The 144179-nt window shown below is 39.0% G+C and overlaps 2 protein-coding genes across 2 annotated transcripts in view; one reads left to right on the plus strand and one right to left on the minus strand.

The window, feature by feature from the left end:
• Positions 1 to 20194: 20194 nt before the first annotated feature.
• On the minus strand, positions 20195 to 114614 carry zgc:112416 (uncharacterized protein LOC550509 homolog). The gene is made up of 9 exons (XM_028808254.2): positions 114266 to 114614; positions 83941 to 84001; positions 71085 to 71158; positions 63099 to 63263; positions 58333 to 58447; positions 48967 to 49112; positions 27707 to 27948; positions 22552 to 22598; positions 20195 to 20602 (listed from the first exon to the last, which is right to left on the minus strand). The coding sequence occupies exons 1-8, from the start codon at positions 114320 to 114322 to the stop codon at positions 22553 to 22555; spliced, it is 906 nt and encodes a 301-aa protein (XP_028664087.2). The 5' UTR covers positions 114323 to 114614; the 3' UTR covers positions 20195 to 20602; position 22552.
• Positions 114615 to 119625: 5011 nt separating this feature from the next.
• The window catches only part of pcnt (pericentrin), a 245819-nt gene continuing 221265 nt past the window's right edge, over positions 119626 to 144179 (plus strand). Inside the window, 4 exon segments of the mRNA XM_051931264.1 lie at positions 119626 to 119811; positions 123194 to 123406; positions 125001 to 125051; positions 137527 to 137685. Of these exon segments, the coding sequence (XP_051787224.1) occupies positions 119764 to 119811; positions 123194 to 123406; positions 125001 to 125051; positions 137527 to 137685 (471 nt within the window). The 5' untranslated portion in view covers positions 119626 to 119763.

Consider the following 144179-nt stretch of genomic DNA (forward strand, 5'->3'; position numbering starts at 1 on the left):
ATTATTGGTTAATTATGTGCTTAGGCATTTAAATTTACCTATGCTCAGTGTTCCTTGTGGGTGGATTCCTAAGAGGTGGGATGATGTTTGAGTCCTCCTCAGGCTATTTAAAACTGGCTGAGAAGGCTCAGAAGTGGGAACCAAGTGTTGTTTAAATGAGTATTAGGTTTTGTAAGTATTGCTGTTTATTGTTGGATTTTTGATTCTTGCTTGTGGTGCTTGCATGGCTGCACTCGGGTCCTAATCTGGATCCTGAGTTGGTTTGTCATGTGGTGGGTGCGGCAATGCGCATGCTCCTAACCTTGTGCCGTCCCCCACCATAATCTATTATCTATTGAAGAGCAGCAAAAGCTTTAGATACGTCAAAAATTTCGATCTTTGGTTTTCAATGGATCTTGACGTTTTAGGGTTCCCTAATATAGAAAACATTCATATCTCAATGATGGGTGTGTGTCAGTCTGTGTGTGTGTCTGTGTGTCACTGTTTCTTGAGGACGGTCAGAGCTAAAACGGCTGGATGGAAAAATGCCAAACTCAGAACTTAAGCCTGTTATGAGATGACGATGTGCTGATTAGTTTTTGAGCCAAATCATGCAAGGGAAAGAGGCACTCTAGAGGGGCTCTCAAATACTATACTTCTGGAATTAATTATGAATTCTTCTCGTCAATTGCTATCGTAATGACCTATTTTATGATCAGAAAAATCAGCATCAGAGCAGTAAATAATTACTGAAATGTTATTGAATAGTTTGGGTAATTTGGTTCCTAGGGCACAACACCTTCTGACACTCACGTTCGAATTGTTTTTGGCTTGTTTCAGGTATTTTAATTACTAGAATGTATTTTAGGACTTTATTTGCTTAGGATTACCTATTTGGCAGTTCCTTTTGTACCTTGGTTTCTTTCTTTGTATTTTGAGCTATTTGTGAATAAATATTTAATTTATAAAGATTCTTTATTTGCCCTGTTCTTACAAGCTGAATGTTAATGATAATATTTCTTGTTACATGGCTTTTGACATATATTTTGAGATTTTTATAGATGTATTGCCAGCTCCTCCTTTTTTGGTGGCTGCTCCTGCTGAATCTAATGATTGCCTTAGATGCCCGGTAAGATTCTGGCCTTTTGAAGACCTTACTTCAAGGCAAAGCAAAAAAAAAAAAAAAGATTCATCATGACTTAAATGTTGGAATGCAATTTCTTAAAACATTTAACAAAATTCCTTCAACTGGGCTATTCTGCTATTTGAAACTCACAAATGACTGTATACCTTGATTACAACATTCTCAAAATCAGCATCTGCAGAATATCTGGTGAGCATTGTGGATGTGTGAGCTTAACAAATGACAGCAAGAAAACTTATGTTGGATGAAAAAAGTAATGTGTTTGAATTGTTGGCTGACACTTTATTTATATGCAGATCATACATATGTAACTTGGGTATAGGTGGATAGCTATACTGTATCATTAGAGGTTTGGCCATGTTAACTGTAAAATTTAAGTAGCACATTCTGAACCCCCTTTTCAAAGTTAAAATATCTCACAACTTTGCTTAAAGCATTAGTTGCCATTGAAAAATACAGGCCATTAATTCTGTCTGATTCTGCACAGAACAGAAAAGAAGAAGAACATTTTAATAGAGTGTTCCCCTTACTTTTTCCAAATTTTGTGTTGGATGTGTCTTTTACAATTTCTCCTACAATATTTTCACCACTAAAGCCTATGTATGATTAATAATGATGTTTTTTTGGTATGACGTACTGTATTGGGGTACCTCTTCAGACACAGAGTTCAGGAGTATTAAGATAACCACATGATAGAAGCAGAGTATTTTTTTGGGAAAAAATAATGGGTATTGGCAGAACAGAAGATAGTAAGTTGGTAGCATGATGGTAGCATTTACTGAATGTGTTTGTAAATAGTAGTAGGAGCAGTAGCAGTTTTAATGGTAATAGTATATTCCCTGGTTTTCATTTAACAATTCAATACACAAAGTTAAAAAAACAGACAATGTGCTGAATGTCTACTGCTTTGCTCTTCTTTTTGATATTTTCTGGTGTTCTTACAGTTCTCAGTGGTCAAGTAAACATGTCCTTCACACTAACAGTAGGTGGACATTTAGTAAACCACTTGAAAACAGTGTGACAAGGAGGAATTCTTTCTCACCAAGGCATGTAAACTTAACACAAAATCTGCTTTGCACCTCTGTTAGAGATTTGGATTTAACATAGGCTTTAACAGTTATCATGCAATGAGTCACCTAGACGTTGTTCATGGCCACTGAAACTGCATTTAGTGCACAACAATGCCACTGCACTATGTAAAACACTTGTACTTGAATTTTTTCCCCTTTCATAACACTCTGAAAATCTTAAAATTTTTGTCCCCCATTCATTATTTTCATTTCGACATTTGAATCTAATGCCATGGTTTCTTCACCTCTCATGCTCATCTGTGTCAATCTCTCCTCTCTTCTCCTTTTTATACTTGCCTTTGCTGTTAGGCTTCTTCGATTAATTGTTTAAAAGATTATTAGATGGACATTGGAGGTGGGGAATGCTTGTTGCATTGTCATGCCATAGAAAGGAAAGCACACCATGATGCTCCAATTGTATTTTTTCCCATGCTACCACAATAAATGGTATGCTAAATAGCAGGTGGCATATAACTCACCACAGAATTAGTGTTTGGATGAACTCTGCTAATTTTACTACACAATCATATGACGAACCATTGCAGAAATGTTTGCAACCTAAAACCCATAGTTTAGGAAATTCTGCTCTAGTGTCCTAATGGTAAAGAAACTGTTGTAATCGTATTAGCATTACTGAAACATGTTTTTCTGTTTAATAAAACAAATTATCTGCAATTCTGGATTTAAAAAGATCTAAAATGAAGCAGCTCTGTTAAGAAGCAGGTCAGGCTATTGTTGCTTTATGAAATAAAGGTCATTCCATGCAACAGATTGCCAAGAAACTGAAGATTTCATATAAAGGTGTTTATTATTATCTTGAGTGAAGAGGGCAAACTGGATTTAACTGGGATAAAAAGAAGCTGAACACCCAGATGTTTAATTGCACAACAGGGTAAGTATCTCAAATTCTGTAATTTGAGAGACAGACACCTTACGGGTCCTCAGCAGGCTGCTACATTCCACTTATTAAAGTCATCTGTAGCAGTGCAAATGACAACTCCAGAATGCTGGCTGTAGAGGCAGAGTTCCAAAGAAAAATCTGTATCTGATACTGGCATATATATTGTCACACAAGTGCGAGTAGGAGGCAGCTAAAGGGCTTGAGTAATTGTAATTCTACACCAGACCAGGGTGTGCCGAGGTGCGCTGACTGTTTCTCTCAGTACCTTGCAGACCATTCTCGGGAAATCCCACCGGCTTCCGGCTCCTCTGAAGACGTCACTTCCGCTTCTGGTGCCTCTGAAGACATCACTTCAGGTCCCGGTGCTTGTGATGATGTCACTTCCGGTTCCAACATCAATGACGTCACTTCCTCCACTGGCCTTTAAAGCTGCCATCTTACCTCCTCATATTCACTTCTGTTTTGGACTCAGTATTGTGAACAACTCTTGAAACTTTAACCTTTTGCAGACAGGGCATATTATACAGTTGGCTGCCCCAAACCTTTATGATGTCTGTTGGTATAATATATATAATATGTATATGTATGTGTGTATATAATATATATATATATATATATATATATATATATATATATATATATATATATATATATATATATATATATATATATATATACAGTGGTGTGAAAAACTATTTGCCCCCTTCCTGATTTCTTATTCTTTTGCATGTTTGTCACACAAAATGTTTCTGATCATCAAACACATTTAACCATTAGTCAAATATAACACAAGTAAACACAAAATGCAGTTTTTAAATGATGGTTTTTATTATTTAGGGAGAAAAAAAATCCAAACCTACATGGCCCTGTGTGAAAAAGTAATTGCCCCCTTGTTAAAAAATAACCTAACTGTGGTGTATCACACCTGAGTTCAATTTCCGTAGCCACCACCAGGCCTGATTACTGCCACACCTGTTTTAATCAAGAAATCACTTAAATAGGAGCTGCCTGACACAGAGAAGTAGACCAAAAGCAGCTCAAAAGCTAGACATCATGCCAAGATCCAAAGAAATTCAGGAACAAATGAGAACAGAAGTAATTGAGATCTATCAGTCTGGTAAAGGTTATAAAGCCATTTCTAAAGCTTTGGGACTCCAGCGAACCACAGTGAGAGCCATTATCCACAAATGGCAAAAACATGGAACAGTGGTGAACCTTCCCAGGAGTGGCCGGCCGACCAAAATTACCCCAAGAGCGCAGAGACGACTCATCCGAGAGGTCACAAAAGACCCCAGGACAACGTCTAAAGAACTGCAGGCCTCACTTGCCTCAATTAAGGTCAGTGTTCACGACTCCACCATAAGAAAGAGACTGGGCAAAAACGGCCTGCATGGCAGATTTCCAAGACGCAAACCACTGTTAAGCAAAAAGAACATTAGGGCTCGTCTCAATTTTGCTAAGAAACATCTCAATGATTGCCAAGACTTTTGGGAAAATACCTTGTGGACTGATGAGACAAAAGTTGAACTTTTTGGAAGGCAAATGTCCCGTTACATCTGGCGTAAAAGGAACACAGCATTTCAGAAAAAGAACATCATACCAACAGTAAAATATGGTGGTGGTAGTGTGATGGTCTGGGGTTGTTTTGCTGCTTCAGGACCTGGAAGGCTTGCTGTGATAGATGGAACCATGAATTCTACTGTCTACCAAAAAATCCTGAAGGAGAATGTCCGGCCATCTGTTCGTCAACTCAAGCTGAAGCGATCTTGGGTGCTGCAACAGGACAATGACCCAAAACACACCAGCAAATCCACCTCTGAATGGCTGAAGAAAAACAAAATGAAGACTTTGGAGTGGCCTAGTCAAAGTCCTGACCTGAATCCAATTGAGATGCTATGGCATGACCTTAAAAAGGCGGTTCATGCTAGAAAACCCTCAAATAAAGCTGAATTACAACAATTTTGCAAAGATGAGTGGGCCAAAATTCCTCCAGAGCGCTGTAAAAGACTCATTGCAAGTTATCGCAAACGCTTGATTGCAGTTATTGCTGCTAAGGGTGGCCCAACCAGTTATTAGGTTCAGGGGGCAATTACTTTTTCACACAGGGCCATGTAGGTTTGGATTTTTTTTTCTCCCTAAATAATAAAAACCACCATTTACAAACTGCATTTTGTGTTTACTTGTGTTATATTTGACTAATGGTTAAATGTGTTTGATGATCAGAAACATTTTGTGTGACAAACATGCAAAAGAATAAGAAATCAGGAAGGGGGCAAATAGTTTTTCACACCACTGTAGATACACAAAGCATTGTGGAAATGATACATGGATGTGCAGGGCACTATATGATTGGCAGGTGTGAAATGCAGTATGTAATTGATGCATAGGAAAAGTACTATAAAACACACAGATAGATAGATAGATAGATGTGAAATGTATTGTACACAGTAATAAGTAGATGACCACACATAAAATAATTTCACACCACTGTATATATATATATATATATATATATATATATATATATATATATATATATATAGTGGCACGCGGCTGGGGGTGATACCCAGCTGGGACGCCCAAGAGGACCGGAGGAGGGCTCACGCCTCCTCCAGACCACGAGGGGGTGACTGCCCTGGTTGCTTTGGGGGCGACGGGTGTGGAGCTTTGAAGCTCAACCCTGTAGGGGCCTGTGGTCACCACCAGGGGACGCCCGGATGCCTTGGCAGCCCTGGACCTCAGCACTTCCGCCACACCAGGAAGTGCTGGGGGGAAGAGGAGCAGGGACACCCAGAGTGCTTCCGGGGATGCAGCCGGCACTTCCGCCACACTGGGGCGTGTTGGTAGAAGATTGCCGGGACACACCTGGAGCACATCCGGGGACCTATAAAAGGGACCACCTCCCTTCATTCAAGGCTGGAGTCGGGTGGAAGAGGACGAGGTCTGGAAGGAGAGAGAAGGAGGCAGTTTGAAGGAAAGGCATTTATTGAGGGTCTGGACTGTGGTGATTGGTTCTGTGGCACTGGGTTTTGTGCGTGTTCATACTTGTACATATTGTAAATAAATGTGTGCTGGGTGACAAAATGATGTCCATCTGTCTGTGTCCGGGCTGTTTCCCACTATATATTGCATAGTTTACTGTCAAATAACATACAATCACATTGTGATTCAGACTACAAATGCTATGAATATATACTGTATATATACTAGCCATGTGCACCCAACTACGTTGCGTGTGTTAAAGTTGTCTATGAAGGGCTCCCGGTTTAAATGCGGCTGCCAGTCGTGAACTGGGCCCTTCGTCGCACAGCATTATGATTTTTTATAAGGGAAACAAAATTACAAAACAAAACCCTTGGACATTGATTCAATAGGAACGGCCTACTCGGAATCACTGTCCGAATAGTAATTATGTGGTGGTGGAGGAGCATTTCTGCTTCTCTCCGTTCACAGTCCGTCTCGTTTTCACGACGCTGTCGTTTCCTCTCACAATCTCTTCTCAACCTTTCTCCAATCTCGCAGGTTGCTTTGTGGCAATCCAAAGAGTAAGGAAGAACCAATGCTTCTTTCTTGAACTCCAAACGCCGACTGATGGAAAATTACAGAAGTGTGTCCAACTTATATACTCTGAATGCAGACTCCAAGAAGTGGGTGAACATTCGATTTGGACAAAGTGCTGCCAACGACGGTCGATAGAAACACAAAAAACCACAGTCTCGACAGCGAAGCAGGTGTCGACGCCAGATCTAAACACACAGAGTGGTATCGACAGTGTTTGTAAACAAAAGTAACAACCAAGGCAGTGTCAGGGGAACATGAATTCGCGGACAAACAAAGATCCAAATGAAGATTATATATAAAGATTAGTTAATTTAATGCACAACAATTTGTTTAGTTTGAATGTCTGTGTTTTGAGGTGTGACTGGAGTACTACAGTCTTCAGTACTATAAGCCTGGAGGAGATTCTTAATGCAATGCCTATATTTTAGCTGTCTCTCTACTGCAATCTAGTGCTGCTTCTTCTAATTAATTCGCGGACAAAGAAAGATCAAGATCCAAATGAAGATTATATATAGAGATATATGTATACTAGACAAAGAGCCCGTTTTGACAACGTAAGATGAAACGGGTACGAGTGGAATAGTAATAAGTATAAGCACCACAAACCTGATATAGATGTATTGAATGAATGTGTAATTAGGCCTCGAGTTGTAGTCGAAATCGCCTTTCAGGCCTCTAGAGCTTTAAGCAAAGTCGCCTTTCTCTTTGAATTTTTGCGGCCGTAAATCCGCCGCCTGCCACGATGTTGGGGTTGGATGTCGGTCGAAGTCGCCTTTCTCTTTAAATTTTTGCGGCTGTAAATCCGCCGCCTGCCGCAAGGTTTTTCGGGCAGCTGCGCAGAAGGCGACTGCGCATGCGGCTTCAGATGGACATGAGTGAGTGAGTGAGTGAGTGAGTGAGTGAGTGAGTGAGTGAGTGAGTGAGTGAGTGAGTAGGCTGGCGAATTATATATAAGATATGTGTATGTATATATATATATATATATATATATATATATATATATATAATATACAGTACTGTGCAAAAGTTTCAGGCAGGTGTGAAAAAATGCTGTAAACAAAGAATGCTTTCAAAAATTGAAGTGTTAATCATTTATTTTCATCAATCAACAAAATGCATTGAATGAACAAAAGAGAAATCTAAATCAAATCAATATTTGGTGTGACCACCCTTTGTCTTCAAAACAGCATCAATTCTTCTAGGTACACTTGCACACAGTTTTTGAAGGAACTCGGCTGGTAGGTTGTTCCAAACATCTTGGAGAACTAACCACAGATCTTCTGTGGATGTAGGCTTCCTCACATTCTTCTGTCTCTTCATGTAATCCCAGAGACACTCGATGATGTTGAGATCAGTGCTCTGTGGGGGCCATACCATCACTTCCAGGACTTATTGTTCTTCTTTACGCTGAAGAAGGTTCTTAATGACTTTGGCTGTATGTTTGGGGTCATTGTCCTGCTGCAGAATAAATTTGAGGCCAATCATACGCCTCCCTGATGGTATTGCATGATGGATAATTATCTGCCTGTATTTCTCAGCATTGAGAACACCATTAATCCTGACCAAATCTCCAACTTCATTTGCAGAAATGCAGCCCCAAACATTCAAGGAACCTCCACCATGCTTCACTGTTGCCTGCAGACACTCATTATTGTACCGCTGTCCAGCCCTTCGATGAACAAACTGCCTTCTGCTACAGCCAAATATTTCAAATTTTGACTCATCAGTCCAGAGCACCTGCTGCCATTTTTCTGCACCCCAGTTCCTATATTTTCGTGCATACTTGAGTCGCTTGGCCTTGTTTCCACATTGGAGGTATGGCTTTTTGGCTGCAACTCTTCCATGAAGACCACTTCTGGCCAGACTTCTCCGGACAGTAGATGGGTGTACCTGGGTCCCACTGGTTTCTGCTAGTTCTGAGCTGATGGCACTGCTGGACATCTTCCGATTTCGAAAGGTAATGAGCTTGATGTGTCTTTCATCTGCTGCACTAAGTTTTCTTGGCCGACCACTGCGTCTACGATCCTCAACGTTGCACGTTTATTTGTGCTTCTTCAAAAGAGCTTGAACAGCACATCTTGAAATCCCAGTCTGCTTTGAAATCTTTGTCTGGGAGAGACCTTATTGATGCAGTATAACTACCTTGTGTCTTGTTGCTGTGCTCAATCTTGCCATGACATGAAACTGTCTTCCACAACCTCACCTTGGTAGTAGAGTTTGGCTGTTCCTCACCCAGTTTTAAGCCTCCTACACAGCTGTTTCTGTTTCAGTTAATGACTGTATTTCAACCTACGTGTGACATTGATGATCATTAGCACCTGTTTGGTATAATTGGTTGATCATACACCTGACTAGAATCCTACAAAATCCCTGACTTTGTGCAAGTGTACCTATAAGTATAAGAATTGATGCTGGTTTGAAGGCAGAAGGTAGTAACACCAAATATTGATTTGATTTAGATTTTTCTTTTGTTCGCTCACTTTGCATTTTGTAAATTGATAGCAATAAACAATCATTATTTATATTTGTATGGGTGGTTACCTACCAGGTAACGCTTGTGGTTGGTCAGCAAGTCGGCCAACATCCACCACGGTGCCTTCTTTCAGTTGCGAGAAGCAGATCATAGAATGGTTGAAAATAGTTTTACTGTCAAATAATGCAAAGAGTATGCGACACGTGTTTCGCCCTAATTCTGGGCTCATCAGGCATACACATATATATTGTGGCACCCGGCCGGGGTTCATGCCCGGCTGGGACGCCCAGGAAGACAGGAGGAGGGTTCATTCTTCCTCTAGACCGCGAGGGGGAGTCCACCCTGGTTGTGTTGGGGGCCACGGGTACAGGGCTTGGAAGCCCAACCCTGTAGGGGCCCGTGGCCACCACCAGGGGGCGACCCCGTGCCTGATGGACCCTGGACCCCAGCACTTCCGCCACACCAGGGTGGAAGATTGCCGGTGCACACCTGGAGCACATCTGGGTATGAATAAAAGGAGCTGCCTCCCTTCATTCGAGGCTAGAGTCAGGTGGAAGAGGACGAGATCTGGAAGGAGAGAGAAGGAGGCGGTCTGAAGGAAAGGCATTGTGGTATTGGCCTGGACTTTGGGGGAGTCTGTGGGTTGTGTGGCACAAGACTTTGTAAATAGTTGTATAATAAACGTGTGTTGGGTGACAAACCGATGTCTGCCTGTCTGTGTCCGGGCTGTTCCTTACAATATATATATATATATACATATACATATATATATATACATATATATACTGTGTTTCCCCGAAAATAAGACAGTGTCTTATATTTATTTTAGGTCCAAAAAATGCACTAGGGCTTATTATCGGGTAGGTCTTATTTTTATTGAAGTTCAAAAAAGTAAAGTACATTTATTCCTGTTCAACAATTATATGTAATTTTGTAATACGCATAATAATAATAATACGCAATTTGTAAACTACTGGTACGTTAACGCCTGTTCAACAATAAAATCAACATTTACGGTATTCATGTTCTACAAACTACTGTACGAGGGGGTACCCAAAAGAATCCGCAATAGCGCTGCACTGGACAGAGCCTAGGGATGGGAATCGAAAACCGGTTCTTGTTGAGAACCGGTTCCCACTGTTTCAATTCCTTGGAATTGTTTGCCATTTTTGCAAACGATTCCCCTATCGATTCCAGTCGCCTCGAATGATGTCACCGCGTTGCGTAGCGTCATTTACCCAGCAGGAAACATGGCGCCTAAGCGGCACAAATGCTCAAAAGTTTGGTTATACTTTATGAGAAAGGATGACAACAGGGCAACTTGCAATACTTGCAAAGTAGATATTTCATCAAAGGGAGGAAACACTACGAATATGCAAAAGCATTTGCACACAAAACACGCGATAACCTTAAATGAATGTTGTGTTTTTGATCCGCTCCGGACTAGTGAATCTCAACCCAGCAGCAGCGGTAACGTTTGCACGTCCTCTCCCGTTAATACGGCAGGTAACTAATCAACTAACATTGCATATTATGTTAGCGCGATTTGCCTTATTGCAAAACCTGCTATTACTGTGCATTGCATTTAGATGACCATGACGAGAGAGACAGACAGAGTCTGGCTGTCTCAGATGCTGGCAGTTCTCGCTGCAGTCTACTGGTAGCTTCTCCTTTCACAGAGGCGGGGAAAAGTAAAATGACATAGGCCAGGATAGACGAATGTCACCGCAGTTTGTGGTAAAAGGCTTGCACCCATTTGCCACAGTAGATGCCCCCGATTTTCGGTAAGTGAATGTGTTTAATTGTAGGCTAAGTCAGGGAATGTCAAATTTGCGTGTTCTCCTCTTACCAGATGTTTCATCCGTTTCCATTTCTGAGCTGAAACATGTGTTGAAGGCAGCCGTCACTGCAGATGGATGGGCAAGTTTTAGTCAAGATCATTACCTCACAGTAACGCTGCATTATGTCAGGAATGGCCAGGCTCAAGAAAAAGTCCTCAAAACCAAACCAGTGTACCAAGCACAGACAGGGACAGCTGTAGCAGAGGAGACTGATGAGATCTTGGAGGAGTATGGTATCAAAGACAAGGTTGTGGCAGCCACTGTTGATAATGCGGCCAACATGGATGTAGCTGTCAAAATAGTTGATGGTTGCAGAATTGCACTGTACACAGTTCCATTGGACTTGAGTTGATTGTATTTGTTGCTGGCTGATGTAGTTTTATTTTTGAGTGCTCAGCTCATATATACTTTTAAAAAGGAGAGTGTAAATGTTACTGGACATTCTTGTGTAATTGCCACAGAATAATTTATGTTATACTTTGTTATTGCTACAGAAGAATATTTATTTTATTATTATTTTACATTTACACATTTTTTTCTGGGGACCCCGTGGCACCCCATCGAGGAGCCGTAGGCTGTGGATCTCTTAAGATCTCACTGTTGGGTTTGTAAGGTCATGCTACTCCTAAATTTCTATCTTGTTCAAAGATAAGATATAAAACAAAGTTCTAAGCTAATCGACCTGTATGTTCTCCTTTTTTAAAAATAAGAATCGATAGGAGAATCGATAAAGAATCGAATTGTTAAACAGAATCGAAAATGGAATCGGAATCGTGAAAATCTTATCAATTCCCATCCCTAACAGAGCCCCTGGAGTACACACCTCCCCCGCCACGGCAGGCAAGCACAGAACAACTTATTCCGAGGTAAGGCCCCAAATTTCAACCCCATCTCCTGCTGTTCTCGATCCCTGCGGCCATGAACCCCCGCCTCCTGCCGGGGAAAAACACCGCACCTCACCCCTTCCCAAACGAGAAAAGACTTTTCTCGCCTAAAAAAAGGTGAAATGCAGCACCCCTCCCCAGCAGGAAACAAAAGCCCACAGCCGCACGCCGACCACAAAGAACGAGAAGAAGCAAAAAACGAGGTTGAAAGCTGTTCCACACTCACCCACCGCAGCAGGAAAAACGTGCACCCCAAAAGCCCCGGCCAGCGCAGCGCTACCGGTATCACAGACTCCCTTGGGCACCCCCTCCTATGTTAAGTCCCTTTTTTGTACTCAACGGAGTAGCTCTTTCTATTTGCACTCATCTTGTCTGGGGGTAAAAATATTTGTCCGATGTTATGCTGGACAAAAGACAACGTTTACTCTTTTAACTACTTGTAAAAGCGCCTTACCTTGTAACCAGGGCAGCTTCTAGGCTAAATACGGCAGCTCTCAAGACAGATGCAAAAACGGCGGATTAGCGGTAGGTCTTATTTTCGGGGGTGGGCTTATATTAGCGTTACATCAGAAATTACTGCTAGATCTTACTTTCGGGGTAAGTGTTACTTTCAGGGAAACACAGTATATATATATATATATATATATATATATATATATATATATATATATATATATATATATATATATATATATATGTGAGATGAATGAGTCTCCAGACATTATAAAGGTTTGGGGCAGCCATCCATATTTTATATCCCAGCTGCAAAAGTTTGAAATAATTGAACAGAGATATTCACAAGACCGAGTCCAAAGCAGAACTGAATACTTGGAGGTAAGATGGTGGTTTTAAGGGCTGGGGAAGGAAATGATGTCATCTATGCCGGAAACCGGAAGTGGCGTCATCAGAGTTGCTGGAGCTGGAAGTGACATCATCAGAGGTGGCATTTACTCAGGCCCTTTAGCCGTCTCCTACTGACACGTGTGTGACAATATATATGTATATATATATATATATATATATATATATATATATATATATATATATATATAAATATTGCATAGCTTACTGTCAAATAATGCAAAGAGTACGCAACACATGTTTCACCCTCATTTTGGGCTCATCAGGTGTACACACTCTACTGCTCCCCTCTCAGGGATCGAGCCTCGGATGTCAGCGTCAGAGACGAAGCCCCTTTACGCTGTGCCACAGCATGTGGTTCGTTTATTTGACAGCCTGTAGATCCGGAGTAATTACATTCATTGCATTCGTAGTCTGAGTCTCGACGACCTGAATTGTGTGGGTGGTTACCTACAAGGTAACGCTTGTGGTTGGTCTGTCATTCGGCACAAATCCGCCATGGTGCCCTATTTCAGTTGCGAGAAGCAGATCATGGAATGTTGAATAGTTTATTGTCAAGTAATGCAAAGAGTACTCGACACATGTTTCGCCCTCATTTTGGGCTGATCAGGCGTACACATTCTACAGCTTCCCTCTCAGGGATCGAACCTCGACGAAGAGATGAAGCCCCTTTGTGCTGCCCCACAGCGTGTGGTTCGTTTATTTGACAGCCTTTAGGAAACTTCTTTTCCCAGGGCACTTGGCCGGCCCTTGCTGCCTGGGGAACAGGACTTCCGGGACACCAGGAAGTGCTGACAGACCAGGGATGGCTTATGCCAAGAGTGCTTCCGGGTGCAAGGGCAGCATTTCCGCCACACTGGGGAGTGCTGCCGGAAGTACATCCAGGACGAGATGAAAGGGGCTGCCTCACTCCAATCAGGGAGCTGAAGTCAGGTGGAAGAAGGACAGAGCTTGCAAGACAGGAGTGGAGGCGGCCAGAAGAACCAAGGACTGCATATTTATAAATATTGTAAATAGTGGTTGCTAAATAAACGTGTGTGTGCGTTGGACACTGCGTTGTCGTGTCTGTCTGTGGTCGGGCTATCTTTTACAGTATACGGTATATATAAAATATATATTGTAATAGAGGCACTGTATTGCGCTTGACCTGGCACAGACTCACACTGAGGTGTGTGTAAAAATAAAACAAATATTTATTTTTCTTCACCTGTGGGGCATGTCTTCCCCGTGAACCCCACAGGCACAATACAGTACCAAAAAGCACAATCCACTAACACAAAACACTCCCTTCTGGCACCACCACTACTCCTGTCAAGCTTTGTCCTCCTCCTCCCGCCTCTGGTCGCTGAGTGGTGGTTGCTGGCTCCTTTTATGGCCCACCCGGAAGTGCTCCAGGTGCTTGATCACCTGTTTCCGGTTGCACTCCCGGGTGGGGCTGAAGATTCGTCCAGCTGGGCTCAGGGACCTATGCAGCCCAACAGGGCTGTGGAGAACTCCATCTCCCATGGAGCCCTGCAGGAGGCTGAGGCACCGCTCCAATCCAGGGGGGCGGCCATCCAGCATCCAGGGGGAGGTATTGCACTGTCCAGGGCTGCTCCCCCTGAATATATAGTGTATACAGTATATATGATATGTAATTTTAACTCCTGTGAGAGATAATTTCAGGTCCCACGAGACAAGACTTTTTTCCAAGAGATTTTGACAAGTCCCACCCTCCTCTCAAACATTTACAAACACACCCATGGTCCAATCACATCTCATTTGTGTGAATACTATTGCTAGACACAGTTCCTGCACTCTGAGCTCCAAGCGGGGTTGGAAATAAAAGACAAAGAGTAGAAGTCAAAGTAGAATGTCGTAAAGAGGTTCAAAAATGTTTGCTCGATACACATGCAGAGCAGGTTAGAGATTCTGAAAATACTAAAATTCGAAAGTCTCAAAAAACTGATAGTAAAGATCGCGTTAGTGCTAACAAACAGAAATTATTACTTAGTAAAATAACAGAACAGCGAAAAGAGATTGAATATATGGACATAGGTGATATAACAGAAGTATGTAGATATTGTTCGGCTTTAAACTTTAAGTCGGAGACTTGTAGATCGTCTAATTCGTGTTGCCATCAGGGAAAAGTTGTGTTTCTTCCCAATGAAGAGGCGTATCCGCGAGAATTGAAAGATTTGTTGTTTGGTGAAAGTGAAATCCACATACGTGAGCGGCAGAGATGTGAAGAGGCTGGCGCGTAGCGCAGGCCGGGGGGTTGGAGAGCGAAGTGAGTGGAGGCGAAGCCCCCTAGTTTCCAATAAACTCCAGTGTGTAGTTTGTCAAGAAGTGTTGTCAGAAGAACGTATGACACTGTCAAAGCTACTTCAACTTTTAAATACTAAACATCCAGACAAAAAAGACAAGCCTATGGAATTTTTTGAAAGAAGACTAAACTACCTTCACAAGGAGAAAGCCATTTTCACTTCAGCAGCCACTAATAATGAAAAAGCATTACTAGCAAGTTATCGAGTTGCATTTCACATTGTAAAAGCCAGTAAGCCACATACAATTGCCAAAAATCTTATTTTACTGACAACTGTTGGTACAGTGTGTGACTGGTTGGGGCATTAGCAAGTCCCAAAACCCCAGACACAGATGACCCAACACAACTTCGGGTTCATATACACCAGTATTTAATTCAAAGAGCTCTTCAAATACAAAGAACAGGCAAAGAATGAACACAACAAATAACCATATTCATAAACAATGCTTCCTTCTCTCCTCTCCTCTTCTCATGCTTGGTATCGCCTGCTATCACCTGACTCTGACTCCTTAAGCTACAGCAGTGGGTTCCTTTGAAGGTGATCCAGGAGCACTTCCGGTGATTTGATGTGGCCAGTTGGAAGTACTCCTGGGTCATAAAGCCAGGGAGATCCTCGCCCAGGCAACGCCCTCTCTGGTCCCTACAGGGCAGCCCTTCCACACTCCAACTACCATGTAGCCCTGTGGGTGTCCAGACTGGGACTTTAAGGGACACTACCACCTATTATAGAGGAGAATGAATTGCTCCCTGCTATCCTCTTTTGCTATTTCCTGTAGCCTGTAGCATCCCAATGAGGACAGGAATCATAAGGCATCTTGGCTGGGTATTGCCCTCATTTAGACCATCCTTCCATTATGGCATCCTGGCCAGGTACGGAATCCACCTTCAACCTGGGCGGGATGCCCATCTGTTTCTCTGGAGTGTCTACAGGTGCAAATAATGGTTGGTGAAAAAGAGGCTGATAAGCTCAAAATATACCTCTCTCCAATAATATGATCCAAAGAAGAATAAATGACATGACATGGCAGAAGATATTTAAACACAAGTTCTTGAATAAATTAAGCACACAAATGTCTTATTACAGATGGACAAATCCACAGATATTTCCAACTGTGCCCAATTCATAGTATTTGTAAGATATGTACTGAAAATGGTGTTACAGGTGATATTTTATTTTGTAAACCACTAGAGGTCTGAACCACCAAAAATATTTATACTACACTTGTATACAAAGTACTAGTAAGTACAGATATCGAAGTGGTCTCATTGTCAGATTACAAGTGGCGATGCAAGATGTTACATGGCTACACTGTTTTGTTGTTGTGAAGACTCTTGCATCAAAATCTTTACCTTTTGAAATTGTGTTTTAAAATGTAATTAAAGTGGTAAATTCCAATAAAGGAAAATCATTGCAGACTTGAATTTTTTGAAATATTTGTGAAGACATGGGTTCATTGGAGTATGTGAATTTCCCCTTGGGATTAATAAAGTATCTATCTATCTATCTATCTATCTATCTATCTATCTATCTATCTATCTATCTATCTATCTATCTATCTATCTATCTATCTATCTATCTATCTATCTATCTATCTATTATACAAAAATCTTATTTATCACATAGAAGTAAGGTGGCTTTTGAGGGGTAATGTCTTGAAAAGAGTTTTCCAGTTAAGAGTAGAACTTTTCAAGTACTTGCAAGACAAGAAATTGGAATTTGCAAATTGGTTTTCCAGTTCTTTTTGGCTTCTTAGGCTTAACACTTTGAATAGTAGTTTACAAAGCCACTGTGTTAATAGCATAACAGCCAGAGACAACATCAACGGATTTATAAAAAAACTTGATTTCTGGTGGACTTCAATTGACAAAAAAATTGATTAATTACAGTGCATTCAAGAAGTCATGGAAAATTTAGCCATGTATAATATAGTAAATTCTGAGCTTGTTTTTGTAGACGTGCAGGTTAGTTTGAACAATTTAAAGCAACAGCTTTTTGAGTATTTTCTAGAAGAAACTGAAAACAGTTACAACAATCACAGATAGATACTGAACCCATTTTTAGAGCGTTTGGTTTAACTAGGTCTGTTCAATTGCATAAAAAGTCATTTTAATTCTTCTTAACTTGCATTTCTGTTTGTACATTAACAATATTAGCTCTTTTTTAAAAGGAGATCCTTATCTTTATTAATGTGAATTAAGAAACAAGCTGTTATTACTTTGTATAAACAAAATACAGTGGAACCTCGGTTTGTGAGTAACTTGGTTAATGAGTGTTTTGTAAGACAAGCTAAAATTTTTAATAAATTTTGACTTGAAAAACAAGCGAGGTCTTGCAGTACGAGTAGTAAGTATACGCTTTGTCTGCTGAACGTCATGTGATCACAACTGAGCTGATGGTTCTTCTCTCTCTCTCTCGCTGCGGGATTGTGGGCAATCGTCTCCTATTCTCCGTCTGAGTTGGCGTGCCTGACTCATATAGTCAACATCCGTACAAGCGTATCTATATATATAAAAGACCAAGTCGCCCGACCATGGGGTACACACGCATGCACGACAGAGCCCCGCCTGCCAACTCTAACCCTCCTCCCGCGTCATGAGATACACACGACAGAGCCCCGCCCGCCAACTCTAACCCTCCTCATGCTTCCACCCTCGCTCTTGAGGCATGAGTAGGCAGTGCGCATGGGGTACGCACGACAGAGCCCCGCCCGCCAACTCTAAGACCATGGGGTACACACAACAGAGCCCCACCCACCAACTGTAACCCTCCTTCCGCGTCATGGGATACACACGACAGAGCCCCGCCCACCAACTCTAACCCTCCTCCCGCGTACACCCTCGCTCTCGAGGCATGCACACTTCCTGCTCATGTGCCCACCCCCAACTCCTCATCAAACACATCCGCTTGCCAACTCTAACCCTCCTCCAGCGTCCACCCTCGCTCTCGAGGCATGAGCAAGCAATGCGCATGGGGTACGCACGACAGAGCCCCGCCCACCAACTCTAACCCTCCTCCCGCGTCATGGGGTACATACGACAGAGCCCCGCCCACCAACTCTAACCCTCCTCCCGCGTCATGGGATACGCACGACAGAGCCCCGCCCGCCAACTGTAACCCTCCTCCCGCGTCCACCGTCACTCTCGAGGCATGCACACTGCCTGCTCATGTGCCCGCCCCCAACTCCTCACCAAACACATTCTGAGTCGCTTTTCTTTGTGCTACAGTCCACATGCACCTCTGAGCCACATTGACTGTTCATTTTCCTAACATGGCCACCGCTTCACATGTATTTCATGGAAACAACTCTTCTTTCAAGGTTATACAAATTCCTGCATCAGGTAACTGTTTCTTTCTATCAGTCAGATATTTCTGGAAAAATGTCATCGACGAAACTGTTGCTCTCGAACTTCGCAACATGACTGTAACCTTTGTTTGCCAACATTACGATAACTTCGGCGACATGCTGTTCGTTGTTCTTAGTCACGGAAGCATAGTCATACAGTTTGCTCAACAATACGCTGACTACATGAATACTTCCAGAGTTTATGGTGGCGAGGCAGAAATTGTGGCAATGTCCCAAATACTTTCAGCTACTATCACCATTCACTTCCGAGAACGTCCTTCATTCCCCCGAAGAATTTCTTAGCAGTCTTACTCCCACTGGCATGCCTCCACATAAACTCAAAATTAAAATTGGTTCAGTCGTCATGCTTCTCAGAAACCTCATGCCAGCAAGAAGTCTCTGTAATGGCACTAGACTGACTGTTACCAGCATTCACCGCAATGTACTGGAGTGTAAAACTATCGCAGCTGCTACCTCACAAACTGTCCTTATTCCCCAGATTTCCCTGACCCCATCAGATTCAAATTTGCCTTTTACATTTACACGTGGACAATTTCCTGTTAGATTAGCAATTGCAATGACAATTAGTAAGACACAGGGCCAAACTTTCAAAAAGATATGCTTGTATCTGCCAAAACCAGTTTTCAGTCACGGACAATTGTATGTTGCTCTCTCCAGAGTTCCATCTTTTCATTCACTCACAGTCGTATCCTCAAACCCACCCCCATTTGGACAACTGTGTCTTTCAGGAAGTGTTCACCCATCAATAAATAATTATGCGGCGTATACTACGCCGCAGGTCGGCTAGTACTGTTTACTACAGCATTGTGACTGTGTGTGTGTGCGCGCAGACGTGTGTGCTGTGACGTGCGAGTCCCCGTCTTGCACCCCAAAACACGAAGCTGAGTCTCAGTACTTTAGCAACACCAGCTTTATTCAGCTTGAAACAGCAACAGCGCGGTTATTTATTGTAGCGGGATCTGCCACTCTCCTATACACAGACACAGCAGTCAGGCAGGGTCGTGGTCAAGTAGTACTGTGCCCTGCGCATTTATAATGTTCCTTGTTCCTTGTATCACCCATCGACAGCCGGCGCTTATAGCATGTCCACGATCTTTTTGGATTCACTTTTACTGCAAACTGCTACAGTGCTGGGAGACTGCGATTGCTTTGGGACGCTCTTCTGCGTGTCGTCCTGTTGGGTGGAATTCCACAAGAGTTTAGAAACTCACTCACACGAGCCATGATTCTTTTCAAAGGTAAAATGGAGGTTAATTTGTTTTATGTATTTTTACTTTATATTTTGTATTAATCATTTTTATATGAATAGTTTGGGGTTGTGGAACGAATCAGCTGATTTTCCATTATTTCTTATGGGGAAATTCACTTTGATATACGAGTGCTTTGGACTGCGAGCACGTTTCTGGAACAAATTATGCTTGCAAACCGAGGTTCCACTGTACACTAGAGACAGTTTATTCTTAGTGTGTGAAATAAAAGCTATCAATATGTCTCTTATGATAAATTGTGTACATTAGAATTTAGAATTTAGAAACATACTGTTTCTACACAGTTTACAATTTAATAGAGGACATCCAATCTTAGGGAGGCTCATTCGTCATGTCTGCAAATGTCTGCAGAGTCTTTGTCTTAGCCCACTAGACGTGAACATGAGTTGGCTAAGGGAAACCATTCCTAGTGAATAGTGTAAGCCTTAAAACCAAATCCCAAAAATGCTTATAAATAAACAAATATACACACAGAGGAATCAACTGCACCTCAAAGCAGTATAATTACAGTAAATAAAAAAATCACACGTCACAATTTAAAGTCGGTGCAACAAAAGTATAAAACATTGCTTTAACAAAATTTTATTTACACATTAAAAAAAATTAAATATTTGTAGCTAATTACTGGCTTTACAGTACAATTAAAATCTGAGCAAATGCTGCTAAATCTACTTTGATTTTATAGTGTAGATTTATTACTTTCCTTTCTATAAAGATAGAGATCAAACAGTTAATTTGGCACAAGATATTCCAAGGAGTTTATGATCATAATCTTCTTCACAAATCAAGTAAATTACTCCTGAAGTTTAGCGTTAAGACGATCACAACTGTATATGTTAATTTTATAATACAATGGTTTTCATTATAAAATGTGAGGTAGAGCAGCAGATTCCAAAACTTTTCCTTTCCAATGTTGTCTTTTTGGATAAAAGCGACAATCAATAAGCAATCTGAAAATAAAAAAAACATATATATAAAGAGTAAAGGAAGATTTACAGTATCTACTGATAGGAATGTATTAGTTAGCAGTGTTCTATAAGGTACTCAATTGATATTAATGGTACTGAAATGAAAGTAAATGTAGGATTTAACCCTGTTTTATATCCATCCATCCATTTGTCAAATCCGCTTATCTGGAGCATCAGGCATAAGGCAGGGACAAGCCCTGAACAGAGTGAACATGCACACTCACACACAAACACACACCTGGCTAATTCAGCATTTGTGTAACCTATTAGAGCACCAGGAGGAAACCCACATGGACAAGAGAACATATAAACTCCAAATAAGGAGCACCAGGGACTTGAACTCTAGTTTCCTTGTTGCGTGACGTAAGTGCTACTGCAGCACTGCCGCTGCACCAGCATTTTATTTATAAACATTAGACATGTAACATTTTTTTACTATTTTGAAAGAGAGAAAAATGGAGAACAACAAGATAAGTAAAGTGCAACATAAAAAGAGAATAAAGTCCCCATCCAAACATTGCCCCCTGAAACAAAAAAAAAGTAAAAAAGTAGCCAAAACATTTATACAAACTTAAAATAATTCAGACTTCCTTCTTTTGTGTGGTTTGTATTATAATCCCTAAAGTATGAGCCTAGTCAGTGAAACTTGAAGCAAGGACATTCATTATCAGTAGACATCTTACCAATCATATCCTAATTCATTGGGGTAGGCGTTAATAAGGCAGACATGCAAGAAGGAGGTAAGATGTTCCTAAAAACAACTTTCTAAAATTATTTTTTTAACTAAACACAATAGTTTAATACTAACATACGTCATCTAAACAAACCCTAGTAATGTTTAATAAAGCGCTTTGCGTAGACTTCATCACTTCTAGTTTCACTTTCAAAGGAATGGCCTTTCATTTTTCTTGAGCTTTTGCAAATTTTTTGGACCTGTAATGCGCAAAATAATGTAAGAAGACATGAACAACACACATGACAAGATGAGTGAACCATAGCTTGTGGATTCTCATGAACATCTTGCTGCCTGCAGATCAGCCCCACTCCGTTTGGCAGGCCGCCGTGAGGATAATGGCTCAGCAGCATCAGCTGTGGAAATAACTGAGACTGAGATTGTGAACTTCCAATATTCAGCCATTTCCCATGAAGAGGCTGCCGTGAGGACTGTGTCTGAAATTGGTATCAGCTCTGAGAATAACTGACACTGGGACTGTGCATCACCGTTATCAGAGCCCCACCCAAAATATCCGGTCCATGCCCCATTCTACAGGCTGCAGTGGGGTTTACTTGAACAATTGTGTAGATGAGAGAGTGTTAGCACCAGCATCGAACATTTCAAAATCATCACAGATTTTTCATAATTGAGCAAAACATTGTTCACATTTGCTCAGTCAATTTGGTTTCTGATTTAACATTGCAGTAATGCATGTGTCTAGCAAAATATATCAGAGTAAAAGTAGCCATTTGCTTTTGAAAATGTAGTGAAGTAAAAATGAAAGCAGGCAGAAAATGTTATACTCATTTAAAGTAGAAGTAATGTCAAAACATATTCAAGTACAGCAGTGAAGTACTGAATCTCTACTTTGTTCCTGATACAACACTGTTAGTCTGTTCACCTTCAAACAACGATACAGCCTTTGGTTGTTTTTGATCTTGTAGGCTTTTTTTTTTTCCTGTTGTGTTAGAGGTTAAGTAAAAACTGCAACTATTTCTTAAAATGTTGAAGCCAAGTGGAAAAAAAGGTAAACAAAACTAGTGTTGATTCATTCGGTAAACATGAGGACCTTGTTTTATGTGTAATTGGTAGCATTTAGCAGTGCCACAGGGTGTTGGAAATACATTTTCATTAATTTGCTACAGCAGTGGTATAGGAAAATGACATCACTTTTAATACAACGTTCACTTATAGTAATCAATATTTCACAACTTACTTTATAATCCTTGTGGAACTTTATAGTGGTACCCATCCATTGGCATTCTAAAAAAATAAAAATAAAAAAATTATTTCTTCTCTGCTAAAGATGCATGCAACTTATTATTTAAGAAATAAAACCTGTACCTAGATTATGAAAAACAAAAAGATTTTATACTGTATTACAACTTGTATTCCAAGATTTTGGTGTAATGTAAAATTTGTTTATAGATTTTACAATACAAAATTATTCTTTGCATTTATCCAAATAATACATCTCCACATTCATCTTAAATGCTTGTCAATAAAGTACAAAATATATTTTTAAGTATATATGTACTGTACTTAATAATTAGTAAAGTGTACAATAATAAATTATATTTAATGAAACATTTCCCCCAGTGTAACACAATGTAATGGGTCATAACAAAAAATTCTCAGAATTTTAAATGAATCCAGTTACACAGAGAGAAACTTTCCTGTGAAAACAATTCAGAATTGAAAATGGAGATATAAAATTCTAGTTGGGGGGTCTACCTCTATGCACACTAGACATTCCCGCTTTCCTGCCCTCACCCCTAAATCTAGGCAGGCCTCTACGATATACTTTTTGCACGACATTCATTTTTAAATTCACAAGCAGTCAGCAATCTAGCATGCATAATACAGCAGGCAAAGGCTAAAGGGTTCATTGTTCAGATGGAAAAGTTCAAGCTATTAAATTCAGAGCAAGCCCAAAATTTCACACTGCTCAGTCCACATCATGTTTTGCATGTGTTTTATGAATGTGCGTCTGAACACCACAGGAAAGGGAAAGCTCATCATGTTGATGTTTTCCATGGCTTTTTCTCCACCATTCAAACTACCCTGCTGTTTAATCTATGATCAGTTTTCCTCTTTTGGCCACATACAGGGAGGTTGCTTATGGTCCCATGAACCTTAAACTTCTTGACAATTTTATCTACTGTGGTCACGAAAACATGAAGTTCTTTAAAGATGGTATTGTAACCTTTACATTGGTCAACCTTGCGTTTTGCCTTCTGCCGTCTTCCATTCTTCTTCAAATAACTTTCCTTGTGCTTTTCCTTCTCTTGTCTATAATCAGTGTGATTCACATAATGACACAACACCGCTGAGTGATTACTTTGCTTTATTCAAATGTACTGAGTGAATGATTATCAGATTGAAGATGCCTGTGATGTGTTCTAAGGGGTCCCAACACTTTTTTCCATGCTATTTTCATTTGTTTAATTAAATAATAAGTCCTAAATCAAAAGCAAAGTGACTACTCGATGAAATAAAAAATGGTGAAAGCCAATTACTTTTGTCAGTTTCAACTGATTTCAGTGAAAATTATGATTCTTTTTTTCATTAGTGGAAGGATACCAATACATTTTGGTTGTGTCTGTATTTTATTGTAATTTTTTGCTAATGAAAATGCTTTTGTTTTCTTCTATTTTTATTTTATTATTCCATACTGACTTTTGGCTTGCTTATGTATAATTTTATATTATTGTATTATGTCAGGCAGTGGTAGTGCTTCTGCCTCACAACACAGAGACCGGGGTTCACATCCCAGGTTCCTCCTGCATGGAGCTTACATGTTCTCCCCACATCGGCATGGGTTTCCTTTGGGTGTGCTGATTTCCTCCCAGGTATGTTAGGTGAATTGGGGATGCCAGATTGGCCCTAGTGAGTGTGTGTGTTTATCATGTGATGGACTGGTGCACCATCCAGGCATTGCTCCTGCCTTACATCTGAAACTTGCTGTGATAGGCTCCAGCTTCCCTTTGACCCTGCTCTGGATAAATGGGTTTAGAAAGTGGATGGATGTATTATGTTTATACTGTTAATTGTAGTAGCTTTTGTCTATTTTGTACATTGAGCCCAAGGGGGCAGGGCCCCTTGACACTGTAGCTGGGGGACTACCCCGCCAGCTCTATTTAAGAACCTAACAGGTTGTAACCTGAGGCATTAGCGATTGCTCATGTTTGGCTAGCCTCATGTTTAAGACAGTGCGCCTCCTCTGGCTTGTGTTGCAACTTTTTTCATGTATTTTTTTTGTTAGTATTTAATGCTTTAGTTACATTTGTTTATGTAAATATTTTGTTTTTTATTATTTTTCTTGTTACGTATTATATATCAATATTATTTTATTTTGTGATTATTTCAGTTCTATGTGTATGTTTTCGGTTTTGCCATGTTCCTTGTGTTTTGTGGGTGGATCTCCAAGAGGCAGGGCCACCCTTACCTCATCATCAGGTGTTTGCCTCTAGCCTTTAGATTCAGGCTGGAGCAGCAAGGCCCCATGGTTCATCTGTGTGAGTTCTATAGTAATTACTCTAAGTATTGTTTTTCAGGAATTAACTGTGTTTCCTGACCCTTTTCTCTGTTTGCTTGGATTGTGTTTTTGGGACTTGATTGCCTTTCTGGCTACTCATTTTTACTCTTTCATCCCTGTTGTGAATAAATATTCTCTTTTATAAAGATTCTCATTGACTTCCCTCTTTACAAGCCATAGTTTTCTGGGGGTTTTTTTGTGAGACTTTTTGAAGGTCTCTACTGATTATGCTATTTTGTCGACCCAAAAACACAACACACAGCTCATCTTAGAATCCCAATTTTTTGTAAGTTCTTGTTTTGGAATTTTGTCTGCTCATGATTTGAGGTGTTGTTGCTTGTTTTATTGACTTGAATTTTTTCTTTTATGGTTCTCTTTTTGGTCTCCCATGTTTCTCACCTTTTGCTCTTGTTTTGTTGAAGACTTTTGTTTTAGTAAACTCTTTAACCATAAGGAACTTGTTATAATTTGTCACAGTATGTCAAAGTTTTTTTTAATGGTCCCTGTTTTCCTTTTTGAAAATTTTAGCCTCAATTTTGGCCTGAAGCCTGCTTCTCGAGGTCTTTGATTTTGTTGCAAGACTTCATAAGAGAGCTAGGGCCTAGGTTTTTTTTTTTTAAAGCTTATCTTGAGTTTTGAGAGCTGGCAAATTAAAACACATGCTTGCATAGGTGACCCCATGTAAGCCTTCAGAATATGCCTTCCTTACTTAATTCTGTGCATGGTCTAATTCGAGTTTCACTCTTTTACCTTCCTCTTATCTTGTGCCTCCTTTTGACTTGCCCTTTTGTAGAAAATATGTTACAACTGCAGTAATGTCTTACCTCTGTTTTATTTTTTCTTTAATTTTGTAATTCTTCCCTTCTGGCTTTCATTTGTTCTGTTTTAGTTTTATAATTTTATAGTTTTACTTACTCTAAACCAGGGGTTCTCAAACTCGGTCCAGGGGACCCCCTGTGGATGCAGCTTTTTGTTCCAACCAGCTTCTGTTTTTAATTGGACTCCAGGGCTAATTAAATGAACCGTTATTTCCCAGATTCCCTGAATTAGAAAACTAAGTTTGGTAAAAAAAAAAAAAAATCAAATGTACTAAGCAGTTATATGGGAATAATGTTTTTTTTTCTTTTAAACGATATTGTCGTCTTTCATTCTACTTTTCCTGGTGTTCTGATTGTTTAATTAATCCAATGTGGGTCTGATGCTAAAGTAGTTGCGGCCTTTCATGATTCAGTGTTATTTGCCTGGGTGTCTGCTCTGTTTGTTTTTAATTATCATTATTAAGATACAAAGAAGGGGTAAACTGCACAGAGAAAGGGCAAAATACAATGAAAAGAGAATTAAGCATTTAAATTCACAGCAAAAACAGAAAAGTTTCTTATAAATGTAAAAATCATGCTGCTATGCTTTTCTGAATGTAGAATAAGAGAATAGAAAAAAAATTACCAGCTAATTAAATGAGATCAGTGTTATGAGTTGTTGTCACTGGTTATGAATCTGGTTGGAACAAAAACCTGAAGCCACAGTGGGCCCCCAGGACTGACTTTGAGAACCCCTGCTCTAAACCAAGTCTGTATGTAAGGAAAAGGACTGATTTTCAAATAGGACTCTCAAGTATTGTGATCATTTAAGTTTCCTCACCTATTTCCCAGTGGCATTAGTTAAAATAAGCCACTGGTTGCTTTGGCCCCTCTAAATATTTTGCCCAATTGCATATCTGTCTTGGTTTAGAAATTAATGTTTTGGATTTTTGCTCACCATTTTGGATTTTGGTTTTTGGATTGGTATTTTGCTATTAATACCTACTTCTTGTTAATCTTTGTCTATTTTTTATTTCTTATCTTATTTATGTTTGCCTTTTATTTTGTTCTTTGGGTTTCTTTCCTCTGTTTGAAATAAATTAGATTATCCATCCATCCATCCATTTTCCAACCCGCTGAATCCGAACACAGGGTCACGGGGGTCTGCCGGAGCCAATCCCAGCCAACACAGGGCACAAGGCAGGAAACAATCCTGGGCAGGGTGCCAACCCACCGCAGGACACACACAAACACACAGCAAGCACACACTAGGGCCAATTTAGAATCGCCAATCCACCTAACCTGCATGTCTTTGGGCTGTGGGAGGAAACCGGAGCGCCCGGAGGAAACCCACGCAGACACGGGGAGAACATGCAAACTCCACGCAGGGAGGGCCCGGGAATCGAACCTAGATCCCCAGATCTCCCAACTGCGAGGCAGCAGCGCTACCCACTGCGCCACCGTGCCGCCCTAAATTAGATTATTAGTGATGTAAATCTTCATTAAGTTACTAATGGAATTCTTTCTGTTTTCATTTTTTAAATAAATTATCTTGTGACTTTTAAGTTTAAAAAGTTTTTTTTTTCTCTCCGCAGCTTGTATCTTGCTGTTTGGGTCAATCATAACAAAATGTGGCATCTATCTCTTAATGGCTGTCTACTGCTGACTCTAGTCATGATGAAACTCTCCACTTGATCAAAGAATATCTTAAACTGAAAGGAATATATGTCTGTTGAAGACCACCTGCTTACAACCCTGAGGCCTCTGTTTGTGTCTTCTGTAAGTATTTTATCACACTGGGGTTTTCCATTCATGTCTGGATTCTCATCCATCAAGAGAGTAGTAAGCTTTAGCCAATATACTGTATAAAAAATTGGTACTCGAATATTGTATAATGCTGGTTAATGTGTTTTTGCTTATATAAAATAAAATAATCAAAATGCCATCACTTATGCTTACAGAAAATAATTGAATAAATATTGTGTCTTTTTTTCTTCCACACACATGTTGCTGTAACACACTTAGACGTTACTCACGTGTATAAGGCTGGGAGTGTGACTGGACCATTCATATGAGGCAGCGAGGGTGGAAAACCTCCTGCTTGTCCAAGGGGATTTGAAGACATTCCTGGTGGCCACATTGGATAACCAATGGGTGGAAGCTGGTTAGGAAGAGGTGGTCCTTGAAGAGCTGGGGGAGTGTAATGATGATGGTGATGGACTGATGATGCCCGGGGTCTGTCTGACTTTACTACAATAGGTGCAACAAAGTTGTTATCCTAAAAATAGACATTAAGAAAATACAAACAAACATTTCAATTATAAAAATGACACTTTTATTATAAATTGTAAAGTGGGTCATATTACGCCCTAACAATGCTTGAGTAATTATTATGAAGCTGATTGATGACTCTTAATTAGCCTTGTTTGAGAGCGCCCAGTGATCGAGCAGTGTTGTCTCCTGGGTGGATTCCTGCCTTGTGCCTATAATTGATAGCCCAGACTTTACACACTCCATTAAAAAAAGTGGGTTTTAAAAATTGATTTTTACAGCATCATTCAGGGTGAACAAAACTAAATTCAAAGTAAATTCTGTTAACAAACAGTACACAGAAGTATTGTGAAGAATATTTTGTAGTTTATTTTAATTCAAAAGTATGAAGTTACTTCTTGATCTTCAATTGAAGGACTGCTTGGACTAATCTTCCAAAATATATGTCACGAGAACCTATTTGATGACCTGCCTTTCAAATTCTAAAGACCCTGCTATTTTATTGTGTTTTTCTGTTCCCTTTTTCAAGTGACAGCAGAGATGACTTAAAATGTGTAAGTTAAGTTTATTTAGTTGTGTTCATTAGATTTTAAGTTAACTAATATGAGATTTTCTGTGTGTTGTGATTTCAGTCCCAGGAAACTCCAAAACAAGTCTGTTTTATATTACAACCAGGGTTTATTTACTGGTTTATATTTATTTTCTGTTTTTCTGTTGTTTTTGTTAAGTTTGAATTATTTTTCAGTGTCTGTTATTCAATGTTTCTATTGGATTTATTTTTCCGTAATAATATACTGTCTTTTTAAAGTTGTATACGTTTCTTGTAGTATGTGGGTGGAGCCTCAGGAGGTGGGGCCACTCTGACATCACTACTGGTGAGATCCGTCCGGCTTTATAAGTTGGCCAGAGAGAAAAATCCATTTGTGGTTCACTGTCGTTTTTGAGTGCAGTGTTTGTAAATATTGATTTTTCTAGTTTGATGGGCAGCACGGTGGCGCAGTGGTAGCGCTGCTGCCTCGCAGTTAGGAGACCCGGATTTGCTTCCCGGGTCCTCCCTGCGTGGAGTTTGCATGTTCTCCCCGTGTCTGCGTGGGTTTCGTCTGGGCGCTCCGGTTTCCTCCCACAGTCCAAAGACATGGCGGTTAGGTGGATTGGTGATTCTACATTGTCCCTAGTGTGTGCTTGGTGTGTGGGTGTGTTTGTGTGTGTCCTGCGGTGGGTTGGCACCCTGCCCGGGATTGGTTCCTGCCTTGTGCCCTGTGTTGGCTGGGATTGGCTCCAGCAGACCCCCGTGATCCTGTGTTCGGATTCAGCGGGTTGGAAAATGGATGGATGGATGGATTTTTCTAGTTTCTTAAAGACTTGTTGCACTGAAGTGCTAAGTAGGAAGGGAAAAGTTCCTCTGTCATTTTCTGTCTTTGTATTCCCAAGTAAATTGTGGCACATGCTTTTTGAATCAATAAAGGAAGGGTGTATATTCTTTTACCATTTGCTAAACTGTTACCTGGTCAAGACAATGGATGAATCAACCCAACCTTGTGTAATTCTGTAAAAAACATTCAAACAACAACATTATCTCTTCAGGACAGCAAAAAAGCATCTTACTAACCTTCTAAATATAAATTACTGGCTATTCTGAAGTAATAAGAAGACTGCTGTTTTCCATCTGAAAGTATTCTTCACATTATAATCTGAGCATGAAAAATAATTATGCCATAAAACAAATGTAACTTATTAAAAAAAATCAACAATTTTTTATTAAAACAGCATTTTTAACTGAATTTGATATCTCACATAAAACAGTTTCAGAAATGCATTCAGCACACCTAAATCTATAATGTACACTGTTTTTTTTGTGTTTTTTTTTTTTTGTGCAGGAGGAATTTGGTGCATTTTAGTGTTATTGAATTGTGTACTGAGGACTGGGTTGCCTTTTTAGGCAGAGCCTTTTCAACTTATTTTTATTTTTTTTGCCATTTATATTGATTCTGAGATTATATGAACAAATAAATGCATTTTTTAAAGACTTCTTTGTGGCCTTGTCCCCTCCCAGCCAAAGAAATTGACAGTTGCTTTCCTTGTTTTTGCATATTTTGTGGTATATGTTTGAATATTAAAGAAGTGTTTGGAACTTTGAAAGCCAGGGCCTGTGGAGTTTGGGGTTAAGCTGACTTGGGTAGGCCTTGTTTGTGGATTTTATAGGCCTACACCCTCTTGCTATAGGAGTGCACTTGATTCATGACACCCTGCAGTTCAAAAAACATGCCTAAGGCTGGTCCAAAAACTTGTAGCATATCTTGATCTTCACCATCAAAAAGGTCAGACCTATAAATCCAAAAACGGGAGAGGATAACCTAAAAAAATCCTGATCAAAGAAAACCAGAAACAATAACCTTTATTATAAAATTTGTTAACAGCAACAGATGCGAAAAATTACACAAGGAACATGATAAAAAATGAAATCAAAAAACCAAGCAAAAATCAGAAAGGGCAAAATGAAAAGGGCAAAAGACCATAAGATATACAATTTCTAAGAACAAACGGGATCTGAACAGCACAAGCAGAAAATATAATTCCTCAGCATCAAACTAAGGCTAACAGATGGTTGGTCTTGGCCTCACTACATTAATAGATCCCGTTACATTAATAGTGGTGAAAGGGACTGGGATAGAATTACAAACATTAATTGTATCGTTCTTTGTGACTTTATTTGTAAATGATGTTTTTAAAGAGTTTTTCTTTCTCCTTTTGTATTTTTAATTCTTTAGCATTTTGTGCATTTAGGTTTATTCATTTAGTGTGTATTTCCATTTAGTTGGTATTTGTTGTTCTCCTTTGTGCGCTGACCCTAGAAGATGGGCCCTAATGATGCTGCAGCTGTGGGACCACTCCCAGCATTATACAGCTTAGACAAAACTCAGTGCTTGTCCTGTGATATTAGTTGTACTTTTGTTGTTTGGTAATTAGGGTTGTAGTTCCTATGTTCTTAATGATCAACAGCCTTTCCTTTGTTATTTAGAGAAGTTGAGATGTAGTTTGAGCCTCAAAGCTACTGCTTTAGTACCTAAAATAACCACCTTACCTCAAAACCTCTGTCTTGAAACTTTGTCACCATCCTCAAAGGATGAATTTGTAAGAGATGCTAATGCATGTGTCAAAGCACTGTTTCCTTGACTAACCCGCTACTGCTAACCAGGGATTGTGATGTCAAAGAAGCTCAAAACACTGAGGAACATTGGTAGGTAAAAGTAAAGAAGCAAAGTGAGTGTTTTACAAAGTGCAAGTAGTGGACAAGCAAACATTAGAGCCAGCTCAGATGTCCATTCAATGTTTCGTGCCTGTCATACCACAAGATGAGCAAAGACTGAGGCTTTTTCTACTGTGCTTCATGTTGCAACAATGGGGTAACATTATAGGTAGAAGCTCTTTAAATACATACATACATACACTTTGTGGTGTCATGACCCAGTTTTTTACATGCAAGTGTGTTTGCAACCTGCCCCACTCTCCCTTTGTGAATTTAGCTCAATTGTCTGAGCTGGGGGAGTGGTGGTGGTCCCCCCATTGATTCAAGCACAATTGTCAATGTGGGGGCTGGGGAGGTTGTCCTGGATCCCCCATGATCCACCTATGATTCTGTCACAATGTCACAGGGGTTTTTTCCAGGGATATCCTTGGCCCACATGCAATGCCACCTTGGCTCACAGGTTGGGAAATGCTGTTCTAGCACCTTCTCAGTACAACATGAGTTAAGGAATGATGATGAAAAGTCACGAGGGAATCATATCATCAGTCACTCCCTGGAATTCCCAGCCATATAACTTGATACCCGCAGAGACAACAAGTTACAGCAAATGCTACCATTAAATATATCATGTTGTCCAACTAGAAGTCATTTTGAGTCTAATAGTGTGGCTCTGGCCTAAGTCTGAAAGAGCAAGTGTATGACACAAATGTAGAATGCAGAAAAATAAATATTTAGTTTCAAGCAGCTTCTAAAGGGAGTAAGTATATTTAATACCCTTGGTTGGGGAATATTTAAGAATATAAACTCTATAATTTGAAAAAAAGAGTCCTTTAGAGAAAATGTCACTAAGAACAGGTTAAGGTATCAGATTGCTTTTCATTAAACACTTGCAAAATTTTACTTCAGGCAGAGATTGCCTATAAATAAAAGACGTGTCGGTTTTAATACTATGCAACCTATAAAACATTCCAGAGAGGTTCAGTAATTCAGTATGTCAGAAATCCTCGCCCTGCTCCACTTTCTCAAATAGATTTAGGCAGTGTCCTTTTTTATTTCCATTTGTGCTATCCACTGTAATAGGACACCTCTAATGCTACTGACAAAAATTATATAGATTCTTAGAAGCTTGGTGGAAGTGACCATGACTTATTAAGTGTGAAGGGATAAAGCAAGAAGTTACTTCTCTATTTTGTCACCCACGTTTTAGCTCAAGATCTTTCCAGGGCTAGGGGGCTTGCTTTCAAATTTGATACACAATGGATTTTGTCTCTCACTTCTACTCTGAAGCAGTTACAAGCGTTGCCAAAACAAAGTATAGAACGGTGATACGGGTGGCTTGCACACAATGTTGTAACTGCCATTTAGTGAGTTTTCATTATATGCTGGCACAGGTAACAAGGAAACTGTCCCTGATGATCTCTGGAGCAGTTTATCTTGAAGTTAAACAATTGACTCAAACTGGTCAAGTTCTTTGTGTCCTTGACTAAACCTTGTTTTCTAAATATTTGCTCAGTATCAGAGACAGGGCCCCTGTTTTTCCTGGCTACGCTAATTTCTGTAAACAGACTCTTTTTCTGTTCTGTGGAAGAAAACATCTCAGCTTTACACTGAGCATTTCTAGACTGTTGTTTGCCATCTTTGGAGTATTGTAAAACTTGCCCTGTTGTAGCTGTTAACTGTATTTGCTGAAATAAATATATGTTTAATCATAATATACTTAATAACTTAATAAAATTAATAAAATGAGCTCCTTCCTAGTCTATCTTGGCGGTGATCTCATCAGACCTGCCTCTACTGTAAAAAATCTTAGTGTCATTTTTGATTCCTCCCTCTCTTATTCTGCCCACATAAATCACATTAAGAAACTTTCTTACTTTCACCTCCGTAACATATCCCGTGTTCGCTCCTTCCTCTCCTTCTCTAATGCTGAGAAACTTGTCCATGCTTTTATCACATCCCGCATCGATTATTGTAATTCCCTACTGGCAGGTGCCCCTTCTAATCTTATATCACAGCTCCAGCTTATTCAAAACTCGGCTGCAAGAGTCCTTACACGGACCAGCAGCAGCGAGCACATCACACCCATCCTGCTCCATCTTCACTGGCTCCCTGTGTCTTACAGAATCGAATATAAAATCCTACTAATAACCTACAAAGCCTTAAATAACCTCACGCCAAACTACATCAGTGACCTTCTCCATCACTATGTGCCTGCCCGCCCACTAAGGTCCTCTGATTCTGGTAATCTTGTTGTACCCCACACTAATCTACACTCCATGGGTGACAGGGCCTTCAGTTGTATAGCGCCCAGACTCTGGAATGACCTACCGAAATTAATCAGGTCAACTAACTCCATGAATTCTTTTAAAAAACAACTCAAAACTCATCTGTTCAGGAAGGCTTTTAGCTCTACTTGACTTTATTACCCTTCTCTCAGTTTACCTCTCTGTCAAGATGTTCATGTAACCTGTGTGTGTGTGCTACACCATCAATTATGTTGTCTGTTTTTTTCAGAATTCAGTCTTAATCTTCTTTATTTATTTATCTGGTTTGTACAATGCTATATACTGTATACACTGATGTTCTTTATTATATTCTGTAAGTGCCTTGAGCATGGGAAAGGCGCTATATAAAAAAATGTATTATTATTATTATTATTATAATTTGGAATATACTTTTGGTCTGTGGAGTTTTCCTTCCGTTTTTCAATTTCTATAATCAACTCTGCATCAATCAATGTCAAAGCACAGCCAGAGTCTCTGCTGCTGGTAATGGACACATATCAGATACCTAAAACGAAAAGCACATTCATTTGTTGTAGGCCCCGCAGACTCTTTTGTTTAAATACACACTGACGATATTTAGGCATGACAATCATTTGGATGTTTGCTATGTGTGTGAGGCAACCAAAGAAAAACAAAAAGAACAGACAGCAGGTTACATGTTCTCACTGAGAGCATCTAGTCTGATAAGTGAACCTGCCACCCACACATAGTTAAACAGAAAAATAAACTTTATTTTACAGAGTGCATTTTTAGAGTAGAAGACATTCCAGAGCACATTAAAGGCACGTACAGTATATTTTTACTTTTCCTACATATAATATTGAAAAAAACATTTTGACAAAACCAAAATTTCAATTTCAAGTTTTCACCATATTTACATGCTTATAGCATTCCCGAACACAATTTGACCACTTTCAGAGTGGGGCCTTCATCCCAGGACCACTCACCAAATTAAACTTGGTAGAGTTATTAGCACTGCTCTGCAGAGGTAACTACATACACTAAGGGTGTGTATATATATATATATATGTATATGTATATGTATGTGTGTGTGTGTGTGTATAGTAATATAAATTATATATATACTGTATATAAATATACTATACTATGTTAATATAGTAACCACAAGGTGGCTCACAGACACAATGTCACTGAACACAACCCTGGGTTAAAAAAAAAAAGATTTTTATTTGTTAACAACATATTGAGACTGCAGGCTTCTTTTAAACTGGACCTGGGAATGCTTCTGGTGTCACAATGTTGGTCGTCCGAAGCACTTCCAGGTCATGTGGAAACCAGGGAAGTCCACCACCAGCTGACTCTGATTCCCATGCCACTCTGTGAGTGTGCTTATTGGGATCAGCCACATTCCAACCATTATTCTTCTGTCCCAGTTGGGATGAAGACTGTAAGGTGTTCTGGCCGAGTTAAGTCTAAATTCTCACCATCCTTCCATTATGGCTCCCACATATATATTGTGGTGGGCGGCCGGAATGCCCCTTTTACTTATGTTCCGGGGGAGCAGCCATGGGCTCCTCTGTACCTCTACCGGGACACTTGGTGGCAGCCTCCCTGGCTGACAATGGTGCCTCAGTTTCCTGCAGGGCTTCATGGGAGATGGAGTCCTCCACAGCCCGGTTGGGAGCTGGGGTGGCTGCTAGGGGGTGCTGCCTGGATTCCACAGCCCGGCTGGACAAATCTTCAGCCCCACCTGGAAGTGCAATTGGGACCAGGTGGTCAAGCACCTGGAACACTTCTGGGTGGGCTATAAAAGCGGCCAGCCACCACCACTCAGTGGCCAGAGTCGGGAGGAGAGAATGAAGCTTCAAGGGAGGAGTGGTGGTGTCAGAAGGGCATGTTTTGGTTTACTTGTGCTTATTGTGGGACTGTGTATTGCCTGTGGGGTTCACGGGGAAGACATGCCCCACAGGTGAAGAAAAATAAAAGTCTTGTGTTTATTTTATATGTGCCTCCGTGTCAGTCTGTGTTGGGTCGGCGCCAATATAGCGCCTTTGTTACAATACATAAATAAATATATATAGTATATACCTAGAAATCCAAAAAGAAAGAAACTGAATCATGTATCTGAAAAGTCTTTTATTCATGAGCTTTTGACACCTATCAGGTGTCATCATCCGAGGAAAATGATTAAACATACAGGAATGAAAGGCAACATACTGTATAGCAAAATGGGGGGGGGGGGGGGGGGTAGGTGGGTGTAAGAGGTATGGATTAGTAAGGTGGGGTTCAGAGGGTATTGGTCTTAAAGTCTTTTTTATTATTTGGAAGTTTATCTTTTTCAACCTGCATATGCTGGGTTCATGTCCTAATGTCTGTTAATGAATTTTCATTTGATAACCACGATTCAGCCAGCTCTCTGGCACTTTTGGTATTTGCCCTGAAACATACTTGCGCCATTTCCCAGTTAAACGTGTGTCTGATTGAACTGGTATGTGCATACATAGGCCGTAGGTTCTTCCTTCTGACAGACAGCATTGTGATGTTTTTGTATGCATGTCGCGAGTGTTTTAGTCGTTTATCCTATGTACAGTATACAGCTGGGCACGCACTGCATGGTATACTGCATACTGTGTTTCATGTCTCAGCTGCAGAATTCTAGCTTTTAGCAATAAAAAGAACTGTCTGCAGAGTGCTTCCTTGTTTATTTGCTACTTTAATGCCTTAAACATAATTTTAATATACAAAAACATGCCACCCCCAAGTGAGAGGGATGCTGTCACTAGCAATATATTCTGTTACCTCCACAGCACCGATCAGTGGCCAGTGAGGAGATGTAGTGTCATCCCAGCAGGCAGCAACAGTCCCAGCCTTCCTGGGTCTGGACCTATAAAAACAGACAGACAAGCCAAGGAGGAAATCTTTTTCTGACGTCAGGACAGCAGAGGAGAGGGATCCCTCTGTAAGGCTAAGATTGGGCGATGGCATGTTTTACTTTTTGGTTAATTCTCGACTTTTTTGTTTAAGCAATTGCCAATTAAATGAAGTACAACTGGCTTGGCACTCCAATCTTTGCTCCCATACTGTATCTGACCATTTTCTCACTATATAAATATATTGGGTGCCTGATGCACTCAGGAGGTAGAGGACAAGGCTTGCCTGGAGCGTATTTGGTATAATCAAATTTCATTTTATTTGAACCCTTGATTGGGACCCCAGGAGCACCACTTTTTGGTTACTATCTATCTATATATAATTTATATTTATAAGGAAAGTATTGTGATAAAAATTAAACTTTCAGTTATCAATTAACCACTTTTTATGTCAATATGTGAGTTTGTGGACATGATGAGCATGACAGCACAAAAATGAATCTCTCAGTCTGAAAAAAACTTGGTAGAGTGGGTAAAATCCTAGAAGTTTAATAATTTTGAGAAATATCACTCCAGTAGATTTTGCTTTACAGAATTAACAACATATAAGTGCACTGTATGTAATGTATATTTAAGGAAAGTAATGTGGCAAACGGTGGCGCAGTGGCTAGCGCTGCTGCCTCGCAGTTGGGAGACCTGGGGACCCGGGTTCGCTTCCCGGGTCCTCCCTGCGTGAAGTTTGCATGTTCTCCCCGTGTCTGCGTGGGTTTCCTCCGGGCGCTCCGGTTTCCTCCCACAGTCCAAAGACATGCCGGTTAGGTGGATTGGTGATTCTACATTGGCCCTAGTGTGTGCTTGGTGTGTGGGTGTGTTTGTGTGTGTCCTGCGGTGGGTTGGCACCCTGCCCAGGATTGTTTCCTGCCCTGTGTTAGCTGGGATTGGCTCCAGCAGACCCCCGTGACCCTGTGTTCGGATTCAGCGGGTTGGAAAATGGATGGATGGATGTGGCAAGTTCATAGATTTGACATTACACATTTTAGGCATTCTTGGCTGTGAATTAGCTGCTTTACAGAGTGATGTTGGTGTGTCAAGATATGAGTGATTGGCATGGAGATGTTGTAGCCTTTGTTAAAGTAGTGTTTTTGCACAGCTTTCCCAAAGCTGTTCTTTGTTCACTGTTAGAATTTATAAATCAAAATCATCTTCATATTTTGGAAGCCTCCCCACATTGCAGATTGATCAAGGACTTGTGAGAGCTTTGTGGATATACATACTGTCATAGTTGAGGGAATAGTATGACAGTTATGATTTCAAGCATATACTGAAAGAAGGATTTTTATGTGACACCACCAAACCCAAAGATAAAGACCTGGATGATGATCATTAGCCATGTCTCTAGTCCTGCCCTTTCTGGTTCTCTAAGATAAAAGCCTTCCTCAGAAGGAGATTGCCATTCATTTTAGATCAGCACTAATGAGACACTGAGCTGAGATTCTCAACAGCATTTATTTCTCCTGTGGTGCTTGTTACTAGAATTCCAACCCAGACCATGTGTATTACCTACTCACTCCCCAAGTCTTTTGTACGCTTCTTGCCTCCTTGCTTTTTACAATACATACATACATTTTCAAACTTACTTAATCCAATTCTGGGAAACAGGAAGGTGGGGCCAATCCAGGCAGCACAGGGTGCAAAGAACAAGACACCCTGGATAGGGAATAAGTCTGTTACAGTACAGTAGACTGAACACTTGAACATAAATCATTCAGGCAGAATGAAACCTAGCACAGTTATTAGCATTTTGAAATACTAGAATCTTACTGATTTTTAGCAATTTTGCTCCAGGAGACTTTGCTATACAGAAATATTGATTTTGGGCCCAGTGTCATTCCTTCACACACATTTTACTCCAATTCCAACACAAATGAAGAACAAAAGTACATATACATGTTTTTTCAACAAAATATGATTCTTTTATTTCAACCTATGTAATCAAATAATAGCCTGCAGTGTTTTACTGTTAATACCACTGTTTTATGTAAAGAAACTCTTGCTGGACACCTTCGATTTTTATAGTTAGAATTAAGTGACTTGCTGAGGGTGAACCAGGGGGGACTGTGGCACAAACCTTGAGAATTCTGAGTCCAATACCTTATACACTACATCACACTTCTAAAGCAAATGGAATGGTAATAGGTGATCAACCTGGTTATTCCTCCATATAGACGTGTCCCACTGATGTAACCTCTCATTTCATTATCATTTCTGTCAATCTGGTAGCCTGACAAGGTGACGGCATTCCCTTCAAGCCAAGTCACACAAAATGTGAAGTGTTGCTTGTCATGCCTTAGGTTAGCCATTAGCATAGAAGTTTTGAGGCAACAGTGTGGTGCTGTTTCATGGTGTCAATAGATGTCACTTCAAACTTTATACATACATACACACTTCAAATGGGTTACATTTTAAAATATGGCTCAGAATGGCTGCCTTATCAATCGCTGGGATGTAAGTGCCAGGAAGGATCTGACTTTTCCAGTGATTTTCAGTTGTAACCTTCCTTTACATAATCCTAGCAAGTCTTCAAAATTTGTGAAGACCTAGTCTTGCTGAAGCCAGACATAGAGACAACCATGAGTGAATTTTGCTTAAAAGTGGGTAAGAACAATTTAACGGCTCACTGCATATCACATTTCTGAACCAATCCAATGCTTCATAAAGGCAGTGTTCAAAGTAGGGATGGTGCTTTTGAACAGCAAAGGTCAGAGGTGCAAATGTGCCATGTCAAAATAGCCAGTGTTGTAACATGTTGTATATCTATAGACCACAATGCTTATTTTAACTGTATTTGCTGATGATATGACATATAGTGATGCAATAGTTAAAATGACACAGAGATATTGCAGCACTTCTCAAATGTGTGGAGCCCAGCAACTGCCGTGGTCTATGTGTTAGTTTGTTATTCTCCACCGTCACAGCATTCATTAGAATGTGCAAATTAATTATTAAGATGCGCTTCCTTCTACTACTGAGCTCCTGAATGGATAACAGCAAATTTAGATTTTTATTTTTTCTCAGTGTCAAGTCTTTTGTTCCATATCATGGTAGTTTAAAACACAACTACTGGAGGAACTGGGGATGAGTGTTTTAGGAAGACGCCCTGTGGGTGTAGCCTTTTCAGCACATGATTTTGCCGCCATTCACTACACATTTTTAACGGGTTGTCCCCAGACATGTATTCTTGTTTGAGAATCCCATCTGGCCCCATGAGACTAGTGAAGACCAGTTGTGTAGTGTAAGATCTCTAGCAACTCAGCCAAAGTAAACTGAGTATTATTTTGTTCCAAATCAAATGAGCTGCCTGCTGTGTTTGTGAAAGAAGAAAGGAACAATGGTGGCCTTAAGAAATGACTGCACAAATACCTGAGAGACTCACAGAAATTTGGAGCCTGCCCCGAAGTCTATTTAAATATTTTCTTTGCTATACCACAACAGAATGGAGAATGACAAAAGACACTAAATGTTGATTGGCTGCCAAAACATGTCATCTTTGAAATACTTTCGCAGCCATTTTAATGGACGAGATTGGTATTTTCAAGTTGAAATTATTTCCTGACAAACATGGTATATATACATTTGCTAAACAAAATTGTATTCTAAAGTTAAAAGTGTTCTATAAATTGAAAAATATACATCAACTAGCCATGTGCGCCCAACTACGTTGCGTGTGTTAAAGTTGTCTGTGAAGGGCTCCCTGTTTAAACGCGGCTGCCAGTCGTGAACTGGGCCCTTCATCGCACAGCATTATAAGGGAAACAAAATTACAAAACAAAACCCTTGGACATTGATTCAATAGGAACGGCCTACTCTGAATCACTGTCCGAATAGTAATTATGTGGTGGTGGAGGAGCATTTCTGCTTCTCTCCGTTCACAGTCTGTCTCGTTTTCATGACGCTGTCATTTCCTCTCATGATCTCTTCTCAACCTTTCTCCAATCTCGCAGGTTGCTTTGTGGCAATCCAAAGAGTAAGGAAGTACCAATGCTTCTTTCTTGAACTCCAAACGCCGACTGATGGAAAATCACAGAAGTGTGCCCGACTTATATACTCTGACTGCCGACTCCAAGAAGTGGGTGAACATTCAATTTGGACGAAGTGCTGCCAACAACAGTCGATAGAAACACAAAAAACCACAGTCTCAACAACAAAGCAGGTGTCGACGCCAGATCTAAACACAAAGCACGTTGTCAACGCCAGATCTAAACACAAAGAGTGGTATCGACAGTGTTTGTAAACAAAAGTAACAACCAAGGTGTTGTGTATTCAGCCAGTACAAACAGCACATAGTCTCCTTTAGTTCAATCCTCTTTAATCACCACACTCCAACCTCATCCAACGATCCTCCCCCTCACTTCCTCTCCTCCTCCATCACTACTGCCCTCTACTGAACACAGCAGGAACACCACACAAGGCAGTGAATTCGCGGACAAACAAAGATCAAGATCCAAATGAAGATTATATATAAAGATATTCCTTGTGTTTTACAATGAACCCTATGGGACACAAGGCTTCAACGGAAAGTAAAAGCATAAAAATGACTAAATATGACTTCTTTGAGTTTGTGACAAGAAAAGTTATCTGGAAATAATAATTTTATCGCATATTTCTGGTACTATTTTTCTAGAGGTAAAGATATGTTTTCTATTTGCTTGTGTTGATTTTACTTAAACATGGAAGTAAGTCAAAACAAAACCAATCATCTGGCCTAAATAGTTTACTGTGATTTTGACTTTTGAGAGGAAAGGTGAAAGGTTTTTGCGGAAGAAGACCAGCACTAAAGTAGCACACACAGCTAGCTTCTTTTAAAATGGTTGAATAGTAACTTTCTCAAATTAAATAAAGAAAAAACCGAAATCTTAGTGATTGGCAATAATGGATACAATGAGGCTATTAGAAATAAACTGGATGCATTAGGATTAAAAGTCAAATCGGAGGTAAAAAGCTTACGGGGTAACCGTTGATTGTAATCTGAATTTTAAATCGCATATTAATAAAATCACTAGGACAGCATTTTTTCACCTAAGGAACATAGCAAAAGTTAGACCTCTTATATCATCGAAAGATGCAGAGAAATTAGTTCATGCGTTTGTCTTTAGTCGGCTAGATTACTGTAATGCACTCCTCTCAGGACTACCCAAAAAAGACATCAATCGTTTGCAGTTAGTGCAGAATGCAGCTGCTAGAATCCTTACCAGGAAAAGAAAATCCGAACACATTTCTCCAGTTTTGATGTCACTACACTGGTTACCTGTGTCATTCAGAATTGACTTTAAAATTCTGCTTATGGTTTATAAAGCTTTAAATAATCTCGCCCCGTCTTATATATCGGAATGTCTGACACCTTATATTCCAAATCGCAACCTCAGATCCTCAACTGAGTGTCTCCTTAGAATTCCAAGAGCAAAACTTAAAAGAAGTGGTGAGGCGGCCTTCTGCTGTTATGCACCTAAAATCTGGAATAGCCTGCCAGTAGGAATTCGCCAGGCTAATACAGTGGAGCACTTTAAAAAACTACTGAAAACACATTACTTTAACATGGCCTTCTCATAACTTCACTGTAATTTAATCCTGACACTCTGTATATCCAATTCATTATAATAACTATTCATTCAAAATTTGTACTAACCCCTACTCTCTCTTCTGTTTTCTTTTCCGGTGTCCTATTGGTGGTGGCTTGTGCCACCACCATCTACCCAAAGCACCATGATGTTCCAACAATGATGGATGGATTAAAAGCCAGAAGTCTGTATAACCATCAGCATCAAGTGACTCCGTGAGAACCCTAACTACAAAGAGGACTATTTCATTTATGTTAGGTAGAATGCCCAAAGGGGACTGGGCGGTCTCGTGGCCTGGAACCCCTACAGATTTTATTTTTTTCTCCAGCCTTCTGGAGTTTTTTTTTTGTTTTTTCTGTCCACCCTGGCCATCGGACCTTACTCCTTTCTATGTTAACTAATGTTGTCTTATTTTAATTTCTTATTTGTCTTTTATTCTTCTTTTCTTCATTATGTAAAGCACTTTGAGCTACTTTTTGTATGAAAATGTGCTATATAAATAAATGTTGTTGTTGATTGTCGTAATATTGGTGTTTTTTTTTTTGTTCAAAAATCACATGTATAAGTTTTTTTGCACTATGTGTGTAATCACAAAACACAGATCAATACTCTGCGACTGTGTTGACTTGAAAAATGTACATATTTGGTACGTTTCTTTACTTTTGATTTCCATTGGAGCCCCATGCCCCATAGATTTCATTTTGAAATGCCAGGATTGACTATGTATATACATATTTCTACAAATTGATAGAAAACATTTAACTTAGAATACAACTTCATATGGAAAATGTGTACATACTGTATAGCACATTTTTGAACAAATAACTTTGACTTGAAAAATACTGAACTTATCCTTTAAGGCAGAGTATCATGCTGTGGTGGCCTGAGAGGCTATTCATAACAATAGAGACGCATCTCTAATACTGGAACAGATTCCCGCACAGGATGTGAATGTAGTGTATGGTTTGAAAGCCATCACCTAAGCTGGGGCAGGCAGGAAGAGACTCCAGATATTTAGAGAGACAGCGAAACAGAGTAAGAGGAAAGGTGAAAGAAGGCCATTGGTTACAGTTTTGAGAGGTAGGAAAGAGAGGGAAACCATCCCAAGGGACAGACAAAGCAAAGGTTTTGTTTGTGTTCTTCTTTTGAAATTTTGTATTGTCCTTTTATTCATTTTTCTCTTATAAGTACTTTTGGCAAATAACACACACAATTTTAATTTTTTTTTAGAATCTGTTGAAATTGTTGAAGGTACAAGCCTAATGCAAGCTGTTATTTACTTTCACATTTTTCAGTCTCGTGTATGAAAAGCATTTCTTGTACAATGCAAGAAACTTGATTTTTAAACAGTTATTTTGGTATCAAGATCTTTAACTGTTCATTATGGAATTACAATGCAGTATTTATACCAACACATTCATCCAGTTTTTGAACCAATATAGGGTGGTAGAAATACAGGGCATTTTTCATCAGCATCAGGGGCATGATAGGAACCAAATCTAGAGAGGGTGCCAATCCATGACTGGTAAGGCTCATTCATAAATCAGTCCAACATGTGCAACTTTGCATTGTGCCTGGCAAAAATCCACATCAATAGAGGAAGGCCATGCGAACTCTGCACAGATAGTGGCCAAGCGGGCGATGTGGACCCAGGAGCCTGAAACTGGAAGGCAGCAGTACAGCCACTATGTTGTGCCTGGAAATTTTAAAACTTTTCTCAGGTACATCCAACATTCAGGATATTGGCTTGTTTTACGGTGCAGCCATACCTAAAATGTCATAAAAATACAACCTTAACAAGGTGTTGGCCTGAGAATGGGCACTTCTGATGATGAGATATTTCTAAACCTTGTATTAGCAAGCACCAAGTGATCAGAACTTCATCCCTAAAGCCATGTAGAGTTTAACAAAAGAGATTTTCATTACAATGAAGACAACATATGGTTATATGTCATGCTGGTATGCATACATTTTCACACATTTTTCAAATATTTCAGAAATTTCAAAAATGTGATTAGTTTTTCAAGAAATAAAGCAATTTCGCTGCTGATTCACCCCTGTACATTTTACTTCTTCCAAAAAATGCACACTGGTGATTCTGTGCTGCCAACCAAAAATGATAAACTAATAAATAAATGAAATACTAGCAGCAGCTCTTGTGAGTACATAATATGGTTCACTGCTTTTTATACTATCAAATGGAAAGTTAATTTCAAGCTCCTTTGCATATAAGAAAATTCTACAATTCTCTATACAAAATATTTAAGAATTGACTTATTAATGAACTGTATGTCATTTAACTATATGTTGAGTCAAATTATTAACAGAGATCTCATAAATGAGCAGCACAGTAGTGCAGTGAGTAGCACTGATGCCTCATGGATCCAGTATTTTCAGTCTACATCCTGGACCTGGTTGTCGACAATGTGCATTGTGAATGTTCTCCCTGTGTCTGTGTGGATTTGCCTCTCAGTTCCACCAAGGCATGCATGGTAGGTGGATTGGCAACTCTGAACTGGGCCCTGGGGAGGACTAGCACCCTGTCCACGGCTGTTCTGGTGCCCATTGGCACTAAGATAGACTTCAGCACCCACTAAAGTGAGATTGAGAAAGTTATATCTGGTAAATAATGCTTTGTGTGGCTTGATTGCACAAATGAAAATGAATGATTAATGTTGCATTTAAGGCATACACTGTGCTAAATTCTTACATCATCTTTTTTTAAATATTTTCTTCCAGCTGCTGCCCTCACTCTTTTTATTTGGGTCTTTAAAGCATATGGTGCAAACTCATCTAATCTTCTGATGCTGATGGATACCTGTTGATTAGGACTAAAGTCTGGTCCAACAATGTCAGTGTCTTGTCAGACACTGAATCATTTTCACTAATTTATACAGCTGTAAGTTACAACATCACGGTGCACTGGCCAGAGCTGAATTAATCAGTTATTCAGTTTAATTTTCTATAGACCCTAAGCACTTTTCAAAACCTGAAAGATCATAAGTTAAAATATAATATTAAAACCTGCAGACACATCTTCTCTCTTTTACATTATAAAAGCTATTTCCACATGTAACATCGCATAACATTCTCAAATCAGCTTCATCTAATCCAGGGTTGTGGAGTGCCTTGTTCATTCCCAGCAGCATCAGGTGTAAGGCAGGAATCCCCCCTTAATGGAGCCCCACATGGTGCACACACAAACACCAACACTGGGCCCAGTGTAGAGGTGCCAATAAACCTAACTTGTATGTATTTGGGGATGTTGGAGGAAAACCAGAATAACAATACAGGGAAAATATGCAAATTCCACATGGACAACAACCGGGCACTGAATTGGAATTTAGGACCCTAGGTCAGTTGGGTGGCAGTAGCGCCGACACCACTGTATCATCCTCATTGCACATCTTTTTTTAGGGATGTAGGGTAGCACAATATTTAATACTAGTATCTCACTGTTTAACAGGCCAGCGTTCAGTTGTCAGCCTGGCCATTGTCTCTGTGAGCTTTGCACCTTCTTTGTTTCTGTGTGAGTTTTCTTTGACTGTGTGTGTGTGTGTGTGTGTGTGTGTGTGTGTGTGTGTGCGCGTGTGCGTGCGTGTGTGTTTGTGTGTGTGTGTGTGTGTGCAGGTTTATGTTTACGTTGGCTCAATGGGAGTATGTGTGTGGGAAACATACTCTGCATTAAATAGGTGCTACATCAAAAAATGATTCCTGCCTTTCATGCCACACCTCTCAGTCAAGCTATGTCTACATGTACTTTGATTGAGAATAAGTCAGATGAGAAGGCTGATGAATAGGTGACACAGTATGGACTTGGGGCTAAGGCATTGGACAGTAAACAACAAGGCTGCTGGGTCAATCTTCTTCTTCTTTCGGCTGCTCCCTTTAGGGGTCGCCACATCATCTTCTTCCATATGTTTCTGTCCTGTATGTCTTGTTCTGTTACACCCATCACCTGCATGTCCTCTCTCACCACATCCATAAACATATTTTAACTTAACAGTTGTAAGAAAACGCTATAGCGCCTGACCCGACACAGATTGACATGGAGGCACGGGCAAAATAAAATAAACTATTTATTTTTCTTCAGCTGGAGGGTACGTCTTCCCTGTAATCCCTCCAGCCACAACACAGTCCCAAGCACAGTACAGTACACCAAACAAAGCACTTTCTCTTCCTCCACCACTCCTCCCTGGCAACCTCGTCCTCTACCTCCCGATTCTGGCTGCTGAGTGGTGGTCACTGGTTCCTTTTATAGTTCACCCGGAAGTGCTCCGGGTGCTTGATCACCGAGTTCCGGCTGCACTTCCGGGTGTGATGAATATGTGCCAACACGGGCTCAGGAGTCTCCAAAACAGCACCCCCTGGTGGTGCCTGCGGGACCCAACAGGGCTGCGCCCAACTCCAATTCCCATGGAGGCCTGTGGGAAACCGAGGCACTGCTCCAACCCAGGGGGGTGGCCATCTAGTGTACAGGGGGAGGTATTGCACTGTCCAGGGCTGCTCCCCCTGAGTATAGTGTGCAGGGGCGTCTCAGCTGGGCAGTGTAACTCTGAGCAGGTCACTTAACCTTCCTGGGCTCCACTTGAAAAAAACTCTACACTTGGTCCGTGCTTAGAAAGCACTTTGAACTGGCCTTCACTGTAAAGGGCTGTTATACAATATAATACCGGAGCACCTCAGGAAACTGTCCTGTGTCCCTTCCTGTTTACCCTCTACACAACAAACTTCAGGCAGCACTTGCTATCTACAGACATTTTCAGATCATAGGTTGCATTAATAATAGAAACAAGTCAGAGTACTAGAGGCCTGTGGAGGACTTCGTCTTGTGGTATAGGAATAACAACCTGCAATTTTACATCAGCAAGACAAAAGAGCTGCTGATGGACTTTGTGCATGCCAAGTAGCCTCTGAGACCAGGAACCATTCAAGGGGGAGTACAGGGAAGTGGTGCAGAGCTACAAGTACCTAGGGCTTCACATTAAAAATAAACTGGACTGGTCGGACAACACAGTGGCTCTGTACAAGTAGGGCCAGACAAGACTGTACTTGCTAAAGAGACTTGGGTCTTTTGATGTGTGCAGTTGCTGGAAATATTCTACCAGTCCATAGTAGTCAGTGTGGTGTTCTACAATGCAGTCTCCTGGGGAAGCAACTTGAGCTCAAAGGACACACAACGCCTGAACAAACTTTTTAGGAAAGCCATTACAGGGTGAACCTTGGACACACTAGAAGCTGTTGTGGAAAAGAGGACGGTGGCCAAACAAGGTGCCATCATGAAAACTCCCCTCCATCCCCTCCAGGAGGTGCTGTCTTGGAACACTTTTAGCACAGGCTCATTCCACTAGGGCATGCTAAGAAGCCCCTCTGGGGGTCTTTTCTGCTCACTGCTATCAGGCAATTCAATGCTCCCTCCTAATGTACTCATTAAATTCATTTTTGAAATACCTACACAATACACACTGATTTATTTTTAATTGTTTATTTTTAGATTGACTGATTGTTTGGCTAATTTATTTCTCCTGTTTGTATCCATGTTTTTTATGTTTCTGCTGCTGTATGCATCTGAATTTCCCTATGGAATTAGTAACGTTTATCTAATCTAAAAATTATTCCTTTATCTGCTGTGCACTTTAGTGTGTTGCCTACCACCTCTGGTAGTCAGGTGACTTTTTCATCAGCCTGGATTTCTTGACATTTGCATTCTCTACCGGGTTATATCTACTTAGTCTATCAAATTATCTTGTATATTTTGTAATATTTCAAATTGTATTGTGCTGTAATCTTGTCTTTTTTGTAAAATTTCTTCTGATACAAAATAAAGTTTTGAATGACTGATAGGTTGATTGCCTCATCTTTCAGCTTTTTTGTCATGATTTGGTATGATTTTTGGTCCTCAGAGGCCGCCAGTGCTTATTGCCATCATTACGGACGCTTCCAGCGTTGCTCGGAGTGTTTCCTCTGAGGTCGAGACCCATGTGTAATCAACACAGTGGCATAAAAGGACTGCTAAGAGTTCAAATCCTTATCTGATCTGCAGATACCAAATCTCAAAGTATTCAAAGCTTTTCTTTGTGCTCTTTTCTTACGTGTACTTTTGGTTTTGACCCTCTTGTTCTCCCAACCACAATTATTGTCTCTCGTATTGGGCTTCAGTTTTGTTTTATTTTTTTTTACATTTATTTCCTGGTTTTTGCTCAAACGTTTTTCTGCCAGTTAACATCTTTAATCTTTAGGTTTCAAAGTATTATTCCGGTTCTTATCAGACATTTATCAGTCATGTACAAGTAATTGATTAAATTGTTCATCTATCCATCCATCCATCAATTTTTTTAAACAGCTGATCCTGTGCAGGGTTGTGGGGTGCTGGTCTTTATACAGGCAGCCCTATGTGCAAGGCTGGAAGTAATCCTGGACAAGGTGGTCATCCATCACATTGTCCACTCCTTTATATTGGGTCAATTTAAATTCTTTGAGATATGGGAGGTAAACTGGAATGCCAAAAGAAAATCCCACTGAACAGATTTGCAAACTCCATTTAGACGGTATTTACACTGTGGTGGCAATAGCACTAGCCACTGTACCACCAAGCTACTCTTATTTAATACTTCACCTAATGTTAAGGTAGTAGTTATATAAAATTTTTGAAAAGAATGTCAGTAAGACAATGTGGCAAAAAATTCTTTGATGAGGTACATCCATCACAGATCATCTTCGGTCTTGATGTTTGGTTTTAAGGATCCAAGATGAGTGAAAAGCTAATACAATGCATATAAATTCAAACATCTTTAACACAGAAGTTTAGATCAAATAAAATATATTTTTGTAATCAGTAAGGTACAACAGAAAATTAAACTGTTCTAGTCTAATGAGCCCAAAGAAATGCCTCAGTACAACATGGCTGGCTTCATACAAAAGAGAGTAACTTGGAAACAGCAACAGCAGCCTTCTCAATCTGGTGTAATGCTTTTTTGCAGATGTAGATAATATCTCATTGGGTTCACTGCAAAATAAGTTTCAGATTTAACATTATGCAGTACTCACTGGTCTTGGCTGAGGAGATGAGGGAGCAGGATTCCCACAGCTGCCTGGTGGAGTGAATGCCATTGGTGGTAAGGCTTTCAGCATCATGTTCTGCATTATAATTTGATGCATCTGGGCATTCTGCATGAGCATCATCTCTACCATATCTGCAAATAAAAGGCAATATTGTCACTCCATGAAACTGTCAACACTGTCCATTTAGCAGAGATGGAGTAGGAGTCTTGTCTTGTCCTATTGCACTGTGCAGTGTATGCACAAGAAAAATTTCAAAAATACTCTGTGAAGGAGGGTCCATCAGGGACTCTAACTGCAAGGACAAAATTATAGTTTAGTGTAGTATTCAGGCTGTAAGGAATACTGAAGGTAAGTGCATCAGTAATAGTAAGACTGCAAGTGCCAACATACCAGCACCAATGGTGGCACTATACTCCAGTACTGTAAATGGACTCCTAGAAATTGTAACTCCTGGAATAACCAATACGAATAAGGCTATTAGGTGGCAGCAGGGAGAGCCAATGTATCTACTATGAGTCCTTGCTCCACCTCAGTACAGAATAGTGACCTACGGGCAGGCCTGTCAGATGTGTTAAAAGACATGTGGAGTTTAGGATTGCAGGGACATTTGGGTCCACTAGTGCAGTGTTTTTCAACCTTTCTGGTGTTGTGACCCACTGTAAGTGTCTTGTGACCTACCAAAGGGCACCAGATCAGCACAATCAGAGTAGCGATTCACCCATTTGTGAGTCAGGCATGATCGTCAAAGCAGGCGTGCAGTTTAATGACCAACTGCACAACCCAGTTGTGCCACACTGTGCACCACTGCCATTATAAACAATAGGAACTTGCGACCCACCAGCATCAGCTTGTGATCCAGTGAGTGGGAAACACTACATAATGAGATGGGCTAGGAGAATCATTTAAGTACTTCACATGCTCCTTTCTTACCTCTGCAATAACTTTGGGGCCTGCACTGAAATTAGTTCCTGACTTGGGGTTTGTACCACTCACAAAAGAAAGAACACTCCACTGATCAGGATGATCAGAAGCCGTCAGCAAGGTTATTATAGTTTTGCCTTTTTATATTAGTTTTTATTTCTATATTTATATATATTTTTTGACTTTACTTGGAAATTCAGTTTTGGTTTAGTTTTCTTTCATTGTGTATTTTTAGTTTTAATTTAGTTTTTATTTCACAAAGACATTTCTATTTTATTTTTATATCTATTAGTTTCAGTTTTAGTAATTATGGCATGGAGTTCCTGCAGAGTTTAGTTTTATGTCACAATCAGACAGAACTGTACACTTAACGGATTTGGATATGAGTTTAATGTTAGTGGAAACTTACTTCACTTCATGGTTTACTATCTGGTTTTGTTTTTGCCTGATAAAAACAAGCATAATTAAAACCAGATACTGAATATGAACAATTTTACACAATTTATAATTTTTAAAATATTTTCAATGTCATTTGTGCTGAACAAATCTGCGCTGACTGTTGGCACTTGTTATCTTTTCCTTTTATTGCCCAGAATGGGCCAATTTTTAATGAAATGTATGTGAATTTTAAGGTTTGAGGGTTCTTTACTGTAAATGTCATCAGCACACAACATATCCTGCTCAACACAATGTGCTTATAATGAAGGCCTTCAATATTACATTCAAAAATCTCCCATACTGGGCTTTGTTATTTTCTACCAGCCGTATTGATCTCTGATTCCATCTCAGGCACATACAATTTATTGACAGAATTTTGTCACCTGTAGGCCTGAAAAGATATCAAAAATCAGAAAAAAGATTCTACTGTGTTCTGACAGGTGTGATCATGAAAATCATAGAGCCTTAGGAAGAACAGGATTCTTAAGCTTGAATCAGTGTGCAGACCCCACATAGATGTACTGAGGGAAACTAAGAAAAACAAGCATTTAGTGTCAAGGTTTGTGGCAGTGAGACTTGAACAGCCAATGTATAAGGATGAGAAACCTTTAATGAGCAGAGCAAGAGTAGGTAATAGGAGTATGAACAGGCACAACATGACAGAGACTGCATCTGAGATAAAGAACAATAAAAAATATATATTATATAAACCTGTTCATCCAGAGTAGGATTGCAGGAAACCTACAGCTTACCCCAGCAGGTTTGAATACAAGGCAGGAAAAATCCCTGGTATGCAGTATGTATAATATAGTTGATGTTAAGAACAAAAAGAATATGATATTTCAGTTCTCTGTTTTGAGAAAGAGAGAGAGAGAGAGAAAACTTTGAAAAAAGGGGAACAAACATTTTCAAATATAATTCTGCTACTGGATTATTTCCACAATATCAGGTATTGTCAGCCAGTCAGTCATTCTACAACCTGCTATATCCTAACACAGGGTCACAGGGGTCTGCTGGAGCCAAACCCAGCCAGCACAGGGTGCCAGTCCACCACAGGGCACACACACACACCAAGCACACACCAGGGACAATTTAGGATTGCCAATGCACCTAGCCTGTATGTCTTTGGACTGTGGGAGGAAACCGGAGTACCCAGAGGAAACCCACACAGACACGGGGAGAACATGCAAACTCCACGCATGGAGGACCGGGAAGCAAACCCAGGTTCCTAACTGCAAGGCAGCAGTGTTACCACTGTGTGCCGCCCCTATATCAGGTATTGTGAGCTGTGAATATGAACCAAAAAAGATAAGTTAATAAATATAGAATAAATACAAAACACATTAGTAATTTCATCACTTGGCAGACTCTCTTTGCCAACCTACCTGTAGTTAAGTAGAGACTTGGCCAGCTTGGGAATTTTGCAAAGTTTGTATCGCTTGGTTGTTTAACGACGTTTTTAAAGCAAAAGTAATTGGTCAGCAACAATATGCTGATCTTGTATGATGACCAAGTCAGTCTCTTGATCAGTGTCGTTTTATTTTCAAAAATTGGGAGAGGTCTCCCGTAGACTTTCTTGTATACTCAGATATGAGGATAGATAGATAGATAGATAGATAGATAGATAGATAGATAGATAGATAGATAGATAGATAGATAGATAGATAGATAGATAGATAGATAGATAGATAGATAGATAGATAGATAAAGGATTAAAGACTAACAGCAAGAATTTTCATTCAAAAATGAAAACTAAAAATATTTTTAGTATATTATTATTTTATTTCAGTTAGTCTTTCCAGCTACTTTAATAGTTTTGTTTAGTTTGTCTTTCATTTCGGTTTTGTTAATTATTACAAAAATGTTTTTTTAATAATAGTTTTTGTTTTGATTTTAGTTTTCGTTAACTATAATAACCTTGACTGTCCGCCTTCTCAACTGCAGCAAATCAGGTCAGGTCAGCTCAGGCTGGGGAGCATGCACTGGTGAAATGCATTGCCACACCCACCACACAACAAAACAGCTCGGGATCCTGGTTGACAACCCCCCAGGCAGACACGCGGCCCAGTCCCACCCCAGCCTCTTGGGTCCTCAACAATGTGGATTCATTGAGCTGAATCACCTTCAGGGAATTGCGCCACATGGCTATAGACATTCCCTCACATTGCAGGTAATGTGCCTCATTTGGGACTCTATGAGCATCCGCTAATTTGACACAAAGTTTAACCAGCAGTACCGAAGGATCCTCTGAAGAGACACAGTACTGAACGACTCCAGTCTTTGTCTCATGTCAATGGATAGTGTCCATGTCTCACAACCCTATAGCAAAACAGGGGAGCACCACACACCCCTTTCCATCAACCTCACAACCCCCCATGGTCTCCCAGTCCATCTATTGACTTCACAGGTAGGGTCACCAGAGACATGAATGTCACTACTGAGGTAAGCAAACGTCTCGACACTCTCTCGTCAGACAGACACACTGCTGATGGCTGTGCCTAAGAGGTCATTAAAGGACTGGATTTTGTTTTTTATCCAGGACACTCACAAGCCCAGACACTTGGACTCCTCACTCAGTCTCTTGAGAGCTGCAGCAAATAATCTAAAATAATGCTTCAGAGCCTGTTGACCAACATTAATCCCTTTGTTCACACCCACAAACAATACACGATCCAGCAAACATTGTAGTAATTGAAACAATCACTTATCTTCTTATATAATACGCTACCATGGCTGTCCATTTGTCTGTCCAGGATATTAAAGCACCTGTACCTCGCAAATCGTTTTACCTATTGACCTGATATTTGGTACACATATATTACATTACATCTACTAACCACTATCGGGGTGATGATTGACCTCCAAGGTTATTCCTCTTTTTATTTTTATTTTATTTTATTGTACAATCAACTCTCAGCAGTGGCCAGCAGGGTGGCACATGCGTACGTTCTCATTCCCTACCACCTTCGCCGTCACTTCCCTTACCTCATCATATCTTAAATCATTCTTGAGGCAGACTGAAGACTTAAGTGCCAGCTTAAGTGAAAAATTAAGGAAAATGTACTAAGTAATTGCAACATAAACACTGACTTAATCAGTTTTAACGTGAATAGATGCAGACGAAAGAAGAGAAGAAACAGGCCGCTAGGATGGAAAAAAGAAGAACTCAGGAAGCAGCAAGCGCATCAACCTCTGAGCAAAAGAATGCTAAACGTACAGAGAAAGAGAATGAAAACTATGTTATCGTGCAGTGTGCCATTACTGGTTTCCCTATACTTTACAAACTTACATATACATATATCAACATATGCATTGCAAAGCTTATTTTCCCAAAACCAAAAATATACTTGTATAGACAAAAGACAAACTGTACATCCATCCATCCATTTTCCAACCCGCTGAATCCGAACACAGGGTCACGGGGGTCTGCTGGAGCCAATCCCAGCCAACACAGGGCACAAGGCAGGAAACAAACCCGGGCAGGGTGCCAATCCACCACAGGACACACACAAACACCAAGCACACACTAGGGCCAATTTAGAATCGCCAATCCACCTAACCTGCATGTCTTTGGATTGTGGGAGGAAACCGGAGCGCCCGGAGGAAACCCACGCAGACACGGGGAGAACATGCAAACTCCACGCAGGGAGGACCCGGGAAGCGAACCCGGGTCCCCAGGTCTCCCAACTGCGAGGCAGCAGCGCTACCCACTGCGCCACTGTGCCGCCCCACAAACTGTACAGTATGTCTAAATTAAATCTCTTGCCATTGTCATCAGAGTCCTTAAAATCCTAACACTAGCATTTTGAGGTAGAGGGTAGCAGGTAACAAGCCGCTTCTGAAACTGTTACATCCTACTGTAATGTCTTCAGGGACAACCAGCATGGTCCCCAACCCTGTCTTCAGACACGCATCTCTCTTTTTTATGGTAGCTGCTTTTCCACCTTGGACCAGACAGTAACTTCTTCCCTAACACAAGAATTTACTTCTTCCTGTCACCAATTACCTTCCTTCAATTGTATGTATAGTTCTGGGTAACCAGAGCTATGACTGATCACTACTTTTCCAATATAGGTTTTCTAAAGTAGAACTTCACCATTTTCTTTTAGCAAAAGACAAATGTCACAGTTCCAAAGTAAAAAAGGAAAACACGTTATGTTCGGCTAACAAATACAAAAGGTGTGTACATATGTGGTAGTTTTTACAAGCTTAAAGTTGATTCAAGTCTATAGCTCAATGTACTTGGAACTGTTGGTGGATAAGGGTTAATAAGAGTTCTACTGCTGGAAGGATTTGAGAAAGAGATGGAGACTTTCAGAAAAAAAGCTATAAACAGAAGCCCCATGTAACTGTTAGTGCTTGTCTTGATCAAGTTCATGCCGAAGCAAGTAACAGTGGATAGCCAAAAGTGCAAGGATTGTGGATCACAATGTAAGGTAATACTTCTTTACCCTTGAAAAGATGGTCATCTGTGCTGTTAACTAACTAAATATGTAATGCTGGTCAGGGGCAGGGTGGAAATTCACAATTACCTTAATCTGTGTAGCCATTTTAGCTTTGCACACACACACAGCTCAACTCATGAAAACTAACTGGAAAGTGTGTGTGCTTGATGATGGTACTTCTGTGTGTGTGATATAATATGTTTACTGAAGATAAATATACTCTAATTGATAAGTATTCTGCATAGGTAATTTATTGTATATCCCATAGTACACGAGTAAGATTCAAGTGATTGGTCAACATTGGAACACTAATGAGACCCCTAGCAACACAGTAAAATTAATTTATTTTTAAACATTTTAGCACTAATGGGACTACCCCCGTTTAACATGGGGAATTGGGCTGTCACTTGTCTCCACAGCAAAAGGTACAAGGCAGCAATCTGGAAAGAGTGTCTGTCCACCACATGACACACTCATGCATACACTCACGTCTACTCATAGGAGGCCAATTCAGAATCACCATTTTCAGGCACTTTCAACCCCACATAATAATAATAATAATAATAATAATAATAATAATAATAATAATAATAATAATAATAAATAATACATTTTATTTATATAGTGCCTTTCCCATGCTCAAGGCACTTACAGAATATAAGAAAGAACGGCAGGGTATACAGTATATAGCATTGTACAAACCAGATAAATAAATAAAGGAGATTACAACAGTGAATTCAGACAAAAAAAAGCCTAACAGACGACATAATTGATGGTCTAGCACACACACACACAGGTTACATGAGCATCTTGACATAGAGGTAAACTGAGAGAAGGGTAATAAAGTCAAGTAGAGCTAAAAGCCTTCCTGAACAGATGAGTTTTGAGTTGTTTTTTAAAAGAATTTGTGGAGTCAGCTGACCTGATTAATTTTGGTAGGTCATTCCAGAGTCTGGGCGCTATACAGCTGAAGGCCCTGTCACCCATGGAGTGTAGATTAGTGTGGGGCACAACGAGATTGCCAGAATCAGAGGACCTTAGTGGGCGGGCAGGCACATAGTGATGGAGAAGGTCACTGATGTAGCTTGGTGCGAGGTTATTTAAAGCTTTGTAGGTTATTAGTAGGATTTTATATTCGATTCTGTAAGGCACAGGGAGCCAGTGAAGACGGAGCAGGATGGGTGTGATGTGCTCGCTGCTGCTGGTTCGAGTAAGGACTCTTGCAGCTGAGTTTTGAATCAACTGGAGCTGTGATATAAGATTAGAAGGGGCACCTGCCAGTAGGGAATTACAACAATCGATGCGGGATGTGATAAAAGCATGGACAAGTTTCTCAGCATTAGAGAAGAAGAGGAAGGAGCGAACACGGGATATGTTATGGAGGTGAAAGTAAGAAAGTTTCTTAATGTGATTTATTTGGGCGGAATAAGGGAGGTATGAATCAAAAATGACACCAAGATTCTTTACAGTAGAGACAGGTCTGATGAGATCACCGCCAAGATAGACTGGGAAGGAGTTCATTTTACTAAGTTGCATTTTAGTCCCAATTTGCAGGAGTTCAGTTTTGTTGCAATTTAATTTTAAAGAGTTCTGCTCCATCCAGGTTTTAATTTCACTAAGGCAGGTTGTGAGCTGAGAAAGCTCTGATGAAGTTCCACTTTTAAGATTGAAGTAGAGTTGAGTATCATCTGCATAAAAATGATAACCCAGTCCATAGCTACTGATAATATGGCCAAGGGGAAGCCTGTAAATACAGAAAAGCAGAGGACCGAGGACAGAGCCCTGAGGATCTCCTTGTGTGACTGGCGCTGAGCTGGATCTGCTGTTGCCAAGACTAACAAACTCTTGCCTATCAGTCAGATAGGACTTGAACCACTGGAGGGCAGTGCCAGAGATACCCAGCATATTCTCCATTCTAGACAGTAGAATGTCATGTCTGACCGTGTCAAATGCTGCACTGAGGTCTAATAGTATTAATATGCTGGTTTGTCCAAAGTCTGCTGCCATAAGCAAATCATTGGTTACCCAAAGCAGAGCAGTTTCACAGCTGTGCTGCGCCCTGAAACCAGACTGAAAGGGTTCCATCAAGTTATTAGAGGTTAAGTAATTGGTGAGTTGGTTAAGCTACAACACGCTCGAGAACTTTTAACAGGAAGGGTAAGTGGGAAATAGGTCGGAAATTGTTAAGATTGTCAGCATCAAGACCAGACTTTTTTAACATTGGGGTTACAGAAGCAATTTTAAAAGTGAGCGGCACAGAGCCAGTGTCAAGGGATGAGTTTATTATTGTTGTAACAGTCGGGATTATGGCATGAAGGCAGGATTTAAGTAGTGTGCTGGGGATGGGGTCCAGCACACAAGTAGTCAGTCTCATCTTACAAAGCAGGTTATTAACAAACGCAGATGTGACTGGTGAGAACTTAGAGAAGGAGCTGGATGGAGTTGGAAAACAGGAAGAGATATAAACATCCATCCATCCATTATCCAACCCGCTATATCGTAACTACAGGGTCACGGGGGGTCTGCTGGAGCCAATCCCAGCCAGCACAGGGCGCAAGGCAGGAAACAAACCCTGGGCAGGGCACCAGCCCACCGCAGGGCACACACACACACACCCACGCACTAGGGACAATTTAGAATTGCCAATGCACCTAACTTGCATGTCTTTGGACTGTGGGAGGAAACTGGAACACCCGGAGGAAACCCACGCAGACAACATGCAAACTCGTGAACCCGGGTCTCCTAACTGCGAGGCATCAGCACTACCCATTGTGCCACCATGCCGCCCGAGATATAAACAGATGATGTATTTATGTTAGTTGAATTATTTAGATCTTTAATTTTGTTAAGGAAAAAATGGAGGAATTCCTCACAGACTTCAGTAGAAGAGGTAGTTGGGCCAGATGCGGGTTTGAGTAGTTTATTAACTACAGAGAACAAAACCCTTGGGTTATCGTGGCCATTTTCTGTTATTCTGCCATAATAGGTGTTCTTGGCAGAAGTGAGTGCTTCTCTGTAAGCTCTTTGGTGGTCAGAGAAAGCCTGGATGTGCACGCTGAGGCCAGACTTACGTGACATTCTCTCAAGGTGTCGGCCAGCTTCTTTCATAGATCGCAGTTCTGAATTATACCAAAGAGCTGAACGTTTAAAGGAAACCTCCTTATGTTTTAAAGGAGCTGTTTTATCTAATGCTGAATGAAGGGCTGAGTTATAGTGGTCAACAAGACGACCTACTAAAAATCATAAACACACAAGAAATTAGAAACCTAATACATAAATTACTTTAGCCAGTAGTCAAAATAAGCCTGTAGTTAAAAGCATTTAGGGAACAATTTAAATCTGCCGTGATAGAGTTCTTGAATACTCTCAAAGAAAAATTCAGCAGTAAATAAAACAGAAGTGCTAAGCCACTCTCAAGGTTCTACTGCTGCAAATTGAATTCAAGGATGGACATCTTTTCAGATACTGATGGCAAATTTATGAGCTGACGATATTGAAATTGCACTTTTTCTTGACTTTGATTATTACTGAGCTCAGCAAAACTTACCTTCCTTGATGCTGCCAGATCTGATTGGTGGCAAAGGCTGTGGAGGAGGAATCTGTGCAATCAAAGGCTGCTGCTGTGGCAGCTGTTGGATGATGGTTGCTGGCTGCTGTGGCATCTGTGGTAAAGAGAGTTCAATTACATTTAACCTCTAAAACCACTGGCTTCATTTATGATGTTAACAAGGCAGAAGGGCTTAATGACTATAAAAAACACTACAAAAGTTAAAAAGGAAAATAGATATGCTAAGATTTGGTCAGAAACTAATGCAATAGTCAACTAAGCAGGTTCTTTCATTATTTTAGAACAGTCAAGGAGGAGGTGAAGTATATTAGGAACAGCTAGGGTCTCTGAATTCACATTTTTCTGAAATTTCCACCTGTCACCAGCTCATGCTACTGTTCACATGGAGCATTAAAGAAATATCAAGTCATTGCAGGTTAGTTTTGGAGTGTCTGAAATGTTTTTACACATGATCTTTTTATTGCGGTATACTGGTGTTATCTAATGTTTATGTAATGCTGGTTGCTATGGAGGCTTGCTTGTAACCATGATGTGGCGAGCACATGAGCCGATCAGTTTCCTATTGGTAGAAGCTGATTGGATGGCAGGTTATTTAAACCCCTAGGAATGAGAAATCAGTTCTCTTTATTATCTTTTTTATTTTCTCTTAACCAACAATGAGATCAGAACAAAATAAAACGGAGACATTTTCTTTTGTCTTGTGCTTCTCAAATTTTTTGCCTGAGAAAAAAAAAATAACCCAATATTCTCACTTTTGTCTCCTCTAGAGTTTCACAGAGATCTCAAAAAAGTCACACAATGTGTTCAGATTTTCTAAGTAGTGTCTTTAAATTGTATTTATTTTTGTGCTGTTTGAAACTTTTGCATTGTATAATAATATAATAATAGTAATAGTAATATCTGGTGAAATGTATGGAGAGTTGTTTGTGATACAACACTTTATTATGATCTTTCTTCAGAATAATACTATTTTTGCTCTAATTTATATTGCCGTGTTCCAATTAAATCATACACATTCTAGACGAAAAGGTAGATATTGTGGAATAGTGGTTAAAACTTTGGACTTCAAACCCTGGGGTTGTGCAGGTTCAAATCCAGTGACTGACACTGCGTCATCACAAGCAAGTTGCTTCACCTGCCTGTGCTTTAATTAGAAAAACAAAAGAAATATAACAAACCATAGCTCAAATGTTGGAAGTCACCTTAGATAAAAGCATCAGTCCAATAATAAGTAAAATATATGAAGTCTTGAAAGAGATTAAAACAAGACTTGAAAGAGATCTCACAAAATACAAGATGCTTTTCAAACCAAATTCTCCTTTTGTTTCCTTTTACCTCAGTTATATATCATGTTCTCTTTTTGTCTGAAACTTTTTCTCCTAAGGAATTTTCAGAGAAACGACTGTGACAAAGTTGATTCTTAAACATAAACGAGAATGTCTTTTAAGCCTCAAATTTTCCTATGGGAAGGGGAGAGGTGTGCGTAGGCATCTTTGTGTAAACCTTACTTTAAAATAAAGAATAACAAGAAGGAACCTTTCTTTGTTAAGAATTTCATGTTTCCAGGTTGAGTATGCTTTCAATTCTAATTCTTGTCTTGCCCCATGTGTGAAATTTCCTGTGATCCTTTGATTATCGGTTGTCTTACGGTTTTAGTTTCTGGTTGACGTCTTTAACCTCTGGCTCCCTGAATAAATAGGAGCTAAGTGTTAGCAAAATTGACTTTCTTCTAAAATGTACTGGTTTATCATAGAGTAGTATAGATTGATCTATTAGTCAATTAACTTAATTACAACCAATATAATGGCATTTTATTCTTTGAAGACATCACCATTGTGTCTTAAGCTTCCTGATCATTAATACAGCTTGTTATTAATTGAAAAGTGGGCCATCTAACTCACAGTCAGCAAGCAAACACTGTCAAGTGTGGTGTAAGACATAAACCTTTTTCAACAACACATGAAATTCATTTGTATGTTCATAATATTATCTCATAGAATATAAGATTTCATGATTTGTGGAAAATAAAACAAATCACCTTAAATGATATGCTTTATTTCAACAAGAATGAAATCAAAGTAGAAACAATCACAAATCATGTGTGAAGAACTTTTTTTCAAACCGTTGAGTTTAATAAAGCAAAAAATTAATAATGCATTTTGATAACCAATATACATGTGCTTTGTCCATTTTATTTTTGTTACAAGGACTAGAAATAGCATGGAATTTAAAAGTCATTTTTGAAGACCCATTGAATTAATCAAGTACTGTAAATATAGTCTAAAAAGAAACAATTAATAAAAATGAAAATGCTTTTGAAGTGGATTTGTCTAGGCAGGCTCATCTAGGCAAATGCACATGGTCTGACATTTGCAGGGAATTCCTCCAATACATACTGACTGTTTATTTTTAACAGTGAGTGGCCATGGCATATGTTATTTGGGTAAATGTTTTTCATGTTATTGACCATGAAAGTAGACTTCAAATGTTGTCACAGCAGGAAAGTAAGGCAAAGCAGAAAATGTGCACTAGTGGCTGTCCTAATGTAACATTTTTGAGGGATTATTCTTTACAGATATCTAGACTTGCGACCGTTCTGTTCAACACAAGTGAGTCTAATGTATGACAACTGCTAAATATATGAACATTATTTCCACATTGAAATACAAAAAGAAAGAAATGCATCATAAATCTTTAAACATATTGAGAGAAATGCAGCAGACAGTGGTGCATTTGTATGAATGTTTTTATTGTCTTATTTATGAATATGAAATTGCGTTGGTCTGGACAGGTGCAGAGGAGATTTTCTGGGTATATTGGGAGAAGGATGCTAAGGATAGAGCTGCCAGGCAGGAGAAAAGGAGGAAGACCTTGTGGTGAGAGAGGACATGTAGGTGATGGATGTAACAGAGCAAGATGCAGAGGACAGAAAGATATGGAAGAAGATGATCTGCTGTGGCCACCCCTAATGGGAAGAATTTGTGAATATTAGTTTTTGAAGCATTTTAACATATTAATAATTTTTCTACAGCCTTTTTGTGGCCATAGATGCAGTGAGATGCCAGGTAACATTCCTTGTCCTGCATAGTATGTGACATTATTGGCATGATTAGACTTTAAAACAAATAAAAAAGCACAGCAAAGTGTCTGAATATTACATCCAAATGTGTATTTAAAAAAAAGAAATCTTCTTAAGGAACTTCTGGCTTTGAATCTTATTAACACTTAATGATATTGTTTCTTTGTTTTCATTTTGGCTATCGTGCAACAGTTGGGTATTTTTTTCTCAGGAGAAAAATCTGAGAAGCAGGAGACAAAAGATCACGTCCCCATTTTATTTCTTTCTGATCTCATTGTTGTCTAGGATAAACCAAAGAGATATTAAGGAGATCTCTTTTTTGATTTTTCATTCCTATTGGAGACTTCAAATAGTTTTCAGATCATTCCTTTGCCTACTCCTCTGTGTAAAGCTTTGCCAAATTGTGCTGTGCTCTTAAAATGATTTTTTCATATTAAACTCAACAAATACATTACATATTAATCTTATCTCCATTTCAGTTTGGTTGTTGTGGTGCTAGCAGGCTGAGCGGGACAGACCATACAGCAGTCTTAAGATCCTCTTGCAGATTTTTCTTAACATCTTAGTCTCTAAAATATTTACATTTCTCTACTTGAGGCAGCTGCTCCAGTTCATTTGGCAGAGACCATCATTTTCCTGGAGAGTACCATGGCCTCAGGTTAAAAGGACTGACTCACCTTCTCCATATCTTTATTTCTCAGCAGTGTACACTAAAGAGCACCGTGAGTTCAAACCAAATGAATAACATCTTCCACTAAAATAGAGATACAATCCCACTGGTTAGGCTGCACCATAAAAAAATAAGCAAGAGGGAAGGCAAAAAGTACCTTTGACAGATTCATTTATATACTAAGACTGTAGGCAGTGCTATTCCATCAGCAAATCCAGACACCCATTGGTATATAACAGAGTAGGAAAACAAATCATGAATAAATGGCAAACATGTCTCTATTATAAAAGAAAATCTTGAGACGAGACTCTTGCCAAGAAATTTTTTCAAGTTTGTAGAGGGGGTTCCATCCTCCTCTCAACCAAGAAAGGTAATGTAGTACATTTTCCACGGATAACATTTAACACCAAAGGAGATCTTGATATGGCATTCGTATTAAAACGCTTAGTTTCCCTTTAGAATAGATTTTGCTATGACAATTAACAAATCACAGGGACAAACATCCGAAAAAATCAGTTTATTTATTAGAGAGAAAGAAACGATATTCACTCACAGGCAGTTATACGTTGTGTTGTCATGATGTAAGTCCAAACACTGAATCAAAATTCAATGCGATATTGACGAAAAGTTAATTCCAAATATTGTTTTTACTGAAGTTTTACAGTACAAGTGTAAGTTTAAAAAGTGTTTGCATGTTAATTCCAAAGCCAAACAGAACGAAAACGTATAACGCAACAAATACCTATATTGCAACATGAAGCATAATTTTCTTTCAATTTATTACATTTTACTATTTTTACTATGGTTAATTACTCGCTGTAATGTAAAATAGTCAGTTCTATTATCCATATGTAACAATTCCCATGAAAATAACAATCTGTTTAAATTGTATATCTGCTTTCCCATACACGAGCGGCAGAGCCGCGAAGTGGGTAGTATGGAGTGCCCGCCCAGGGGTTGGCGAATAAAGCGAGACAATTCAACACAGCAACTTACCGTGTGTTGTATGATCCGAGGGGGTTCAGGAGGTGGTGGGGGAGGTGGAGGTGGTGGAGCTGGGATTTGGTAGAATTGTACAGGAGGCAGATCTTGCTGGTGGTATTTTTTTCGGGTTCCTCCCCAAGTATGAGGTCGGCTTAGCTCATCCAGCATATGTTGCTCCTAAATAAGACCAAAAAAAAAAACACACACACACACACACACAAATTTAAGATTATCCAAAATATTTTCCTTCCAAAATGTTCAGAGAGAAGGCAATAAATTAACCACTTTGGCGAAGGCAGATGTACAGTTCAGCAGTCCCCCTGAATGCTTCATGTTCCTAATATTCACTTTCACTAATAACCAAATAATATTAGAGCAGATAATTGTAATTTCAACAATGTAGGCACTTATTTCACAACATTTTCTGACAAAAATGATACCTCCTTGTTTTTCAAAGCCTGTCATATGTTAAAACTGAAGGACATGTTTCAAGGCTAACTGTTATATTTAAAAGATAAAAGATAACAACTAAAATGAGGAATATAATTTCAAAAATTTTCAAAAGGAATCAGATCTTTTGCAGGGCTTCTTTAAAATGCAGCCAGCACCTTGGTAATTTGGTGATAGCAGCAAGATGACCCAAAGGTACACCCATGTTGCTGAGTTCCAATCCAGTGTTTAATGTTAAAAAAAACCAAAATTGCAGCTAAAATGAATTTCAGATAATTCATTAACTTTTAACATAAAATGCCAGTGTGTTTGTCTTACTGATTCTTCTCAACCATAGATTTGAGCCTTTCCTTCAAGCAGCATACAAGTGCCGTATTAATCTAGATCAAGTGCTCATTTTACCACAAGCTTTCTGAATGCCATTCCCTGGTTTCTTTTACCACCAACTTTAACTATCAAAGAATAATAATTGTGATAAACAGGTATATATAGTCTTTGCCTTACAAAACAGAGAAATAACCACTTACTGAAACTCTTCATGGAAAAACGGCAACCACCCAAGAAAAAAATTTATAGTCCGACTCCAGGTAGTCAGTCCAGTGGCCACACTTGAGCAGAAGGAAATGCAATGCTGCCCCTAAATTTGTTGTAAAGCATTACCCAACTGATGCCTCATTTAAGTTTGTTTCGGGTTGCTATGTGCCACATGCGACAAAATCAGAAGGTTCAAATAACCTTTAGACTCCATTCACCTCATTCAATAGATGTTTGCATTTGGATTATATTCCAGGCAATTTTATAGTCATTAGTTACTGTGGACAATTGTAAATAAATAGTTATAAAAGGAAATGTCAAGTATTACATTGTAGGTTAATTCTAAGTCCATTATTTGTGGACTGCTTCGTGTATAGTATTTGTATTCAAATATTGTACAGAAGAGCTTGAAAACAAGAAGATCAAGATAAAGTAAATCTTTTAATGTCAGGCAGTCATTTTGTAAATCATTTAGTTCTGAACAGGGCAGCAGGGAATGCTGGATCGTATCTCAGCTAGAATAGGGTGCTAGGCAGGAACAAACCTTAGACATGGTGCCAGTCCACCACAGGGTGAATATACACACACACACATACCCAAACACACACAAGGGACAATTTAGGACTCTGGGAGGAAACCAATGCAGACACAGGGAGAATAGCAAAATCCGTACAGATAGGACCTGGGATGCAAACCCTGGAGTCCCTACTGCGAGGCAGCAGTGTTACTACTGTGCCACTGATCTTTTAATGCTCCAGACAATTCTTTTCTTGTCAGGCAAAAGGCTGAAACTGCTCAGTAAAGATGAAAATAATAAAAGTAATATTAAATTATTTGAAGTAGTAAACATCTGTTTCTTAAGCTTCTGAGACTTGGTTTTTCTGAGCAACTTTAATTTCTCTTTTGTGTTTGTAGCACCTGATGACAGTGGAACTAAGCAGTATTTTGAAGAAAAAAGTACTTGATGAAAAACAGTGTCCTCAAATGCATACACTGGGTTTATTTTCATCTGAGGACAGAGGTTAACATTTCAAAGTGCATGTCACAACCAACCCCAGGGCTTCACCCCCTATTTAGATACGAGGTGTTAAAGTTAGTCCTTTTTACAAAACTTCAAAAAAAAAGGAGGGATTGATAAAATAGGCATGTGGTGTTATTTTTGGTTATTTTGAGGTTGCTGATCCCAAATATGATATGAGTTTTTGATATGATTATTTTCCAGTGGTCCGAACCCTATAAAAGCCACTCCCAGAAGGTTATAAATGACAAATTTTAAAGAAGCATATGGGGTATCATTTTAGTCTATTTCAACATGTTATTTTTGATTTGTGATCCTTTACTAGAGAGCTAGCTCTCTATGGACCTGTATCAGAAGGTGGAAAAATGACAAATTTGAATTATATTTGAGAATAGTTACACTTTAAATATTTAAACTGAAGCACACATTTTCATATTCCCAATATGTGACACAACTATTCTTGTTTATTACAGTATGTACTTTTACCTCATGAAGTAAATCATTACATTTATTATGACCACCCCAAATTAATGCGGCTTATGCTAAATAAGACTTTTTTAAATATTAAATTGTACCTCATGAAATGTTATTTTAGAGGTGAGTTTATTTAAACAATCCTGAACAAATGATGCACCGGGGTAGTTTAGCCAGTAGGCCTTTAGATGCCACATTCAGAGACCACTTTATTAGGTTCACCTTTGTAGTGGGAGGTACAACTCTTTTTTGCCTCTAGGCCAATCTGATATCTTCAAGACTTGGATACAAACATTGCTTATGGATTTTGGTCAATGCTGACTTAACAGCATTTTGTAGTTCCATCAGATTTTTCAGTCACACATTCAACCTCCTTTACCACTTAATTCCAAATTTGCTCTCTTTGATGGCGATCTGGTGAATCTGTGGGCCACTGGGGTAAACTGAAGTTACTATTGGGTGGAGGTGATGCACACTTTGTGACATGGAGCATTACCTTGCTGTAAGTGTGAAAACGAAACGTGCTCAAGCAGCAATATCAAATATCAAGCCTTCATAGCCAGTTACAAGGAATACATTCTAATTCATATTATTTCATAGATCCACCTACTGCCAATTCACTCTGACACTTATATATTTAATAACAAGTTTTGCTTATTTGAGCATTTTGCATCTTGCAGTCTGTGGCTGTTTAGCGACACCTCAGCACTGATCGGCTGAATCCAGATCACAGCACCGTTTGTTTCTGGCAGGATTAATGATTCACTGGTTGCGAGCACGTTCACCATAAAGGATATGAATTCCAATTGCTGTGCTCTCTCTCTGTACAATTGAGGCAAACCTATTTCTGTTTAACTGGCCTAGTTGCCTATACTGTAAAATAAGCATAAATAAAAAAGAAGCAAAAGCCAAATAGAAATACAAAGAAGAGAGACTTTGTTCAGTCTTGCAAGGGCAAGAGCACAAGCACAGGTTAATGCCTAAAGAGAAGCATCACTTTTCCTATATTGTAAAACTCTTAAGGCCAACTTTCTGCACATTTAGAATCCTAAGATTTATACTTGATATCACTTTCATGATGAAATGCATTAAAGTATTTATGTTACATTTTACAGATAAATCGTTATTTCGTTTAAATAATGAATACTGTTAATAATTGCACAGATGGGGGTGACACGGTGGTGGAGCGGTAGCACTGCTGTCTCGCAGGGAGTCATGTCGCTGGTGTTCCCTGCCTGGAGTTTGCATGTTTTCTTGCTGGGTTTCCACAGTGTGCTTTGGTTTCCTTCCAAAGATATGCAGATTTGGTGGCACTAAAATGACGCTAGTGTATGTGAGTGCTTGTATTCACCTTGTGATGAGCTGATGCCCTGTCTAGGGATTGTTTCTGCCTCGTGCCCAATGCTTGCTGGAATGGACACATCCCTGGATTGATGGATTTAATCATTAAACATCCTTTTCAGAGATATTGCGGTAAGGTGTAATTGGAATTTAATGGGTGTTCCAGGCAATTCACAAACACAGCGAAGCCGAACCTGTTCTCACCGTGATAATATCTCGCACTGACACCTGGTGGATTCCTCCAGATTTACATGAAGTATGTACGCAAGTGTAAACAGTAACATGCTTGCATAGCAGGAGCGTCCCCTGGAGCATGCGTTGCGTCGCGTGAAGTATAAACCCGGCACTTAGTGCTTGTTTATACTTCACACTCAGAGTGCGTACACGCACGCATCATGGCTGCCACACATTCCCAGTGTTCCTTTGATTCATCCTCTAAGCATGTCCCAAGAAATTAACGCAACGAGTGCGCAAGTTGCAATACAGTAATCCCTCCTCCATCGCGGGGGTTGCGTTCCAGACCCCCCCGCGAAAGGTGAAAATCCGCGAAGTAGAAACCATATGTTTATATGGTTATTTTTATATTGTCATGCTTGGGTCACAGATTTGCACAGAAACACAGGAGGTTGTAGAGAGACAGGAATGTTATTCAAACACTGCAAACAAACATTTGTCTCTTTTTCAAAAGTTTAAACTGTGCTCCATGACAAGACAGAGATGACAGTTCCGTCTCACAATTAAAAGAATGCAAACATATCTTCCTCTTCAAAGGAGTGCGCATCAGAGAGAGAGAGAGAGAAAAAATACAAACAGTCAAAAATCAATAGGGCTGTTTGGCTTTTAAGTATGCGAAGCACCGCCAGACAAAAGTACTGTAGCTGCAAGGAAGGGAGCAAGCATTTTTCAGCATTTTTTAGAGGAGTGTCCGTATCCTCTAGGCCAGTGTGCGAACAGCCCCTCTGCTCACAGCCCCTCCGTCAGAGCAAGCGAGCGAGCAAGAGAGAGAGAGGAAAGCAAACAATCAAAAATCAATACGTGCTGTTTGATCTTTTAAGTATGCGAAGCACCATGCGGGAAGCATATCTCTTGCAAAGCAGCCACATGTAAGCCCAGCAAAGAAGGGAGCAGTGTGAAGGTAATCTTTCAGTGTTTTTTGAGGAGCGGCCGTGTCCTCTAGGGGTGCGAACAGCCCCCGTGCTCACAATATATTTGAGGAGTTTTATTTAATACGTAATACACGCTGTGGTTGGGTAGATTCTCAGCCATCTGCCAATAGCGTCCCTTGTATGAAATCAACTGGGCAAACCAACTGAGGAAGCATGTACCAGAAATTAAAAGACCCATTGTCCGCAGAAATCCGCGAACCAGCAAAAAATCTGCGATATATATTTAAATATGTTTACATATAAAATCCGCGATGGAGTGAAGCCGCGAAAGTCGAAGCACGATATAGCGAGGGATTACTGTACCAGCAAAAAGTCGGGGGCGTAGTGTGATAAAACATTTTCTCTCCTGATGATATCTCGTACTGCCACCTGGTGGAATCTTCCAGATTTACGTAAAGTACGTGTGCAAGTATAAACAGTAAAACGCTTGCGTAGCAGTAGTGTCCGCTAGAGCATGCGTTGTGTCACGTGAAGTATAAACCTGGCCTAAGTCTAACATGAACAACAAAGGTTACTGAGATTCACTGCCCTTTTTTCACCTACAGATTAGAAAATTATCTGTGTAATAAGCATAAAATACATTAACCAATAATAATATTCAAAAATATTAAGAGAAAGCCTTTAATTTCCAACCACAATATACAGGTTAAAGCAGGTTAGCTTTACTGGTCACACATAGTCAGAGCAGAGATGGCAGTTGTGATTCCAGAACCTTCTGAGCTTGGACACAGATGCTACCAGTGTTGAGGAAGGCCTAAACTGACAAGGATAAGTCAAACCTGTTTAATCACTGGTTCAGTTCATTAGCTCTGTTCTGGTTCCATTCCTCTGCAGGTTTTATAACCTGCGTATACCCTTTGATAGTCCACATTTCATTCCACATATGGGAAAATCTGGGATAAGAATGGAGCAAGATCTGGCTGGGCAGGAAATCAGAACAGTTGGAGAAAACTCTCATGGACACAGGGAGAATGTACAAAGTCCACATGGACAGAGACTGGGCTGGGACCTGAACCTAGGTTCCAGGGGCTGTAAGGCAGCACTGCTAAAGACTGTGTAACCATGCTGCCTCCTTCCAGTAAGTACATGTATGAATTAATATTTCAGACCCATTTTTAGGGCACTGTGCAACAAACATAAAATGGTGAGAGAACTGAACATTGCTCCATCCATTTCTGAACCTGTTCTATGAGGGTTACTCCAAAGTTCTTGCAATACATTCTATATTTCAGTCAAAACTAACAGTAAGTTAATTTGTCATTTGTTCTTACATTAATTTGAAATGTTCCCCTTGCCGCAGCAGCATCTTTGCAAAGTGGTCCATTTTCTAGTGAATGTGCAGTTGGTCCTCAAAATGACAATGTGAATTATAAACAATGGGCTACTAGCGAATGTCTTCTGATGGAAAAACAGAATCAATAGCAAACACTAACAGGCAGTAAAAATGTCTACAGAGTCAATGATAAAAGCGCTGTTACATCTTGGGATTCATGAATAGCACATTCTGTTAAAGGCTATGCAGAGCTCACTAAGTCTTATCTCGGTTGGCCACTAACAGCAACCACTCTGATGATGCTTCAAAATGGGAATACAACCTCTTATTTTTCACTGGCACAAGACTTGAAGTGAACGAAAATGTTGTTGACAAATTATGAGCGTAGCAAATACAAGCAGTTATCTGACAAGTATGTTCAAATGATAATGATAAATGATTACCAAGAATAATATGAGTTTCATAACTTTCTGGGTAGTGCTTGTAGCTTAACAAAAATAAATAAATAAATCATGCCTCCTTTCTAAACTGATGTGTCTTTCTGCAGCACAGTAATGCAAGATCCCACACAAGACCAAGCACAGGCAGAATCATGAAAATTTATTAAGGAACTTCTTGAACACCTGCCTTCCCTAATTCTTTTTTTTAATTTATTTTTTTTCCTAATTACTGTCACTTAAGGTGGGGTTTTCCCACTAAAAGGAAAAACTCAATCTTAGGTTAAATAATAATAATACATTTTATTTACAGTATATAGCACCTTTCCAATGCCAAATCCTTAACTAATATTAATTTTATTATGCACAAAAATTAGGGAAAATAATCAAAATAATTAGGAGAAAACTTACTGAAGCAAGTAGCAACTCTAACAAAGAAAATGATTTAACAAGAACCTGGTACTTACAATATTAAAAAAGGCCCAGTATAAACTCCCAATTTCTATCAAATAATTCAAAAAAGACAAAACCAAATAATTACTCAAGGAGATACTTTGAAGCAACCAAATCATAAAGGACAAACCTAGCACTGATAAATGAAAGGCAAAAATTAAACTGTGACCAGAACCCTTCAATACTAAACAATATTCAAACGTAGTAGCACACAGTAAAAGCTCCTCAAGTAGAGAAGGAGCACAGGCACAGTTCAGAGTGTCACATCAACAAACAATAAATGAGCAAGAAACTGAAGGACAGACTGAGCTTTAAAAGGTGGTGCCTCGGGTGTCTGCACACCTGAGTAACTGGTAACAATTGGAGGCCCCGCCTCCTTGGGCTCTATTCTCTGGAAAAACCAGAAAGCAATTAAGACATAAAGGGAACAATAGGAAAAGGCAGTAGAAAAAAAAAATAGAACCAAAAGCAAAGCTGTGGAAATGTGACAGCAGAAAACAATAAGGTTAAAGTTTCAGTGAATTGTTATTTTGCAAATTTGATGAAGACAGCATAAAAAGAAATCCTACAGTATTATGTAGAAATACAGGTAGGGACTGTATTAAAAAAAGTTGGCAAGTTGTGTTGTTTAACATGTGTTTTAGCTTTCTGAAAAGAAAAAAAGATTTCTTCTCTTACATTCAAAGGCTCTTAAGTGTCAGATTATAACATTAGAAAATACAAGTTACCTATAATTTCTGTAGGATAGGTAAGAGTCATATTTAAAGGATATAGTTATTACAGAAAAGAAGAAACTTTTTTGAGTATACCATGCTTTTACATGTCAATGTGTCCTCATTCCTGAATTCTTACCCGCAGCTTTTGAAGGAGATCCCTCTTTCTTCTTAAAGCACTGTGAAGTGCATCCTCATGACCATCATAACTTCCTGTTGAAATAAAAGATTAAATGATTTCATTATGGGTCACCCATGGTCACTTAACAGAGGGTTTCAGAAGTGTTGCCCACCAAGAAAAAACTATGGTCATAAAATGTGGTGAGAAGGGAGGTAGCTGTGAAGCAGGTCGGACTTTCTGACTCTTTTAAATTGTTAGAGAGAAAGCTGTTGTGCAGTATGCCCTGGAAGCATTAGGAGGAGGTATTCTCAAAAAGTCAAAGACTTTTGGGGGTTACACTTGGCTGGGAGTGACCTAACACAGGTTTATAAGGCACTAATCCAATATCTTATATTCTATGGAAAAAACAAGCTTCCCAATTGAAAATTTCACGTGCATGATCCTCCAAGTGCTAACTACCAGCAAGACAATAGTTGTTTGAATTCACTGAATTGTGACATACTGCTGACCTCTCATCTCATTTCATTATATACAATGGAATAATAATTATGGGTCAACCAACAACAACAACAACATTTATTTATATAGCATGTAGCTCAAAGTGCTTTAAAAAAACTCCAGGGGGCTGGAGAAAAAAAAATCTGCAGGGGTTCCAGGCCACGAGACCACTCATCCCCCACTAGGCATTCTACCTAACATAAATGATCTAAATCAGTCCTCAGGTTTTAAGGCTTCACGTGGAAAAATTAGACGATGATGGTCATGTGGACCTCTGGCCTTCAATCCATCAATGTAGGGACAGCACAGTGCTTTGATCGGGTAGTGGTGGCGCAGATCGCCACCACTGAAAAACGGAAAAAGAACAGTAGAGAAAATAGAAAAAAAAAAGATAATTAAATGCATATACAGAATATCAGGGTTACAGTAAAATGCAGCTATGAGAAAGCCATGTTAAAATAATGGGTTTTCAGCAGTTTTTTAAAGTGCTCTACTGTATTAGCATGGTGAATTCCTATTGGCAAGCTATTCCAGATTTTAGGGGCATAACAGCAAAAAGGCCGCCTTACCACTTCATTTAAGTTTAGCGCTTGGAATTCTAAGCAGACACTCATTTGAAGATCTAAGGTTACGATGTGGAGTGTAAGGTGAAAGGCATTCTGAGATATAGGATGAAGTGTGAAAGGCTTTGTAAACCATAAGCAGTATCCATCCATCCATTTTCTAACCCGCTGAATCCGAATACAGGGTCACGGGGGTCTGCTGGAGCCAATCCCAGCCAACACAGGGCACAAGGCAGGAAACAATCCCGGGCAGGGTGCCAACCCACCGCAAGACACACACAAACACACCCACACCCACACACCAAGCACACACTAGGGCCAATTTAGAATTGCCAATCCACCTAACCTGCATGTCTTTGGACTGTGGGAGGAAACCGGAGCGCCCGGAGGAAACCCACGCAGACACGGGGAGAACATGCAAACTCCACGCAGGGTGGACCCGGGAAGCGAACCCGGGTCTCCTAACTGCGAGGCAGCAGCGCTACCACTGCGCCACCGTGCCGCCCCATAAGCAGTATTTTAAAGTCAATTCTAAATGACACAGGTAACCAGTGTGGTGACATCAAAACTGAAGAGATGTGCTCGGATTTTCTTTTTCTAGTTAAGATTATGGCAGCTGCATTCTGCACTAATCATAATTGATTCATGTCTTTCTTGAGTACTTCTGAGAGGAGTGTGTTACAGTAATCTAGCTGACTAAAAACAAAAATGTGAACTAATTTTTCAGCATCTTTCAAAGGTTATAAGAGGTCTAACTTTTGCTATATTTCTTAAGTGAAAAAGTGCTGTCCTTGTAATCTGATTAATATGCGATTTAAAATTCAGGTCAGAGTCTATAATTACCCCTAAATTCTTTACCTCTGTCTCAACTTTTAAGCCTAATGGATCAAGTTTATTTATAATGCCCTCATTATATCCATTTTTTCCAATCACTAAGATCACATTTTGTGGTTGTATTGCACGGTAGTTTAGTGTGACACCCAATTAATGAGTTCCATTTGCTTTTTCTTCTCATGTAAAATTTTAATACTAATGTGCACCTTCCTTTTAGGCTGATTGAGAAGTAAAGCAACAGAAATCTTCTACGAAATTCTCTTGTGGACATAAACATGAAAAAAACAAAGTGGGAAAGTGTGACCTCACAACAGACAACTCCATGGCATGTGTACAAACACTAGTTAGAAAGCTTATTGTAATTAGGATTTGGTAGGTTTATGAAAAGGTCAGTTAAAAATGATGTGGGTCAGTCACTAAATGCAAAGAAAAACAGGACACTTGACCCTTAGTAAAAAAATCCTGGCAATTGTTTCAAATTGTTTTCCTATTTTGAAAATTTCCCTTTGTCCTGGGACCATGTATATCTGTAGTAGAAGGGTGTTGTAGCATGCTAGCCAATATGGATACAATGAGAAATCAAGCAAAATGACAGCTTTCATTGGCTAACTGAACTGATCACAATATGCAAGATTTCAAAGCAGGTCAGGCTTCTTCTTCAGGCAAGTTTGATCAGTTTTAAATAAGTAGGATGAACTTTTATGAGTCATGAAGAGCCAAGAAACTTCAGGTACTGTGGCTTTTGTTGACTGCTGAGAACCTCTTAAACTTCTTTCTTCAGATACTATTTTAATACAATCAGATGGAATGGAAAGGGCAGGAGGGGTCTGGAATGAGTGATTGGATAATGGTGAAAAAGTGAGCACATTCCAATTAAAACTAAAATGTGTTATCTAGTCATTGAACTGCAGAACAAATTTGTCCATGTTACTGTGTAGAGAGATAAGTTACATCATCCTGATTAATATTTATTAACTCAGGAACAGAAATGATTCCTACTTTATAAATATTCTAATGAATGAATCATTCTTTCCCTAAAATGCTGTTGGCCTAACCAGGGGAACATAAAAATGAACAAACTTCAGTTAGTATGTTGGATTTGTGGATACGCGCTGGACTTACTCTGTTTGCCTTCAGTACAACTAAGCAGATCTGACCATGCCTTTTATCCCACCTACAAGCCTGTGATGACAGCAGCAGTTCTCTTGTTGTTGTCTCTTTTTATGTTTTATATATACATATATATTATTACTTTTTATATATTTTTTGTTATATATTTTTATGCATGTGCACCTGGGGACCACCTTCCTGGCTCTGATGAGTTAAACAATACCACTATAGGAAAGGGGGGGTGGGCTGTGGTTTACAGTAGCTTCTCTTTCCATCACAAGAAGACTTAACAAGGATGCCTAGCCCTGCCCACGTTGCTTCAAGTTGGCCATTCTGCTCTGGACGCCATAAAAACAATTGTCCCTTGGAAAACAGCATTCATTGGGATCCAAAGCATCATAATGGATAGAGCTCCTGTTGATACAACCTTTAAGATACAACTTTTTGCACCCTGGGCACTGCTTTTGTTATTTTGCTAGAGTTTATTAAAATGGGTAGCCTGGCTGGTGCCCCAACATTCCTTCTTTGTAGCCTTTGGTCTGTTCTTCGGTCATTTTATATATATATATATATAGCTTCTGTAAAGTTTTAATGTGAGAGAGTGACAAATAAAGTCACATAAAGTATGTCTGTCTGTCTGTTTATCCATTTGCAGTTACCATCATCACCCACATTGGAATTAAAACACAAGATAGACTAAACACAACAACATCACACCAACCCAAGAACACCAAATAGAAACACAGTTTAAAGACATCACACATGACTTAGACTTATTAACATAGTATAAGAAGAACAATACATGAGGAAAACTGCAAAGAAACAAATATCTCTCAAATATTTGAGAGAAAAACAACACACACAAAACATGAAAAGCAGAATGAAAATATAGACACAGCCATAGATATACTTTAACAAAAACTTGTAATTTTTGATTAAACACAGAGACTCAAACATATGAATTATACAAAGTACAAAAACAACAAAATTCACAGTTCCAAAACTATTTTACAGACACATACTGAATAACACAACAATAGAAACCAATTGAACCCCAACACCGGAAATCCACACCCAATACTAGTCTTACCTCTGGTCTAATGTGGTTCAGCATAATAGCACAGCAATTTAAATCAAGGAAGAGCAACAAAACATGGACAATATAAATGCAATGAACTTAAAGCAAATCACCTTAGTAGATCTTACATAAACAATAAGGAAAATACACAACAAAAAGGCACTGGGCATGGATGGAGTTCACAATCAGAATCAGAATCACTTTTATTCGCCAGTACTTAATATACAGGAATTTGACTTGGTAGATTTGGAGCTTCTTATAACAGAACACTTCTTATAACAGAACACAATATCACATACAAATAACATAAATACTGCGGTGGGTTGGCACCGTGCAAATCCCGTGTTTGTTTGTCTTCATTGTTGTTTGGCACCCTGCCCGGGATTGGTTCCTGCCTTGTGCCCTGTGTTGGCTGGGATTGGCTCCAGCAGACCTCCGTGACCCTGTGTTCGGATTCAGCGGGTTGGAAAATGGATGGATGGATAACATAAATAGCATAAGTAAAAAAGAAATAGTACAGTAATAAAGGAGATGTGCAAATGATGATGTGCAAGTAAAAGTGTGAGTGTGTAGTGTGTATGCACATGCACACACATACAGTGTATGTTACTGTACACACACACACACCTTCATACAATATATGACAGAACACATGAATATACAAAGAAGACAGGCTAAATTACTGGATTGAGAGGGCTATGGCTCTGGGAAAGAAACTATTGAGGTGTCTGTTTTAGTTTTCATTGACCTGAAGCGTTTACCAGAGGGGAGTTTTGGGAATAAGTGATGAGCTAGGTGAGATGAATCCATGGTGATCTTTTTGACATGGTTAGTGACATGAGATGTATACAGGTCTGCCACAGACAGAAGAGCTCAGCCAATTATTTTCTCAGCGGACCTCACAATATACTGTAATTTATCTTTGGAGTGTGCCGTTACTGAACCAAACCAGATAACAATGGAGAATGTGATTACACTTTCAATTATGACTTTGTAAAACTGAACTAGGATTGGCTGGGAATTATTTAATTTCTATAGTTGGCATAAGAAGCACAATTGCTGTTGAGCCTTTTTAGTGATGGAAGTGGTGTTAAAGTCCCAGCTGAGAGTGCTTGTGATAGTTGTGCCCAAAAATTTTAAAGATTCCACCGTATTGACTGCAGAATCATTGATTTCTAGTGGGAGAGGTTGTAACTGCTGTTTTTAAGAAAGTCAATGACCATTTCTACCATTTCTTGGTGGTATTGAGCAGTAGGTTGTTGGAAGCACACCAAGACACAAGATGAGACACCCCTTTTCTATAAGGTGTTTCATTGTCATTAGTAATTAGACCGATAATTGTGGTGTCATCAGTGAAGTTAATGATTTTAACTAAAGGATCAGTGGACCTACAGTTATTGGTGTAAAAGGAATAACGTCGGGGGGAGAGTACACAGCCTTCAGGGGCACCTGTGCTAATATGGAGAAAGTCTGAGAGGTGGAATCCCACACATTTGTTTCTGGCTTATCAGAAACTGTAAATCCATTTACAGATGGAAGGATTCAGTTCATTCTGTAGACGTTTATATAACAACAGTCCAGGGGCAATGGTGTTAAAGGCTGAACTGAATTCTACAGACAGTATTCTGGCATATGGTCCTTTACAGACTAGTTTCTGGTATAAAAGGTTCACCACTCTGCACTCGGTACTTGCAGACAAACTGATATACATTATACACAAATCACAAGAGACACCACAGTTTTAAACATAAGGCATTGCATACATGAAACCCAAATTACAGCAAATCCCGTGTTTGTTTGTCTTCATTGTTGTTTGCCATTGTTTGCTACTTTTTTTGAATAATATGGAGAGCAAAAGTTGTGAGGAAGGACTGCTGGACCTATGCCCTTTGTCTCCCACAGCATCAGAGCTAATCGCTGGACTGTCAGCAAAGTTGGGGAAAGAGCAAATAATCCTGGCTGTGCAATAGATACAAACCTTATCACCCTTCTATCATCATTGGCAAAATAAAATCGCTGGTGAATAAAATGGACATGCTCTCAACGCTAAACAGAAGCTAAAGGGAATACAAACTCAGTAGTCTCATGTGCTTCATGAAGATGTGGCTTAGAGCTGAATCTCTGGACTCCCTTGTTGTATTGGATGAACTTAAAATCATGCAGATGGACAGAAATGGGCACTAAAGAGTAGGAAGAAGGCAGTGCACTTACTGTTTTTATGAATGAAAAATGGTGCAACCCCAGACACAATTAAATCACAGGTATGCAACCCAAATGTTGAGCTACTCAAGGTGAGCTTGTAGCCTTATTATTAGCTGAGGGAGTTTTTACGTCCCCCACTCTGCAGTCAATGCAACCAAAACAGACACAGTATATTCTGTGGTAAGCAAACTCACTATTGACCATCCCAGTGCATTCATTACAATTTCTTTTGTGTCTGCCTTTGCAATTTTTACTAGTTTGTGGACTGTACAACAAGGGAAAACAGGATCCTGTACTTGTTATAATGTATGCCAATGTTAAAGATGCTTATATTTATTTTTCTTTGCCACCTTTGAGCTGATCTGACCATGATTTAGTACAGCTCAAACCCTCATATAAACCCATTGTCTAGAAGCAGCCAGTCATTACAAGGACCAAGCAGAAATGGACATCGGGGAAAGAAAGCCTTTGAACACACAGATTGTGACATGCTTTATGAGTGACAAGTGGTTAGGACATTAAGGGACATTAAGGTTTTGTGTGGATAACACAGTTCCCACAAAGCCAGTGCGCTGTTTTCTCAACATCAAACCATGGATCACAAAAGACCTCAATCCCTACTAAATAGCAAGAAGAGGGCCTTCAGGTCTGGAGATAAGGAGGAAATCAAGCAGGTGCAGTCAGAACGAGGGGAAAGCTCACTACAGTGACAAACTGAACCAGTTCTTCAACAGATTTGACTTATCTTTGTCAGTTCAACACACCCCCAAAACAATGCTAGCCTCTGTGTGCAAGCTCAGAACGGTTGTGGAATCCCAACTGCCATCTCAACCCTATAATTATATCACACTTGTGGTCTCCAGCCTTCTTCCACTTTCTGGACTGGCTGTCACAAGTAGGAGAGAGCTAGAACACTGCATGAACAAGACTGTGGGGTCAAATGAAATCAGCAGGCAGCTCCATGGGGTCTTTCAGAATTTCTTCTTCCTTTCCCAGTGTTTTCAGAAGGTTCTCCAGCTGTGGAAAACATCTTATGTGGCCCCAGTGCCAAAGAAAGGGCATTCCAGTGATCCCAAGGATCCAGTTGTTCTTACTTCATACACCAAGAAGACCTTTGAGTGGCTGGTCCTGAAACAGCTTCATCACTTGGTTTCAGAACACCTTCAACATCTGCAGTTTGACTAACAGGCATATGTAGGTGTTTACAATGCCCTGATCCACAGCAATGGCAGCAGCAACATTTAGTTATATAGCACATTTTCATACAAACAAATTTAGCTGCTTTACAAGATGAATTAAAGGTATATGTTTAAAAGCAAAATAAAAATTGAATTGCAGTAGAACAATTAGTCCCATTTTGCTTTAAAGCTGCTCATTTTCTCCATTAAACACAGTCAGCCTTTAATTTATGGGAAATGGAAAGGTAACACACATCACAAGTGGAAACAAATGAGGTGAAAATTCATTCATGACTTGCCGGGGAATGCACTTGCCACAGGGACCCTGAATGTTTTCTTTCTTTTTCCCTCTTCGGGGTTTGAGAGCCACCTGCTTGTTCGGCTTATTTATTTATTTCATCATCAATCACCTTCTTTTTGTCTTCCAGATTATTCTTCTCTTCCTGATGTAATTTCTTTAATCAGTCACACTTTTCACAGAACTCTTTCTCTGTTTCCTTTTCTTTTACTTACTGAACAAACATCTGTCACATCTCCTCCTCCTTCTTTTTTTGCAATTGTCTCATGAACTCATTTTGTTTGGATTCATGCATTTCCTGCAGGTTTACTGTCATTGTCCGTGTCCTTGAATTCCATCTCTTTAAGTCTGCACCGTTTGTACAGCTCAAAACGGTGAGTATATGTCTGCTCCCAAAGATCCTTCATATTTACATTAACCAACATCTCTCTGAGTTTCACAAAGTCACAGTGATTCTCATTTTTCACTTGCATATGCTCTACAGAGCCCACTCCCACTTTGACAAAGCTGGCACCCACAGTCAGGATAATGTTCTTTGACTTGACTTTAACACCATTCTGCTTCATCAACTGGAGAAAAAGATCAAGGCTATGCCCCCACAATCTTCTGAATCGTGGACTACCTGAACATTTCTAAGGCTCAGGGACTGTGTGTCAGGAATGGTGGCGTGTATCCTTGTGGCACCTCAGGGAAATGTCCTGTTCACCAACTACACAATGGACTTTCAGTATAATACCATTACTCTGCCATCTACTGAAATTCTCAGATGACTCCCCTATCATAGGCTGCATTTATAAAAAATTCTTTGTATTATTTATCCTATGAGTCTATATATTTGCTTTTTATGTTTCTGGGAAAAAGTAGTGGAAGATAGGTTAAGAAGGGAGGTGATGATTAGTGAGCAGCAGTATGATTTCATGCCAGGAAAGAGCACCACAGATGCAATGTTTGCTCTGAGGGTGTTGATGGAGAAGTATAGAGAAGGCCAGAAGGAGTTACATTGCATCTTTATGGACCTGGAGAAAGCATATGACAGGGTGCCTTGAGAAGAGCTGTGATATTGTATGAGGAAGTCGGGAGTGGCAGAGAAGTACGTAAGAGTTGTACAGGATATGTACGAGGGAAGTGTGACAGTGGTGAGGTCTGCGGTAGGAGTGAAAGATGCATTCAAGGTAGAGGTGGGATTACATCAGGGATCAGCTCTGAGCTCTTTCTTATTTGCAATGGTGATGGACAGGTTGACAGACGAAATTAGACAGGAGTCCCTGTGGACTATGATGTTTGCTGATGAAATTGTAATCTGTAGCGATAGTAGGTAGCAGGTTGAGGAGACCCTGGAGAGGTGGAGATATGCTCTGGAGAGGAGAAGAATGAAGGTCAGTAGGAACAAAACAAAATACATGTGTGTAAATGAGAGGGAGATCAGTGGCATGGTGAGGATGCAAGGAGTAGAGTTGGCAAAGGTGGATAAGTTTAAATACTTGGGATCAACAGTACAGAGTAATTGGGATTGTGGAAGAGAGGTGAAAAAGAGAATGCAGGCAGGGTGGAATGGGTGGAGAAGAGTGTCAGGAGTAATTTGTGACAGATGGATATCAGCAAGAGTGAAAGGGAAGGTCTACAGGACGGTAGTGAGACCAGCTTTGTTATATGGGTTGTAGACAGTGGCACTCACCAGAAAGCAGGAGACAGAGCTGGAGGTAGCAGAGTTAAAGATGCTAAGATTTGCACTGGGTGTGACGAGAATGGATAGGATTAGAAATGAGTACATTAGAGGGTCAGTTCAAGTTGGACGGTTGGGAGACAAAGCCAGAGGGACAAGATTGCATTGGTTTGGACATGTGCAGAGCAGAGATGCTGAATATATTGGGAGAAGGATGTTAAGGATAGAGCTACCATGTAAGAGGAAAAGAGGAAGACCTCAGAGAAGGTTTATGGATGTGGTGAGAGAGGACATGCAGGTGATGGGTGTAACAGAGCAGATGCAGAGGACAGAAAGTTATGGAAAAAGATGATCCGCTGTGGCAACCCTTAATGGGAGCAGCCGAAAGAAGATGAAGAAGAAGATGTTTGCATTTATATTTTCCCTTACGATTAATAAAACGTATCAAATGTAATCTAATCTACTCTAAAAGACACCACAGATCCCAAAATCTACAAATTTATCATCTGTCTGCCTGTGCTCTACAAAATACTTTCTGCAGGCATAGCAAATAAAATACTCGCACACATCACAGATAATGATATACAGATAATGATATTATGTCATGTCTGGGAACTATTTTCCAGACTCTAAGGAGGTAAGCATTTCCACCTTGGGATGAGAGGGGGCGCTGACACTAACGTTGTCCTCTCCTTTTCTCGAGCTGAAAGCCACCACCCAAGGAGGACACCTAATTACATGCCAAAGTCTGAGAAGGCTCTTCTCCTTCCTGCCCCATCCCAGAAGGATGCTTTTCACATTGACTTGACTGCCGCTAAAGACAGAGCTCCCTGTAATTGATACTTGAGTCTAAAGGCAGTCTAGCCACTTGTTTGATTTCTGTTATATGGGTCAGAATACATTTTGCATAATAATAATATAGTATTTGGAAAGTTATACAATAGTCAAAAACATAAGGCATCAATTATTTAATACATTTCATTTACCACCTCTCTCATGCACAAAGTGCTTAAATTTCCTTGAAGCATGAATCTGGTAAATAAACATTAACAAAAGAAATAGGTAAGAAATTGTCATTATCAAAAAAGAACAAGAGCTTGTAAACACTAGAAAATAGAAATATGAAAATAAATCCAAATTAAAACCATAGACCATGGACCCACCTGAGCCTGGGCTTGGGCTACTTATAGCCTATTATAAGTGATGAATCGATGACTCCAGTGAAACTGAATCCTCAGGAAAACTTTTAAAAAAATCTCAAAATTATTCCATTTTGAGACCAATGAAATTCACCAAAAAAGGAAGGTGTTAATTATATATAAAAAAACTTTTTTCCTTTTATTTTCATCTCTTCTACAATCTTGTCCTAATGTTGAAACAAAGACTACAGTTCCCATATGGATCAGACAGAAGGAGAACACTGGGGTTCATAGGGTGTTGCCTTGATCATGAACAAATTTTAAACATGAGCATCAGAAAAAGCACAATCTCATCTGAGACTGGAGCCTCACTGGATTACAGCTTTTGTCTAGGAGTATTGGTTTTTTCATGTTGAATTTCCAAAAGTCACTTTTCCCTTTCTCATTTTCATCTGAACCCTTTGTGAGAAATTACAGTGTACAGTGTTGCCAGACTCTTAGGAAGCAATGGTTTCTTTCTTCTACCAACCATCACCAGAACAACATTAAAAACTTTAAAACCTCTTTTTAGTGTATTTTGGGATTGCAAAATCACAAGCAAAATTAATTTTAATGTAAATTTCTTTAACCTGTATGTGAAAGGGTTAGAGTTAGGGTTAGCTACCTAGTTCTAGCAACCTATTATAGTTTGTGATGTTATTATATTTTAAATAACCTATGGAGTAAGATTTGGCTCACCAGGCAGTGGTGGAATGGTTGGTCAAGCGTGCGGAGTGGAATTTTATTGTATTTTCTTCACACGATAATAAATCTGAAATAATCAGATTGCACTCTAGTTTTTATTAAAACAAAGCAATACATTTTTTTAAAAAGCCAACAGAACTGTCCACCTGCATATTGTTCTTGATTTTACAATACCAATCAACCGCTAGCATTGCACACATTTGTGGAGTGTTATGTGCACATATGATAAGAAAAATACTGATGAAACTAAAAAAAGGACAAATAATGCGATAGACCTGCGGAATGAATCACAATTGTTTTCTATAGTGCACACTTATTTGCTCTTGTTTACAATATGATAGACAGGGAAAGACTGAGAATGGAATTTTTGAGTGAGTAAAAGTAATTGGTAACTTTTGCTTTCTCTTGCTGGTAGGCATTTATTCAAATCCATTTTATGATAAGGCTTTTGAAACTTTAGGTTTTGATGCCAATACAGAGTTGTGATTTGTAGCAATTGTAATTGAAGTTTGAACTACTCTTTTTTAAAACATTACCTAATATTACTACAGGTGCTTTTTGTGAAATCCCCGGGGGCCCTCACACAGGAGATGCTTTCCTCAGTCCATATTTAAAAACTATGCTGAGTCATGTAAACACACTAGCTGCTAGCCAGCCGCTAGCTCAGCTAACAATTCTAATAATAATAATAATACAACTAATAATGTCAAACAGGCACAAGTGTTGCAAAAGTGTTGCATGCTGTTGCCTGGCCACAGAAAATGAGAAGCAAGACAATAAAGTATTCCAGGATAAGGTGTGACACTATTATTGTCTCTGTTAATAGTAGTTATATTGTGTCTGAACTGGGATAGGCAGGGCAAAGTACATACCATATTTGCATTTCCATGTTTCCAGCTTATTGTTTAAATTAATTGTTCCCTAGAGTGCTGAAATTTGTTGTTTAATGCACCAATTTATTCAGATTGTACATTTCTGTATTATGGGAATCAGATCTAACAATGGTTGTGGATATAAAAAAAAGGATTTTACCTCAGAAATACTGTACATCAAGGAAACAAAGATAAACAGTAGATATAAAACTGTAAGATATTAATTTTATGTAACAGAATTTGGTTTTGGAAGTCTAAGCACCTTCTTTATTTGTCCATGTAAATTCACAAACATTACAATGTTACATTATTGGATTATGAGGTGCTGAAGTGTATCCTGTCAGCATCATACATATAGAGAGCCTCAGCTGTGAATACTGTATGTTTTATCAGTTCACCACTGGCCGCATTCAAGTATCCACCCCATTTACTCATACCAGGCCAGTCAAAAGTTGCCAGTCATCTTAATATGTACATCTCTGGATGAAGGAGAAAAGGAAAAAATACTTGTGGACATGGTATGCTGCAGAGAAGTGATGTGAATGCAAATAAAAGCAAAATTAGACAGAATATCGTGTTCTAGTTCACATAAAACAAAACATATTAAGTAGAATAGTGAAACTATAGCAAAAAGGGATTCCAAAAGACAACATTGGCCCAGTCCCAACACCACCCTCTATTTCCAAATTCCTTACTTGAAGTAGAGTATGCCGTTTCTGATCTCTCATCTGCATTCTCTCGTTCATTCTCTAACTTCTGTCAAAATAAAAAAAATCAAAAACATCACTGTCTGAAATTGCTTCAAAAATAGATTTGACATAAGGAGCTCTTTTCCTAGCCAGTTAAACTCTCTGCAAACTTTACTAACAATTTAAGATTAGATCTTAGTACTATATGTCACAATATTTATATTTCTTAAAACTTTCACTGTATTCTGTGCAATAACAATAACCTTTAACTTGAAGGCAGGTAAGAAATAAAAATTTTTAATTTTAAAGTTTTTTCTATCTAGTCTTCTGAAACTCATTTCTGTTTTAAGCAGACCACATATTGCCTTAAAATCCACAACCAGCTTATTTATCCATAGACCACTTTGACCTCTTTAACATTCCATGTCTTATGTACTTTATTTTGCTGCACTGCAAACAGGATTTGCGGTCTGAAGTGGAAAATCAAAATAGCCAACCAGCCACCATGAAGACCTGGGATAAGGTACTGTTTGGCTCAAAAGCAGAAAGATGACTTCTATGTTTATGCGTTTATGAAGTAAACATCTTTCCTCATTGTTTATACCCAGAAAGGAATTTTCCTAAATGATCGATAGTAAAGCAATGATGTTACAAAGGTAAAAAAATGAAATAAAAATTAACAGTGGGATGAAAACAAAAACAACTGGCAAAAATAAGCATTCCTGACATTTGTTGCCATGATGTCACATGTCATGCACAAGGCTTATCACTTGTCCACTAACACAAAGCATTTAAGCAACTAAGTATTCAAAGAGGGTGGTATATATGAGAAATAAATGCAATCACCATAATAACAATACAAGTATAAACAAAAACAAAGCAATATTTCTACTGCTAGCATGTCACTAGTGTGTTTGGCAACTTGCATTTGCTGGTGTGATGCCTGGCAGTTTGATCATGTGGTTTTATCGGTCAACTTATTTATGACAATAATTATCTAATCTGTATAATCTTTTATTGTGCAGACTTTGTTTATAAAGAAAAAAAAACTTTTGTTAACCCAGGTTTCATAGCTTTTTGACTTTGGTTTTGACACAGATTTGCTTTCAGCTTCATGCTTATATATTCTTTATGTTTTGTTGCTGTTTAATTAGATGTTGATGGCAGACCTCTGCCCTGGACCTTTGCCTCACTCACAGAAGCTAGTCTGACGTATTTGGTCCTCTTTATGAACAGATTAAATTAGTCATGATATACTGTAGATACACTCTTGTTCCTTGACAATCATCCTCTTCTGCATTAACAAAATGTACATATGCAGAAGAAAATGAAAGACAATATCAACAAACTAAACCTCATTTTGCAAAAGACATTTTCTCTGTGGAATGAATTGAATTTTTTTTTCTTTCCTAAGCCAATACCTGACAATATTTATCCTTAAATATAGCCTGGTGAATGGCAACCTTTGATTTCTTTTAAACACGTGGTCTTTTTTCACAGTCCTCTTTTTCATGATTTCATATAATAATTTCAAAAACAACTGGTATATTTGATTAACAACTTTTACTAATTATATACAGTACTGTGCAAAAGTTATAGGCAGGTGTGAAAAAATGCTGTAAACAAAGAATGCTTTCAGAAATATAAATAAAGATTGTTTATTGTTATCAATTTACAAAATGCAAAGTGAGCGAACAAAAGAAAAATCTAAATCAAATCAATATTTGGTGTTACTACCTTTTGCCTTCAAACCAGCATCAATTCTTATAGGTACACTTGCACAAAGACAGGGATTTTGTAGGATTATAGTCAGGTGTATGATCAACCAATTATACCAAACAGGTGTTAATGATCATCAATGTCACACGTAGATTGAAACACAGTCATTAACTGAAACAGAAACAGCTGTGTAGGAGGCTTAAAACTCGGTGAGGAACAGCCAAACTCTGCTAACAAGGTGAGGTTGTGGAAGACAGTTTCATGTCATGGCAAGATTGAGCACAACAACAAGACACAAGGTAGTTATACTGCATCAGCAAGGTCTCTCCCAGACAAAGATTTCAAAGCAGACTGGGGTTTCAAGATGTGCTGTTCAAGTTCTTTTGAAGAAGCACAAAGAAACGGGTAACACTGAGGATCATAGACGCAGTGGTCGGCCAAGGAAACTTAGTGTAGCAGATGAAAGACACATCAAGCTTATTACCCTTCGAAATCAGAAGATGTCCAGCAGTGCCATCAGCTCAGAACTGGCAGAAACCAGTGGGACCCAGGTACACCCATCTACTGTCCAGAGAAGTCTGGCCAGAAGTCTTCATGGAAGAGTTTCAGCCAAAAAGCCATACCTCTGACGTGGAAACAAGGCCAAGCGACTCAAGTATGCATGAAAACATAGGAACTGGGGTGCAGAAAAATGGCAGCAGGTGCTCTGGACTGATGAGTCAAAATTTGAAATATTTGGCTGTAGCAGAAGGCAGTTTGTTCATCGAAGGGCTGGAGAGCGGTACAATAATGAGTGTCTGCAGGCAACAGTGAAGCATGGTGGAGGTTCCTTGATCATTTGGGGCTGCATTTCTGCAAATGGAGTTGGAGATTAGGTCAGGATTAATGGTGTTCTCAATGCTGAGAAATACAGGCAGATACTTATCCATCATGCAATACCATAAGGGAGGCGTATGATTGGCCCCAAATTTATTCTGCAGCAGGACAACGACCCCAAACATACAGCCAAAGTCATTAAGAACTATCTTCAGCGTAAAGAAGAACAAGAAGTCCTGGAAGTGATGGTATGGCCCCCACAGAGCCCTGATCTCAACATCATCGAGTGTGTCTGGGATTACATGAAGAGACAGAAGGATGTGAGGAAGCCTACATCCACAGAAGATCTGTGGTTAGTTCTCCAAGATGTTTTGAACAACCTTCCAGCCGAGTTCCTTCAAAAACTGTGTGCAAGTGTACCTAGAAGAATTGATGCTGTTTTGAAGGCAAAAGGTGGTCACACCAAATATTGATTTGATTTAGATTTCTCTTTTGTTCATTCACTGCATTTTGTTGATTGATGAAAATAAATGATTAACACTTCCATTTTTGAAAGCATTCTTTGTTTACAGCATTTTTTCACACCTGCCTAAAACTTTTGCACAGTACTGTATATATATATATATATATATTATATATTGTAGGAGACAAGCTAGGATGCCCCTGAAATGGAAGGATTGGGGAAGGCACTTTTCCCAGGACACTGCCTCCCCCAAAATGCTAGATGGCAGCTCCCCTGGAGTGTAATGGTGCTCCGGATCCCCGCAGGGCATCCTGGGACTTGTAGTTTGGTTTCTCAGCCAGGAGCAGCTGTGAGAGGAACGGAGGAGCCATGTCTCATACATAGCCCGGAAGTACTCCCAAGTCACAAGGACAGAAGTCCCGAAGCACTTTCGGGCTGAAGAAAAAAGCCGGTTTTCCATCTGACCCGGAAGTGCAGGCAAGTCATGTGAACAGAAGAGGAGAAACACTTCCAGGTCAAAGGACTGCTGGAGAGTCAGGTGGATGTGGACAAAGCTTGCTGGGTGGTGCAGTGGAGAAAGAAAGAGAGAATTGTGTTTATTTATTTGTGGCTGTGGTGCTTGGGGCACTGTATAAGAAGAAAGAAGAATAAAAAGTAACTTCTTGGTGCTTTTAATCTGTGACCCTGTATCTGTCTGTTGGGGTTAAAGGGGGACAACAGTGACCCCTAGCGTCCAGTTCTTACAATATACAGTAATCCCTCACCTATCGTGGGGGTTACGTTCCAGAGCCCCCCGCGATAGGTGAAAATCCGCGAAGTAGCGACCTATATTTATTTTATTATTTATACATATTTTAAGGCTTTATAAACCCTTCCCACACTCTTATAAACCTTTCTCACTCTCTTGTTAACCTTTCCCACGCTCTTATAAACACTTCCTATGCTCTTAAACACTTTCTACATTTTTAAACACCTCAGACCAACACTGCACACTGCACGCAGCGATCAGACGTCAATGTGTCTGCACTCGCTTTGTGAAGGGGGGCAGCTGAACTCACGCTGAGCAGAAATGGACTTTGTGCTGCTTCTGCCAAAATGCCTGCTTGTCGCTCTGCGCGAGGAGTGTGTGTGTGTGTGTGTGTGTGGGTGTGTGAGAGCTGAACGCACCTTCACTCAAACCCCCCCTCCCTGGAAGCACAGTACGCTCCTGCCACTTCGCATTGTCAAGGGGGTGGGGAGCTGAATGAACACTAAGGAGAAGTGGACTTTGTGCTGGCTTTGTGCTGCTTGTCGCTCTGCGTGTCAATAATTTTAAGCCTGTACATCACCAATTTTCCTGTCTCACTGTCTTGTCTTGCGTGAAGTTAAAATGTTTTATAATAGTGAGATGTTACTCATATCCTTAGCCCGACATCCACATATCATATGTGTTAACAAAGTGTGTTTTATAAGTTTACATGTGTTTAAAGCATGTGGGATGGGTATTTTAAGGCTTAAACTATAAAAATGTTTATTTATATGGTCTTTCTATATCGCAGATTTTCTCCTGTTGCTGATGGGTCTGGAACATAACTTCCGCGATAGGCGGGCAATCACTTGTATTTAAAAACCCGCGAAGTCGTGAATCCGCGAAAAGTGAACCGCGAAGTAGCGAGGGATTACTGTATATATATACCTGTATATACCTATTGTAGAAGGGTACAGCCCGGACACAGACAGGCAGACACGTTGCAGTCCATCACCACACGTTTATTTACAATATTCACTATTTTATACAAGTCCTTACGTGCACCTCACCAAATCCCCACAGTCCCTCAAAGTCCAGGCTTTCACCAGCCACTTTCTTCTTCCTTTCCACAACACACACAGGGCTCCTCCTGCCGCCTCCTCAGACCTCGTCTACCTCCTCACCCGACTCCAGCCTTGATTGCTGGGCGGCGGCTCCTTAAATAGGTGGCTGATTGAGGGCCGCACCCGGCCACCTGCCACATGACTCCCCCGCTAGCTGAGACCTCCTGGGACCAGCGAACCATTCCGGGAGGACGGGAACCCCTCGGCGGCAAGCCAACACATTGTAGCCTAGGGCCCGATCCTGCAAATCCAAAAGAAAAACAAGGGCGGAGGCGTTGCCCTGACGCAGCCCCTCGGCTCGTCCTCAGCTGGGCCAACGCTCTCGGCCCCGATCGGCGCCCCGATGCTCCCTTTCTCGGCTTCCCAGCCCGAGCAGTCCGTGCTCCCCGCCACGGAATCACCAGTGGGATTACTCTCCGTTTCGACCTCTCCAGCTGCGGGATTCTCCTCTGCCTTCGCAGAGGACGGCCCTTTGCGGGACACGCGCACCCAGCAGCATGTCCTCGCTTATCGGAGGAACTGGCTTCCCCAAGCCGCTTCCTCCGTTTACTTTGTGACGCCACAGCGGTTCGGATCTGCCCATTGTAAGAGGGCAGACCCAGCCTCGCTGGCGTCCGGAGCTTAACGGGGTCAGTCTCCCTTACCTTCCCCGCTGTGCCTCTCCGTCCAGGAGCTCCTGCAGTGCGCAGATCCTCTTCTGCCTGCGGCTCTCGATCCGACGCCACTGCCATCCCTCCTGAGTCCAGCGTCTCCGCCCGGAGGGCACATCGCTCGGCCGGCGGCGACAGCACAAGGCGCAGTTGCTTTTTCAGCTCCTGCAATATCGCCGCCAAGGAGAGAGAAGCAGACGGCGGTGGGCTTACCTCGCGAGTAGTTCCACTCACCGACTGCTCTCTGTGGACACTTCCTGGCTGCCCACTCGGGTTTCTTCTCGGCACGAGACGGACATTCCCTGCTCCCGCCTCTGACCAATCGTTGGCGGGAGGACAGGACACGCTGCCCAATCCCGTGCCTGCTACGAGGAGGGACCTTCGGTCTGCGGCCTCCTCACCCTCATTCCACACTCGAGGGCGAGGTTCTGGGCAGCTCCGCGGCTGCTGCGGCTGCAGCATTTCCTTCCAGGCAGCTCTCCTAGCTGCCACCGCGCTCCCAAGCTGCCCCTGAAATACAAAGTCTGAAAGCAGACCGCTCATGGTCTGCGACTCCACATTTCTCTGCGGGGTTCGGTGCACGCCGCCCCTGCGGCACGTGGGTGAGCTCGCCTGCTGTGCCGGGCCTTCCACAGACAATATTTTGAATGCAGGTCCGCACCTTGTGCCAGGTGCAGCATCCTGTCGACTACGCCTCTGTAGAAGGGTACAGCCCGGACACAGACAGGCAGACACGTTGCAGTCCATCACCACACGTTTATTTACAATATTCACTATTTTATACAAGTCCTTACGTGCACCTCACCAAATCCCCACAGTCCCTCAAAGTCCAGGCTTTCACCAGCCACTTTCTTCTTCCTTTCCACAACACACACAGGGCTCCTCCTGCCGCCTCCTCAGACCTCGTCTACCTCCTCACCCGACTCCAGCCTTGATTGCTGGGCGGCGGCTCCTTAAATAGGTGGCTGATTGAGGGCCGCACCCGGCCACCTGCCACACTATATATATACTAGTCATTAAGCCCGTTACAATAACAGGCGCTAGAACAGTAGTGCATAAACATTAGTAGGAACAGTCTATATTAAATGGCAAGGGACCTTGACCTCATTCTTTTTGTTGGTCGTATTTTTCTTTCTTTCAGCCTTTCTTTTGTTGATGTTTACTTGCTGAGCTGACCGTTCTTCATGGGCTGCCGCCGTGTATTGTGTGTCTTTAATTTTCTGTGACAGTAATACTGTCTTGTACGTCCGCTGGCTTGTATGTCCGTAATATACCTTTAATTTTCTCTGGCGGTAATACAGGTGTGCGTGTCGGTAATATGCCTTTAATTTTCTCTGACAGTAATACTTGGTTGTATGTGGCTGTAATAAGCGTCACTGTATTGTGTACCTTTAATTTCCTCTCGCAGTAATACTGGTTTGTATTTCCGTAAAACACCTGTAATTTTCTCTGACAGTAATATCGCGCATTGCACCGTGCCCCACGCATGCGTACTTCACCAGAAGACACCCACACACAGACACCTGGACACACACAGGGATTTTATTAAAGAGGACATGTATATATATATATATAAAATCCTTGGAGAGAGAGACTAGGGAGACGAGACATGATCTTCACGGAAGACACTTAAAAGACCCGCGAGACGAAAGACATTGGCCACGGAGCATCTCGTGGGGACCTTAAACATGAGACTGTGCCAAGGCCTGACCCAGGACTGTCTCGCAGGGACGAAGAACATGAGATTCTCGCAAGACACGCCCTACTTACAACCAATATCAAATAAGACCACAGGCAGCAAAACACTCAGTCGTGTAAAGGCTTTTAACAGACACAGATTCTGGGCTCTCAGCGCATATAAGCGTATAAGGACAATACGTTATAGATGAAACATCGATGACTAAGCGAAGAAGAAAGAGCAGTGCAGAGAAAAGAGAGCCAAAAGCATTGGAGAGAAAAAAATGCAAAAAAGAAAAACAATAATCTAGGTGCAAATTCAGAAAATAAGAAAAGTAATAATCAGCCCGGAACAAGTGGAATTGGAAAAAAAGCAGGTCCAATTGGGCTCAGAAATAAAAAACAAAGAGTAAAAGACAAAGTAGAACCTCATAAAGATGTTCAAAAATGCTGGTGCGATACACATGCAGAGAAAGTTAAAGAATATGAAAGCAGGAAAATTAGAAAGTATCAAAAAAAAAGTTAGTAAAGATCACAGTAGCACAAACAAATGGAAATTATTACTCAAAAAAAGGGAAAATAATCAGCACGGACCAGGTGTAATTGAAAAAAAAAGCAGGACAAAGCGAGGTCAGAAATAAAAGACAAAGAGTAGAAAACAAAGTAAAATGTCATAAAGAGGTTAAAAAACAAGGGGGCCAAACACATGCAGAGAAATTAGAGATAATGAAAACAGTGGAATGCAAAAGACTCAAAAAATAAGTAGGCGCGATACACATGCAGAGCAAAATACAGATTTGATGTTTGTGGAAAGTGAAATCCACAAACATTACAGGCAAAATATCCGAGTCTTCAATAATCTTTTTGCATTCGCATCATTCAATGCTCAAAACGTAGATTTACACAAGAATGGACCATACGCTATGAGAATCTGTGTTCCAGCAACAATTAAAGCAATGACAGGTTTAATTTTGAAGAAACCACAATTCTGTCAGGTGTATATTTATGATCACGGAGAAGCGATGCAACATAGAATCGAAAGAGTTAAATGATCGGACATATTAGAAATTATACAGCCAATAATGGATACAAATCCATACGTCCAAAAGTATCGCACTTTACACAAAATTTATCTGCAAAACACAGACAAAGAAGTTTTCTTGGATTTCTATATGAATCAGGAAGACCACGCATGCATATATAATAAATCAACATGTGACAAATTATCAGTGATAATAGTTTCGAAAGACAGAAATAATAAAAACAGAGTAGATATTCGTGTTTATCCAAAAGCAAAACATGATTTGACATTTCTGTCTAATAATTCACCACATTACGATCCATTACTCCACAATGGCCAGAAATCCGGAGATTCTTGAAAACACCTGCTACATCGGCTCAGGATATTCTGACTTTCATAAGTAGATTGTTTTATCAGAAAGTCTTCATTTTATTGAAAGAACTCAAAATGGTGTTCGGTCAATTTCAGGTAGTGTTTCTTCCCAATGAAGAGGCGTATCCTCGAGAATTAAAAGATTTGTTGTTTGGTGAAAGTAAATTCCACAAATGCAAGTGGCAGGGACGCGAAGTGGCTGGTGCGTAGCGCAGGCTGGGGGGTTGGCGAGCAAAGTGAGTAGGGGGTGAAGTCCCCTAGTATGTATATATATATATATATATATATATATATATATATACTGTATATATATATATATATATATATGGTTGAAATAGTTTACTGTCAAATAAATGCAAAGAGTACGCGACACGTGTTTCGCCCTCATTCTGGGCTCATCAGGCGTACACACTCCACTGCACTCCCTCTCGGGAATCGAACCTCGGACGTCAGCGCCAGAGGCGATGCCCCTAACGTTGCGCCACGGCGTGTGGTTCGTTTATTTGACAGCATGTAGATCAGAGTAATTACATTCACGGCATTCGAAGTCTGTGTCACAATCTGATTGTATGGGTGGTTACCTACCAGGTAACGCTTGTGGTTGGCCAGCAATCTGTAGGTAACCACCCTTACAATCAGATTGTGACACAGACTTCGAATGCCGTGAATATAATTACTCTGATCTACATGCTGTCAAATAAACGAACCACACGCCGTGGCGCAACGTTAGGGGCATCGCCTCTGGCGCTGACGTCCGAGGTTCAATTCCCGAGAGGGAGTGCAGTGGAGTGTGTACGCCTGATGAGCCCAGAATGAGGGCGAAACACGTGTCGCGTACTCTTTGCATTTATTTGACAGTAAACTATTTCAACCATTCTATGATCTGCTCCTCACAAACGGAGGGCACCGTGGCGGATGTTAGCAGATTGCTGGCCAACCACAAGCGTTACCTGGTAGGTAACCACCCATACAATCAGATTGTGACACAGACTTCGAATGCCGTGAATATATATATATATACTGTATATATATATATATATATATATATATATATATATATATATATTCATAATAACATATTCATAATAAATAAAACGTTACGACCTGTACCCCCCCCCCATCGCCGCCACCCCAACAAGTTGTGCTATATATTGCCTTTGATTCTTGTAAGTCTAAGCATTATCCTCTGATGAAGGCTCCTGGTAGGGACTGAAAGCTCAGGAATAAAAACTACTTTATAATACGTGCTTCATTTTTCTCCCTTTGTGGATCTATCCATCCATCCATTGTCTCCCGCTTATCCGAGGTCCAGCTGCTAATATGCAAACTGTATCACAAACCTTCGCTTCCATATATATATATATATATATGTATATATATAGCTGACGTCCGAGGTTCGATTCCCGAGAGGGAGTGCAGTGGAGTGTGTACACCTGATGAGCCCAGAATGAGGGCGAAACACGTGTCGTGTACTCTTTGCATTTATTTGACAGTAAACTATTTTTCAACCATTCTATAATCTGCTCTTCACAAACTGAGGGCACCGTGGCGGATGTTAGCAGATTGCTGGCCAACCACAAAGCGTTACCTGGTAGGTAACCACCCACACTATCAGATTGTGACACAGACTTCGAATGCCGTGAATATATATATATATATATATATATATATATATATATATATATATATATATATCCATCCATCCATCCATTTTCCAACCCGCTGAATCCGAACACAGGGTCACAGGGTTCTGCTGGAGCCAATCCCAGCCAACACAGGGCACAAGGCAGGAACCAATCCCGGGCAGGGTGCCAACCCACCGCAGGACTCACACAAACACACACCAAGCACACACTAGGGACAATTTAGAAATGCCAATCCACCTAACTAGCATGTATTTGGACTGTGGGAGGAAACCGGAGCGCCCAGAGGAAACCCACGCAGACACAGGGAGAACATGCAAACTCCACGCAGGGAGGAACCGGGAAGCGAACCCAGGTCCCCAGGTCTCCCAACTGCGAGGCAGCAGCGCTACCCACTGTGCCACCGTGCCGCCCCAAATAAAAATAATGCAAAACTGACTGTGTCACGCACTCATTCACTCATCAACAAAAACACTCTTTCCCAATTAGATAAACAGGTGAAATTTGGTCAGATGGTACATTTTTGTCAGAAGGTATCTGCTAAGAAAGGACATTTCAATATATCAATATTTATCAGTAAACCCAATCCTCCTAGAAAAAATGAATACTCCAAAATTTAAAAAATGCCTTGAAGGATTTGATTGAAATTTGGTGACATTATAGAAAAAACAAAATTAGCTAATGTTTTTTTTTTTTTTTTTTTTTTTAAATTTTTATTGATTTTATTGAAATCACACAACATTCCATACAAATACATCAATTTTATAAGAATAGGATTGAAAACAAATCAACCCCCACCCCTGAGAAAGAGAGCATGGCCAGCAGAATAAAATTTAAACCTAGTAAAAATAAGCAAATAGATAGAGTATTAAGTGAATATAGATAAATGGAGAAGACAAAAAAGTGAGAGAATCTGCTTCCTCAGGGCTTTAAAAGCTTATTCTAAAATGTTATTGATTAGATCCTGCCAGGTTTGGAAAAATTTCTGCACAGATCCTCTAAGTGAGAATTTTATTTTTTCCAATTTCAAATAATATATAACATCAGTTACCCATTGACTTAAAAGGGGAGAGTTAGGATTCTTCCAATTGAGCAAGATAAGTCTACGTGCCAATAGTGTAGTAAAGGCAATTACAGTTTGTTTGTCCTTCTCCATTTTAAGCCCCTCTGGAAGTACGCCAAACTCAGCTGTTAGTGGATTAGGAGGGATTGTGACACCAAGGCTGTCTGAAAGGCATTTAAAAATCTTGGTCCAAAATGATGTTAGTTTGGTGCAGGCCCAGAACATGTGACCCAGTGAGAATGGAACTTGATTGCAGCGTTTGCAGGTTGGATCTTGCCCCGGAAACATTTTGGATAATTTTAAGCGAGACAGATGTGCTCGATATATAATTTTTTGTTGAATAATTGTATGCTTTGCACATATGGAGCTCGAGTGAATTCTCTGCATTGCTACCTTCCACTCCTTTTCTGATATGTTGAGGGAGAGATCCTTTTCCCATTGTCCTCTTGATGAGATGAGGGAAATCGGGCAGGTTCTGTTTAACAAAGTTTCTAATTTGAAGATAGTGAAATAAATGTGTTGCTGGAAAGTTAAATTTAGAATGTAATTGTTCATAGGATGCAAAGACGTTGTCTATGTACAGATCTCTAAGTGATTTAATCCCAAATGTTTTCCAGACATTAAAAACTGCATATGTTTGCGATGGTTGAAAAAGGTGGTTCTCGTGTAGTGGTGCCACCGATAAAAGATTCTCTGTCTTAAAATGTTTCCTACATTGGTTCCATATTCTGAGTGAGTGAAGCACTATTGGGTTATTAGTATATATTGGTGATAATTTGCATTTATTGGGGCGCAAAGCAAGGAATATAAAGATGAACTGCGGGATTCTATTTCTATTGCAGACCAAGCCTGCATATGTTCATCTATTTGTGTCAATGTCCAGGTTTTTTATATGTTGTATATTTGCTGCCCAGTAGTAAAGTTGAAAGTTAGGCAGAGTCATAGCACCTTCTGCCTTTGGCCTTTGTAGGGTCACTTTTTGGATACGTGAATGTTTTGAATTCCAAATAAATGTGGTTATGGTTGAATCTAATTTCTTAAAGAATGATTTATTGATGTATATTGGAATATTTTGAAATAAAAAGAGAAGCTTAGGGAGGATATTCATCTTAACAATGTTAATTCTTCCAGCTAAAGTGAGATGAAGGGTTGACCATCTATTCAAGTCTTGCTTGATTTTTTCCATACAGACAGCAAAATTTTGTTGATAAAGAGCTTTATGTTTACTTGTGATGTTTACCCCTAGATATTTGAACTGATCTGCGATGATAAAAGGGAAGGTGTCCAATCTAATATTGTGTGCTTGAGAATTCACTGGAAAGAGCACACTTTTAGTCAAATTAATTCAGAGACCAGAAATCTTTTGGAATTCTGTTAGTGCTGTTAGGACTGTAGGCACAGTATTTTGTGGGTCTGATGTATACAGTACCATATCTATACTAATTAATAAAAGGCAAAGCCCTCACTGACTCACTGACTGACTGACTGACTGACTGACTGACTGACTGACTCATCACTAATTCTGCAACTTCCCGTGTAGGTGGAAGGCTGAAATTTGGCAGGCTGATTCCTTACAGCTTACTTACAAACGTTAGGCAGGTTTCATTTCGAAATTCAACGCGTAATGGTCATAACTGGAACCTCTTTTTTCACAATATACTGTAATGGATGGCAGCTCAATGGCCGTGGGAGGAGGAGTTGAGTGTCACGTCATCACGCCTCCCACGTAATCACGTGAAAAGACTATGAACGCAGTAGGGACAAATGAAGGAGGAGCCGCAAACAGCGAAGAACAAAAAATTAATTAAACAATTGAGAAGGGAGCGAATGAAGCATACAAGCATGTTCATAAGGGAAACAAAGCACGGTGTAAAACGTAAGTTTAAATTAAGTTTATAGAAACGCTCCCGCTGCGGATTGCAATAACATATTCGCGAGATAAAAGTTTAATGAGAAGACACGAGGTATAAACGAACCACACGCCGTAGCGCAACGTTAGGGGCAACAGTTTCAACCATTCTATGATCTGCTTCTTGCAACTGAAAGATGGCACATGGCGGATGTTAGCCGACTTGCTGACTGCAACGTTAGGGGCTTCAACTCTGCCGCTGACGATAGAGATTCGATTCCCAAGAGGGGATGCAGTGAGTGTGTATGCCTGATGAGCCCAGAATTAGGGAGAAACACGTGTCGCATACTCTTTGCATTATTTGAAAGTAAACTATTACAACCATTCTATGATCAGCTTCTGGGAACAGAAAGAGGGCACGTGGCGGATGTAAGGCGACTTCCTGACCAACCACAAGCGTAACCTGGCAGGTAACCATCCATACAGTCAGATTGTGATTCAGAAAACGAATGCCATGAATGTAATTACCACGATCTACATACTGTCAAATAAACGAAACACACGCCGTAGCGCGACAGCTGTGAAAAGCGAGGTTCACAAAAAAACAGATCCTTAACAAATTGTTATTGGTATATTTTCGATCCGTTTAAAAAGGTTTTATTTTCTTCTTAAAAAATTAAAAGCAGTACTTCGCCGCAACGAAGCGCGAGAATTTGGCTATATATATCTGCTTCTCACAATTAAAAGAGGGCACGTGGCGGATTTTAGACGACTTCATGACCAAACATAAGTGTTACCTGCCAGGTAGGGTTACCACTTTTAATACAAAAAAATAAGGGACGCATACTGCAGCGGGTGCCACATCCCAGTGCCAACACTTTGCAGACTCTACTTAAAAGACCCGCCCTCCTCACTGGACAGTTAAAAAGACCAATCAAACTAACGATGACATCAAGTATTACCCAATCAAAAGTAGGAAAGGAGGCATCTTCATAAAATGCGTGTGGGATGATTTGCATGAGACGCTGCTTTAAAAAAAATGATAAAAAAAATATGGGACAAATCCCGTCCCGTATTGATTCAAAACGGGACGCGCAATTTCATTCTCAAATACGGGACGATTCCTTATTTTAAAGGACGGGTGGCAACCCTACAGTGCCAGGTAACCACCCATACAATCAGATTGTGATTCAGACTAGGAATGCAATGAATGTAATTACCCCAATCTACATACAAGGCGAAAGTCTTGCAACATTCACAGATGATGGTTTGGGATAAGTACACCATAGAACATAAAAGAGCTTATGAAGCCTTGAACCGAAAAAAGCAAGATCTCAGAGATCGTAAAAAAAAAAATAGGAGGTAATGTCGTTTTACTCGCTGTAGATTTTAGTCAAACATTACCAGTTATTCCACGAGGGAGACCAGCAGATGAACTCAACGCGTGTTTAAAATCCATGCTTCTCCCACGCTCGGTTATATGTCGCGTGTTCTCGGGTAGGTGCACCAAAAAATGTATACATTTAAGCATGTAATGGGCAAACAAAAAATGAGGTATACCCGAAGGCACTGCAGTAGTACTTAATGTAACTTTACTTCTTAAATGTTAATGTTTTACTGTTTAATAATTTATACGCTTCTTATATGTTGTTCAAATTCTTTTATCAAAATACCAGTGACAGCGCAATGCACGATAACATGGAGTGAATACACCATACGCATCCGCCCACGGCTGCCCTGGTGTGCGCAGATAGGAGTTGATTCTACAATAAAATAAAATAAAGATAAAAAGAGTAATATAATCATCACCCATAAAGCGGATAGTAGACGTGACGTACTATATGTGTACCAGATTTCAAGTCAATAGGTGAAACGGTTTGCGAGCTACAGGTGATTTAAAATCCTGGACAGACAAACGAATAGCCACGGTAGCAAATTATAGAAGAAGATTTTACTGTTTAATAATTTATATTTATATGAAATGTGCTTCTTATATATTACTTCATATTCTCATATGATAATGATGTTAATGTTGTTTATATTGATTTCTATGTTATTGAAACTGCATGTATGTGTGTATATGTATGTATACATATATATATATATATATATATATATATATATATGTGTGTGTGTGTGTATACATATATGTGTATATATATATATATATATATATATAATATATGTGTTTGTGTATATATATATATATATATATATATATATATATACAGTGGTGTGAAAAACTATTTGCCCCCTTCCTGATTTCTTATTCTTTTGCATGTTTGTCACACAAAATGTTTCTGATCATCAAACACATTTAACCATTAGTCAAATATAACACAAGTAAACACAAAATGCAGTTTTTAAATGATGGTGTTTATTATTTAGGGAGAAAAAAAATCCAAACCTACATGGCCCTGTGTGAAAAAGTAATTGCCCCCTTGTTAAAAAATAACCTAACTGTGGTGTATCACACCTAAGTTCAATTTCCGTAGCCATCCCCAGGCCTGATTACTGCCACACCTGTTTCAATCAAGAAATCACTTAAATAGGAGCTGCCTGACACAGAGAAGTAGACCAAAAGCACCTCAAAAGCTAGATATCATGCCAAGATCCAAAGAAATTCAGGAACAAATGAGAACAGAAGTAATTGAGATCTATCAGTCTGGTAAAGGTTATAAAGCCATTTCTAAAGCTTTGGGACTCCAGCGAACCACAGTGAGAGCCATTATCCACAAATGGCAAAAACATGGAACAGTGGTGAACCTTCCCAGGAGTGGCCGGCCGACCAAAATTACCCCAAGAGCGCAGAGACGACTCATAAGAGAGGTCACAAAAGACCCCAGGACAACGTCTAAAGAACTGCAGGCCTCACTTGCCTCAATTAAGGTCAGTGTTCACGACTCCACCATAAGAAAGAGACTGGGCAAAAACGGCCTGCATGGCAGATTTCCAAGACGCAAACCACTGTTAAGCAAAAAGAACATTAGGGCTCGTCTCAATTTTGCTAAGAAACATCTCAATGATTGCCAAGACTTTTGGGAAAATACCTTGTGGACTGATGAGACAAAAGTTGAACTTTTTGGAAGGCAAATGTCCCGTTACATCTGGCGTAAAAGGAACACAGCATTTCAGAAAAAGAACATCATACCAACAGTAAAATATGGTGGTGGTAGTGTGATGGTCTGGGGTTGTTTTGCTGCTTCAGGACCTGGAAGGCTTGCTGTGATAGATGGAACCATGAATTCTACTGTCTACCAAAAAATCCTGAAGGAGAATGTCCGGCCATCTGTTCGTCAACTCAAGCTGAAGCGATCTTGGGTGCTGCAACAGGACAATGACCCAAAACACACCAGCAAATCCACCTCTGAATGGCTGAAGAAAAACAAAATGAAGACTTTGGAGTGGCCTAGTCAAAGTCCTGACCTGAATCCAACTGAGATGCTATGGCATGACCTTAAAAAGGCGGTTCATGCTAGAAAACCCTCAAATAAAGCTGAATTACAACAATTTTGCAAAGATGAGTGGGCCAAAATTCCTCCAGAGCGCTGTAAAAGACTCATTGCAAGTTATCGCAAACGCTTGATTGCAGTTATTGCTGCTAAGGGTGGCCCAACCAGTTATTAGGTTCAGGGGGCAATTACTTTTTCACACAGGGCCATGTAGGTTTGGATTTTTTTTCTCCCTAAATAATAAACACCACCATTTAAAAACTGCATTTTGTGTTTACTTGTGTTATATTTGACTAATGGTTAAATGTGTTTGATGATCAGAAACATTTTGTGTGACAAACATGCAAAAGAATAAGAAATCAGGAAGGGGGCAAATAGTTTTTCACACCACTGTATATATATATATATATATATATATATATATATATATATACTAGCAAAATACCCGCGCTTCGCAGCGGAGAAGAAGTGTGTTAAAGAGGTTATGAATAAGTAAAGGAAACATTTTAAAAATAACGTAACATGATTGTCAATGTAATTGTGTTGTCATTATTATGAGTGTTGCTGTCATATATATATATACATATACACATACACATATATTATATGACAGCAACACTCATAACAATAACAACACAATTACATTGACAATCATGTTACGTTATTTTTAAAATGTTTCCTTTTCTTTTTCATAACCTCTTTAACACACTACTTCTCCGCTGCGAAGCACAGGTATTTTGCTATTTATCTATATATATATAAAGGAGAGTTGGGATCCAAGAGTCTGTGTTTGTGGAGGGATGGAGAGTTAAGGCGGGTGTTGGAGTCACGTGATCATCTCCCCTCCCATTCACCTCATTTCATTCACTTCATTTCGCTCTGAGCTGAGCTCCGCAGCTGGCGCGGTCTTGTTGTTCTTGATTTGCTTTTCACATGGCCAACTATACGTTGCATGCTCAAGAGTAAGCTCAGCGCACAACTTGGTCATATTACAACCGGAGGGGCAAACTGACAACATGGTATACAAAGAGATCCTTAACAAATAATTATTGGTATAATTTCCCTCAGTTTATTATTTAAAATTTTAAAGCAGTACTTCGCCGCTGCGAAGCGTGTGTATTTTGCTATATATATATATATATATATATATATATATATAGAGATAGATGGATAGATAGATGTGCAATTAAATGTGTGCATTTACGGGGTGATTTCTCAGGCTTAAAGCTTGAAGTGATCACTCGAGTGAAGGCAGCTTCACAAAAAAAACAGTTCCTTAACAAACTGTTATTGGTATATTTTACCTCAATTTTAAAAGGTTTTCTTTTCTTCTTAATAAAAATTTAAAAGCAGAACTTCACCGGTGCGAACCGCGGGGATTTGAGCGACTGACGCATACAGACATATTCATGAGTGCAGGTACTTCGGAAAGAAAGCACCGTGTAAACCTAAAGTTTAAATTAAGTTCATAGACCTACAAAAGGTTGCCATTGATTTCAGGCAAGATTGCTTTTCTCCTGTACAACTATACGTTGCATTCTCAAGAGTGTGCTTGCACAGCTTGGTCATATTACAACCAGAGTGCTGAACTGACAACGTGATATACAAACAGAACAATCGTAAAAACAGGATTAAATAAAAAGGCTGCTTCCGTTGGCAAAGCAACGAAAAAGGAAGACCTTATATGACGTTTGTTTATAAAACAGCGGAGAGGCTGTGTGAAGTCAGCTACACAAAAAAACACATCCTTAACAAATTGTTAGTGGTAGATTTTACCTCAGTTTAAAAAGGTTTTCTTCTTAATAAAAATTTAAAAGCAGTACTTCGCCGCTGCAAAGCACGGGGATGTATATATATATATAGATAGATAGATAGATAGATAGATAGATAGATAGATAGATAGATAGATAGATAGATAGATAGATAGATAGATAGATAGATAGATAGATAGATAGATAGATAGATAGATATATGTGTATGTATGTAGATATGTATATATGTATGTGTATATATATGTTGATATATGTATATATATGTGGATGTGTATATGTATATATATATGTATATATGTAGATATGTGTATATGTAGATATGTATATATAAGTATATATGTTTATGTATATATATGTTTACATAACCTCTTTAACACACTACTTCTCCGCTGCGAAGCGCGGGTATTTTGCTAGTCATCTGCATATAAAGAAATTTTCTGTTCAAGTCCTTCTCTGATAATCCCCTTTATCTCTGATGCATTTTGAAAGTAAACTGCCAGTGGCTCAACAGAGTAGTGGTGACAAGGGGCATCCTTGTCTGGTACGACGTTTTAGTTTAAAGTAGTCTGAATTAATGTTGTTAATACAAACTGAAGCTTCTGGATTGGTATACAGTAGTTTAATCCATGCACAAATGTTTGGCCCAAACCCAAATTTCTCCAATGTAGTGAAAATGTAGTTCCATTCAATCATATCAAATGCTTTTTCTGCATCCAAGGATAATAAAATCTCTGGGATATTTGACTTTGCGGGTGAGTATATTACATTAAACAGGCGTCGAAGATTGGACGCTAAATGGCGGCCTTTAATAAATCCAGTTTGATCTTATGATATTACTGAAGGTAGCACTTTCTCCATCCTTCTAGCTAGGACTTAGGAGAGTACTTTAACATCATTATTCAGAAGTGAAATTGGTCTGTATGATACACATTGTAATACATCCTTATTTTGTTTAGGGAAGACGGTGATTGATGCTTCACGAAAAGTTTGAGGTAGAATTTTATTGTCTCTAGCTTCTGTTAATGTTGCTAATAGAAGGGGAGCTAGCTGAGTGGAGAAATTCTTATGAAATTCGGCAAGGTGGTGATCGGGGCCTGCTGCTTTCCCACTCTGAAGTGACTTTATAGCATCTAGTAATTCTGGTAGCACTAGAGGTTCATCCAATTCCTCTGCACTAAGAGTATCTATTTGTGGTATCTGTAACGCATCCAGAAATGCATTAGATTGTGTCTTGTCTTCTTTAAACTCAGTAGAATATAAGTATTTATAGTAATCTCTAAATGTGTGCATTATATTTTTATGGTCAATGATTTTGTCTCCATTTGTGTTGGTAATTGCTGGGATTGCATTGTGAACTTCTTGCTTGTGGATTTGTTGAGATAAGAGCTTATTAGCTTTCTCTCCATGTTCATAGTAATGATGTTTTGATTTAAAAATGAGTTGTTCAGTTTCTTTAGTTGTTAAGAGGTTGAGCTCTGAATGCAGAGCCTGCCTTTTCCTATGAAGAGCCTCACTTGGACACCTGGCGTGTTCTTCATCTATTCTAGTGATTTTGTTGGTTAGCTTTGATACCTGCTTGCTTTCCAGTTTATTTCTGTGGGAAAGATATGAGATAATCTGTCCTCTTAGGAAGGCCTTCAGTGTTTCCCAGAGTGTCCATGCTCAGACCTCTGAGGATATATTTGTCTCTAGAAAAAAAATGATTTGTTTTGATATAAAGTAAAGTTCTCGTCTGCTAATAAAAGTGGGTTAAGACGCCATCTGCGAGATGAGTATGTGGGGCATAATGATTTTATCTCCAGGATCAGGGGGGCATGGTCGGAAATAACAATAGCGTCGTACTTGCAGGATTTAATTGTAGGCAAGAAATGGTTATCTACAAAAAAAATAACCAATTCTTGAGTAGCAATGATGCACTGGTGAGTAGAAGGAATATGTTCTTGAATTTGGGTTTAGAAATCTCCAAGGGTCTGATAAGTTGTGGTCAGTTACAAACTGTGTAATTGTCTTTGCAGTGTTAGATGTTATTGCCCCTGTGGCAGGAGACCTATCTAGGTCTGGATTTAAAACACAATTAAAATCCCCAGCCATTATAATTTTATGAGTGTTCACATTGGGAATGGATGCAAATACATTTTGGATGAATTCCCTATCGTCCACATTGGATGCATAAACATTTATCAAAATCACTTTACAATTAAATAAATTACCCATAACAATAATGTATCTCCCTTCAGGATCAGATACAACATCTGATACTACAAATGAGACAGTTCTATGTATAAGAATTCCCACACCTCTAGTTTTTTTTTGTAAAGCTGGAATGGAACATTTGGCCTGTCCAGTCTTTTTGCAGCCGGAACTGATCCTTGCTTAATAAGTGGGTCTCCAGTAAAAATACTATTTTAGCGTTTAGACCTGTCAGGTGAAGGAATACTTTCTTTCTTTTTAATTCGTGGTTCAGGCCTTTAACATTCCAGTTCACAAAATAAACTGCCCTGTCTTGGAGACATTGATTCTTAATTTTTGATGTCATTTTGTAGTCTTAACCAAAAGTGAGACTGCTTTGACCTTAATTTCAAATTTTCCCAGGGGTTATTGCCATTCAGTCTGTTGTTATGTTGGTAATTATAACTACAAGGATTAAAAGAATAGATTACAGATAGCTTGATCTCTTTCTCTCCTTCCCGATAGCTTGCTCTCTTTCTCTCCCTCCCTAGTCCCTCCACCCCGCTTTGCCTCCCCACGTGAGGCTGACCCACACTTCACAAAGTCCCAGTCCTCTGACATACCTAGAGACAGAGCACGTCCAAAACAAAACAAGCCCCCAGCAGCGGTGTATGTGAAATAAAATAGAGATATCTACTATAAGACATAAACTATAAAAAAAAGAAAAAAAAAGAGAGAAAATCTTCAACATTCTTGAAATGTTAAGATAGTAAACCAAGGGAATGGTGTTCAACAGTCTCCTTTGGAATAGTAAAAAAAAAAAAAGAAAGAAAAGGGTTACTAATTTAATTTCTTCCACACATACATACATAAACGTGTATAACTGTAATTAAAATAAAAACAAATAGTGACCAAGAAGGGAAAAGGATGCATATTTACGGTACCAGTGTCATTGTAAGCGGTTCAGACAGCCGGTGATATCTTCTTTACGATGCCATGACAGGGTGCGACTCACAGTCTTATTTCAGGAGAGTGTCGGGATCAGCTTTCTTAATTTAACTTAACTTTCTTTTTTTTATTTCTTTATATTTGCTTGTAATAAAGCTGTAATGAATAGGCTATTCTTAGACATGGCAACATTTTTTTGCTTTAGTCATATCATGGAGAAATGGTGTGTTCAGTTCAGTTCAGTGCAAACGAATATTGCAAGCAGAAGAGCACCACTGCAGAAGCTGAGGCTGTAATCGCATACAGAAATTACGCTGTTGAGGAGTGAGGAAGGGTAGCTGTTCTACACAGGAAAAAGAGAAGAAAAGTTAGGCAAATTTAGAGAAGACATGGTTATCAAATGGCCTCCCTGCATACATGCAGAACTCACTATTCTATCGGCTTCTTCTTGCTGCTCGCAATGCAGTAGAATATAGGTACTGTATATACAAATTCAGGCCGTATTGAATTGTTGAGTGCTCTTATATACATTAACCTCAAAGAACAGAGTTAGCTTGGTCATAAAATACATGCAATATTGTAGAGAAATGTGGGGCTCACTTGAAGGACAAATCCCAGTTTGCTGCTATGCTTCATTTCATAAAGTAGAAGCAGAGAACTGCCACTATAGTGTACCAGCCCACTTGAAGCCCTGGGTACAACACAATCTGGGAGCTATGTCATGATTTGGTCAATTTAAACACTTGCACGGCTCAGTACAGGAGTCCCCCACAGACAGAAAATAGAGGAGGGGGACATTGTACAGAGTTCATAATATTATTTCTTTTCACCTGTTTTTATCTGTACAATGATAAAATGTTGAGTTCATTCCATGGACCACATAAATACACAGCTTGTAAACGTTAATGCTGTATTTAATAGGTTCAAGGAAACCACGATTCAGTGTAAATGACTTTTGATCTGAACCCTCCAAAACAGTAACTGTATAAGATTGCACATCAAAGCATTAGATTCAAATCTGACTAAAGCTACCACATTTACAGGATCTGTGACAGGGTGAAATTGCTGTTGTATTTTTGTAACTAAAATTCACATTATTCCAACCAATTTACTTGTTGCAATTCAAAAGAATACTTTTTCCTCTAAAATATTGTTTTGCAATCAGGCCCGGCCTTAGGCATAGGTGAAGTAGGCGACCGCCTAGGGCCCCGGCGTCCGGGGGGCCTGGATCGACGGCGGCCAGGCCCCCGGCCCGCCCCTCCCCTTGCATGTTTAAATCACGTGGGCCAGCAGGGGCGTGTCCACGTGGCCGGCTGTCTATAAAAGCGGAGCGGTTTGAGTCAAGATCTCTATGGGTCGAACGTTCACATCAGTGAATCAGCCCTCATCATCATTCGTTGAAGAAGAAAGAAGAAGTCAAGATCTCATAAATCCTTCCACCTCGTCAGTGGCAGCAAATTGTAGCAGCTAACTACTCCGGGCGAAAAAGGGACGCATGGTGATGACCTCGTAACGTTACAAGAAAATGTCTCCTTGGTCTAATTTTCACGCATTTTGCAGAGCTTCCAGGGGGGCTCCGCCCCCCCTTAGGGGGCCCCTGGACCCCCCTTTCGCCTAGGGCCCCATAATACCTAAGACCGGGCCTGTTGCAATGACTATCAACAAAAGCCATGTCATTAGAAAAAACAAGAACTGACCTACGGTAAGAATGTTTTACTCATGAACAATTGTATATGGTATGTTCAAGAGTGGTGGCATAGTGGTGCATTGGTGGCACTGCTGCCTTTTAATCAGGAGACCAAATTTCATGCCCCAGGTCCTCCCTGTGTGGAGTTTCCATGTTCTCCCTATGCATGCTTGGGTTTTATTTTGGTGTTCTGGTTTCCTCCCATAGTTCAATGATATGCAGGTTAAGTGGATTGATGACTCTCAGTTGGCTGTGGTGTGCACTGCAATGGGCTGAAACACTATCCAAGGACTGTTCCTGCCTTGCACCCTATGCTTGCTGGGTTAGACTTTAGCTCCACCATGACCCTGCTGAGGATTAGTTGGCCTTAAAAATGGCATGGTATGTTCAAGAGTAAGGAGCTCAAGTGAACTAATTAAATTAGCCCTTGAGTTGAAAAAAAAAACAAATATACAGAAAAAGTACTCAGTTACTTGGACAGTACTTCTGGTACATCAGATTAACCCTCAGCACTATAACCAAGGCCCACTGTTTTAGGAAATTCCCTGGGCATAGCCAGGTAACACAGCTAGTTTTTACTACAGTGTAAAAGTAAAACTTACTTCAACCACTTTTTATTACGTGTCTGGTTCTGTCCAGTCCAGAAAGGTAATATTATCAAAACATAGGCTTTTTTCCTATGAAAATGAAAAGATTTCTTGAGAGATTTCATTGGTTTTTCTGTTGTCTTTGGTAAGTTCAGTTCCTAAGGGCCACAGGCTTTTCATCATTTAATTTTACTTAAGCTCTGAATTACTTTAATTAGTTTTAAAGATGTTGCTACAATAAACATGTATGCCCTTTGGGTGTCAGTGTGATGCAGTAGATTGCTTTGCTGTCACACGGTGATTATATCCCAATTTGGTTTATCCTCTATGTAGAGACTCATGTTTTCTCTGTGTGTCCAGCAGACAAGCAAACGTTAAATGGCTTAACAGAAGCGAGCATGGGTGTTGTAAATGACTGACACCAGTCAAGTTTGGTTTGTACCTTGCAACTATGGCTACTGAAACAGCCTCTAAATCCCAGAAAGAAATCTTCCCAAATGTTCAATAATAAAGCTGTCAGAAACTTCCTGAGATATTTACTGTACATTAAAAAAGACACAAATTATGACATAATTTTCATCTCTGGAAGAGTTGTGATAATCGCTGGTCATTTACCTCTTCCTGGCCTAATAGTTCAAGTTCAAAGTATATAAAATAAATGCTGTCTCAGTGTGAGTCACAATACCCAATACCTCATGAAAAAAATGAAACTCTCAATAAATAATACCTCAAGAAAAAATTAAACAAATACAATAGTCACCAATGGATGATTCTGAAAGTTGCACTTTAAGAAAAATAAATAATAAAAGATGGGTAATTATTTACTTGTCAAGGCATTACTCACTTCATTATGTGAATATATTACCTGATGACCCAGATTCTCTTGATTCACTAACACAATGTCTGACTTGTATTTCAGAATGGATGAATAGTAACTTTCTCAAGCTAAATAAAGAGAAAACTGAAATCTTAGTGATTGGCAATAATGGATACAATGAGGCTATTAGAAATAAACTGGATACATTAGGATTAAAAGTCAAGACGGAGGTAAAAAGCTTAGGGGTAACTGTTGACTGTAATCTGAATTTTAAATTGCATATTAATCAGATCACTAGGACAGCATTTTTTCACTTAAGAAACATAGCAAAAGTTAGACCTCTTATATCATTGAAAGATGCTGAGAAATTAGTTCACGCTTTTGTTTTCAGTCGACTAGATTACTGTAACGCACTCCTCTCAGGAATACCCAAAAAGACATAAATCATTTGCAACTAGTGCAGAATGCAGCTGCTAGAATCCTAACAAGGAAAAGAAAATCCGAGCACATTTCTCCAGTTTTGATGTCACTACACTGGTTACCTCTGTCATTTAGGATTGACTTTAAAATTCTGCTTATGGTTTGTAAAGCCTTAAATAATTTCGCCCCATCTTATATATCAGAATGTATGACATCTTATATTCCAAATCGTAATCTCATATCCTCAAATGAGTGTCTCCTTAGAATTCCGAGAGCAACACTTAAAAGAAGTGGTGAGGCAGCCTTCTGCTGTTATGCACCTAAAATCTGGAATAGCCTGCCAATAGGAATTCGCCAGGCTAATACAGTGGAGCACTTTAAAAAAACTGCTGAAAACACATTATTTTAACATGACCTTCTCATAATTTCACTGTAATTTAATCCTGATACTCTGTATATCCAATTCATTATAATAATTATCCATGGTAGCTCTAAAATCTGTACTAACCCCTATTCTCTCTTCTGTTTCTTTTTCCGGTGTCCTTTTGGTGGTGGCGAAAGCATCTACTCAAAGCACCATGATGTTCCAATAGTGAAGAATTAAAAGCCAGAAGTCTGCATGTCTATCATCATCAAGTCCTTCCGTGAGAACCCTAGACACAAGAGGACTATTTCATTTATGTTAGGTAGAATGCCCAGAGGGGACTGGGCGGTCTCGCGGCCTGGAACCCCTGCAGATTTTATTTTTTTCTCCAGCCGTCTGGAGTTTTTTTTTGTTTTTTCTGTCCACCCTGGCCATCGGACCTTACTCTTTTTTTTATGCTAACTAATATTGTCTTATTTTAATTTCTTATGTTGTTATATTTTTTTTTATTTACTGTTCTTCATTATGTAAAGCACTTTGAGCTACTTTTTTCTATGAAAATGTGCTATACAAATAAATGTTGTTAATATTATTATTATTATATGAATTTTATTAGCAGTTGTTATAATATCAATGTACATACAACCTACTGATACACTAACAATTCACAATAATTTGCTCGTACATCGTACAACCATGTGTCATAAGTGCATACTGATATTTATTACTATGGTAAGAGAGGTAATAAGGCTCATTATATCAACACTGATGAGCCACAGGAAAACAAATACAATGTAGATAAAAGAAGAAGAATCTTATTTTTCTCATCCAACTTAATACCAGAGGCCATAAAGTTCTAGCAAACTTGCTCAGCAATGGAAAAAAGATCAATACTTTATTTTCATGCTCATAAGTTATTTTCTATCCTACATCTCAGATCTGTGATGAAGTGGGATATAATTTATATAATGCCTCAGAAGAAACTGGGTGATTAGGCTAGGAGACTTTCAGACAGCCTAACCCATCACTGCAATACTAACCCAATCCATTCTTCTTCTTCTTTTGGCTGCTAAAATTGAGTACCATAGTCTGATTTTAATGGTCTGTTTATCTGCATTTAAAATGCTTCTTTGATTTTCAGTGTTATTTATAACTGCTTAACACAGATTAAGGCAACCATATAGGTGGAATTATGCTTTTTGGACACTATTTCACCTTGAGAATTTATTATTTGTGACTTGTAAAATAACTGTTAAAAAAGAAAAATGAAACCATAATCTTAAAATAAAAAAAAATAAAAAAAGGAGTCTGAAACCAAAAAACAGGGTAAATAGAATTACCTGTATACCTGCAAATACCTGTAGGAACAATACTGTATACTATTTTCTGTATTTCAGAATCCACACACCACTGTATAAAGAGCAAAATACTGTAAGTTCAAAACTATGAAACAATTCAGAAACTACAAATAATAAATGCTCTATATAATCTACCTTGCCATCTGGAAAAGAACTCCTCCTGTCCTTTTGAAGAAAGAATGATTTGAATGACCTACTGTATATGGAACTAAAAGTATTCTATTCTTCATTATCAACATGAACCTCCAAGTATAAAATTTGCCTTTCTAGGAAATATTATTTTGTATTGTTGTTCAAGGTCCAGCTGCACCGTGATCCTGCTCTGGATAGTTGGGTTTGGAAAATGGATGGATGGATGGATGGACTGTTGTTTGTTGACTCATCCTTGACTTGTCTATAATTTAAAAAAAAATGCAGATTTCTGCTCAAACACTGTATGTGGGCAATAGAACTGTTTTGTCACTTGTAATATTATATGGGCATTTTCAGCTGTCCATTATTAATATTTCCATCCATCCATCCATCCATCCATCCATCCATCCATCCATCCATCCATCCATTCACTGAATTGAATTTATTTACTTATGGTTGTAGGCAGTTACGCATCTGGCATAATATTGAATCAACCCTAAAAGAGATGCTAGTCTATTGCAGGGCATGCTAGCTCTCGTAGTCACAATCATAAACCAGAATGACTTAGAGTCTCCAATTTATCTAACACATGTATATTGATTGTATAAGGAAAACTGAAGTATCACAAGAAATAAATTATGTGGACAGGAAGAATGAGCAAACTCAACACAGACAGCAACAACATTGGAATATTTACCCGGTATCTTGGTTTTCTTGCATCATGGTGCCTTCTTAATTTACTTTTTAGGCTTAAATAAGAATTGAGCATCTAACTGAAATGGCTAGATATAAACTCAAATGCTGGAAAGAACAAATTGGGATACAAGGTGAGACACAAAAATAACCAGACTGGGCTTGGGGCTTTCCTGGAAAACCATGTGGAGGTCGGCCGGACGTGAATCATAGAACTATATCTCCTCTTACCTGCCCTCTGAAACTGCCGACCGGCTAGGTATATCCTGTGAATAGCCCAGTCAGTATTAGCACAACAATCACTACACGAGTTGCCGCGATAATGTCGGGTGAATAAATCGAACAGTGAATCAACATCGAATTTCACGTGAATTTTCTCTCTTTCCATAAAGCAGTTTTTGACTGACAAAAACATTCCTGTCCTCGATCATCCTCCCCATTCACCCGATTTAGCTCCCTGTGATTTTTACTTGTTTCCAAAAATCAAAAGTGACCTGAAGGGAACACATTATTCTTCAATGAATGAAGTGCAGACAAAAACGGTAAGCCTGTTGAAGATCCTCAAGAAAGAAGACTTCCAGCACTTTTTCAATCAATGGAAGATATGTATGGAGGGGTGGAGAGATCAGGATGGGGAGTATATAGAAGGTGACAATGTTTAGAATGCTGTAATTCAGCAATAAATTTTTTTTTTTTACCAATCCGGTTATTTTTGTGTCTCATCTCGTGAACTTATACCAATATTGCCAAGTGATTTTGAATTTAGAAACAGATAAACAACAAATGTATGGCATGCTGGTGCTACTTCTCATATTGTATTTATGCATACAGATTTTCTCATTGTAATTTGATTTTCACTGACTTGCTTGATGAGACATGAAATTGGCCCTACATGAGTATGTATCAGTGGGACTTGGTGCCTGGTTCATGCCTTGTTCCCTTCTTAGCCTAACTTGTCACTCTTGATACAATAACCAGAGAATTTCAAAAAGACAATTTCCTCTGGCTGTATTAAAAAAAAACAAAAAAACCTTATGTAGAAACCTTATGTCCAAATTTAAAACAGACAATGACTAGACTGGTATCTGACACAGTCTCCTAGGGTTTCACCAAAGCCTACATCACTTTAGACCCCTAATTTAATTTTAAGACTTGAATAAGAAGTCTAGCATTTGTACATGCTCAAATGTTCATATCCAAAGGTCAAATGTGAGCTCTTCCTACGCCTGTGGCCTTCCTGAAACTTTCATTTAACAGTTAAGTTCAAAGCTTTCTGGGAATATTTTCAGTGGATACAGAGGAACAACTTTTTCAAAGTAAATTCTAGCTGGGGCTCTGACTATTAAGTGATCTGTAAGTGGCAACATGGAGCTGTAGGGATCTACACTCTTAGATGCTCATTTGTTACCTGCATTAACATTCTTACCTCTGTAAAATACTTTTGGTTAACTAGCATCATATCACAACTTCATCTGCTGAGTGACATACTTTCAGCAAAAGATCATTATCTACTTATTACCAACCAGTAAGGTTTCAGATTAGCAATTATAACACTGACAATTCTGTACAACTGCAAACAAACAAAACCACAATGAAATTACGCACATTATGAACCACAAAGCCTTAGCAACCTGAGACTTCTGGTAAAATAAAAAAAACACAAAGTAACCAGTAACCTGCCAAAACAAATGAAAGTGCAGTATTTGTCTTCTTTTTAACCTGCTTTGTCAGTCATAGGGTTAAGGTGAACTAGAGGCGATTTGGGCAACACTGGACTTCGGGCAGGAACTACTCTTGAAGGAGACTTTGTTTCATCACAGGGCATACTGTCACAAAATTATTATTTTCCAGTGCAGCCATACTGATTCAGCAACCAGCATTTACATTCTGTGCCTGTTTGGAGTTTGTATGTTATCCACATTTCTGCATGGAGTTTGTCTCCCGTTACTCTAGTTTTACTCCAACTGCGTCACAGACATATGTGCTAAGAAAACTGGTCATTTTAAACAGGCCCTCAGCAAGTTACTGTATGAGCAGACACTATGGTTCCTGCCTTATATATGATGCCCTCAGGACAGACTACAATCCACCATGACCCTGAATTGAATTAAGTTTGTTTGAGAATATCATTACAAATATATATTTTCAAGTTCATAAATGTACCAATTTCTTGCAATATAGGCTTTTTTACTTGTTCTTACAAATAATTCTGTAATAAAACATATTTGAACTGCTGCCTAAATTTCAACCCCAAGGAGAAGGGGAGAGGCATGTCTTTCTGACAGTCAATTGTATTTGTGTTATGACGAGCCAAAGAGAACAGAGGCTCAAAGAAGCCAACATTTTTAATGAAAATCCTTATTTGTAAAAATTAAAGCATCTGGCCGGAAAAATGCCCATGCTAGGCCAATCATGACTATGGACTGAGGTTATGCTACAACCTCAAGTACAGGTTCAAATGTGAAATTGAGCTATGCAAGTGGACTTGAAACCTTTACGTGTTGTTTTTTTCAATAAAATTATTACAGGGGGAAATAACTAGTTAAAGTTTTGTATTAATTAACTAATGTAACTATAGTTTCTGTAGGTCATCATCCACTTACCCCGTAATTACTGAAGTCAAAAAGTCCTGCAAGATAAATTACAATAAGACAGTAGACCACAATGACAGAAAAGTGTGAAAACTAAAATGCTTTTTCAACAGTGTCTAGTACCATAAGCAGTCCATGGCAATTCACAAGAGCTCCTTTCCTAATGAATCAACTTTAAAATAAATACACAAATAATACATCAAAATGAGAAAATTACCTTTTCCAGAAGCTTAAGTTTCAACCTGGTCATCTGGTCCACGATTGGATCTGCCATTAGGAATGGTCACTCTGTTGAATGCTACAGTGTAAAATGAAAGCTTCTTTTCTTTTGATCTAGCTGGTTGATATTTAGATTCCTTTGATGAAGAACAATTTTAGAGCATATGAATAAAAGAAACGAATATACTATAATGAATAATCCATCAAGTTTGCTATGAGACAAAATTTCTAAAAATGTGCATTTTCCACATGCTACCATTTGAGAGGCTACTGTGATTCTGGCAAACTCATAGCCACTGCCTTTCATGTGTGTACAAGAGTTCCTTCGACCATGGCTGTCTCTAGGCCCAGCCCCAATCTTTCTTCTGGTTGCTAGACACAGAGGCCTTATAAAGACCTGCCATGCTTTTTGGTTGCTAAGGTTGAACCTCACCTGTATACAGCTTCATCTCCATGTAAACAGAGTACAGCTAAGTGATTTAAACCAGGAAGCATTTTAAACCAGGCACTTTAGTTAAATTACTATACAATTATCGCAGCCCATTTACTATGTGAAGGTAGGATCACTATTCACATCAGTTAGACTGAAAATGCCTAAATGCTATCATTTCCAAATTGAAAATTATCAGTGTTTACACATCTGAAAATTTAGGTAAATATAAACAATTACTGTTGTGAATATATTCTACACATCTATTGATCTGTACATCCTTTTTCAGAACATAAATACTACAATCTAGGAATTAGGGAGGACATAGTCTGCACTGGCAAGAATATACACAAGGTAAGATCCAGGCTTGGATGAGGCAGCAGACCAGGGCAATATTTAAAAGATGGCATATAAAAATGAGAATAAATCTGTTTCAAAGCAATTTTAAATTAGAAAAATTAACCCTTTAATGTATAAAAAAACCACAATACGATATATACTGCGGAGGACAACTCCGATCCTGGAGAGTCGCAGTGGCTGCAGGTTTTTGTTCGAACCCATTGCTTAATTAGAAGCCAATCCTCACTAATAACAGATCTTTAATTTCATGGAGTGCTAGTGTTTTAACTCTACAATGTCAGTTCATTCTTTAATCATAGATTTTTTTCCCTTTTTAATGATACATGTATCATCCATGTGATATGAAGCCTAAAATAGATGAGTAATTTTCAGTTCTTCACTTTCTCTTGTTTTTCCTTAATCAAACCAAATAGTGAATGATGAATACACATGGGTAGAAATGGGGACAAGCTAGATGTAGAACTGCTGGTTCCTTTGTCATTTCCCTCTTATTACTAATAAGGAGCAGTTAAAACAATGAATACAGCTGTTTAAGACTAAAATAAGCAATTAAGGGTGCAAAATCTTAACAAGTGAGACAACTAAAATGAAGCAGAAAATATCACTTGAGCAATAAGTGCTTTATCAGCAATGAATGATTTCTCTTGAAGCAATTGGGTTGGAACAAAACCCTCAAGCCACTGTGGCCTTCCAGGACTGACGTTGCTCAGCTCAGATTTAAAAAGTCTGAGTCTTAAATAGCAAATAAACTAAATCAAGTTAATTAGTAGCAAAAAGTAGCCACTAATTAAGAAAATTATTTTAATGAAAACCTGTAGCCACTGTGGATTGGAGTTGACCACCCCTGGTATATATTATACATATAAAACAAAACTGAGTGCCAATATGAATAATGCTGCACATCCTTATTCCTACACAATAACACTGAGGACTTCCAGCCAATAAATTATTAGCAGACGTATGTCAAGAAACAGCCAAATTTTGCTCTGGGGACGAATGAAATTCTATCTATCTATCTATCTATCTATCTATCTATCTATCTATCTATCTATCTATCTATCTATCTATCTATCTATCTATCTATCTATCTATCTACAGAGGTTTTCAAAGGTTTTAAAATGGGCTGTCTAGTGGCGTACTTTAAATTGGAGAACCATTGTAGTCTGCACTGGAAAGTGAAATGCACCACCAAACAATTATGAATCTTTTGTGCACAAGGGAGGGTCTCATAGATGAAAATATGAAGTTCCAGTTTCTCCCACTTACAGAATTTTTGTAACAAATGCTCCTCATGCCTATACATGAGAAAGTCAGTTTGGAGTGATAAGACTTTGAGCAAGTCTTCACCTTTTAGGGAATCAGTCATGCCTTCCAATGATATAAAGCACTTGTAAGTCATAAGATGAGATAGACCATTGAGCTACCAGGTGGTGGGAACATATCACATTCTGGAAACATCTTCAATGGCCAGTTAAAAAGTGCAGTCTAATATATAAAGACGCAAAGGCAAAGGTGAACTTTGCGGCGATAACTTCTTATAGTACTGTAAGAAACTTTCTTACTTTCACCTCCGTAACATATCCCGTGTTCGCTCCTTCCTCTCCTTCTCTAATGCTGAGAAACTTGTCCATGCTTTTATCACATCCCGCATCGATTATTGTAATTCCCTACTGGCAGGTGCCCCTTCTAATCTTATATCACAGCTCCAGCTTATTCAAAACTCAGCTGCAAGAGTCCTTACTCGAACCAGCAGCAGCGAGCACATCACACCCATCCTGCTCCGTCTTCACTGGCTCCCTGTGTCCTACAGAATCGAATATAAAATCCTACTAATAACCTACAAAGCTTTAAATAACCTCGCACCAAACTACATCAGTGACCTCCTCCATCACTATGTGCCTGCCCGCCCACTAAGGTCCTCTGATTCTGGTAATCTTGTTGTGCCCCTCACTAATCTACACTTTATGGGTGACAGGGCCTTCAGCTGTATAGCGCCCAGACTCTGGAATGACCTACCAAAATTAATCAGGTCAACTGACTCCATGAATTCTTTTAAAAAACAACTCAAAACTCATCTGTTCAGGAAGGCTTTTAGCTCTACTTGACTTTATTACCTTTCTCTCAGTTTACTTCTCTGTCAAGATGCCAACGTAACCTGTATGTGTGTGCGAGACCATCAATTATGTTGTCTGTTTTTTTTTCAGAATTTACTGTCTTAATCTTCCTTATTTATTTATCTGGTTTGTACAATGCTATATACTGTATATTCTGCCGTTCTTTATTATATTCTGTAAGTGCCTTGAGCATGGGAAAGGCGCTATATAAATAAAATGTATTATTATTATTATTACTGTAAATATTCCTACAGTATAATAGGTTTATAGACCACTAGTCATGCATGTGTTTATGTTGTGTGAGGAAACAAGAAGCTCACACAGACACAGAGGAAATTTTTTTTCCAAATAATTGATTTACCACTTTCATTGGCAACAAAAACCATTGGATTTTTTACACTTATTTCAGCTGCCTAAAGTATTGCCAAGACATTTTATCAGTTTTCTAACTTGATTATCCAGTTCAGGATCTTGGGGTCCAATGCCTATTTAAAAAGCATGAGACACAATGTAAGAACCAAAATTACACAGGATGCCTATAAAGCTCCATATGTTTTTGAATGTAGGATATATGTTTTCCATATAAACACAAATATCTTGAAAATAATGCAATCAGCATGTTTAGTTATTTCAGCAATTAAATCACACACCTAAAGGTGATTAAATGAAAAGGGCTACATTTCAAGTGTAAACTGATGCATCTATCTACTAAACCACTTTCATGATCATAGTGGGCTTGAGCCTAGAATGCAAAGCAGGAGTCAATCAACAGATTTTAGAAAATGTTCCATACAAATCTTTTATGATTTGCTTCATACTTGGCTGAAAATAATGTCATTGTGCCCAATAACCAGTGTATATTTACATTGTATATTTATTATCCATCCATTATCCAACCCGCTATATCCTAACTACAGGGTCACGGTCTGCTGGAGCCAATCCCAGCCAACACAGGGTGCAAGCCAGCCCACTGCAGGGCACACACACACACCAAGCACACACTAGGGACAATTTAGAATTGCAAGAATGCACTAGGGACAATTTAGAATCGCCAATGCACCTAACCTGCATGCCCTTGAACTGTGGCAGGAAACCTGAGTACCCGGAGGAAACACACGCAGACACGGGGAGAACATGCAAACACCACGCAGGGAGGACCCGGGAAGCGAACCCAAATCTCTTAACTGTGAGACAGCAGCGCTACCCACTGTGCCACCGTGCCACTCTGTATATTTATTAGTTTCTGAGAAATAGGGATTTTATCATGGAAACTGTGGACCAACTATTGTATAAATTACAGAAACCTAATACTAAAGAACAATCCCTGAAATGTTCTTGCATCTAGCATGAAAAATCATGACATACAGACATTGTCATCGTTAGTAGCATTCACTTTTTCAGTAAAATCTGTCAAAAATATGTCACACTAGTTTTTGTGTACAACATCGTGATTTCCATAAAGTACGAAACAAATCGGAGATGGTTATCCAGAGGCCTCTGTCAAGAGGATTGCCCCAAGATCTGTATCAGAACATACTCATACTGATTGGGCCAGATTATAGTCACCAGTTAATCTTACCTACAAGTCGTTCGAACGTGTGAAGAAAACCCAGAGGAAGAGGATCTGTATAGACACAAGATAAACGTTAAGCACACTGATAGTGTCTGTGCCAGAGTAAGAACCCACAACATCAGAAGCTCTAATAACTCCTGTGGTACTCATGGGATTGAATACTTATAGAAAATGGGTACCTGGACGGATAGGTGTGCATTTACCATAAAGTCTTCGAAGAAAAAATATGATATTTCAGAATGACCCCATGAAACTGTTCTATGATCTTACAAATTAAAAGTCAATGCCCTAAAAAGCAAAGTTAGTTGTCATCGGGCTGCGACTGGCGGGCTCTTCCTGAAAAACGGCGCGATACTGGAACGCTGCAAGATTTTTTTAATATAAATTCTACATTTCTAGTGAATTACTGTTTCTTGGAACTATTTGTTCATTAAATTATTTTACACACCAAACAGTCAATAAAAATGTAAATAAACTCAGTACGGAGACGCATTAGCTCACATCTTAACACATAAAGTGATAACATACAGTACATGCATTGTTCTTTACAAAACAAGCAAATTTAGTCCCGCACTTTCAGGATTTTTCGCGGAGACTTTTTTTTTAAGAATTTGGGGCGGTCCTTACCAAGTGTTTAACTGATTTGTTACTGACATTGGCTCACTATCTTGTCATTTATTAAGTTCCCGCCCACTTTCAGTTATTCCGAACTGCACTCTCGTTGGTTGAATTGAGTGCAGTCAGCCCGCTGCATAGGCGGAGGCAGACACAGTGACCATTCAGTTTGAGAATACAGTGATCGGTCCTGTAATTGGCGAAGATAAACAGTCATCTGGTCCTCTATTGGCTCTAATTCGGCAAAATCGCTATAGGGGCGGGACGAATAAGGTAGGCGGCCATGTTGAAGTTGTTAGTGACAGTTAACTAGGAAGAGTTGAGCAGTGCTGCAGCAAGCATCTAAAAGCAGGGGTGGTATTAAATGTTTATTTTAATGGTAATTTTAATAGTTTTATCGCGTCATGGATAATGCAGAGAGAGAAAAGAAGCTGCAGGCCGGAAGAGCAAAGGTGGGAATCTTGTTGTTTTGTTAACTTTTTTTGGCACCAATACATCTGTTTTGGTTTAGAAGAGAAAGCCTTGGTTTTACCTTTTGTTTTGTAAGGAAGCAGGGGCATCGCATTTCTGAATTTAGACTTCTCCTGAGAGTTAGACTGATGCTTGTTTTCATTTGGTTGCCGAGGAAGTAGTCCCAAGTGTTTTGTTTTCAAAAAAGGGTTTCTACTGATCAGTTAAAGATGACCTGAAGATTTAAGGGTGCATTGAGTAAAAGCTGTACAGTGGATGGAACTCCTACTTTTTCTGTTTGAGTCACAGTTCACAACCTTGTTCTAATAAATCAGCTGAAAGAAAGCCGGCTTCATCCAGCTTCTAAATACTTCCAAGTGTAGACGATTTAATGGTTTCTTCAGTCTGTGATCTTTTAATATGTTCCATTACCAGTTAGAATTAAAAACATACACTATTTTCAATCAATACTATTTTGCACTTGTGTTATGATCAGCCGTCAATTGCCAAAAACATGTTGGCCTATTTGTCGCTTTCATCTCCTCAGATTTTAATGGTTTTACGTACTCTTAAGTTTCTCTTTATAAAAATATGGAAAGATGACATGCCATCACTTAAGGCCACTGTGCTTTTATTGCCATATTCTTTTTTCCATTGCCGTTCTACTGTTCTTTAAGCCTTCTTTAAGGACCAATTGAAATTCTTCTTGGGATCGCAGAACTTAACCCAAAAGCATCAGGTTCAAGGCAGGAAACAGCTTTCCTTGGAGAGAAATCTACCCAGTTAACCCATCGCATGCACACATACTCAACGCACACAGTGTGAAATGCAGTTTAACCCTATCAGTTTGTCTTTTGTGAAAAATCCAGCAATACACGGGGACACATGAAAACTCCACCTGGACAACATCTGCGCAATAGAGGTTGGAGAAAGTAATTTTATGAAATAGACTTAGCCAGTTGTAAACTTGTGAATGCTGATATTGCTGTCATGTAAAACCCAAAACACTGTAAGGATAGGTGCAATTTATTTGCCACCCAGTATGACCATACATCTGGGAAGTAGTCCTTTTCTGTTTTAATTGTCCAGCACCATAAATAACCACCCTACACTAAGATCGTGTATTTTTTTTTTTTATGCCGGCAGCATTTAAAACGATATTAAAATCGCTCGATTTGACTTACTCTTCACAAGCATTATTGATCTAGGTCTTTTTAAACATACAGTCTCATTGAATTAGTGCTCAAACTCGTGCAGTGAGTTAAAACATTTTGATGAAGAATTTTGCTTTGAAGTGTTCATCTATCCAAATAATGTGCAAGTTTAATAATTCTTGTAATCATTAAAGGAAAACTGCACCTGTCTCGGCCCATCTGAACTGAGTCACAGGTTCTTGTCGGAAGAATTTATGATTTAAATATCCAGTTTTCAGTCCTGCGGTACTAGTGTTTCAGACTGTATCCCACCTTCCTGCAATTTTGTTTGTAAAAGTTTAATTCTTTAGGATATTTATGGGATTGGTTCAGACTGACTTGTTTAGATCAGATTAATTCCTCAGCAGGCAAATTGTCATCCAGTGTAGAAAGAAGTTTATTATCTGTGGGATATGTCTTGCTGGGATTAAGATGTGTCCTGTGCTAATATACAGGGTTACAACTTGACTTTATTATTTGTGAAGGGGTGAAATCTAGTTCAAATGCTTTAATAATTTTATGGTACGAGTCTATTACAGTTATGCTCTGTAGTTCATATTTTCCCTGCTTATTATCAAACACATTAATTCACAATTGTGATTCTTTTGAAGAAGCTATGCACAAATTATATTGGTTGTATGCAGTAATGATTTTGTTAAAATTACATGCTCAAATTGATGTGTTTTTTTTTTTTTTTTTTGGACCGTTCACTTATTTTGTAGTCACATGTTATAGTATTTCCCAGTTGTAAACTTTTTGTATATATTCTGCTAGTTTCACGTTTCCATAGATTTTTGTTTTTGTGTGACCTCTTTGGACTTGAATGAAGTTCTGTTTTAGTTACTCAACAATGCAGTTTGATCTTCAGCATTGATAGAAAGGGGTTTCAAATCTTTATGTGTTGAACACAATTTTTAAACATTTACATTTGGAGAAGTCATTAACTTAGAGGTTCACATATTTTTGCACAACCTAAACTGTTGGTGGTAGTAGTAGTAGTAGTAGTATTGTCACTTGCACAGCCAGCCAGAGATGTTTTCTTGTTCTTTCCTGACCTGCTCTTTTTATTTGGTTTATTTTTCTGGGTGGGTTATCTTTTAATGGAGAAGTTAGGTACTTTTTAATAAAAAATGGTATTAATAGTCGTATTTATTCTTTAATTTGCATATTTCTCTTTATTTAACAGTTTTACTTTATAAATTAAATTTTTGTTACAGATTTTGTCAAAAATTAGGTATTGCAATTGGTTCAGATTCTACATATTTTTTTAGTTAATTTTTGTGTAAAAATAAATAATTTTTCATAATATGCATCTGCATTTTTACCTTCTTCAAATTATATTTTATGTAAATGTTGAGCAGCACTGATTTCTTATTTATGGTGGCATCCTTCCTTGTACCAATTGCTACTCTTCCTCCTTGTGACTCTGTAATGTTTAAATGGGTTGCAAAAGAAACTGATGCATGTATTTATTTATTTATTTTTTTTTTTTTTAGAGATTTCATGTTCTCAATCCTGTAAAGTTTAACAATCTTTATTTTTTTATGGAAAGTTTCACTAGAAAAATTCACACACACAATTTACAAAGGAAATAAGAATAATAATCACTCTACATAAGTTAAAGAAACTTAGAACTGAGAAGTAAAATATTCTTAGACCACATCTTAAAAGTGTGTTACAGTATTCACAGACTGGCTTTTTTTATTTATTTCTTCTTTAGGTGGCAGTAAAATCACTTTGCCTTTGCTAGCTTTTCAGTTGCAACTTATTTTGTGGGGTTGTAAAATCTATAAATAGGATATTTAAAATAAAACATCTGCAAATAAAGTGTTTTTGAATAAAAATAATGTTTTTTGAGTTCAAATAAAGTATTAAGTAAAATACTATTTTTATTAAAAGTTCATCTAAGTTGAATGTTCTATTTAAATAGTTCATGCCTACTTCAAGCATAATACAGAGGGATATTAAATGTAAATTTTATTCAGAAGTCAATTTATTGGGTGTTTAGTGTTTTACATTGTGGTTTTGTGGCATATAGTTTATAAAAATTTTATTACTTTTTTTTCTTTTTGCCTCTTATTCACCCACTTTGTTGTTGTATCAGTTATCCTGCTGCTTTTGACATTTTAAATAAAATTTCATGTTATAACATCCTTACTTACCTTCATCTTTCCTTCATACTTCTTTGCAGCTTGCTCATTTCAGACAGAGAAGTTCAAAAGCAGAAAGCTCTAATATTCCAAAAAAGACAACAAAGCGGAAGGTTAAAGCTGTCCACACGCAAGAATTTCAAGAACAATTCTGTTCATCATCCACAGTTTGCAATCAAGATGAGTGCCTTCAACCACTAAATTTATGTCAAGATACAGAAAATACATGTTTACAAGACAGTTCCACTATTGAAGTAAGTTGAAATATTGCCATTATTTTTTTTATTCAAAGAGAAAGCTGTGTCCTTTGGAAAATGTTGGCATTTTAAATAGTCCAGCTGTTGTAAATGAGAAAATAAGATGTGACATAATATTGGTTCCATTTTCAGAAACAATATATTGAAAAACATAATTGTGGTTACTTTTTTAGTTTTAGGGGTGTCTTCCTGGACCTTTTTTTTTTTTTATCGTATTGTAGCAATAACAACATTATGTCATGTAAGGCATTCATTTTTCAAGCCATTGAGCTGGTGGGGAGAAAAACAAATTAGTGTTTCGTGATTTGAAGTTGGGCTGTCAGATCGACTATCACTCTTTGAAAGTAATCTGGGCCTATATTAAAAACTTTTTTGTTGAAGACAAAACTGTCACTCGATTGCAAAAGAGTGATCTTTTATATTACCTGGCACTAATTTTGGCATTGTGTTACTCCAGACACACTATGCTGCAATACTTCTGTATTTTGCATCACTTCCATGATCAGTGTTTTTATAATCATTTATTTGTATTCTTATGTATAGCTGGCTTGACAGACAATTCCTAAACAAAGGCATAATGAAAAATAAGTATTAAGATTACATGTGTTGTATTTATGTTGAATCTGTAAGGGTAGAGGGTGGTGTGGGGAGACAATAATCCCATTTAGTTTAATCTTGTACAGTATGTTATTCTTTAACCTCTGTACTAGCAGTGGGCTCGATCGACACCCCTCTCGACATATGTATCTAATCGAGCTTTTACCTTCCACAAACCTGTTAGCAGATTTTGTATCTTGATATTAATGAAAGTGTTAGCTAAATAATAAATATAGTGAAATGGAAATACAATGCAACATTTAGCAAAGTTTTGCAGGAGTGTGCCACACCATATTATGTAGTGACTGGGGAAAAAAGAAAACTAAACTTAAAGATGTTATGTCTCCGTCTCTCCCTGCCGTAAATAGTTTAATATAAATAGTATATGTTAGAATACCATGGTATTGCTGGTTTCTAGTGTGGTGCTGGATGATTCTCATTCAACCATGTTATTATTATTATTATTATTATTATTTAATTTAATTTAATTTATTTATTTATTTTCTTGTTCTTACCAATCCTTTCATTTCCTTCTAGTTCACATATCATAAGAATCACCCACTCTGTTTTCTTGTTTTGTTACTAATATATGTAAAACTTTGACTAAGGCAGCTCTTTTCTAACATGAATTGAGTGATATTCTTACAAAAGGTAAAATTAGCTGTCTAGCACAAGTGTGATTGTGTGTACTCTGTAAAGATGTGTGCAGATGTTTTTAAACTGGCGTACAGCTACTTTGTGCAGGTGCGCATAGCTTCATCTAAGGTGGTCTGTCCTAGTTGTAAATTAAACAAACAAAAAAATAAATTACTGGTTTAAAGTGCAAGTGTTTCTGAATTGGCCATGAAGAGTATATGTAGTTGGTTCTAAAGGTGTGACTTGTGGTGGACTGGCATTGCATAATTATTGAATACAATGTGTGACTTTGATTTGGATCCTTTAACTTAAATCAATGAAGTTGCCTAAATAAAACTGCTTTCTTTTCTCTTGGCAGGCTGGTGATAAAGATGAATCAGTAATGGAAGGCACAGTTGTTCAGGTTCCTGTATGTTTTCACACATTTTTGTATTAATATAAATTACACATTTTTTTCGTGTTATTACTGTAAAATACATATTCATGTATTATAAAGTGTTCTGTTTTTGCTAATTTTATAACTGGCTTATTGTTGAAATAATTTGGGTTGATGATAAATTCAAAATGTATCATATAAGTAATGGAGTTACTGTATTGTATTATATTATTATAAACACCACAATAATATCAAAAAGCCATTTTATTTTAAGTTTTGATTATAAGCTACAGAAGAGTGAAGGGATTTAGACAACCTGTATTCTCAGACCTGTTTTCTCTTGCTGGGAGAAAAAAAGTTCTACTGTAAATCGGTGATATAGACTAGGGTTGTCAGATCGAAAGTCACTATTTGGATATAATTTGAATTTATTGTAAAGTCTTATTTGAAGGAAAAAAATACCATTTGATTGTAAAAGAATGGTTGTGTGTTTTACCCTCACTAATGTTACTCCAGACACACTATGGTTAAAAGCTGCAGTATTTTACAGATGTGTTTTTGCACTTCACTTTCACGGTCAGCCATTCTGTAATTTTTCAGTGGCTAGCTTGTTATCTTCATTACTAAAACCTATAGACATAACATTTCAGAATGTAGTGTTTTTTTTTTTTTTCCCAGTTTTTCTATATCAATTTTCTGGTGCCCTAAGAGTATAACTTTTGCATCTGACTCTGTCTTAAACTTCAGATCCCTGGCTGTTTTTTAATGCTAAGACCTTCTGATTAAAGCAAATTGAAAATAATTGTCATTCTGATATTGGTTTTAGTACAATACGTTACAATTTGCACTTTAAAGAGCCAACATGCCATGTCACACAATTAGTCTCCATCTTACATTGCTGCTTGGTTTACACAGTGTAATTAAAAAAAAAAAAAAAAAAAAAATAGGCCAACTTCATCCAGCAGCCATGAAAAGGAGCTTAAATCACATGTGCTAGCACTGTGCTCCTCTACAGTTATATTACTAGGGGACTTCGCTCGCCAACCCCTGTGTTTGGTTTACCGGATATACAATACAATTTATTTTTTGTATAGCCCAAAATCACACAAGAAGTGCTGCAATGGGCTTTAACAGGCCCTGCCTCTTGACAGCCCCCCATCCTTGACCCTCTAAGAAGACCAGAAAAAACTCCCAAAAAAAAAACCCTTGTAGGGAAAAAATGGAAGAAATCTATGGAAAGGCAGTTCAAAGAGAGACCCCTTTCCAGGTAGGTTGGGCATGCAGTGGGTGTCCAAAAGAAGGGGGTCAATACAATACAATACAGTACAATACATAGAACAGAATAAATCCTCAATACAGTATAAAAATAAAAATTCTAGAAGTACGGAGTAGAATTTCACATTAGATGATATCACATAATATGATTTGGATTTGTTTTAAGTCCTGGAGACCTCATTCATCAAGCTGCCTCCCCCATTTTGCCATTCCACATCTGAAATAGCGCTAATCCGATGAAAGGACCCCTCATTCCCACGTCCCCATTCATCAGGGATGACTTTACCTTAGGCAGCCAATCTACAATTTAAAGAGATTGTTATTTTCTTGTGAATTGTTACATATGCATTATTTTCACTTTTACTTTAAAAACTTTTGTAAAAACAATACTTGTTTCTTTATTTCCTGCCTCGCGCGTGGTTACATCACTTTCTTCCCAGACACATAATACTGCTCGTGTTGTGAAGGGTGTTGCGGCTGAACGTACGCTAAGGATATGCCTTTGGATCATTTGCTGTCTTTTTGCTGCTTGCTAGCTGCCTCTTCTGCCTGTCGCATGTCGTTATTTTAAGAGCTCGGAGCACCTGATGCTTGCCTGACAAAAGCAATCCAACAACTGCTAGCTTAGAGGTCTGTTGACTTGTTTTAAATGATGGCTCACTGCCTGGTCTCACGCGACGTTGTAAAAGCAATACCTGTCTTTTATTTCTGGCCGTGGGCATGGTTGAATTCTTTCTTGCAGGATGTATAACGCTGCTCGCGTTTGGTTGGGGTAGCTGCTGTCGCGCTGCCCTTCGATCTTTTTAAAGCCTGTACAGCCGCTGTCCTTTTTGCTACGGCCATGGGACAATCTCTTGGCACCAAGTCTCATGTTTACGGTCCCCGCGAGACGCACCGTGACAAGTCTCCTTGGTCTCGTGGGTCTTTAAAATGTCTTTCGAGATTATCACGCATCGTAGCCTTGCATTTGCTTTCCATTCCAGGATTTTCTTTTTTATATAGAGAGATGTTTTTTATGTTTTCTATGTTTCTGTATGAAGTGCTTATGACAATATTGGATGCGTCCCGTTTGTAGTTTGTACTTTGGCTGGTGTCCGGCACAGCAAACATATTGTGATATGTACAGTTGTGTAACATTTTCCTGAAATACCACTAAGATTTATTTTTTAAAGACTAGGGGGCTCTGCCCCCTGCTCACTTTGCTCACCCACCTCCGGGTTTGGTTTACCGGATATGCAATTTAAAGAGATTGTTAGTTTCATGGGAATTGTTACATATGCATTATTTTCACTTTTATTTTAAAGCTTTTGTAAAAACAATACTTTATTTCCAGCCCCGGGCGTAGTTACATCTCTTTCTCGCAGGACTTATAACGCTGCTCGCGTTGTGAAAGGGGTGCGGCTGAACGCACGCTAAGGAGACGCCTTCGGATCATCTGCTGTCTTTCTGCTACTGGCGAGCTGCCTGTTCTGCTCGTCTCGCTGCCTGATCATTTCAAAGCCTGTACAGCAGCTGTCCTTTTGCCACTTCGCAACTCTGTCGCTCGCATTGTGAAGGGTGGGGGGCTGCCGAGGGTTAGGTTGGCTGAACGTACGCTAAGGAGAAGCAGTGTGATCATCTGCAGGCTTTTTGCTGCTGGCGAGCTGCGTGTTTTGCTTGTCTCTTGTTGTTTTAAGAGCTGGGAGCACATAAAGCGGGTCTGCCAACAGCAATCCAACAACTGCTAGGTTAGATGTCAGTGGACTTGTTTTAAATGATGTCTCACTGCCTTGTCTTGCGTGATGTTGTAAAAACAATACTTGTGCTTTATTTCTGGCCCCGCGCGTAGTTAAATCTCTTTCTCAGGACGTATAATGCTGCTCGCGTTGTCAAGGGGGGGTGAATGCATGCTAAGGAGGTGCCATAGGATCATCTGCTGTCTTTCTGCTGCTGTCGCGCTGCTATCAGTTTTCCGCGCTGTACTCCGCCCTCCCTCAATCGGACCTAACAGTCACTTAAAACAAAAAAGGCTTCAACCTGCCTGGGACGCTACAATACTTTCGAATTTTACTGCTTTCATATTCTTTACCTTTCTCTGCATGTGTATCACGCCATCGTTTGTTTGAGCCTTTCGAATTCCACTGCCTTCATAATCTCTTATCTGCCTTTTTTTCTCTCCTACGCTTTTGGGTCTTGTTTCTCCGCGCTGCTCTTTCTTCTTTGCTTAACTTATTGTCCTTATACGCTTTATATGTGCTGAGAGCACAGGATCTGTGTGTGCTACATGCCTTTACATGACTGAGTGTTCCGTGCTCTTATTTGATATTGTTTGCATCTCGCGGGTCTTTTAAGTGTCTTCGGAGAACTTCTGAGAAGATCACATCTCGTCGACCTGCTTTTCCTTTCCAGGATTTTTTTTTATAATAGAGAGAAATAAAAACAAAAGTATAGCCGTGTCTTTTCCAGTTTCCCAAAACTGAGCAGCTACTGAGTTGGTAAGGCAGGATCCATCATGAGTCAGACTCGTACAAAAATAAAGTTAAAAAGGGTTTAGTGAAAATTCAAAATAAAACGGTTCACACAAAAATAGAGAAAAAAGTTATAACACACAGGATAAAAGGCAAAAAAGGAAAAATGTTTCTTCAACAATCTTAGCTTTTCCTTGTTAAACTTCAGTTACTTTCTTTACTTAAAAATTTTATTATATCTTTGTGCTTTTCTTAATACATTCAATACGTTTTATATGTCATGGTTTGAAACTGTACAGATCATAAACTAGGACTAATCTGTAGTCGGATGGGCAAGAAATAATTAGAATATTCCATTTTAATTTAGCTTGTGGGGTTTATAATAGACTATACAGTAATATATAGGCAAACATTTTAGCATAAGTAAGAAAATACTTCTGTCAATTTATCATAGCTTAAATAACTAACAAATGGCTCTTATACATCTAGCCCCTAATTGTTTATACTAAGGGCAAAATCATTTGCTACAGCACTACTTAAGTAAGAGCCTTAACTTATTCATGAACACTTTAAATGAATGCTATCAGTCCAAAAAGTTGACTCTTGTGGGGGAATTTGCCATTCATGTTTTAGCATCTTATCTACAGTATTTTGACTTCTACCACAGCTGCTGTTAATTCCAATCTTGGAATAACGACAGGTTTCAATGGTGACAATCCTGACTTCCCCATTAAAAAAGGAACAATGTCTCTTATGTTCTTTGTTAGTTAGGAGAAGGTAAGAAACAGTGCCATATTCATCTTTAGAACTGTCTCCATAATGTTTAATTTGTGCAGACTTTATGTGCCCAACCCTGCTGGTTTAATGCACCTTCTTACATTGTAATCGACAAGTAGCTGTAAATCATCTCCATTTTCTGCATTGCTGAACATACTTAACTTTCACTTCTTCATCCCATCCATGCTTCTTTTTACACAGGTCCATTAAGGTTTGTCGGGCAATATTAACTGGTGCTAAAATTCCAAGTGAGTCATATACTCAACTGACAGAATACCATGTCTTGTAGCTGGCTTATCCTAAAATTTTACCTTAGTCTTGAAACTGTCTGTTTGTGTGCACCATTGAATGCCTAGGTCTCTCCAATTGGTAACAAATCATGGCTTAAGTCTAAGTCCTTTTGTTCAATAGTTCTGTCTTCTTCAGCTATGGACAATAAGTCTTTTCTCCTGTTACTAACCCATTGGGTCAAGTGAAACCCTTCTTTGAAACACAAAACTTGAAGATCTCTTGCCAGTTTTATGGCTTGTTCTTCTGTAGCTACTGACTTTAGACAGTCATCCACGTAGAAATTGTGAAACACGGCATTAAACACTTGTTTCTTGCATTCTCAGCTGTTCTTTGTACAGCATAAAAACACAACTGGGTGAAGAAGTAGTACCAACAAGATATACTGTCATTTTGTATTCCTTTAGTCCGTCATTGAGATTAGCTTCTGGCCACCACAAGAAATGAAGCAGATCAGTATCTTCATCTGGAACCTTTACTTGGTAAAACATTTAATATCTGCAGTTAGTGTAACTGGCTTCTGTCTGAATTTTATAAATGCTCCAATGAAAATATTACTTGGGTCAGGCCTTTTCAGTAACTGTTCATTCAGTGCAAACCGTTGGTACGTGGCTGTACAGTCAAAAACCACTCAAATTTTATTTTTCTTCGAATAATGTACTCCATGGTAAGGAATGTACTACGCTTTGTCTTGACTGAGTGATAACTGTTCTGTGGGTACTTTAATAGCATATCCATTATCTAAGATGTCCTTCATTATTTTTTTCTAATCCTCATGGAACATTAGGCTGTTTTTCAGTTTTCTCTTGGTGCCAATAGCATGCTATTCTTCAATGGAATGATTGTTTGGCATTGTAAATGTCTTATGTTTAAAAGGCAGATACAGTGCATCTGGAAAGTATTCACAGCACATCACTTTTTCCACATTTTGTTATGTTACAGCCTTATTCCAAAATGAATTAAATTCATTTTTTTCCTCAGAATTCTACACACAACACCCCATAATGACAACGTGAAAAAAGTTTACTTGAGATTTTACCAAATTTATTAAAAATAAAAAAACAGAGAAATCACATGTACATAAGTATTCACAGCCTTTGCCATGAAGCTCAAAATTGAGCTCAGGTGCATCCTGTTTCCCCTGATCATCCTTGAGATATTTCTGCAGCTTAATTGGAGTCCACCTGTGGTAAATTCAGTTGATTGGACATGATTTGGAAAGGCACACACCTGTCTATATAAGGTTCCACAGCTGACAGTTCATGTCAGAGCACAAACCAAGCATGAAGTCAAAGGAATTGTCTAGACCTCCGAGACAGGATTGTCTCGAGGCACAAATCTAGGGAAGGTTACAGAAAATTTTCTGCTGCTTTGAAGGTCCCAGTGAGCACAGTGGCCTCCATCATCCGTAAGTGGAAGAAGTTCGAAACCACCAGCACTCTTCCTAGAGCTGGCCGGCCATCTAAACTGAGCGATCGGGGGAGAAGGGCCTTAGTCAGGGAGGTGACCAAGAACCCGATGGTCACTCTGTCAGAACTCCAGAGGTCCACTGTGGAGAGAGGAGAACCTTCCAGAAGGACAACCATCTCTGCAGCAATCCACCAATCAGGCCATGTATGGTAGAGTGGCCAGACGGAAGCCACTCCTTAGTAAAAGGCACCTGAAGGACTCTCGGACCATGAGAAAGAAAATTCTCTGGTCTTATGAGACAAAGATTGAACTCTTTGGTGTGAATGCCAGGCGTCACGTTTGGAGGAAACCAGGCACCGCTCATCACCAAGCCAATACCATCCCTACAGTGAAACATGGTGGTGGCAGCATCATGCTGTGGGGATGTTTTTCAGCGGCAGGAACTGGAAGACTAGTCAGGATAAAGCGAAAGATGACTGCAGCAATGTACAGAGACATCCTGGATGAAAACCTGCTCCGGAGTGCTCTTGACCTCAGACTGGTGCAACGGTTCATCTTTCAGCAGGACAACGACCCTAAGCACACAGCCAAGATATCAAAGGAATGGCTTCAGGGCAACTCTGTGAATGTCCTTGAGTGGCCCAGCCAGAGCCCAGACTTGAATCCCATTGAACATCTCTGGAGAGATCTTAAAATGGCTGTGCACTGACACTTCCCATCCAAACTGATGGAGCTTGAGAGGTGCTGCAAAGAGGAATGGGTGAAACTGGCCAAGGATAGGTGTGCCAAGCTTGTGGCATCATATTCAAAAAGACTTGAGGCTGTAATTGCTGCCAAAGGTGCATCGACAAAGTATTGAGCAAAGGCTGTGAATACTTATGTACTGTACATGTGATTTCTCAGTTTTTTTATTTTTAATAAATTTGCAAAAATCTCAAGTAAACTTTTTTTCACGTTGTCATTATGAAGTGTTGTGTGTAGAATTCTGAGGAAAAAAATCAATTTAATCCATTTTGGAATAAGGCTGTAACATAACAAAATGTGGAAAAAGTAATGTGCTGTGAATACTTTCCGGATGCACTGTACATGAAACCGTGTCTATCCACCATTTTCTCAAACTGTTGAGACTATGCGCATGAACTTAATGTCTTCTTGTGACATTTTCTCTTTCTCATTACAGCTGTGCTCTGGAAGGTCTGTATTGTATTGCTGGAGTATCGTTTGTTTTATTTTCCATTATTGACACTCGATTAACTGTATATCTTTGCAGTCTTTCATTATCTGTCCCCTTTAGTATACCATTGACAGTCCATCCAAAAGCTGTCTTCACAGCATAAGGACCTTCCTCTCTACTATGTATGACTTGCCATGGCTCCATGGCTTTAGGAATATTTGTACCTATTAACAAGCCCACGTCTGCTTTTAACTCTGGTAGATGCACATCTTTAAAGTAAGACGATCTTGCAATATTCACTTGCATTGGGATGTTCTCCCTTTTCACTCGGATAAAGTTCAACATATAAACCCTCTGGCAATGTCATAAATATATTTGCTTCAACTCCACAAACCTATAACTCTGAGAGAACAGAACATTTTACTAGTTTCTGTTTATTGACCTTATTCCTTTCCAGACTGCTGATATGAGCTTGAGGTCTTCTTCCAAGAAGATTTAACTGTTATTGAAGGTTTGTAGCTATACTGCCAGAGTCTATATGGGCATAGGTTTCTATACAAATTTCATTCATTTTAGACTTAACTTAAACTGCGACCACAGCTAGGACATACTGTTTACCGGCCCTGGTAGAAGTGCATGTGTGATTCCGTAGAAACATACAAGCAAGAAATATTCTTCTTTTCTGAATGGCTTTTTTTAAGTGGGTGTGGCTTTATTTTCAGTGCCCAGTTCTTTATTCATATGCAAGATGTCTGGATATGACTGAGAACATATTTGACAATTTTTTTCTACAGTCTTTTTGATATTTTTCTTAGGCTGTTGATCTTACTGCATACAACAAGGGTGTGAGATTCATTACAAAACAGACAGGATTTACTCAACGCACAAACAGCCATGTCTGCCTTTTTGACCGAGGTGTCTTGAGTCCCCTTTTTAGTAGCAAAACTGTTTCTTCTCGGGACACTTTTCAGTGTAGACTTCACTTTGTCAGTCTTTTCTTTTTCGTTCTTGGTTTTATGGCTTTGAAGCTCTACCGTGAACAGGATGCAAGGATCTTGTAGCCTCTCATCCTAGAAAGTCCACTAGGTCAGCAAGTCCTGCACTTCTGTCTTCATTTTCCTCCATATCACAAGCTGTATTTTCCAGCTTGTCTTGTGGCTGGTGGGGAAGTTTTGAAAGTATATTAGGAATGTTTGCACTGGTGTCAAATTCATATCCATTCTTCATGCTGAACATAACGTTTGTACAGTTAGAAAGAAAGGCAGCATAATCTCTCAGGCCTGTTCCTTCATCAGAGTTTACTTGTGGCCAGTTCATAGCTTTCTCTTGGTATGCATCGGCTCTCTGTAGCTGGTTTTCATTAAACCTCTCAAGCTTCTTCCTGGCCTTTTTCTAACCTTCCGCCTGTGGCAGGTATGTACTGCTTTTAACAATTTCATGTTTCTTTTTTTAGCAGTTGGTGTTTGTTCTTGTTTTGGCCACGGCTGCAGCCATTACCATAATAGTAAAGTATAAAAAAAACAAGTACAAATGTACATACCCAGAATCGCTAACCTAAGTTCGAGTATATCTGAATATTTGCTTAATTTTAATTAGAATATTGAAATCTTATTTTTTGGCTAATTTGTCAGCCTTAGTTTGGATGCATGAGACTACCATTTTTTAATTCTGAACAACTAAAGTACAGACTCACAAAGCCTGGCTGTCTAACAGATGTTTATCATCTTTGGTCCATGTAATGTTTTCCTAATCAAAAACAATTTGATGAAAAGTCGCATTTCTTCATCAATGATCATAAGTTGGGTGTTGCTAAAGATATCTGCTTGTAGTGTTCTAGACTGCTGTAGCCACTATCACTATTCACATATGCAGCATAAGCAATGTAGTGAAACTGTGCAGCAAGTCTATAAAGCAAACATGAGAAACCGTAGCATTAGCTGTACAACTACTGCGGCAGTAAGGGCAAAATTAACGAAAGTTAATTACATCTTCTCGTTGTTACTATGATATACTGCGCTATAGATAATGTAATAATTATCACATATGCAGAAGAGGACAAGCTGAACCATTCTAATACTGCTTCAATACCAGTTACTTGTGAAAAGAATTTTAATTACAGCTAGCATTATGACAAAAGTTAATCAAAAATAACTATCCAAAACTACATATAAAAGCAGTCCTGTGTTTTTAAGCAAAATTAGTTTTAGGATTGAAAAGGTAAGAAAGTGCAAAAACATTAGTCTGTTTACTGTACTAATCAGTCTGCAAGATCTAACAGGTGCTGATGCAGTGCTGAATTGTTTCATGAAATGTACAACTTGGAAACAAAAAATGTACTGGCGACATCAGTGTAGACCGGGCTTGCTACTGCTGAGAAAATAACCTAAAATTTTCAGCCACTTTTTGAATACATGTGATGGTTATAATGTTCAATCAGTGCTCCCAATTTTCTAGTGTTCAGCCTTAGGAAATGTACATAAACCTTTGGAAATAAGGACTTTACTCCATTACAAACAGATGTTTCCTTATGTATTTTACAGAAAGGGCATGAGAAGGATCTCATTAAAAATAAGATGCTCACCATTAACTGCTTTGTACAGTACTCTGGGCTCCTAACAGGTATCCAGAAGGTTGTGAAAATGCTCCTTCCTATTAAACCAAACACTGCAGAGAGTGAAGATGCTTTTTCAGGCCTAAACCTAATCTTTACTAATGTGAGGACATGCTTAATTTTCTAAGTGTGACAAATTTTAATACAGCTGTATGCATAGATCTTTTGCTGTGATAAGCTTTATGACATTGTAAAGGACATTTTGTACCTCAAAATAACCGTGAAAGTTACCCTGATGATGTTTTTGAAAGAGAAACTAAATAAACTAAGTATTTTTGTATACATTGGAGGAAAAACACACACATCAGTATGACATAATCCTTTAAAAATCATCTGTTTACTAAAATATTCTCTTCTGAGGTGCTGATTGTGTTTGTTGTGGTAGAAGAGTGATATGCATTAATGTACAAAAGAAATTTGCTTATAAAGCTGCATGTAATCCTCTACCCTCTATGTAAAGCTGGGCAACCAGAAAGTGTACCTGGACTACGGGGTTGGCAAAGCTGGTAGCCCACCAGACTCTCATATACATTTCGAGTTTGTCCATCCCAGTTTATGATACTAGAGATTAGTGGAACTGTGGTTTAGTGGGTAACAGTGCTGCCTCATTGATCCTGCATGCAGGGTTAAAATTCCACACCTGTTCAGAGTTTGCATATTCTTCTCATGTCTTTATAGGTCTACTCTAGATATTGTGGTTTATGTCCAATATTCCAAAATAATATACAGTTTAGGTTAATTGACAATTCCAGATTGGCTTCTGTGTGAGTGTGAATGTGTGTAGGAGTGAGTACTGAAATTAGCTGGCTCCATATTCTGGCTAGTTTCCTGTCTTGCACTCAGTGCTGCTGAGAAAGATTTTAGCCCTCTTGACCATGAGCTGAATTATGTATGATTGACAATGAGTTGAGATGAGAGATGTTTTTTGTACACTGTATGCTATGTTAAGTAGTAGTAAATTATCAATTCATTATTTAAAAAAAAATCTCTGAGTTCATTGGTTTGTACAGTGTACAGTCCTCTCCACAATTATTGGAACTTCTGGTAAAGATGAGTAAAAAAGGTTCAACAAAAACCTATGTTTTGGTGAATTACCTTTATCACGCACTGAAAAAAATGAGAGCATTCCAAATTTTAATTGAAGTAAATTTATTTTGAGAAAAAATAATTTGCATCAAGAAATAATTTTTAATAAAACTATATGTGTCATGATTATTATACTCCTGTATTTAATGCTTTGAACAACCTCCCTTTGCCAATAAAGCAGCACTGAAGTCTTCTCCTATAACACCTTCAAAGGTTGAAGAATATAGAGCAGGGAATCTGACACCATTCCTATTTACAGAATCTCTCCATATTATGCAGGGTCCTCATTTCTTTCTTGTTCACTCTCCTCTTCAGCTCTCCCCACAGGTTTTCAATGCGGTTAAGGTCCAGGGACTGAGAAGGCTATAGCAAGAGCTTGATTTTTTTTTGTGTTCTTTTTACCATTTTGTGTTGATTTGGGTGTATGTTTTGGATCATTGTCCTGCTGGATGATCCAACAGTGACCCAGTTTTAGTACCTTGGCAGTGGCAGTCTGATTTAAATTTAAAATCTCCTGGTATGTAACTGTGTCCATGATGCCATGTACCCTAACAAGGTTCCCAGGGCCTTTAGAGAAAAAAGCAGTCCCACAGCATCACAGAATGAACATCATACTTCATGGTGAGAATCAAGTTCTTTTCAGTACAGCCATCCTTCTTTTCATGCCAAACACACCTTGAGTGTTTGTTGCCAAAAAGCTCAATTTTTGTTTCATCTGACTATAGAACACAGATCCAGTCAAAGTTCCAGTAAGTGTTTAGCAAATTTCAGGCACTTACATTTGTGGTTATATTACAGGAAAAGCTTTTTTTTTTTTTTTTTTTTTTTTTTTTTTTTTTGGGGCATGTCTTCCAAATAATCTGTTGGCTATGGAAATGGTGTCTGTGATGGTAGTTTTAGAGTCTTGATGACCCCAAGATGCCACCATTTTGTGTATTTCTCCAGCAGTATCCTTAAAGATATTTTTACTTCTTATCGTCCTGCTCACAGTGCTTGGGGGCAAAGTAAATTTGGGTCCTCTTCCAGGCAAGTTGACAACAGTTCCAGACTTGTGCAGGTCAACACACTTCTCTTTCATTTGAATTGTGTGTTCTATTGTCTTTCCCGTGTTGATGAATGAGTAAGGGAATTTGGCCTCGCTGCCACCTCATATTTATACCCCAGTGGAACAGAACATCATGGATTACTGCTTAAGGTTTCTACATACTGTGATGAAGGAATATTTTATTCTCAGAATAAATTTCCTTCATTTCAAGGTTGGAATTCTCTCATGTATTCAGTGCTAGACCAAATTTATATTTATATTTAGCATAAGTATTTAATCGTAAACAAATACATGCTGGCAGTTTATTTTGCCATGCTTTATAAACCTGAGGGTTTCTATTTAATCATAAATTGCACAGGAACTAAAAGGCATCCAATATAATTTCTTTTTCCTAGATGCTGTGTTCTAGTGAGGAAGGCAGAAAACATGATTTACCAACTGGATGGGACATGGAAGAACCTTTTACCCTCATACACAATGTGAGTCATCTGCAGACTGTTGCAGAGCTTCCAACAAGTAACCTGCACGTGGTGGTGGATACTGAACAGCTAAAGGTACTCAGAAATAACAATTGTATTAGTAACTGTGTATTAGGCTTATATTTAAAGTACAAAAGTTGTATTGCTAAATACATTATTAATTATAATCATACATATATTTTTGTATTCATTATTGTGTATATGGTAGGTTCATGTCTCATTTTGCCTAGTGAAATAATGTTCACATTACCTTATTTGTCATTTCACTTGCTTTGTGTATTATGTTGTTAAAAATAAATATTACACTTAAGACTGAATGTACAAGCTTTTGCTCCAGTGCCCATGAATATGTTCTCAATATGTGGAACTCATTATTGTACAAATTTGCTATAAATATTGTCATGGCATATATTTATTGAGATATTAAAAAACCTGAATGTTTTGTAATTGAGTACCTGCCAGTAAAAAACTTTTTAGAAATATTGAAAATTATGATCTGCTCCTTATACTAATGAATGCAGGTGGTTGGATTCAATGCATAAAAAGTAAATATACTCTCAAAGACCCTGTATCATCATCCATGATTGCCCATTTCTTTAAAATCCGATGGATAAGGAAGCCCCGATTGTACATGGGGTTTTTCATGCCTAGTACCTAGTGAAAAGAACCAGTGTTTCTCAGCCACTGAGTTGCAACCTACTTTTGGGTTGTAGTCTCCTCCTGGTGGATTTCAATTTGCTATTGATTATATTGGTAGTATGTAGTGGTTGATCACCAGTGGGTCACAGAGGATTATGCACAATCCTCCATGTAGAAGAAATTTACTGGCACCCCTGCAGGTTGCCCTGTTCTCCTCATGTAATGGAGGCAATTAAACACAAGGAGGAGAAAAGTCAATCTTTATTATCTAAGTCAGCGGTTCCCAACCTATTTCCTCTCCCGTACCCCTTGATTAGGCTTTTCATTTATGAGTACCCCCTCTCCATTACTCCCACCCATCCCTTAAAAAAAGTGTTTTTTATTTATTTATTTTTTTTTATTTTCTTAGGTTAGCTAAATAATCAAATGATTCAAATTAACCTAATGACAATTATAGGCTTTTATTTTTGATTTTACGTTTTACAATTTATTTACATTTTTTATAATAGCAGCCTAACATAAGAAAACAAATAAAAACAGCGATAAAATAATTTTTATCCACATCAACTTATGATGAAAGTACATAGCAATTATTCATCTTGATATATAAGTCTTCCAATGTGGCTCTTAATAATTTTAATGCAATCCTTGAGCTTGTTTCATGGATCAGAGTTTTTTTTTAAATCAGGTTCAAATGAAGACAGATATAACTTCAAATCAGGAGCTGCATCAAGCTTATTGCAATATTTATTCTTAATATATGCATAAGACAAGAATGTTCTTTCGACAAGCTCTGTGTTCGTGAAGGATAATAAATATTTTATTGGAGTTCTTGGTACTCTTCTTTCACTGCTGCCCAGAAGTCAATGACATTTCTTTTTTTGAAATCAGATTGTAAAGAAGAATCGGTTGAAAGTTCAATCAAATTTTCTTTTTCAGAAACTGATAGTTTTTCGACATGTTGAAAAAAATTATTCGTTGAATGGATTTAAAATCCAGTTTTCTTCACTATTTCGCTTGGAAAATACTGTCTGAACGACACCTTAAGTCCTTTTAAGTGAGCTATTATACTACTTTTTACTAATTTTGACAGCTTCAGCTTGTTCTCAAATAAGAAACTGAAGTGTCTCAAAAACCTTACACTGGTCTTTTTTGATGCATGATTCCCAAAAATCCAATTTCTTGATCATAGACTCGATTTTGTCAGACACCTTAAAGATGGTTATGGAACTGTTCTGTAATCCTAAATTTAGTTTATTCATTTCTGAAAAAAATAACAGATAAGTATGCAAGCTGTTGAAGCCATTCACTTTCATGAAACTTTGAGCTCAACTCAAAAGGATTGTCTTCAAAAAAAGCTTCATGTCTCAATTCAAACAATCTTGTGAGTACTTTTCCTTGTGAAAGCCACCTCATTTCTGTGTGTAAAAGTAGTATAGTATGGAGGCTGTCCATCTCTTCACACAAAGATTTGAATAGTCTGGAGTTTGTTGAATTGACCTTAATACAATTAACAACTTTGACAGATTCATTGAGCACTTTCCTTCAATGAATCTGGCAGAGTTTTGGACACTAGGCTTTGTCTGTGAATACAGCAATTACTCCAAGCTACATTGGGAGCGACTTCTTTGATGTGACCATGTAAACCTGCCTAACAGCCAGACATAGATTTTCCACCATCCATGCAAACACCACAGCAATTGGCCCAATCAATTTCTTTTTCACAGAAATAACACTGAATGACATTAAATATGTCCTCGCCTTTACATCTTTTAGTGAGAGGATAGCAAAGTAAAAGATTGTCTTCAAGCACGTTATCATTTAAATATCTTGCAATAACAAGGAAAATTGACAGATTGGAAACATAAGTGCTTTCATATACCTGAATTAAAAAGGAGTCCCTTCTTTTCATTCTTTCAGTTACTGTAGATTCAATGTCGTCAAACATGTCCTTAATTCTCAGAGAAACTATTGTTTGAGAAAGGAATATTGTTAATTTTTCGGACATGGTTTTCACCGAACATACATTGAACACTATCTTTTATACAAGGAGATATGAAATTTTCAGTGATTTTATGATTTTTATCACTTTTAGCAATACGGTAACTTATTCTGTACGTTGCTTCAACCGCATTCTCATTGACTTTGTTTGCAGATAAGAAACAAGAAGTTAGATTAGGGCCGTTTGATTGTTGCTGGAAAAAACTAACATATTTTTGTTTATAAATTGGATGTTTTGTCTCTAAGTGGTGCATCAATAGATGGTTTCATGCTACCGTTTGACAATATCTCTCCACAAACTACGCACAGTGGTTTTGAACAGTCGTTATCTTCCATGAATGAAAATCCATATCTCAAGTATTCAACACAATATTTTCTAATGTTTTGAGTTTTTTTTTAATAGTGTTAACTTTATCTCTTGCAAGAACAGGCCTATCAGTCACTGCACCCTTGTGCTTGTAAATCATCAGACTACTTCGAAATACTTGCAGCTGCCGAATCAGCAGGTTGAATTTCAATGCTAACTGCAGCTCTCTTAAGTGTTCCAGTTTTTAACCACTTTTCCATTTTGGGGCACAAAACAATATCAATAGAAAGTCATTCAAAACAATAAATAATAGCTAAACACTTCAAATTAAGCACTCATAAAAGATGAACGATCTAGGCCTATTAATACATGTTACTCACTTCACACCCAATCGAACACTAAAATGATGGACCACTTTCAATCACAGTGACAGTTTTGGTGAAGAGGTGTGCGCAATTGCACGATATGACTAGTGGTGGGCGGGTCTAGTGACAACTTTCACATAAGTCTCTCTTTGTAAACCAAAACTCTATAAGTTTGTTTTTGTGTTTTTATTTTAACTCCTTTTTTTTTTTTGGTGTTTTCCGCCATTACCAATATTATTTTCACGTAACCCTAACCGGTCTGCCGCTTACCCCCAGGGGTATGCATACCACGCGTTGGGAACCGCTCGTCTAAGTCTTGCAAGATAACACTTACAGGAAGTATGAGCACCTTATGAGCAAGTGTTACAAAGGAGGAGTCAACACAGCTCTCTATTTATGCACTTAATTGATTAGATCACAAATACATTGCATAATCAGAAAACCTTTAACATGATTGGTAACATCCAGTTACTAACAGGACATGGCAGAACATTGATACTTTAAATGGTCACAATTATCTTGGTCTACTAGGGTGATTGACAGTACTGTTAATTTTAGGAGTATGTGACTTTTTAGGTGTTTTAAAAGTACACTGTGTGCAATGGCATGCACATCAACTTCGTTCTGAGCCCTTTGCATTGCCATATGCTTCCTTCTTAGTCCGGCCATGTCAGTCAACAGGAAAATTAGCTAGAGCATAACAATAGACCAACCAGCACACTTTAGAAGATAACTTTTTTTTCTTATACCAAGGCTTGTTTTTTTTTTTTTTTTTTTTTTTTTTTTTTTTGCTATAAAGTCACTTAAAATGCCTTTTTTAAATAATTCAAACCTTCATTGTAGGGAATATCAAAATAACACATTCTTCTGAGCTTATGCTTAAAGGCTGAAGAAGAGACTCAACATAAACCCAGTAAGAAATGTAACTGGTTTCCTTTTAACCGTGCACCTACAGCATATGCTAGGTGCACATTGAACCAGGGTGGGCGGAGTGGTGGCTCTGAGGCTAAGGAGCTGCGCTGGTATCCCGAAGGTTGCCGGTTCAGATCCCCGTCACTGCCAAAAAGGCCACTGCTCTGCTGGGCCCTTGAGCAAGGCCCTTAACCTGTAATTGCTCCAGGGGCGCTGTACAATGGCTGACCCTGCGCTCTGACCCCAAGGGGTATGCGAAAACTACCAAATTCCTAATACAAGAAACTGTATAAGGCAAAATAAAGAACAAAAAAAAAAAAAAATTCAACTTATACACACCTCATGGTCTTATTTGTTCTTGCTTGATTCACCAAGGTGGACCCACTTAGAGAGTCTTGAAGACACTTACATGGGGAAATTGTGGGTCACGACACCACACTTGTATGGACTATTATAACAATAATAAAGAGGTTTGTTCCGATTAATTATTGAGGTTTTGTAGTGGAACCTACAAATATCATCATGACCTCTCTCTCTCTCTCTCTCTCTCTCTCTCTCTCTCTCTCTCTCTCTCTCTCTCTCTCTCTCTCTCTCTCTCTCTCTCTCTCTCTCTCTCTCTCTCTCTCTCTCTTTCTTTCTTTTAATCCCTCTCATTCCTCTAATCACGACAGACATGGCCTTTCAATTTAAGAGATTACAGTTCCCTGTGAAGCTTTGCTTTGCAATGTCAATTAACATGGCCTAGGGACAGACACTCAAGTTGGCAGGGGTTTATCTTAGCTCACCATTATTCTCGCATAGTCCGCTTTATGTTACTTTCTCCTGGAATAGTTCCCCAAGAAATGCCCCTGATGACAAAATCCAAAATATTGTATATCAAGAGGCCCTCGGATAGGAAACCCATCAATATAAATTGATCTCAGTACAAATTAAATTTTTTCAAATTGATTTTTAAAGTTTGTTCTGTTTCACTACTATGCGCGCAGAGCCGTTGGGGACAGCTAGTACAGTATATTTAATAAATGAATTTGGGCTATATTTGTAATCATTATTTGTACTAATAGTCTAAAAGCTCTACGTACTACTTGAGCTCCCAGTTCAATAACATTTTCAAGAAAAGGTGCATACCTTGATTGATCCTAAAGAGTATTAAAGTATGGCAATTTTTTTTCTTGTACATCACTATAAATATCTTTGTGTACTTAAGTTTGCCACTTCATATAATCAATGATTTTTAGCTTCATAAAACACACATTTATAAGCAATTTTGCATTACTATTTTATATATAAAATTATTAGGGGTGTCAAAGTTAAAATGTTAATGCATGCGATTAATTTTAATTTTGTTAATTGATACCCCTTGCTATCCACGCCAGTGGTGTTCAGAGTGGAGGCTGTGGCCCTGATGAAGCTGACTTTATTAAAATCGATTCCAACTTTATAGTTTGTCTTCAAATTGCCTAGGTTTAAATAAATGACTTAAACTTAAACTTCTTCAGCTGTTACATAAAAGTAATCGTATATCAATTTAATAACACAAGAACAAAAGTACACAAACAGTTGGTATGCAAGGAAACAACAACAAAAAAATACTATTGGTTCCACAGTTACTGAACTGGAGTCTACATGCTCATCTGTAGTTTGATTTCACTGTGCCATCTGACTCAGTTATTGCTGTGTGATTCCACTTTTTTCCCTGATGGCTACCCTGCTGAATCTTATAAAAAAAAATTTCAATTAAGTTAGCTCTCCTTTTATTAGCAACATTTACAGAAGCAAGAGACACTAAAATTCTACTTCATACATTTTGCTAAGCATTAATTACTGTGTTTCCTAAGAAAAATGAGGACTTATTACAATGTGCATCATACAGACCAATCTCACTTCTGAGTAATGATGTTAAGGTACTCTCCAAAGTTCTAGCTAGAAGGATTGAGAAAGTGTTTACTTCGGTAATATCACAAGACCAAACTGGATTTATTAAAGGTAGACACTTGGCTTCCCATATTTGATGCCCGTTTAATGTAATACAACCCAAAAATTATCCGGGGCTGCAACGGAAGTCGGAAAATGTGGTGCGGGCCGTAGGTCACGTTAAATTCACAAAAAAAATGAAGTTGGCAAACCTCAATATTTTCAAGAGAGTACCATTTAAAAACATGTTAAAATATTAGATAACTAAATTTAATAAAGTTAACTTACCAAAAGCATGACAAACTGCCATATTTGTACTTGTTCAATTGACCCTTAATGTGAGACGTTGCATCTCATGTCACCATCTAGTTTTTCAAATTCTGGAGTCATATTTGATGTTGAGGTTTTTATTTATTTTTTTATTAATTTTA

The sequence above is a fragment of the Erpetoichthys calabaricus genome, chromosome 8 (genome assembly GCF_900747795.2).
Source record: "Erpetoichthys calabaricus chromosome 8, fErpCal1.3, whole genome shotgun sequence".
In the NCBI taxonomy this organism is placed as follows: Eukaryota; Metazoa; Chordata; class Cladistia; order Polypteriformes; family Polypteridae; genus Erpetoichthys; species Erpetoichthys calabaricus.

Excerpts from the sequence above, each read along its gene's own strand:
- zgc:112416 (XM_028808254.2), bottom strand. The coding sequence starts at position 114,322 with ATGGCAGATCCAATCGTGGACCAGATGACCAGGTTGAAACTTAAGCTT. Across the intron at positions 63,264-71,084 it reads ATCTCCTTCAAAAGCTGCGG|GAGCAACATATGCTGGATGA; the intron begins GTAAGAATTCAG and ends GGTCTTATTTAG. Across the intron at positions 27,949-48,966 it reads CATCTCCTCAGCCAAGACCA|GATAACAACTTTGTTGCACC; the intron begins GTGAGTACTGCA and ends GTCTATTTTTAG.